The sequence below is a fragment of the Triturus cristatus genome, chromosome 4_1, assembly GCF_964204655.1.
Source record: "Triturus cristatus chromosome 4_1, aTriCri1.1, whole genome shotgun sequence".
NCBI lineage: Eukaryota > Metazoa > Chordata > Amphibia > Caudata > Salamandridae > Triturus > Triturus cristatus.
Genome location: NC_140585.1, coordinates 90262540 through 90406718, shown reverse-complemented (window position 1 = coordinate 90406718; position 144179 = coordinate 90262540). Strand labels below are relative to the sequence as shown.

General features: G+C 46.6%; 1 protein-coding gene across 1 annotated transcript; it reads right to left on the bottom strand.

Moving 5' to 3' along the window:
- Nucleotides 1-29956: 29956 nt before the first annotated feature.
- LOC146839629 (membrane-spanning 4-domains subfamily A member 4A-like) lies at nucleotides 29957-139665 on the bottom strand. The gene is made up of 7 exons (XM_085651717.1): nucleotides 139614-139665; nucleotides 73814-73963; nucleotides 71462-71581; nucleotides 69634-69690; nucleotides 59856-60002; nucleotides 50506-50634; nucleotides 29957-34204 (listed from the first exon to the last, which is right to left on the bottom strand). The coding sequence occupies exons 2-7, from the start codon at nucleotides 73898-73900 to the stop codon at nucleotides 34004-34006; spliced, it is 741 nt and encodes a 246-aa protein (XP_085507843.1). The 5' UTR covers nucleotides 73901-73963; nucleotides 139614-139665; the 3' UTR covers nucleotides 29957-34003.
- Nucleotides 139666-144179: the final 4514 nt, after the last annotated feature.

Below are 144179 nucleotides of genomic sequence, written 5' to 3'. Positions count from 1 at the left end.
CAGTAAAAATAAGGCAAAAGCATGAGAATGTACTCAGAAAAATGGAAGGAGAAAGCAGTAAACAATGGTGCAAAAGCAGGAGAATGGAGAAAGCAGTCAGAAAAACAGGGGGAGCAGAAGGAAAAAGCATTTTTTAAAAAGAGAAAAGCATGAGAAAGCACTCATGGGCAGTGTTGGCGTGTTTTAAAACTGCACAGAAAAAAGTAACTAGTGCTAATGTAAAGCGCTGCAATACTTTGAGTGGTGTTGGCTGTTGGCGGTACTATATGAAACTTCACTCAAAAGTAGCTGGGGCTTATGTAAAGTGCTCCAATAGCTTTGCGTGGTGTTGGTTGTTGGCAGCGCTATATAAAACTTCAGTAAAAAGTAAATGGTGCTTATGTAAAGCTCTCAAATACTTTTGGGCAGTGTTGGCATTTTTTATAACTCCACATAAAAAAAGTAACCGGTGCTAATGTAAAGTGCTGCAATACTTTGATTGGTGTTGGTTGTTGGCGGAGCTGTATAAAACTTCACAAAAAAGTAACTGGTGATTATGTAAAATGGTCCAATAGGCTTGCGTGGTGTTGGTTGTTGACGTCGCGATATAAAACTTCACTAAAAAGTAACTAGTGCTTATGTAAAGCAATCCAATAGCTTTGGGTGGTGTTGGTTGTTGGCGGTGCTATATAAAACGCCACTAAAAAGTAACTGGTGCTTATGTAAAGTGTTCCAATAGCTTTTGGTGGTGTTAGTTGTTGGCGGCGCTATATAAAACTTCAGTAAATGTAACTGGTGCTTATGTAAAGCGCTCAAATACCTTTGGGCAGTGTTGGCATTTTTTATAACTGCACACAAAAAAAGTAACCGGTGCTAATGTAAAGCGTTGCAATACTTTGGGTGGTGTTGGTTGTTGGTGGCACTGGATAAAACTTCACTAAAAAGTAACTGGTGCTTATGTAAAGTGGTCCAATAGCTTTGGGTGGTGTTGGTTGTTGGCGGCGCTATATAAAATTTCACTAAAAAGTAACTGGTGCTTATGTAAAGCGTTCCGATAACTTTGGATGCTGTTGGTTGTTGGCGTCGCTATATAAAACTTCAATAAAAAGTAACTGGTGCTTTTGTAAAGTGGTCCAATAGCTCTGGGCAGTGTTGGCGTTTTTTAAAATGGCACAAAAAAAGCAACTAGTGCTAATGTAAAGCGCTGCAATACTTTGGGTAGTGTTGGTTGTTGGCGGCGCTATATGAAACTTCACTAAAAAGTAACTGGTGCTTGTGAAAGCAGTCCAATAGCTGTGGGTGGTGTTGGTTGTTGGCGTCGCTATATAAAACTTCAATAAAAAGTAACTGGTCCTTATGTAAAGCATTCCAATAGCTTTGGGTGGTGTTGGTTGTTGGCGGCGCTATATAAAACTTCACTAAAAAGTAACTGGTGCTTATGTAAAGTGCTCCAATACCTCTGGGCAGTGTTGGCATTTTTTAAACTACACAAAAAAAGTAACTGGTGCTTGTGTAAAGCATTCCAATACCTTTGGGTGGTGTTGGTTGTTGGCGGCGCTATATAAAACTGCACTAAAATGTAACTGTTGAGGCTTGTGTAAATCGCTCCAATACCTTTGGGTGGTGTTGGAACTAGATAAAGCTGCGCAAAACAATGTGAAAAATAGAGCCGGTGTAGGATGGGATCTGTGAAACAGAGTTCAGCGGGGCGAGCAGCAACCAGCGGGAGGTGGAGAGGCAGCCAAGTAAATGCGGGCAGCCATGGGTTGATTAAGTGTTTTGCTTGTAATCACAAAATGTGGAACTGAGGACAGGGCAAAAGCAGGGGAAAGCAGTCAGAAAAACTGGGAGAGAGGAAGGACAGAGCAGAAAAAAATTAGACAAAAGCAGGAGAAAGTAGTGGGTTTATATTTTAGGCCACAATGGGGACATTGGGGGTTATACGATTTATTACCTAGTGCAGTGAGGGTATACCTGGTGATGTGGGATTATATCTGGTGAATGATGTGGATGCCATACAGCGCCAATGCCTAATTGCACTTGGCAAGTTCTGTGGGTTTATAGCTGGTGCTGGTGGTGGTGCTGTGGCAAGTGTTTTGAGTGCAATCTGGTGCTGCTGTGGGAACTGCTGTGTGTGCAGTCTGGTGGTGTGACAAGTGAAATCTGGTACTGTGATATATATATATTTCTCGTGACATTTTGCTTTTTAACACGCGATTGAGCAGAATGGAATTTTGTATCATGCCACGTTATGAAATATTAATACTGGTGCACTCTGGGGCCTGTAGTTGTGATATGGGCCATGTGACCACTAGGAGTTTAAATGCCACTCACCTGTGAACAAGGCGGCACACGCTGAAATGTGTAAGGAATTAATGGGTGGTTTTAAATGCTGCAGCACAGATGAATAAATGTCTTGTTTGAAAGCAAGTCGGAGTTGGGCTCTGTATGTTCTTCTGGCAAAACCCACTTTACAGGATTCTCTATTCCTGCTGAACAGAACCCCGCCCTGCATGGTCAGAGGCCCCCGGAAAATGGAGCCTTTCTGAAACATATATATATATATATATATGTATTCAATCAATAGTGCATTGTAGGTGAGTTATTTAACTTTCACAAACTTCATCTTACCTATACAATAATGCATTATTCAAGGATAACATGGTTCGCCTTGTGGGAGAAATTTAAAGGGAATTTTCAACTCCCTGCAGCTCATCTACAACTCATTTTATTCTATACAGCCAGCCTGGTGATGAGCTCAGCAGAATATTTAATGTTATCACCATTTCTTTTTAGAAATGGACATCTGAAAATATTTTTCAAAATGGAAATTGGATGATGTAGAATCTGATATTACGGAAGCAAGAAAAGAATCTAGACATGGTGAACAGGAGGAGGCAGAAGAACCAAGCACAAGCAGTTCTGCAGGTCCACTTTCAGCTCCAACAGAATCTAGCCATGATGTTGATGCTCCTGTAAATGATATTGGATTGTATTTTAATTCAGCAAAACAACTAACAGATGATGTAAAATACAGTCTTCTAATAAATATGTATACTCCACCAGAAACGTATGACTTCAAGAAGGATTCAGGTGGACCACGCTGTTTCCTTCATGTGTGGATTAATCAATATAGACCATGGCTTATCTACTCTCCACAACTGAAAGGTGCAAGTTGCAAGTTCTGCACAGTTTTTCCACAGCCAGTTCTTCGTGGGATACAAGGAGCATTCCTAACTACGCCTTTCACTAGATATAAAGACTTCCATGAGAGTGCACGCAAGCATGTCTTATCGTCTTGGCATAAAAATGTACAAGTGGATTCAAATCACTTTTTGGCAATCAGAAAGAAATTGGAAACAAGTATTTCTTGCCAAATAGACAACACTGTGAAAAGGCATGTTGAAGAAAATTGGAAAAAGTTATTTCCAATTGTGTCTGCTATCTTATTTTGTGGCACACATGACATTGCTTTACGTGGGAAAAAAAGTACGACCGGAAATGTGCAAAGACTGTACCAGTTTCACCTTGAAGCAAGAGATGTGATACTAAAGAACCATCTGGAAAATGCACCAGTTAATGCACGTTATACATCAGTTAGAGTTGAACATGAATTGATTACATTATGTGAAGAAACATTAGAAGAAGATCTTGTATTCTTAGTCAATAGGTCAAATCGATTTTCAATCATTGCTGATGAAAGTGCTGACATATCTGAAAAAGAACAGATGCCACTTGAAGTACATTTTGTAGACACAACAAGTAGCACAGTAGTTGTCATCAGAGAAGAATTCCTTGGATTTGCAACCTTAAAAGAAATGGATGCTATCTCAGTTCCAAATATGATTATGGATACATGTTCTAAATTTGGATTAAATTTAGAAAATCTCCATGGCCAAGGATATGAGGGATGCTCTACAATAGCAGGAAGGGAAGGAGGCATTCAAGCCATAATAAAGAGAAAATAGCCTAAAGCTGCATTTGCTCACTGTGCTGCACATAAACTTGATTTGGTTGTTAATGACCTGAATGCTGTTCCTGATATACGGAATTCTATCGGCACAGTGAAAGCCATCATCAAGTTTTTCCGTGAGACTCTAAAAAGAAGATCTCTTATTCCTAATCTGCCATTGCTGAGTGAAACACGACGGACAGCAAAATACAAGAGCATTTGAATGTTTAGCTCACACTTTGAAGAGATTTTTAAGCAAATAAGCTTACTGGGAACTACAGAATCAGGGAAAACACGTCAGGATGCATATCAATTGCAATGTTCCTCCAGCCCAGTGAGCTTTCTCTTTTGCTTGTCCATAATTTCAGATTACACACCAAGATTGGAATCTGTAAGCCAGGTTCTCCAAGCTGTTCCGCTTGATATCCTCAAGGTGTGTAATCAGGTGCAAGACTGTGTTCCGTGATCATTGACGAAAAGCAGAAGAGCAATTTAAGGACATTTTTACAAACGTTCAAACACTGGCAGAAAAACTGAACATTGAACTTTGTGTTTCCAGACAGTGTGGCCGGCAAGTATTTTGTTCTAATTTTGGTTCCTCCTCTGTGGAAGAATACTGTCGCCAGTCTATCTATGTGCCATACATGGACTCTATCATCGCATCATTAGAAAGCCGGTTTGGCAATGAAAACAAGAAAAATTTGAGTTTGTTCTCACTTTACCTAAAAATATGGCAAAAATGACACTCGAGCAATACAAATGCCATATAGCAAACATCAGAGAAATGTACGACATTGAAAACCTGGAAGCCGAAGCAGTTACATGGTTTCAGATCTGGTCAATGAAAGATTAGCAGTTCGACAATCGATTTCTGGATTTGCTAAACCACACAGAACTATTCCCATCAGTCCAGCAAGCAATCCTCATTGTTCTCACATTACCAGTGACCACCTGCACAGTGGAAAAGTCTTTCAGCACAATGAGAAGGGTGAAAACCTGGTTGAGGTCAACAATGGCAGATGATCGCTTATCAGGTTTGTGCATGATGAGCATACTTCGAGCAAAAATTGATGAAAACAAACAACAGCTGATTGGCAAAGTAATTGATAAATTTGCACAAGACTACAGATGTTTACAGTTCCTTTTTCAAGATCAGTGAACAAAAACTGTTTAAAACTACTACTCATTGAAAGATTTGACTGTTAAATTTCAGCAAGACTGTACATATTTGAAGTTCCTGCAACAGTTATCCAGGTTAAGTTTATATGTTTTATTTTCCAATTTGGAATATATATTATTTTATTTATTTCAATATATTTAAGTTAATACATTTCCAAAATAAATACATTTATCATATATTTTAATTCTCGTTCGTTTGTGCGCGTTAACAACAAATGCTGACTGACTCTACATGTTTTTTTTATAATGCAGTTATAGTGCCTTCACTACCTTGATCATGTGTGTATTAATGTGATGTATTCCATAGTGATGACATAAAAACAGATTAGAAATTGCTAATCAGACAATGTCAGCATGATCCTTCCATTAATCTTTTGCATCAGTTTTCTAAACCCTTTGCATGCCTGTGTTTTTTCACTTTTGGCTCAGAGCCGCTTGTGTCTGCAGCTCCGTTTTTTTCTTTGCCATCTGCTAGAAGGTGTGAATGATATCTACCAAAGGCCACAAAAGAAAGAGATGGCTGTGGCACAACAACCCTGTGGTGCATGAGATCATATGCGGCCTGTTTCCTGCCCCCCATGGCCCCTCCGATGCCCCAGTGTTTCTTGTGCCCCACCTGACACACATCATGTTGGAGGATGGTGATGACGTTAAAATGTTGCCCTTTGCCCCTGGTAACATTTCTGCGGACGCCCATGACACCCTCATCATTAGACTCCACCACAAAGGTATCCAGGGAAAGGGTCTCGACTGGATCACCTCCTTCCTCTCTGGACGAACCCAGAACATCCACCTTCAACATTTGCCTCTGCACCCAAAGACATCGTATGTGGTGTCCTCAAGGGCTCCTCCCTCAGCCCCACCCTCTTCAACAAATGCACTGAACTTCTGGCCAACATCACCCACACCCATGGACTCAACATTGTCTCCCACGCCAACAACATCAAGCTTGTCTTAACCTTCTCAGAAGGCCCAGGCAACGCAAGACAACTTTCAAACCACCATGACCAACATCTCTACCTGGATGAAATCTAACGGTCTAAACCCCATATCAGACAAGATAGAAGTCATCGTTTTCAGAAACAGGCCATCCTCTTGGAACGACACTTGATGGCCCTCTGCACTCGGCCCATCACCCTCCCCGTCAGATCCTGCACGCAACCTTGGCATCATCCTCGACACCCATCTCACTATGAAACAACAGATCAACCCCTCCTCTGTCTGCTAATACAACTTCCACATGCTCCGCAAGATCTTCCGATGGATCCTCACTGCTACCAGTCCAGCACATCAAGAGAAGCAGGAAGGCGCTAACCAAACTGCCTTGACCTGGGCCTGTTGATCAGACGCTGTGAATGAGCAGAGGAATCTCAGTGAAAATATAGGGCTTTGAACGGTGGGGAGCAAAAGCATAGCATATTGTTTGAAGATGAAAGCTGCAGGCATTAGAGAAATAAACACACTGGGGCATATTTACAAGAACTGCCGCATTAGCAGCGATGCGTCAAATTTGTTGATACCATTCCGATGCCATGGATGTGCTGTATTTACAATAAAGGGCTCCATGGCACAAGGATCTATGAACCATCTCTGTGCCCAAAAGTGGCGCATTGCTGTAGTTGGCCATCAGACTGACGCAACTACAGCAATGCGTCAAGAAACAAAGGTGATTCCCATAATAAATCAAGTTTGTCAGCTCCTACGGTTTGAAGAGGCAATAGGAATTTTGACGCATTCAAGACTTAGAGTGATGCAGTGAAAACTTGTAAATTTCACTGCATCAGTTCTAAGTGGCTTTTTGCGAGGGATTGCCTACCCTTCATACATTACACACATCGCAGGTATAATGTGACGCAGGCCCACACAAACAGATTCATTTGTCCCAATGCGTTAGTTTGTAATTATGGGGCAATGTGAAGTGCTGAGGGGTTTAAAAGCCCCTTGCGCCACTGGTACGTCCCTTTTTCCATAATAAATGTGACACACCAGCGTCGCAAGGGGCTTATAAATAGGCCTCTGACTATTCCGCCGCTACCTCAAAAACAATGACGCAGCGACGGCACAAGCCCCTTGTATATTATACCTCACAAGGCCATATTCACAAGAATGTGTGATAACTACCGCAAGAGTAGCGTAACGCAACTTTCAATATTGCAGCCTATCGCGGGAAAATAACCCTGTGTCAATGTGGAATTCACAAGGCGGTACCATGCGATAGTCTGCCGTCACTGCGGACAATGTCCGCAATACGACCTACCCGACGGAGATAAAAACACAAACCACAACACCAGAAAACCTGCGATGAGCCCTTCCGTGATGAGGAAAGCATGGATAAACAGCGCGAGGGCAGCAATACTCACGCGCAATGCGTGAACAAGCACAAGAACATCATACTGAAAATGCCACTGAACAAAATACAGCAACAGTGGAGTACCACGGATGCACCATGGCCAACTGCAGAGGACAACATGCACACCACAACATCCAAGCACCGTGGAAGGACAGAACAGACAGGCACACTGCATGAAAGAGACCAGTGGCAGGCAAATCTGACCCGCTGGAGCGACACACCCACCGTACAGCATACGCACATAAGCAGAAGTGCACCTCGACATTAACAACATCCCGATACAAAAAGCAACCCCTCCACAACTGAACACAGGACACACCTGGACCGCAAAATGTGCACAACCAGGCAAATAACATCTGTCACCCCAGGGATATATACCACATGACAATGCACAATTCCAAACGTTAACCTGCAAAATTGTTTAATCCACACATGCAGTGCAATTGGACAGGTACTACAGTCCCATGATTGCCACGGCCCGACACAATGTGACTTGCTCATGAGAAGTAGGTGTCAATGATGGAGTTTCTACGGGCCATTCCAGCAGCAGCTGCAGTGGAATGTGGCCCACCTGCCCCCTCGCCATCATCATCGTTCGGTACCTCTGGAACTGGGATCCATGGGGCCCTGGTGCGAACACAGATGTTGTGCAACACACAACATGCAACAATCATCTTGCACACGATGTCTGGGCTGTACAGGAGCTTGCCACCTGTGCCGTCCAGGCACCTGAAACGTGACTTCAACATGCCAAATGTGAGTTCCACGATGCCCCTAGTGCATATGTGGGCTGCATTGTACTGCCTCTAGGCGGGTGTGTTCGGGTCTCGGAGGGGTGTCATCATCCAAGGGCAGAGTGCATATCCTTGATCACCTGTGACAGTGCTGGGAGAAAAGAGTCAATACTTTGTTCGTCAGGATGTGATGGCAGGCCTACAAATTCAGTGACGCCTGTGCTGGCTGTGTGTGAGGTGAGTGTAAGCCAGCCCTCAGGGTGTAGCCCAGGATTACCATGGAGTGGTGTAGTCATGTCTTGTAGGTGGATGTGTAGTCTGACATGTGAATGTGGCTTGGACACGTGTGCATCCACACTGATGTGCTTTGTGCGTTGGTGGCTGTGGTGGTGTGTTGATTTGGTACTTACCAACCAGCAGTCCCGTTCCATATGTGCCATCCTGGAAGCGCTGGTTGATGATGGACTGTTGGAAGATGAAGGAATCGTGCACACTGCCTGGGTAGTTGGCGACGACATTGGTTAAGAGTCTCTGGTGGTCCACTATTGCCTGCACATTGATGGAATGCGTGTGCTTTCTGTTGCAGTAGTGCTGTGCAGTATCCGCAGGGGGCACAAGTGGGACATGTGTGCAGTCAATTGCACCCAACACAGCCGGGAATCTGGCTATGGCGTAGAAGCCTTGCTTTGTCTCCAGTTGTTCCTGCGCAGTGTTGGGGAAGTGAAGGTACTAAGGTATGAAGCTGAGGATGGCATCCAGGACAGGTGTGATGAACTTTGATAGGAATGGCTGTGAGACCATTGTTGGAATATCACAGAGGCCAACAGGTGCAGTACAGACAGCAGCTTTGTCTGTGGAGGGATGTTGGTTCTCCGCTGTGCTGGGACCGTCAGCCTGTGGGTGATGTGGGTCATGATGCAGAGGATGGTTGACCTTTTGAGCCTGTAGTGGGCAATGACTTCCGTGGACGTAAGGTCTGTGAGAGTGGTGCGTTTTCTGTAGATCTGCTGTCTCACTCTGCGCTGCCACTGTGGTGGTCCAGGGGGGGGGGGTCCGGGTCCTGGGGATGGTGGCGGTCCAGGGGGTGGTGGCGGTGGGTGATGTGGCCCTGTTGGGGCTCCGAGCTGCATGTAGAGTAGCTCCAGGGTGTCGTTTGGTCTTCGGGTATGGCTGTGTGCGGGGCTCCGTTGCCTACTGTAGGTAGGCGTCCGTCTTTTCACCTGCTGGAGGCAGGTGTTAAAAACCTGCGGACAACGCGGCTTATCGCCAGTTTTTGGTTCGCTTCGCAGTTCTGTCAGTTCATTGTACAAGTGGTGTTGTTTTTTTGTGTGTTTTTGCACGGGATTGCCTACTCTGCATCTCATTAGAGTTAGTTGGTGGTATCCGCCGTGGCGTTAGATTTTGGGTCAGTTATCGCGGGAATACTGGTGTTTTCTGCGGTTTGCACCTGCTTGTGAATGGGGCGTTAAATTTATCTCCACATTTGTTGCGTTGAGGCGGTGATAAATCGGAGATAAGTCCTTGTGAATATGGCCCACAGTCTTTTCGTACAGGAGAGGTGCTCAACGATTCGCATCACAAAACCTTTAACACAAATGTCACTGAACAGATATGGGTGCCGCTCGCAGGCTGTGACTCTTCTCATTCTAATCCTTCATCTGCAGGGGTTGCCACGGAGGAGCTGACCGGCTGTTGCTGAGGATTCGCCTTTTTAAAACGAACATTTTATCCCTGGGACTGCGAGGACCAGAGCGCTTTGCGCATTCTTCACTAGTTGCACCTGGTTCCTCTTCCTGACCCCTCCCGTCACAGCAACTTTACGCCTCGCGACCCCCGCTTTGCGGGTGCCGCTCGCAGGCTGTGACTCTTCTCATTCTAATCCTTCATCTGCAGGGGTTGCCACGGAGTAGCTGACCGGCTGTTGCTGAGGATTCGCCTTTTTAAAACAAACATTTTATCCCTGGGACTGCGAGGACCAGAGCGCTTTGCGCATTCTTCACTAGTTGCACCTGGTTCCTCTTCCCGACCCCTCCCTTTCTGTCTATTTTAGTCACGCTTGGTCTCGCGGTAGCGGGACCCGTGCTGGGCGAAGCCTGGGCAAAGGGCGGGCCCTCTTAGGCCCTCAGAGGCCGAGGGAGGCCGGGCTGGGCCCGGTTATTGAGCCGCCACACTGTCACGATTGTACCCGTTCCCTAGGAGATCTGTGCTGCCATGGCCCAGAGTTCTGATAAAGCTAGTGTGGGTAAACCGGGGGGCTTGTCAAACGGGCCCCTGGATAACTATTTTAAGAGGGTCCAGGTGGCTGACGATAGGGAAATTTTAATGGCCGAGCGTAGGACAGAGCATTGGCGCTCTGTTGAAAATCTTAAACAGAGGGCTCTCAAAGATTCTACCCCACAGGCCCCTACCAGTGATAAAGGTAGTTCTAGTGGTAATGATGAGTCATCTTTTCAGGAGACTGCCTCACTTTTGTTGCAGGATTGCTCCACCACAAATTGTACCTTGCCCGCGCAGAGTAATAGTGATACCCCTTCACCCAGTTCTATTAGTAAACCTGCTGACCCCAAATCACAGTTCTCCAGCCGCGGTAAAGCGACTAGGAAGAAGCAAAAGATTCTAGAAAGGGGCAAGGTTCATGGCCCTCCACCGAGGAAAATAAGACGCAAGGAGGGGGTGGGCATGATTAAATCTAAGCTTAGTCACTCTGCTTTTGGGAAGTACACAAAGTCAACAGATAGAACTGAATCGGGGCTGGGGGTTGTACCAGGAACTTTGCTTAAATCTGCTTCTTCTTCTCCTTTTGTAGGCCTTGAAATAGCTGCCAACTGTTCTGAGGCTCCCTCTACCTCAGCAGAACCGCCGCAGTTGACATCAACCCCCACCGTACCACAACCCAATCTAGGTGACTTGATTAGATCTCTCATTTTGCCCATTATTGAGAGCTTGAAGAGGGTGGAGCAAAGGTTGGCGGACATCGAATCCGCATTAAGTTGTAAGCTTGATACAGCTAAGGCTCAGGTGTATATGGCCGTCCCACCCACCCCTCTTGCTACACTACCCACCAATAATGTATCCAAAGATAACCCCCAATTCAGTAAAGCCATTCCACAGTCAACCAATCAGACAGCATCTATTCAGCACAGGCTAGTGCCTCCTACGAATGTTAATAATCTGGTTGGTAAATCGGTTAGTGATCCAATAAGGGGGATTCCAACTGCACCCTCAGGGAATCAGTGGGAAGAGCGGGGAAATACCAGTCTCAACAGGGTTTTAGTGAATCAGGGGCCTCAGGTAGAGCTACCCCCAGAAGCTGTGCCCTTGGTGGTTGTTCTGACGGGGGTGCCCCTATTGGCAGACAATAAGAGGGAAGGCTTTATCCAGTTGAAAAATAAAATCATGCACTGGCTAAGTATACATAGACCGATCAATAAGAATATTAACGGCGAGATACTCCATGTTAGGCGTCTCTCTTGGCTTGGAGGTAGACGCAAAGATATCGAGGGTGATATAGTTGTGATTAATTTTAGAGATCCGGGTGCAGTTGACCACATACTGAACTGGCCCTCGGGAAATGGTAATAACTGCATTAGCCCCTGTGCTTTGACTTATTTTTATCCCAGATCCCTGGTGTTCCCTCCAACTTATACCAGTGAACATATATCATCTAACATAAATACCCCCTTAGCACCTATCACTTGGCATCCATTACTTGTTCCCCAAGGATGGAACCTTGTCCCCCCCAGATCCAATAGAAATACCTATCAGAGATAGGATCACATGAGACCCTTTACCCCCCTAGAGACAGGGTACAGGTTTAATGTGTTTACCGGCATGGATGATTGCGATTGAAGCTTACAGTCCACACTGGGAATTCGGGGTGGTTTAGGTGCTGTAAGTCAAGTGGGTAGCGATCCTGAGGTTAATCGAGAGGCCACTGGTCCCGTTACTAGGAATAGGGTTCTACCGGCTCCCAATAATTTTGTTATCAGCAGGTCCCCAATAATCACTTTCCCTCTGTCCCTGGGTTGTAGAGGTGTTAGTTGTCAACCTTTAACTCCATTAGATCGACTTGAAACTACTATTGAGTCTATTCCATGTGCGCTGGGTGGTATTAAGGGGGTTATCCCTGCTAAGCTTAATAGAGGCAAGGAGGTCATACATTTGATTTCTTGGAATGTGGCCGGGTTGCTAAAAAAGATGGCTCTTCCTGAATGGAACAACTTTATCGAAAAGTTCGACGTATGTCTGTTCCAGGAAACGTGGAGCCTGTTCCCATTATATAAATCTGGCTATGCAACCTTTTGGCTGCCCGCTTACAGCTGTGGGAAGAGTAGACCTGCAGGTGGTCTACACGTTTGGGTAAAAATTGATCTGAATTGGGATGTCTCTACCCATGATTCAGCAAGTAGGGATATTCAACACCTTTCATTTGCTGGCCAAAAGAAGGACAGCAGGATAGACTTATTTAACATCTACTCCAGAGGGTCCCCGGGAGATAAAATCTCATGTACCCTTACGATTTTAGAACAGGCATTGGCTAATTGCCCCCCAACCTCCAAAATCCTCGTGGGTGGGGATTTTAATTGTACATTTGAACCCCTTAGCAGAGATGATCCCCTGGGTATAGAGGAGGAGGACTCTAGCTGGTCTATTCCTGCTTTGACACTAGCTCCGATTAAAAAATGGTCAGCTAAGGCAATACAGATCAATGCCCTCACTGTGGAATACAACCTAAGAGCTCTAAATGGCAGGTCACTCTCTGACCGGGAGGGAGCAATGACTTTTAATAGGCTTAGCGGCCCTTCCAGAATTGACTATATCTTATTGGATGTCACACTGTGGCATGATCTAATAGACATGGAGGTGGTCCCTACGCAGGACAGTGGTCACAACCCCCTATGTATGAAGAGAAGGTGGAGCAATCTAAAAGGAGGTTTGAAGAGTGCCCCCTTGAGGTCAACTAATGAGGTGGTCCCTTATAATGGTAACCGTAGGCTGAAATGGGATAAGGTCCACCTACAGACTGACAATCTGGCAAGGATTAAGGTGTACATAGAAGAGCTGACTGTAGAGCTGGCGGGACTTGAATCGGAAATAGGTAGTGCCCAGGAGCCGCTTTTTACCATGGTTTACAAAAATGCAATTGGGGAAGTTGGTAAATACTTTTCAATCCTGGGCAAAAGTGATAGATCGAATAACAAATCGCCCAAAACCAGTAATCCCTGGTACTCTGCAAAGTGCAAGGCAAAAAGGAAGGAGTTAACCATTGCCTTGCGCAAAAAGAATCAATCTCTAGTCAGAGTAGCCAGGAAGGAGTATGTGAAGGAAATGATACAAGCTAAAAGGGAGTGGGAGGAACAATACTGGCAGGATCTCAAATGTGCAGCCAATAGGAAGAATGCATTGCTTTTTTGGGATCTGATTAATAAGGCCAGGCAGCGTAGCAAGCCACAATTAGTTAATCATATAACTAGTCAACAATGGTATTCCCATTTTTCTGCTCTGTATGGCGGATTGGATGCGACGTGTCCTTCTCTTCCTGTCACAGTCAGTAAGGCCCCTCCCTCACTGATGTTTGAAGAGCCATTTTTGACTTCTGAGGTAGTGCTGGCCATTAGACATTTGACCCCGAAGAAAGCTGCTGGCCCTGACGGAATCCCGGGGGACCTCCTCCTGGAAGAGCCTGTAGCCTTGGCTAAACTTATTGCCCTAATAATGAACATGATCTCTAAGGGACACCCAGTCCCTGATTCGTGGAAGGGAGCAGAAGTGATAACCGTGTATAAAAAAGGTGCCAGAGATGACCCTGCCAATTACAGACCGATCAGTCTAATTGACGTGATCCAGAAAGTGGTTGGCAGGGTCATTACTTTGAGGGTAGGCGCCTGGATGGAAGAGGAGCACGTTCTTTCTCATTTCCAAGCCGGTTTTCGTCAAAAGGTGGGCACGATGGACCAGGTCTTCTGCTTTTTTGCGATCTATTGGAAGTCTGTGACTATCAACAACGGTAGTCTTTACTTGGCCTTCATAGATCTCAGGATGGCGTTCGACTTGGTCCCCCGTGCAAGGCTTTGGGATATTTTAGAGAAGATGGGCTTCCCCGGACCACTCTTGGACTTCATAGTGAAGCTCCACGAGGGGAATTATGCGAGGATCAGATGGGGCACCCAGGGACAACTGACTGAGAACGAAGGTGCCGGTGAGGAGGGGAGTTCGCCAGGGCTGTCTAACCTTGTTCTCTCTCTTTGTGAATTGTGTGGTGGACCATCTAAGAGCGGAACCGGCCGTTGCGCCCTCCCTGGCAGGGGAAAAAACCCCAACCCTACTCTTCGCGGATGACACGATTTTGATCTCCAAATCCCCAGCTGGCCTCCAAAAGCTTTTGCACCGTTTTAGTGAGTTTTGCTCCGACAGAGGTCTTACCATCAATACCTCTAAAACAAAGCTTATGGCCCTTTCACCCTCTAAGAGATTTAGGAATAATTTCTCGCTCAATGGCGAGTCATTGGAGATGGTAGACTCCTTTGATTATCTGGGGGTTAGGGTAAACAGTCGGATGAGCTGGAAAGACCATCTGGCCAAAATGTCACTGATTTTTAAAAGAGTGTCAGGGATAGTCATGAGAGAACATCGGGAATCAATCAGTAATCCTGTGGCACCAACCCTCGCAATTTACGAGGGCCAAGTACTACCATCCGCCCTATATGGATCCGAACTATGGGGGTTCGAGAACATAGCGGAGCTAATTTCATCAGAAAATAAGTTTTTGAGAGATTTGGTAGCTTTACCTGTTTCCACTCCGTTACTCCCATTACGTTTTGATTTGGGTAGGTGTCCCCTCAAAGACTTAGTGCGCCTCCGTCTATTACTTTTTTGGGTTCGACTGAGAAGGACGGAGGAGCTCAAAAATTATGCAGCCGCTCTAGATGAACTTATTTTGCTCAACACGGGTAATAAGATCAAATGGCTGAGTAATTTGAGGCAGTTCGTTGTGCAATTGGGCTTGAGTGATTCCTGGAAGAGCCAATCTCCGCCACCCAAGCTAGTCATTAAGAAGCTGTATTGGGATTGGGTTCAGAAGGAGGCCATATGTAGAGGTGCAGGGGGTTCACTCACAGAGAGGTTCTTGGAGTTCAAATGGTCTAGGAAATTCGAACCTCTCCTTGACTTTATAGAGAAACCCCTGGATAGATCACTCTACTTAAAAGTCAGATTTGGGATTCTTCCAGTGAATGATTTCACCTCCGGGTGGAACATCCAAAGTGGCACTTCCAAGGCTTGCCCGGGTTGTGCAGCCCCTATAGAGTCCGTGGCGCACCTTTTTTTTTGCCTGCCCCACCTATAGGGTAGCTAGGAGGATTTGGTTAAAACCTCTATGTAAGGGAATGGGCCTAAGATGTCACAAAATGGCCTTGCGGGTCCTTCGTACCGACACGTCCTCCTTAGTCATGGTGTGTGGGATAGCAAAATTTCTTGGTAGTGCTTGGCTGATACGCATGAGGAGAATCAAGTCGTCCCTTTTTTAATCTAATGGTTAGAGGGCTCCTGTTAGGAAGCACCTACGGTATTGATAGCCGCTCCATGCACATTTCATTAACACGGATACTGTGTTACAAGATGATGTATATATAATATGCCCGGCGGGTTTTTGATTTATTTCATCTGCAGTGTATAGTATATATTTTTTTTATGATGAAACTTTTTAATTTTTGGGAATCTTATTCATCACACATATGGTCTTTGTACATAGATGTTAATCCATGTGCCCGGTTGTGATCAGACTAAATTGCTGCTAAGTTTTTTTTTTTTTTTTTTAAACTCATCAGTGACTAGTTCGCTAGAAGAGACTCAACGGGCTATTCGTAAATGTTATTGTTATTGACTAACTTGTACTTTACCGTATGAAATGTATTTTTAAGATGTTCTCTTTTATGGCTGGTATACAGCCGAATAAAGAATATTTGATTGATTGATATGATTAAATCCTATCTCTTTCCCTCTGGATGTCATCTTACTACATAAGATTTCATTCCTCGGTCCCGCTTCTCCCTCTCTCTGTTACATTCTGTTCTATGTATCTTTTTGTTTTGCCGCTCAAAGCGCCGGGACGCCCCTTTGCTGGGGCAGCTGTGCGCTATAGAAGAACGAATAACATAACATGTATGCAGTTCTATGAACTCACGAAAAATGTAGGAATATGTGAACTTTGACTCCTATGAATAATTGGCAAATTGAATATGATTTTTATTTTGATTTTAAAGTATTTTATTAGTTTTTTATAAACAGATACATTAGCATTTCTGTCACGGGCTTAGCCAAACGTAGTATGTATGCAATGATTACAGGTACTTAAGATATATGTTTAGCTAATCCCCTCTACATTGACTTGCTGGGAAATTAGGCAAAGGATGATAGAAAGAAAGAAACAGGAAAGAAAAGGGTGAAAGGAGGATACGAGAGAGGTTCTGTGGCCCAGTCTACTTGGGGTTATGGTCATGTGACAAATCTGACACCCCATTTAATTGGTGTAAGTTAGTTTGTGATTTGTTCAGGAAAAATATCAATTGTAGTTTTCTCTACGAACCTCTGCATGTAGTTCCCAATCCTGAGCTCGAGATGGCAGTGTTGCTTAACGGTTTACACCAAAAGCACTTTCCTTTATTCCTTGGACGTGAACTGCATTTTGAACGGAAGAAATTCAAACGTCCAATCCTTAAATCATAGCGAGGCTACTTAAGAATACTAGTGAATTAATCGTAGGGAGAAGTGGAAGGAAAATAAAAGAAGAGAATATGAGAGGTAATTTGCAAAAAAAAAGATAGAAGAAAAGGAATGAGCAGAGAAAGGAAAGATAAGAGTTAGAGTAAGAGGAGAGGGAGTGATGGCTGACGAAAGAGCAGTGATGGGTACCTAGGAGTGTGTAACAGGAAGGGCCAGAAGGCAGATGGTGAGCAAGAAGGGAGCACACAAACTTTGGAAGAGTTTGAAAGAAAGGAATGGTGATGGGTGAGTAGGAAACCGGAAGAAAGAGTGGGCTAGAAGGGGCCAGAGGGTGGAGGAAGGGAGAGTGGAAATGGCACTACAGGGCAGCAGGGTCTTCACACCGAGGCCACGCAGAGCGCGAGCAAAACACAAAATAAACTGGATAAAAACAGCCCAGGTTAAGGATGGCTAGAAAGTGGAGTTTTCATCAGGAGGCCTTACAGTAGACAGTGGAGAAAAATCACAAATGAGCAGCTATGAGGTGAGAGTCTCTGGGCACTTGCACTGTGCATCTCCACATGGAGACCTGCCCCGTCCACCGCTGCGGAGAGATCTGCACCCTCCACCTCTGAGTGTGGACCCTCCATATCCACTGACGGACCTGAACCATCCAGCTCTGTGGAGAAACCAGCACCATCCTGCTCCACGGAGACACCCGTGCCGTCCACCGCTGTGAAGAGATCTGCACCCTCCACCTCAGAGTGTGGACCTTCTACATCCACGGACACACCTGAACCGTCCATCTCTGTGGAGAAACCTGCACCATCCACCGGGGTAGAGATCTGCACCCTCCACCTCTGAGTGTGGACCCTCTATATCCACTGACGGACCTGACCCATCCATCTCAGTGAAGAAACCTGCACCATCCTGCTCCACGGAGACACCTGCGCCGTACACGGGGGTAGAGATCTACACCATCCACCTGCGTGGAAAGATTTGCACCATCCATCTTCAGAGAGAGACCTGCATCATCCACCTCTGCGGAGAGATCTGCTGCCTCCACCTTTGAATGTGGACCTTCCAAATCCACAGACAGACTATCCATCGCTGTGAAGAAACCTGCACTATCCTGCTCCATGGAGACACCTGCGCCATCCCCCTGGGTAGAGATCTGCACCATCCACCTGTGTAGAAAGATGTGCACCATCCACCTTCAGAGAGAGACCTGAAGCGTCCACCTCTATGGGGAGATCCGCACTCTCCACCTCCGAGTTTCGACCTTTCACATCTACGTACAGACCTAAACCATCCATCTCTGTGGCGAAGCATACACCAGCCTGCTCCGCAGATACACCTACATCATTCACTGGGGTAGAGATCTGCACCATCCACCTGCATGGAAAGATGTGAAGCATCTACGTTCAGAGAGAGACCTGCCCCGTGCACCTCTGCGGAGAGATCTGCACCCTCCACCTCAGAGTGTGGACCTTCCACATCCACAGACAGACCTGAACCGTCCATCTCTGTGGAGAAACCTGCACCACCCCGCTTCACAGAGACACCTGCGCCATCCACCGGTATAAAGATCGACACCATCCACCTGCGTGGAAAGACTTGCATTATCCACCTCTGTGGAGAGATCTGCTGCCTCCACCTTTGAATGTGGACCTTCCAAATCCACAGACAGACTATCCATCTCTGTGAAGAAACCTGCACCATCCTGCTCTGTATAGATTCCTGCACCGTCTACCAGTATAGAGACCTGCACCATCCACCTGCGTGGAAAGATGTGCAACATCCACCTTCAGCGAGAGACCTGCCTCGTCCACCTCTGCGGAGAGATCTGCACCCTCCACCTCCGAGTGTGGACCCTCCATATCCACAGACAGACCTGAACCATCCATCTCAGTGAAGAAACCTGCACCATCCTGCTCCGTATAGATTCCTGCTCCGTCCACCAGCATAGAGACCTGCACCATCCACCTGCGTGGAATGATGTGCAACATCCACCTTCAGAGACAGACCTGCACCATCCACCTGCGTGGAAAGATGTGCACCTTACTGCTTCAGAGAGAGACCTGCCTCGAACACCTCTGCAGAGAGATCTTCACCCTCCACCTCCGAGTGTGGTCCTTCCACATCCACAGACACACCTGAACCATCCATCTCAGTGAAGAAACCTGCACCATCCTGCTTCTTATAGATTCCTGCATCGTCCACCAGCATAGAGACCTGCACCCTCCACCTGCGTGGAAAGATGTGCACCATACTGCTCAGAGAGAGACCTGCACCATCCTGCTCCATATAGATTCCTGCATCGTCCACCAGCATAGAGACCTGCACCATCCACCTGCGTGGAAAGATGTGCAACATCCACCTTCAGAGACAGACCTGCACCATCCACCTCTGCAGAGAGATCTGCATCCGCTACCTCCGAGTGAGGACCCTCCATATCCACTGACGGACCTGAACCATCCAACTCTGTGGAGAACCCTGCACCATCCTGCTCCACGGAGACATCTGCGCCGTCCACGGGGGTAGAGATCTACACCATCCACCTGCGTGGAAAGATGTGTACCATCCACCTTCAGAGAGAGACCTGCCTCAAACCCCTCTGCAGAGAGATCTGCACCCTCCACCTCCGAGTAGTGGCTTCCCACATCTATGGGCAGACCTTATCCATCCATCTCTGTGGAGAGACCTACACCAGCCTGCTCTGCAGAGACACCTACGTCATCCACTGGGGTAGAGATCTGCACCATACGGCTGCGTGGAATAATGAGCACCATCCACCTTCAGAGACTGCCCGTCCACCGCCGGTGAACCACAATGATCAACGATTTGCTCTGTGCACTCGTTTTCTGATGCCTCCTGCCTCTATCCTTGATGGCAGGTAAGAATAATTTGGGGAAACTTTCAAAGAGATGCTTTTTGGCTTTTCAATAGTAATGGGGGAGCTGTGTGTAGGAGGTTGACACCTCCAACTGAAAAGTAAAAGGTCGTTAGCATATACAATCTTACTTCAGATCCTTCTGGCGCACGGTGGTACTCTGACTACTAATGCACTCTCCAATCACTGTCCTTCTGCTGTCCTGCATTTGTGATTGCAATAGCTAGTGTACGCTATCATTTTTCTACTTCCATTGCTTGATCTTTGTTTTTCCAAGCCTAGAGTATTATACTGTTTTTGTACTTCCTCTGTCTTAGCTTTGCCTTTCCAATTCCAGCATACCATACTGTCTTTGTTCTTCCGTCAGACCAGTTAGTTTCTTAGCTAGAGTGATAAACCATCTTTGTTTCCTGAAAGCTAGTACACTGCCACTGTACCATCAATGTACTTCTTAGGGTGATCCTTTGTCTTTCTGAAGATAGTGCACTATGCCATTTTTGTATTTGCCAAATGTTTGTATTTCCCAAGCTAGTCTTCTATATAATCTTTGTAGTTCTTTCAGACCTAGGAGTTTCGGAAACTAAAGTACTATATCATCCCGTACCTGCCATACTTGTCAGCGCCTGCAAAACCCTAACCGCGGGGGGCACATTACCGCTACCACTGCTGCCGGGGGACGCTGGGACCACAGCCCCCAGACTGCTTTGCGGCGAGGCGCTGCCGCTGCCACAGACGCACCCTGCCAGCACCAGGAGGTGCTTAAATATAGGACAGGGCTCCCGCAGCGCAGGAAGCGTGCGGGCGTGCCCGGGCCAAGGGTGGTCCCGTCTGCACCCATCAGAGCCTGGATGAGGCTGGGCTGGGCATGGTCTCTTGGTTCTTGGATCCGGCCACCTAACTGACAGCAATACCGGTCGTACGACAAGAGGCAGCCTGAATATAGACTTCCTGTTCAAGTAAGTCTGTTTTACACTTGTAATTCACCTCTATCTGGAATGGCGGCAACATTGAAATTAATGGGGGGAAAAGCAGTCACTCCAAAACCTTTGTCAAATCCTACACTCGACTGCTTCCTCCTACGGGCCGCAAAGGCCATCGACAAGGAGATTCAGGTCGCAGAGCGTCGTTTGTCGGTGGAAGGGGGTTCGGCTGGCCTTATAATTGACCCTATTGTTGAGGCTACTGCACAAGATGTCCCAATAAGTGACTTCAGTTAGGTCAACCATGCACCTAATAGAAGTCCATCTGTTTTACTCCCCGCTCAGCGCCTTTGCCCTTCATCCACGGTAAATCCTGGGTGTGAAATCGCAGTCAAAAGGAAAAAAAAGGTAAAACACTCGGAGCCCCCACGGGTCATACGGACTAGATCCAGGAAAAAGACCCAGGACCTAGCCTCAGAAGCCACTGCTGACACATTGCAAAGGTCATCTCCTATAATTGGCTCTAACATCATGTGCCTTTCCTCCCTGAGGAACTATCCCCGCAAACCATTGTGACACTTATATCGTGCATAGAAAAACCCATTGCCAAACTTATTCATCTATCCTGGCTAGACTTGACAAACTGGTGTCAAATGTAGAATTAATTCATAAATTGGTAGCTGATATATAATTTGGGGCTGCGGTAAAAATGAAAATGTATGAAGGGGGGCTGTTTCTCATGGGGGCACAAATTCTGGTGTGGGGATTTCTGTGATAAATATTGATTCTCCAATTTGTACCTTAAACACTGGACGCAATAGGGATGCTGTTAGAGCAGTTCCACAAAAACAGATAGGGCGTTTGCGACCCAGTCACCCAGGGAGTGTAAGTCTGCCCCCTAGTAAAAACAGGCCTAGTCCCCCAGTGTAACTCCCACTTGATAGGTTGCAACCAACAAATATTCCCTGAAATGCTGCATCAAAATGGCTGACTGATCAAGATGATATGGTGACACTTCATCTTCCCCCTGAGTGTTGCCCATATGTGGCAATCCTAATTAATGTCCCCCCATTACAGGAAAACCAAAAAGAATCAATGAACCAGTTGAAAAATAAAGTTTGCCACTGGCTAACGCAGAAAACAAATTACTCAAATACCAATTATAGTGAAATTCTGTTCCTCTGACGGGTACGTTGGGTCGGACCGTTACGTAAGTCAATTGCTGGAGATTGTATCATCATAAATTGTAGATCCTCAATGTTAGCGGGACAGTTGCTTAGTTGGGGGAACAATCCATTAATCCAGAGGCCAAGACTAGGGATTGACATTGTACCGCTTGGATTTTTTTATAGGCATCTTGAATGTCGAAATATTTTGGTCACTAAGCCACCTATTAAGAAACCCTTTATGTGACAGGAGCTCCCCCTCCTGGAACTGAGAAATAGATTTCAACCTTTGACTGACCTGGATTCTCAAGACTGACTACCTATTGTAACCACCAATTCACAAATGGTATATGGGGAACTACCTGCTATGCAGTTCAAAGAACTTATTAAAATCCATACCAACAATGCAATTGTACATTGCGGCCCAATAACTATGCATTGCCTTCAGTCTCAACAATTAGATTATGAGGGAGCAAAAACCATTCTAGGATGTACCCAGGAACCCTCGTTAGAAATCCAGGACTTGAAAATCTTATCCTGGAACATTGCAGGCATAAAATCTAAGCTAATTGATCGTGAACGGTGCAAGCTAGTGGATGATTCCGCCTTCTTCATTAGATTAGGGATTGCTTCTTGAGGGTTTGTAGTATAAGGAATCAGGTTGTCTGCATATAGGGCTAATTTTACTTGGAAGTCGCCAGATATAAAAGGAGATATTGAGGGGTCCGCCCTGATCCAAATAGCGAAAGGCTCTATATAGAAATCAAACAAAAGCAGGGACAGCGGGCACCCCTGCCTTGTCCCTCTTGTAATACCAAATCAATCTGATAATTCCCCATTGACCAACACCTTTGCCCTGGGGCTCAGATATAAATTTTGCACCGCCTTAACCATGTTTCTCGGGAAACAAAAGCTGCTTTGTGTGGCCTACGGGGCACGGTTTTCAACTGGTTCTCCTCTTTCCTCAATGCGCGCCAACAATCTGTTTGGTTGCCTCCTTTTTCGGCTGATATTCCCCACTTGAATGTGGGAGTACCCCAGGGCTCTGTGTTGAGCCCGACTCTTTTTAATGTATATATGGCCCCATTGGCCTCTCTCGCTGAAAAATTTGGAGCCAAGATTATAACATATGCTGATGACTCTCAAATTCTGTTTACTTATGGGAAGGATGAACCTTTCAATGGACTCTTAATTAGTGAATGTCTGTCCAACATTTTTGGATGGTTTCATTTGAACCAGCTGTCCTGTAATTCGGCTAAGACCGAAATTATCTTCTTTGGACACACTCCAGGGGACGAGTGGAAAAATTGGTGGCCACAGGACCAGCCTTCTCCACCCAGCCCTGTGACTACAGTGAAAAATCTTGGAGTCTTATTGGACTCAGATCTTTCTATGAAGTCACAGGTGAAATCTGTGACGGGCACAGGTTTTAGGCTTCTAAAAATGATGAGGAACTTTCTTTCCCTCCTGCCTCTGTCCCATAGACAGACTGTAGTTCAGGCTCTTAATATTTCTAGATTGGACTACGCAAATGTTCTCTATCTGGGCATCCCGAAATTTCTCGTGAACCGTCTGCAATTGGTTCAGAATACTGCGGCCAGGGCTGTTGTGAGGGTCCGTCCTAGGACCCATTTGGCTAGCCTCTTCAAAACTCTACATTGGCTCAAAATAAAAAACAGAATCGATTTCAAGGCACTGGTCCTTGCTTTTAAAGCGCTTCACGATATTGGGGCCTCTTATCTTAAAGAGAGAATTACCCCCTTCTGCCCAGGGAGGACGTTAAGGTCTTCTACTCTTCATCTGCTTGCGGTGCCAAAATTCTTTCTAACCAGGAAGGGAGGTCGCTCCTTCCAGGTGATCGTTAGCAAGTTATGGCACTCCCTCCCTCTGGCCCTTAGAAGCGATTCTGAACTTCTTAGCTTTAGACAGCATCTTAAGACCTGGCAGTTCCCCCTATAGACTACAATTTGTCGCTATGATAGGACAGAAAGACGTGTGTGAGCTCCTGCTGTGTGGCAGGTACTTTCAGCGCCGGGACACTCTTTTTGAGTAGCCGAGCGCTCTATAAATCCCTTTTAACATAACATAACATAACATAACATTTAAGGTCTCCCACAGATCACTTGATAAAAGGCTTTGGCAGAATCTATTGCCACTATGGTTAATGGGACCCCTCGAGTTTCTGCCATATCTATAGCCTCCATTATCTGAAAGGCTAGTTCATTAAGCTGCCTCCCTGGTATAAAGCCCCTTTGGTCAGAGTGAACTACCCCTTTTATGACCTTAGCAACTCGTGATGCCACAATACCTGAGAAGATCTTATCATCTATATTTAAAAGAGATATAGGTCTATAAGAATCTATCTTCTGCGGGTCTTTATTTGCTTTTAAAATTAACGTGACCGCAGCCTCTGCCCATGAGCTAGGTGGATTTTCCCCATTTATATACATTTTATTAAACTAAGTTTTTAAGACTGGCATCATTCTATCTATGATACACAAATATATCTCCACTGGCAGACCACCCGGTCCGGCTGCCTTTCCCCTTACCGTTTCTTTGCACTGTACCCTCATTTCTTCTTCTGTGATGTCTGCTTCTAAGACTTTCTTCTGTTCCATTGTTAATTGGGGGAGTATTATCATTTTTAGCCAGAGCGCTCGTAAAGCATCATGCTTCTTCGCGACTATCTATATCTGCATGAAGCACTTCTCCAGACCCTCTTTTAATTAGATTTCTAATTGTATTTCTGGCCCTATCCGCTTTCGCTTTCCAAGCCAGTAAGGAACTGCACTTCTCCCCATATGCGAAATGCTGGAGCTTGCTTGCTCTCCATCTGTCTAGTAGCTTTTTATCTAGCTGTGTCTGGAACTCAGCCTGCTGACTCTCCAATTCCTTCGCTAACACTGCTAAATTACTTAGGCCTTCCAGCAATGCTTTCTGCAATTTCCCTACTTTTCCCTTAATCTCTCTGATCTTTCTCTCTTCATCTTGTTTTGTAGCCTCCCCCCCCCCCGTTATGGACCTAAGTATCCCCCTTAATTATGCTTTAAAAGCATCCCAGACTATCTGATCTTTAGCTGAGCCCATATTAAATTAAAAATACTCATCTATTTTTCCCCCAAAATCACTTCCTCATCTAATAGGATCGTCCTGTCTAATGTCACCTCCTCTGTCCCTCTTTTCACTGAAACCTTAGAGTCATGGCCACTGCCGAGTGATCCGATAAAATTGCAGGAATATGATTTACTGTCTCCACATCTATATATAGCTCCTGATCTATAAGGAAATTATCTATCCGTGAATGGTGTCTGTACTTTTTACTATAAAGAGTAAAATCTCTAGCTTACCCCATCTTGCTACGCCAGTCTACCCAAATTAAGAATAGATATCAGCTAAGGTCCCATCCTGAGGCCAAAGGCAGAGGTGGTAGAATTAGTGCCGTTAAACAGCAGGGGGTTCGGGAATGGATACCGGTTTCCGCCAAGAGAAAGGTGATAAAATCCGGGGGAAGCCAAAGCAGTGTGGTGCTAAGGCGACATGAGTATCGATAAAACCCCCCATCCCTTAGCTCTTACTTCAAAATAATGGAGCATGTTGCGGCACCCAAGGACGGAGGGAATAAGACTACTCAGTCAAATTCAGACTCTCTACAGCTGGAAAATCGATTCTCCCCATTAGCAAGTATACAAGGTGGGGATGCCCAGAGTGAAAGCCGGGGGGGGCAGAAAGAAATGCTAGTCCTCCCCCCACCTCTTCCACCTCCAGTTTAAGTCTACCTTTAGGTAGTGGCAGTACCTTAGAGGTAGTGAATACAGACAAAACGCAAGGAGTGGAGGGGGTGAAGAGTCAGGTCGACTACTGTTTCTGAGCCTGAGGCAGGACATCTTTACGAAATTCGATATCTCCAAGACTAACCAGAAAGGGATACAAGATAAGTGTGATATTCTAGAAGGAAAACTCGATGATGTAGCACAGCGAAATGGGGTGCTGGAGAATGAGGTGAAGGTCTTGTCAGAAACTGTGTTAGAGAACACCAAAGACTTAGAGAAATTAAGAGTACAGAATAGAGCCCTACAAGAGGACATGGAGAGGCTTGAGATACAGGCCAGAAAATAACTTGAGAACCCTCAAAGTACCGGAAGGATCAGAGGGAGGAGATATCAAGGCCTTTGTGTGTAAACTGTTGAGAGAAGGCATTATGAAGGACAGACCTTACATTGAGCTCGAGAAGGAGATACAGAGAGTTCACAGATACCCTCTAAAGCTAAACCCAGCTAGGAAGGCGCCAAGGAAAATTCTGATAAATTTCCTTACCTATGCGGTGAAGGAGCTAGTGCTGGGGCATGCTTTGAAAGAGGGATCTTTAATGTATGAAAATTTCAGTTACCAAATAAGATCAGATCTTGGAAAAAGAACAGTTCAGAGGCAATGGGAGCTGGGGGTCAGAATGAAAAAACTGAGGAGCAAGGCAATGGGAGCTGGGGGTCAGAATGAAAAAACTGAGGAGCAAGAGTGCTCAGGTTCAAATGAAGTTTCCGGCCATGTTAAAAATAATGTGGCGAAACAAAATGCACAATATCAGTAACCCGGAGGAAGTAGACACCTTTCTAGCACTGATGGAGGGATGAGTCTTTTACAATAAAGGGGATACCGTCAGTAGAGACAGAGATATTGTGTATATCTTGTATGAAGTAATAGGCTGATTTTCCTGATTTTGTTTAATGCTTCTCTTTGGGATGGGGGGTCACGAAGGGCGGATTAAACCGCCTATGGAGTAGAAAGGGGGTTTCCCGGGGGCTGGGGGAGCAATGGGTGTGGGGAGCAGAGGGAAAAAAAGAAAAAATGTAGTCCTCCTGATTAAGCTGGGCTCTAGATTGAAAGAGTTAAGGTGCTATAAGGAAAAAAACGTTAGATTAAATTATGGATAGGTTGAGTACAATTAAACTACTAAAATGAAATGCGAATGGGCTGAGAAATAGGAAAAAGATGTCCCGAACAACAGAATTTTTAAAGAACAGTGAGGCACACATTATATTTTTACGGGAGACCCACCAGGAAAAACAAGAATGTAGACAGAGCTATAGTAAAATAAGATGGGTCCAGGAGGTGCTCTGTTCTGGAATGTATGACGTCACAACATATACATTTACAATGCATGCCTTTACAACACAGTTTTTACATCGCAACATCCTTTACAACGCATTCTTTTACATTGCTTGCCATTACATTGCATTTTCAGAAACTACCTTTACAACGCATTCCATTACATCACATTATACCTTTACAAAGCATACCATTACAATGCATACCATTACATCGCATTTAAGGTAAGTGTTGGATAGTATAGGGGTAATAATTACTATTCTAACTCCAGTAAGTGTTGGATAGTGTAAGGTACTATGCGTTGTAATGGTATGCATTGTAATGACTTGCAATGTAATGCCTGCTTTGTAGTGACATGCGTTGTAATGACATGCGTTGTAGTGACATGCAATGGGTAAACAACCTTTACAACGCACTACCATTACAACGAAACTTTTACAACGAACGCGATGTAACCACGCGATGCCATTACAATGCAAGTCTTTACATCAACTGGCGCTAGATGGCATGCTACCATTACAAATAGTGTAGTTTACTATCCAAACACCTTCCATACTGTTAAGTGGACTGGAGTTGGAATAGTAAATTACGCTTTTCTAATGTTAGCACGCCATCTAGCGCAAGTCGATGTAAAGACTTGCGTTGTAATGGCATAGCGTAGTAACATCGCAGTCGTTGTAACGACCGCGATGTAACTGCACGCGTTGTAATGACTCGCGTTGTTACGTCATACATCCCATGCAATGTAATGGCTACATTGTAATGACATGCGATGTAAAGAATGTTGCAATGTAATGACTGCTATTTAAAGGTATTGCAATGTAATGATTGCGTTGTACAGATTGTTTCCCTCTGTTCTGAGCAGAGAGGAACTTCAAGGGGAGTGGCCCTTATTATAAAATCCAATGTAGGAATAAGAGTAGTTAAATATGAGAAGGATCAATCAGGGAGATGGTTGGTGGCCACCATATTGATTCAGGACAGACCCTTAGTGTGTGTTGTATACTATTGGCCTAATGAGGACAATCCGGAGGCACTTTTAAAGCTTGAATCTTGCTTATTAGAGACAACAGCACCGATTATTATGGGAGGGGATTTTCAGTTAATTCTAAACAAAGAGTTAGACCGTACCTCACGAGTAAAACACATTAGCCCCCCCAAAAACATTTGCGAGCTTCCCTGAGACCCTTGATCTCTTTCTCTTTTTTTGCCCCTCTTATGTTGACCTTCGGAAAATGTGGTTAATCCTAGCTTGTCACTTATTATCTTTCACACATCAGATACTACAAGGTGGCTAGTGTTTACAATCTCGAGATTTCTGCTCTTTCCTTGGTGGAAGAGGTTAAAATTGATTAATAATGCTTCTGTGAACCCAATATGAAAATGTATGCCACCTGGCTGTGGGACCTCTAGTTGGATACCGGGGAACAGAATTAAGGAATTTTACCAACATAGATTTTTTTGGTATATGGATACTGTCTCTTTTAAACAACTTTTGTAAATAGTGGACATTTGTAAAATGTTAATATTATTAGAGACATGTGATAGCCTGCTTTTTTAAATCCTTCTTTTATGATGTAATGAAATGGAACATTTTATTGTTTTTATGGTAATGAATTTCAATGATCATAATATTGATCGAATATATATATATATATATATATATATATATATCAATCATCTTTGTACTTCTTCCCTCAGACCTTTATTCTTTTGGTAGCTAGTGCACCACACTACATTTGCACACTTGTCAGATCCTTGTTCTTCCAAAAGCTAGTGTACTGTATTATCTTTGTACTTCTACAACCCCACCTTTGTGCTTCCGAAAGTAAGTATACTGAACTATCCGTCTAGCATTTTTGAGCTTCTTCTGGGAGTTTTTTGCCTTTCTGAAGCTAGTATACTGTCCCATCTTTGTACTTCTTCGGTTCAATCTTTGTCTTTCTTTGGCTATTGTGATATGCAATGTTTGTACTTCTGTAAGATCTTTGAGTTTTCAAAGCTAATGTACCATAAAATATTCATATTTCTTCTGTTACACTTTGGGTGTTCTGAAAACGAGTGCACCATTTCCTCCAACCCGACTAGCCTTCAGATGTTCTAGCAAAGCATATGATTCTGTACTACAGCACTACCATCCTTAATGTACAGGTACCTGCAAGAACCTGGGGCCTTTAGAATGTATGTCCTGAACACCCGCGCTTGCATCATAAGGTTAAAGGGAGAGACTGTTCCTGTAGTCACACACTGTTGTGAGACAAGAAATCATTGAATATATTGCTAGAATTTCTTAGCTGGGCATGAAATAAAAAGGAATCCTTCACTTACTTCTTCGAGGGACACCATCTGTGGAACTACCTACTAGCTTCCCTCAAACTCTGCATGATAGCACTGCTCGCACTAAATGGCGTTTATCAAGAAAGCGTGAGGCGGCAAGTGCTAGGGGCCGCGTAGCCAGCTTATTTCCTGCTCATGTGACACAATTTTAATTACATGGTATCCTGGTGTCATAGTGATTCAGCAAACCCAAGCTCACCCATTCGCATAGTCATGGTTGAAACTCTAAAACTATCACTGTTTGAGCATCATAAAACCCACCTTTTCTGAAGCGGGCTTTAGCCGAAAGGTTCATGCAGGTATTCCGGAAATGCTGTTGCAATAAGCGCTGGGAGGCCCAGTTGGGTAGCTATGCGATATAAAAACAACTGTTGGTAGCAATTGTTATTTGTTGCATTGGATTCCTATCACAATAGAACTCCACACCAGGATGGATTATTATCAAGGTACCATAAGGTAAGGTGTAGTGGCAACAGGAACCAGATTCTGAGGGGGCTACTGAACCCTGGTCATTGCTGTCTTTTAAGCAGCGGCCAGGGCCCATTTCCTTCCTTGCACTAGGGCCCATGACACACTGGCTATGCTACTGGGTACTGGTGATTGACAGTCACCCTGCACTGTCGAACAGATAAAAAAAACACAATATCATTAATAAATCTTTATTTGGATAAAATATACATAAAAACTCACACAGATTAAATTTACAAAGATCTTAATAAAACATTCATATTTAAAAATAGATGGCTAAAATACATACAAAATGGTCTCAGGACATAAACAGATTAAACAAAACACAAAACACCAGACACTGAGCTAGGAATCAACTTAATAGCCAACGAGTGTAAAACCTTTATCAGAAGCATCGGATAGGGGACACTTGATGAACATATATTAGCACTGTTAAGCATGTAAAATCCTTGGCTACTTCTTTTCATATCTTAAAACATCCAGTTATAGGTGCTGTTTCCTTCTTTGGATTGTAAAAGAAACATAGAGACTCTATAGCATAAATTCACATTATCGAGGTTATGGATAAAATCAAAAGCATCTTTATGGTAAATGATTTTTACTTTTAAAAACAGTGGCTGCAATATTTGTTTCATCAAATTCCTATAAAAATTACAAAAAAGTAAAAATGCATTGTGGACTGGTTGGACCTGCCATCGCATGGGCATTTGGGTATCTTTTGGGATCAAAAACCCATCTCACGAAAAGCAATCAAAAAGTAGTGTGCCTATTCGTAGTCTTGTTAGAATCTGTTGGATGTTTGTAACATGGGTGAGATAGTTCAGGGCAATTGGTTGTATGGGATCTGAGAGATACATTGACACAGTTGACTTAAAACACTCTCTATTTTCTTAACGCCATCCTTTTCCCAATCAGAATCGTTTTTAAATCTTTCTTACTAAATTGGAAGACTCTCATTTTATATAGCGTTAACTTGACCCGTATCGGTTATCAGAGCGCTTTACATAGCACCAGTTACATTACATACATTCATTTTTTGTTAGGCACGGGGAGATTAAGTGATTTGCCCAGAATCACAGGATGTTCAGCGTCATTGTCGAGACTTGAACCCAGTTCCCCAGATTCGAGGTTGACCGCCCTAGCCGTTAGGCCAACTCCTCTCCCCAAATGGATCCTCAATGTTCAATTTCCCATCCACCTCCTTCAGCAAGCTGTTTACATATGCCAGCCATGGTATTCTTGCTCTATGTTCCATGTTAAGACAGTTTATTATCATCTCTTTGGTGAATTTAGGGCTATCTTTCCACCATATATTATGCCATGGGGTGATGGGACTTGTCTGCAAGCCATCCTCTAAATAGGGGACCACTAACTCCTTGTGAGCTAAATAAGAGTAGGTTTAACAGGGCACTGCTAATAATCTGCATAGAAAAATATTTTACTGGGACTGCAACAATTTACAGTTTGTCAGGCTCCATAATTGACACTAGTAATACATTAACTTCTGTATATGCTCAGCAGCTCTCTAATGGGCTTGTTCACAATCAATTTTAGATGCAAACCTAAAAAGGACTTCTGAGGATCTAATAAATTTCTGCTTTACCGCTTCCACATGTGTCCCCCATTGGCTATAGCTAGAACAATTCACACCTAGAGATGTAAACTTTTCTGTTGCAATAAGTGCTTCTCCCATGATATGATGGGTTTTCTTCTTGGGTCTCCCTTTCCCACACTTCATGGTAAAAAATGTCTTTAAATTGATTTTCATGTCCTTGATATACGTGGTTAAACTGTCAATCAAGAGCTGAAGGCCATTCCATTACCGGTTCTAGAGATCAAAATGGTGTCACCTGTGTACAAGCGTACCGCTGTTCGACATTCACTGACTTTTGGGGCATCTGCATTGATCTTCTGCAAGAACTCATCTACGCCATTAATATATAAAGGAAAAAAGAGGGGCAAGGACGGGTGATTATAAAACGTGGTGTGACTTCTCCCCTTGATCCATAGCGTACCCTCAATCCTAGCTGTGCATATCGCTGTAACAAAAAGGTCACAATCTCAATGGGGGCGCCCATCTTAGCCAGTGACTGCTACAGCTTGGTGTGATTAACCAGATTAAATGCACTGCTCAGATCAGCAAAACATAGGTGGGTGTGACCCTCTTTCACCAGGGTGTATTTTCTGATGAGCAGATGATGATTGATACATTGTTCCATAGTACCCACATCCCTTTTAAAACCATATTGGACATCTGTTAGAATCTGACTATCTATCACCCAAGATTCCAACCTCTCTAGTAGGACTGTGCCTATTAATTTAGCTGAAGAGTCCAGGAGGGATTTTGGGTGATAACACCTTGCATCCCCCATGCCCCATTTTTAAAGATTGGAGCTATGATGCTACCTGTCCAAGAGAGGGGCAGATGTCCTCTGGCTGCCGTGTTGCACATCGGTGTCACTATAGGGCCCCATACGTTAGTGCATCATTTAAATGTGTTGATTGGGTCGCCATCTGGGCCGGGTGCCATAATAGCATCAAACGTTTCGAAGCCGGTAGTAACCTCTTCTAAACTAACGGATTTTAGATGTGATGGTCCTGCATAGCATATTTCACCAGGGGTAACATCCAGGCCATGATTTTCTAGGTTAAAAAGTCCTTCATAGTGGTTCAACCAGTCGGCATGTTGGACTAGCGCCTCTACCCGGGGAGTAGATGAAACTTTTGTTTAATAGGGCTGGTTGATTGTTTTCCAAAAAAGAGTAAAGTCCCTTGTTTCAGCTGCCTGTTGCCAATTTGTCCATGTTTCCCCCTTTAGATCTGCCCTTCTTTTCCTTAAAGCATGCTTATAGGCGAGTCTCAGGGCTGAAATCTTCTCTCTGGAGGTTCTGCAGGGCAGTTCTGGTTTGCACTCCAGCAATCCCGGTTAAACCACCTAATGGATTTATCGGGCCTCTTTCTGGTCGATCGCAGGTTACCCGCAATAGCTGTTAATATTTTACTGAAAGCATATATAATTTGATGAGGCAGAGAATTTTGGTCAGTGCAAGTGGAAAATTCAATGGAGTAGTCTTTAATCACTTTTTCTCGTAGGGCAATTCCATTGCCATTTATCCACCTGAGGCTAATACCCTATGTGCCATGGATTTCAATATGTTCTGCAAGTTGTGGTCCATTGATCCTTTGTGTTTCAATATTGAGTGGCATCAACAATAGGTGATGATCGCTAAAATGACTTTGGTCAATTTTACAGGAATCCATCCACCCCAGTCTGGCATCAGAGATCAGAATATGGTCAATGGTAGAATTAGAACGGCTCCCCTGCAAAGAGGATTTTAGTAAAGCTAGGTCCCCCCTTAGCTCATCCATGCACTATATAAAAACAAATGAATTGTAAAAACAACTGGATTGAATTGGATATATTTGTGTTGGTAACAACTCCTATTTGTCGCCCTGGATTCCCATGGCAATAGAACTCCACACCACGATGTTGGCCAGATCTTAAACACAATATGGCAGCTACTTGCCCTACCATCAGAATTCTGAAACAATTTTTGCCCACTTAGTAGCAGCATTCAGCAGACAGCTGGCCATGACAAGTCATAGCAGATCATTGAATTCCACAACCTAACCTGCTATGGAAGAGCATAACAGAACATGACCCAGCAGAACATATTTTAAACACTCTAAAATAGCCGGGGAATTCTTCATGTATGGATATCAGCACTGAATCATGATGATCTGTAAATGCATTTCATTAAGAGGACATCATAAAACCTGTAAAACTACTCCCACAGGGGTTAAGGTACATTCTAATACCCTTTGCTCACCACAGTTGTCAATAGACCATGCACAAGAACAACTGAGACAAAAACAAATTTTAATTTTCTGATTGAAAAAATGGTCCAGGTGACTCTAGAATCGAGTCAGATTGAAATTAATAGCTTATTGTCACCACTGTTGCCAGCGTTAACCACATAGCAGAGATTCTAACCGTAAAAGCTATCTCAAGTGCTTCAGAATTACACATTTTAAAATGTTTTCAAGAGTTTTAGGGAGTATGACCCAGTTCTGTTGAGGAATCAGTTGTCTACCTATTATCACACATTAGGAGGCCCATTTTGTATATCATTGTAACTCATTTGTCGGCCAATCGGGCCATTGCCCAGAGGGTAAGGGGTGGGCTCTAGGTGCCTTCTTGAATTGTCCGCCTGCCGCCTCCTCATGGCCACTTCCCCTCTGCAGGCGTGCTGTAGGAATACGGTGTTGGTGAGAGCATTGCCGCTCCTTGTCCATTGGGTTTGGCAGAGAAGCCGGGCGCCATTTGCATTCCATGTTCCCTTGGTTCTCCAAAAGACCCAGACGTGTCCTGCGCCACCTGCATTCCAGAAGCTTGCGCCGAGTAGGCATTCTCCACTATAAACTGGGGAGGAAAATGGCTGTGTTATTCAAGTGCTCTGACTTGATGTTCTATATTATCGACATACATTATCCTCAAATGCATGGTCAGAATTCCCCAACACCACCATTAGTCAATTGTAGCAATAATGTCATCACCAACATATGCTCTTCATATGGACAGAACCGCCCATTATTGCAGTCCCAGGATTCAAGGACACATGCTGAATCCACCACCAGCCACAGTAGGTCTAACCCAACTGTGGGTCTCATAATTAGTACATTATAATGCATGGACACCCTCCAATATATGTGTTCATTCATGGCGGCTATCTTCCTATATCAGCCAGTTAATTCTTTAAATGTATCTAGTAATGCGCTACTTAATTACTGATAATTGTTATCAGACTTCTCGCTTTTATGAGAGCCCTCCATTGCCCTGTAAAGCCAAATCTGTTTTTTTAAATGCCTTTCTCCGAGGACTTACACGGTCATTGACATCTCTGTTTCTCCCTATAGTATACCTAAGAACAACCCACGAAAATGTTAATTCCAAAGAGACAGGGAGCATGGGACATGTGAGCGGAAGGTGGCAAGGATAATGAGAACTAATAAAGGAATCAACAGGTGTCCCAGTGGCTGTTCTTCAGACCGCAGGAATTGGCTCTTCCTTAGCCTCTGCCCAGCAAGCTGCAAACCCAAGTGCACTCAACTCAATCCCTTGAGGAGTGTGAACCAGACTCCATCACTTGAGGAGGAGGAACCAGACTCAGTCAGTTGAGGAGGAGGAACCAGACTCCATCACTTGAGGAGGAGGAACCAGACTCCATCACTTGAGGAGGAGGAACCAGACTCAGTCAGTTGAGGAGGAGGAACCAGACTCCATCACTTGAGGAGAGTGAACCTGACTCAATCCCTTGAGGAGGGGGAACCTGACTCAATCCCTTGAGGAGGAGGAACCAGACTCAGTCAGTTGAGGAGGAGGAACCAGACTCAATCACTTGAGGAGAGTGAACCTGGCTCAATTACTTGAGGAGGGTGAACCTGACTCCATCACTTGAGGAGGGTGAACCTGACTCCATCACTTGAGGAGGGAGAACCAGACTCAGTCAGTGAAGAAGAGGAACCTGTGCCCAAAAGTGAGCCTGAGGATTACTCTCCGATGACGGTTTTACATTTTCATTCAAACGTGTTGATAAATGTACTGGTGCAGGCACAGAACTACTCCTGTGAAACTCTCTCCACAGCTGTCTTCATACAGTGAATTAAAGCAAAAAGCCTTTGAAAAGGGAGGATCTATTAAAACACTGCTGGCTGTTATTTGCAACTGTAATTGTATTTATATAGCGCTTTCTACCCCTGACGAGGCGTTGAAGCTCTTTTCAGTGGATAGCACGCTGCTCAGGACCCAGATGTGGGTTAGTGGTGGATTAGTAGGGGGAAATGTAAACTTGTCGCTGGGAGTGCTGGGAGTGGTAGACATGCAAGTCTGTTAGTTGGATGAATAGGATAGAGGATGTGTAGAGGAGGGAAGAGTTTAGAAATAATTATTTGGGAGTTCACAGTAGTAAAAGAGATTTAGGAAGAGTCAGCCAGCCTGTTGGTTGGTTAGAGGAGAAAAGAGTTTGGTAAGGATTATTTGGGGTTGATATACTAAAAGAGGTTTGGGAAGAGGAATAGGATGAGCCATATAATGGTGATCTGATGAGGGATCAGGAGATTAGATTTTAAGTGCTTAAAATTAAAATATTATTGTTTGAAGTGCTGGATAGGAAATATGTTGTGACTATGGACCTGTTTGGAGTCACAATGTGATGGCTAGTGCTTGAGCAACTGGAACCTAACCTGAATGTGGCAGAGGATTGGCTCTTTGCACCAAGCTATTACTTAGGGCTGCTTTAAATGTTGGCCCTAAGCTTGGGGGCAGACCACCTCTTCAAGAGATCTAAGCCTGCCGGGCCTGGATCTCTTTGCCTATCATGCATCTGGTGCCACTGCAGAAGCTCTGTAGGCAGAGCTGAATGTCGTACAAAGGCCATGTGTTTTTTGACCGCTTGGTATTAATTTTTGATTTTTCTGAAACAAGCCCCCCCCCCAAAAAAAACAAGATGTTAGGGTTACATTTTGCGGGCACCCAAATTGTATCATTTTATAGTGAGTTTTAGCTGTTTCAGGGGTGCATCCCTAAAGCCACAAGACACCAGGCATCTTCCAAAAACTGACCACAGAGTGACCCAGGAGAGGTTGAAGAACACATAAAGTGACCGTGGTCAGCTAATGCTGAACTCTTTAGTAGTTTACCAGTGGGATTACTGGACAACTCATCAGCAGCATAGGAAAGTGCTGCTGAGTATCTCCTGTCCACTCCACTCCATCTGCTACTCCTGCTGGAAGGGGACAGGCTGACCCTCCCTGTTCATTACATGATGTGAAACAGGAACAGGAACTAGAATCCACCTCAGCCAGGTATAAAACTCAAACAATCATACTGGGCGGATGAAAATCACCACAAACCGACTAATGCTAACTTTGTAAACATTCTAAAGTATCATTGTGATTGAAAGTTGTACCAGCCAGTGATATGTTAGCCATGCCGCCACCATTTTAAAATGGTTCATGTTGTCCTGGGCCTGCAAATTGCCTGTAGGCATAAGCCTACGTCACCATGTTAATTCCCAGACCTGATGCTTTCCAACCTTTGCTCAGTGACGTAGCATGGGTGCCACTGGCCCTAATGCAAGAAAGGAAAATCTTCCCCTTCTTTTCTCCTGCTCTTTTACTAAAAACAGTATTGGTCATAGGTCAAACTGATTCACTCGTGTAGTATAAATAGTGGTAATCTAGGAAGGCAATTGTCCCCTGGATATCGTGGAGTAGACCTTGATAAGTGTACCCCTCAGTAATCCTGTCTCCTCTCCGCAAACACATGTGTGGAAGGTTGCTTTACATGTCCGTCCATCTAAATTGGGCAGGTGGACATGTGGGCAATTCTTTGATGAACCTTACTCCGCGGGGCTGTCGGAGACGTTTGGCCACAGCGAAGACAGAGTAGTCTACACAGGGCCAAACTGAAGGTCCACCCTCATTTAAAATCAGAGGGCAGACCATCATGCTTGTGGCATGTATACTCCGTTGCGGTGGTGTATGTATACCACCACCATATAAATCCCCCGCCCCCCCCAAGTACCTAGGATCCTTTTAATGGGATCACACCAGCGGCTTCAATTATGGCCACGTTATGAGTGACCTGTTCATTCTTCTGGTATCTTTGGTCACCTGGAGTTACTAATACCGTGGCTACAGTGTTTTTGTGGATCTGGAGGTACAAGAAGGTTACCAGTAGGATCCTAAAAGTACCGTTAAAAATGAGGAATTACCAGGGCAATCAGTAATTCCTCATTTTTCCTGGATTTTCACCCAGGAATTAATGACAAGCAACTGAGGTGATTGGAACAGCGCTTGGAAAAGCTTCTGGGCCTGGTCTAGAGTTTGGCAGACAATGTCTGAAACATGATTTGTCTGCCAAACTCTCAGGCCTCTTGTCCCACTGTAAGAAGGGTGGGCAGCCAGCTTTCCATCTGTGGTACCTCCACTGGCTCCGTTAACAGAAAGCTTACTCCAAGGGACTGACAGAGTGCTGTTCGTCAGAGTAAAGGTATCACTCCATATGTCCTTTTGAGAGGGCAATGGTCTGAGGTCCTTTTTTAAAGTCCGTGACTGCCATGAAAAACCTGGCAGATATGAACAAAAATGTAACAATAATGACTGTTTGGTTTTAAATTCCCTTTATTATTGTGCATTTATACATATTATGTAGGTTAGCATTATGTGGCTAAATAGACGCCATTTGTATTCACATTATGCAACCCACTGAGTTATCCTTGCGGCATGTAAGCTTTGTTGGCTTGTGTGCCTCCATTTTGTATTTTACGGCTACTAGAAGTCTGTTTAGGCTGCATCCGCACAAGGCCCCATTTTCCTTTTCACTTGCTTCAGCAGAACTGTACAACTGTACACTGTTATTATTCTCTCTCTGCTGTCCAAGGTTGAAGTCTGATTTGCTAATGAATAGATGTTCTTTTCGTACGTTCCTTTCTGTATGTGTAGTTCTTCTCACACATTAGGAAATGTTGAGGCCCAGCGCATTGGCCTTGGAGTACTAATAACGCACCCATCTGGCAGGTGTTAGCTCATCTCTCTGTACCTCCTTTGTTCATGCCCGGCTCAGGCCGGTACTTTTCCACAAGAGGCGTGGCAGAAGTCCTCAGAAGGGTTTATCATGTATTAGCACACCTTGGGGGGTTAGTCCCGCTCGGCAACTATCTTAGGGTGAAGGCCTGACTTGGGGCTCCTCTGCAGAGCATATATTCAATAAAGTAAGTTTGCATTCTCTACTGTCTGACCGACTCTTCATTTGGGAAAGCATAGCAGGTGGTTGTGGAAACTACCTAGAGGGCCCTGTCCTTCAGTTGGGGCCCGAACAGGGACCCCATGAAGAGGGGGGCCTCCTCACCCGTAAGCAGGTCGCAGGGGCCGGGGTGGTGTCTGATCGGTTGGGCGGCCTGGGGCCCCACATCTACAAGACCGAGCTTGGTTCTCGCAGCTGCCCCACACTTCCGATCAGGCGGATCCTCGGCTAGTGGTCACCGGCTGGGGTCCTGAGAAGGCGAACTTTGGAGTTGACCATTTGGTCCGGAGAGTCGGCAGTGGGAAAACAACATGACTTAAACCTGAGTGCACCAGGTGAGTGATTTGATTCTTGGAAAACGGCGCCTTGCTTTGGATGACACGAGCCTGTGGGCTGTGCTTGGTACAGTCTGCGGACTGTTTTGTTTTGGACTTGGTGGGTCTGTGGACCCTTACAGGACACAGAGCGCTTGTGAGTAGTACCGGCCAATTGGTAATTGGCTTTCTAGTGAAAGGTCCGTGACTGCTTGAAGGTTATCTGCTAGACCAATTGGTAATTTGGATCTGGATTTGAAAAGGTCTAGGGCTGTGACCTGGTTTGAGTGCAGTTTGCGGACTGCCTTATTTGGATGACGCAAGTCAATGGGCTGTGTCTTTTGGTTTAGTCTTCGACTATTTTGGTTTGAATTTGGTGGGTTTGCGGACCCTTGGAAAAGACACAGACTGTTCTTGAACAGCCTGCCAGGCCAATTGGTAATTTGGCTCGCGTTCTAAAAGGTCTGGGGCTGTTTGCAGACAATCTGCCAGGCCAATTGTTAATTTGGCCCTTGTTTGAAAAGGTCTGGGGCTAAAGCCTGTCTTCTTGAACGTGGCGCAGTTTTCGGGCTGCAGTGTGCAGTTTTCAGACTGTTCTGTTTTGTTTTGGACCATTGTTCTCTTGTTTATTTTTCTTTCCTTGTTTCTTGGTGTCATATTTGTCCGTTGAGGACAGTGTATGTGTCTTATATTAAGATGTCTTGTTTCAGTAAGTTTGGGTGTTTCGGATGTCGATGTTGTTCCACCGATGCTCGATTGGAAGAGAGCCAGCCTGCACCTTCGGAGGGTTCCCCAAATTTTGACGTATACGTGAAGCACGGTATTGGCCCTATTATGTTTAGCACGTTGTGGCTTTAATGCAAGGGCCAATGCTGAACTACAAAGGCCACTTGCTGGCTTGTTTGATGAGCAAAAATAGAATTTTTTCCTTGACAAATTGTTTTCTAGAAAAAGTAGACAGTCGATGTTTGATTCTTTAAGAGTGTGGCAGAAAGAAGCGAAGCAGTGGCATATGAGAGCAGAGAAAGAGGTTAGAAAAATACAGACAATAACACAGAAAGCGGTGGCCTATGAGAGGGAAAAGGTAGAGAAAGGCATAGAATGTGCAAACAGCAAGTTTCGCTTACAGACTGATAAATGTTATGTTATGAGGGAAGAAGGTGAAGAGTTTGTTGAGGAGCTATTGGATTCTTGCTCCCGCCTCTTTATGCCCCTGAACGGATATACCCGATGTCCTGATGTCCCAGTCTCCAGCCCCTAGTGCTACCCTCCCGGATGCTTCTACATCCAGTTCTACTGCCTTCGCTCCTACCCCTCTTGCCTCCCTTTCCCACATGCCAGTAACTGGAGCGGGTGCTGCTAGCCCCCCTACCCTGTCCGTTGATTCTGCTTCGGCTACTACGGCTCTTTCCACACCTATAGCGCTGTCCCCTTACATGATGATTCTTATCTCTGCATCTAGTCTTTCCCCCCTGGGTGTGACACCTCAAACGCTGCCGAATGTTGATACGCCTGTGCACGGGAAGCCTAAAGGAAACTGGGCAGCAGCGCAAGATCGCATGGAGAGAGTGTTGGTGCGTTCTGCTGTGGGCGATGAGGAAAAGACGATGGTAGTGAATCAGGCAGCCCAGTGGGCTCAGAATGTGATTTATACTGTAGAGGATGTGTGGATTGTGATGAAAGACTATGAGCTATTTTTACAGCAGCTTGCTCTTAAGCACATGTCAGCCACATGAATAGGAGTATGGGAACAGTGTTTCCAGGGTGTTGCACCACAGATTATATATTACATACGGGACAGAGTCTATGCTATGGGCATGGCTCCAAATTAAGTTTTTGCCAATGTGACGACATTAGTGGGGTATCGAGGCAGACTGCTCCAAAAGGTTTCAACCGTAGGGGCACAGCACCCCATGAGGGCGATCTATCCCATCTACCATCCTGAAGTACCAGAATTGCGCGACTCGACAAATACAATAATTCATCCATGAGTTGATGCCCGGTTTCAGGAACAGTGGATCTATACTCCCTGGAAGAGGAGTGAGGTCCTGTCCCTAAAGAGCCAGCTGCCAGACCCTCGAAAAAACCCCACTGCATATTATAAGGAATTGATAGAGGCCGCCTCCTCCACCGTGATGACACTAGCTGATATAGAATTGTTTTTCGGCCTGCTGGTACCAGTTAATATATGGAGGCAGGTTCATTCGCAAGATCATGCACTGGAATTAGGAGGCACCTGGGATGAGATTAAGGAATGGGATAGAGAGCGTAAGTCTGGTGAAAAGCCGAAAGCGGAGCTGTTAGCTCTACCAGGTCATATTATAACTTCCATGCATTCCCTTATTCCCCCAAAGAAAGTGGATTGGGATAAGTTGACTGCATGTCTCCAGAAGAAAGATGAAAGTGTGTCTGATTTCTTTACCAGATTTGAGGGAGTGTTCTTGGATTTCAGTGGTCAGGACTTATCGCAGGAAGGTGGTGTTCGCTTGTTTGTTACCAGATTTGTTACTAATTTACTTCCTAAGATTACAGCTAGGCTGCAGGCTTCAGAGAGTACTTGGAGTACGTCCTCCCCATCAGTGATTTTGAGTGTGGCGAGTATTATGAGCATAGAGAGAATGAGGATAAAGAGAAGGTGGAGAAAAAGGCAAAAGATTTGAAGACGAGGGTGTTGCTGCAGCAAGTTGCAAGGGGCAGAGGAAGGGGTTCAGGATCAACTCAGCGGTTACCTCAGACTTACAGGGGTGGGGCCTTAAGTGCCCCCCTGGGAAGTAACCAATGTGCATATTGTAGAGAGGAGGGACACTGGCGGAATGAGTGTCCGGTGTTGTTGCAAAAAGGTGAGGCTCCAAAAGGTCGAGGATTTCGAGGACGTGGAAGAAGTGGAGGCCGAGAAGGGATGCAGTCAGGGGATGCCTTGCTCCATAGACAGAGTGGAAATTATTTCGATGACCCACAGAGCCGGCAGTATTATCATGAGGACTATGACATAGATGAGGTGACTAGGTTGTCCACAGCTAGGACAGCCGGGGATAGGGAGAGGGACCAGTTTCAGTGCCTAGAGATCAGCGCGGACCCTACGTCACCGCTGATTTGCAGGGCACCACAGAGAAATTTCTAGTTGAGACAGCTCTGTTTCCCGTTCACTGGTCCCGGGGCAGCTCTGTCTGGCCAAAATAATGTTTTGGTTGGTTTCTCTGGTGTGCCAGTTGTTAGCCCCATTTGCAAACCTCTTGAATTGACTATAGGTCCCATTACGGTTAATTCTCCTTTTTTATTAACATCCAAATGTGGGAAAAGTTTGCTGGGATTGGATAAGTTAAAAAGACTAAATGCCACGATTTTCTGTTCTCCTGATGGTGTGTATATGACAATTGGCCCGCAGGTGGCCCGTGCCAAACAGTGTTTTGCCAAGGATGCTCCACTTCCCTTAGAATTTAGAAAAGTACCCCGCACATTGTGGGCTAACGGAAATACGGAAGTGGGGTTACTCCAGATCCCGCCGTTGTCCATTCAGCTCAAGGATAATGCCAAATTGCCACATATCCCTCAGTACAAGATTTCGCAGGCAGGAGAAAAAGCTCTCAGGATTTGATTAAGTCTAGTTTGGTTGAAGAGACAGTGGCGAATTTGTGTAATAGCCCTATTCTTCCTATCCTTAAAAAGATGCCCTTAGACTCTCCTGATGCTCACCTAGATGTCTACTGTTTCGTTATTGACCTGCAGGAGGTCAATAAGATTGTAGTTCCCCAATACCCTGTGGTCCCGGACATTACTATGATTTTGACAATAATTCCCCCATCTGCAAAATTATTTTCTGTAATGGATTTGAAAAACGCCTTTTTCAGCATACCGATCCACACAGATAGCCGATATCTGTTCGGTTTTGCAATAGCTGGTCGGAGTTAAAGATTTTATCATGCTCCTCAAGGCTATACAGAGAGCCCTAGTATATACAGCCAAGCATTAAAAACACAATTGGATTCTCAGCAGCTCCCCACTGGTAATGTGCTGTTAAAATATGTTGACGACCTTTTTGTGGCCTTGGATACTGAAGATGGCTGTAAGGAAGCCACAGTTAAACTACTCTTACATTTTGTACACCATGGCCACAAGGTGTCCCTTTCTAAATTTCAATATTCCCGACAGGAGGTCACCTACTTAGGTCACCTACTGTCGAAGGAGGGACGCAGACTAGCCCCAGAGCGCATAGCCACCATCACTAATATGCCTGTTCCCGTGACCCAACGCGAGGTATGCACGTTTATTGGAATAACATCGTATTGTTGCAATTGGATCCCTAATTACTCCCTACTAATGAAACCCTTTCTTTACCTGACTACCAAAGATGTGCATAAACCCCTGCCTTGGACGCCTGCATGCCAGCAAGCTTTTGAGCAATTAAAGGTTGCGCTTTGCTCTTCACCTGTGCTTGGTACTCCTGATTACCAGAAGCCTTTTGTGCTCTATGTGCATGAGGCGGACGGTTGCGCACTTTCTGTTCTAACACAGGGTTTTCAGTGGTAAGTAGAGACCCTGCGCCTACTTCTCTGCCATGCTCGATAACGTTGCCAGAGCACTCGCGAGCTGTCTGAGTGCTGCCGCGGCTGTGGCAGTTTCTATCAGGCAATCGGCAGGGCTCGTCCTTGATACTGATCTCACAGTAAAGGTACCTCATGCTGTGGACAAGCTTCTGAACAAGACAAAGTCACAGCACCTTACTAGTGCACGTCTTAAGGGATATGAGTTGACTTTGTTTACTCCACGCATTACCATCAAACGATGTGTTACTCTGAACCCAGCCTTTGGAAGAAAAAGACAATGATGTCCATGATTGTTTATTTCAGACCGAAGAAGAGACGAAGGGAGGGGTAGACTTGACTGATGTTCCTTTATCTGAACCCCAAGGGAAACTAAATGTCGATGGCTCTTGTTTCAAATTGTCGGATGGCACTACTACTGCAGGCTATGCAATCACCATATTACATACTGTGGTTAAGACGTCTCGTATTCCATACCAGTCGGCCCAAGCAGCAGAGCTAGTCGCCCATCTAAGGGCCTGTGAATTGAGTAAGTGACTGACTGTCAATATCTACATCGACAGTCAGTATGCGTTCGGGTGGCCCATAATTTTGGACGCCTCTGGGCGGAGAGAGGGTTTCTGACATCACACGACCTGAGAATACAGCACGGTCCACTGATACTCAGACTGCTATCAGCCCTGGCCCTTCCTGATAAATTGGCTATAATAAAATGCAGTGCCCATAAGTCTATCACGGATGACGTTGGGAGAGGCAACACATTTGCAGATAGAACAGCCAAGGAGACAGCCAGATCAAAGATGAATGAAATGTTTGTGGCAGGTCCTGCTAGATGGGTCCCAGATAATGGGACGTTTGAGAATACAGTGGAGAGTGTGAAGGAAATACAGAGTGAGGCGACTGTAGACGAACTGGACATGTGGGAGGAGAGGACAGGACGCTTGGACGAGGATGGGTGTTGGAATGACTTGTCAGGAAAGCGGAGATGGTTGTTACCTAATGCTTTTGTTCTCCCTGTGGTCACTATGGCTCACAGTCCGGCGCACATCAGTGCGAAGGGCATATGCAAGTTACTGGACCCAGTTTGTCAAAATGACAACATTCCTAAGGTTGCTGCTCATTTGGTGAAACACTGTATTATTTGATTAAAGCACAACCCTGGGAGAGGCACCCCTACACCTGCTGGTAACTTTGCACTGCCTTCCTTCCTTTCCGAGGTTCTCCAGATGGATTTCATCGAAATGGAACGAGTCAATAATTTGACATATGTTTTGGGTAGTGATTTGCACGTTCAGTAAGTGGATAGAGGCCTATCCTGTCAAAGAAAATACAGCCATGGCTACGGCAAAAGTACTTTTAAAGGAATTCTTCTCACACTACGGATTGCCACACATGATCTGGAGTGACAATGGGAGCCATTTCAATGCCAAACTCATTGACTTAGTATGTAAGGGCATACAGATTACGAAGAAATTTCATGCAGCCAACCACCCCCAATTGACAGGCCTTGTCGAGAATTATAACGGCACTCTCAAACTGAAGCTTGCAAAAATAAATGAAAGTACAGGATTAAAATGGCCAGATGCACTACCACTAGCATTGTTGTGTACAAAAGTAACAGCGCATTCTAGGACAGGATTGTCACCCTATGAAGTTGTCTTCGGGCGCCCTGCTAATGTATGGGGTGTCCCTAGACCTAGGCGGTTTTCTGAGATAGAGTATCCTCTTTTGATTGACTATCTGTATCAGTTGTCTAAAGATCTTTGTTTTTTTTCATCAACAGATACATACCACTCTGCAACCAGTGCCAGAGGGGCCTGGGCATCGACCACAGCCCGGGGACTACGCCCTAGTTTGACAGTTTCAACTAAAAACGTGTCTGAGGTGGAAAGGCCCCGCCCAACTGCTGTTGGCCACAATCACGGCTGTGAAGGTGGAAGGCCGAAAGCACTGGGTGCATGCTTCCCATGTGAAGAAGGTTCCTCTACCACTACCATATGACGCCTGGGTCCAGGACGGAATAGCCGATCAGGAAAGTGAGCTGGTGCCACGCTTTGTTCCCTTCTCGGATGCACGACTGTGAGGTGCCCAAACGGACGAGGAGAGTGACAAAGTTCTGTTTGAGGCGATTCCCCCAGTGATAAGAGCTGCTCCGGATGCTTCAGCTCTTAGTCCATCAACACCTGAGTCCCCAGGCCAACCTGAATGTGAAATTCTTCCTCTGTTTGCTGATGAGGAAGTGCCTGGGCTCACCAGGTATAATCTGTGGCCCCGACGAAAGTACAGTGCACCAGCAGGGCAAGGTAGGAGTTAGGGAAGGACTTGAGTTTAGGGCATAGGTGCTGTGTCTCTAGTGCCTCTTTTAGACTAGAGTAAAGAACACGGGGGCACTTCCCTGAACACTGGACAGGATCGTTGAGGGTATTTGCCTAGGAGGGAGGTTGCCCTATCCTGAAAGAAGACGAACTTGCTTTTAGTAAGGGTTGCAGATTGCTTGTTAGTAGGGGCTGTGATTGTGTAGCTCCTCCGTGGGAGCGTTTGATGAACAATAGAAGCCTGCCTGTGAGCCTCTGACGGACACAGGGAAGAAGAATACCTCTCTGGTTGGTTGTATTAGTGATCTCAGTTTGGTTATGCAACAATGAGAGAGGAGGGCCGTTTAATGGCTTCCCCGATACAACAGAATGGGCCTGGATGGTCTAATTGGTCTACTGGAATTAGGGTGGTGGTGGTGTTCATTCTGGTGCTGATGATAACACTATTTGAAATAGTCTGGTATTTGGAGGACCAACACCCCATACATATTCTGATAGGCACTACACCAGTTCCAGTTGAGCATTCATTTATGACATTGGCCCCACATAAAGAAAGACATAGACAAACTTACACTCAGAATGCGTTTATTCAAATGCTTTGTCAGGTGCATAGCACAACTAATGTGACGGAGTGCTGGGTATATGGCCTACTCCCCTCAGTTATGCATAAAATGACTTATTGATTTCCATGCCCTTATCTTACTTAGGTAGCTGTAAAACTTTGTTTCAACTACTGTCTATGGTTAATATGCACTAATATGCAGATGCAATGAAAATGACGCAGGCTGATTTTTAAGCAATTCTAGATTATATAGTGGTGCATCAAGGATATACCCCTGGGGAAGATGGACAGGAGTGTACGCTACAACCCGATGCTAACATGACTATTTTTACAGACCAGGAAAATGTCACCTGGTTGAAAAATGAAGTATTAGACTTTAGATGTTTCCAAGAGCGTAATATCACTGAGGATAAAGCTATGCCCGTTCCTGTGATAAAAACAACGGCTGGTTTCTGTGTTCAAGGGTCAGGGAATGTTTCTGTGGGACGGAGTCATTGTAACTATACCTACCAATTGAATACGACTAGTAGCCCACTCTTACTGACACCTCCAAATGTGTACTTCATCTGTGGGGAACAAGCTTATACGTGGCTCCCTAGGGAATGGTCTGCCCAGTGCTACCTCTCCTTCCTTCTGCCTCCTGTTTACATTGCGCCATCCACATACCACAAAGATCATAGGTTACATCGAAGGGATGTCCTCATGCACCGAGCTAAAAGAGTGGTCAATGTGTAGACGCTATTGATCAAACGGATAATTCCCAACAGCAATTCACTGATATAATGAAGGGAATTGTCCCATTCTGGGGTCCCATGTTTAATAGGCAAAAACAAGGATCTCTGGGGTTCCCACCATTGGCCCAATGATATGGGACCTACTCCACTACCTGTAGCTGCAGTTCGCAATCTTGGTTTTCTCATCGATGAGAAACTTACAATGAGACAGCAGGCTGTAAAGGTGGCTTCTATCTGTTTCGCCACCCTGAGATGGCTTCAGAAGATCTTGTGGATGTTACCTCCATCCTCTCAAAGAACGGTAGTTCAGGCGTTGGTTATTTCCCGCCTGGACTATGGTAACGTCCTATATCTGGGAGCCGACCAAACAACCATAAAAAAACTTCAGGTTGTGCAGAACGCTGCCGCCCGACTGCTCTGCAATGTCCCTAGGAGAACATCAGCATCTACAGCACTCAGTGACCTCCACTGGCTCAAAATTCCGAATAGAATCAAATTTAAAGTCCTGTGTCACGTCTTCAAAATCAAACACGGCTCAGCCCCAAAATACCTTCAGAATCTTATCCAGGCCTATAAACCTAGTCGAACTCTTAGATCATCAACATATGGTGACTTCTCTGTCCCTAGATTTAGGCTGGCAAAAATGGGAGGGCGTTCTTTTGCTTATCTGGGTCCCAAGTTTTGGAATGCTCTTCCTGTGACCCTTAAGACAGAAACCAATCTTTTTCGTTTTCGTAAGGGACTCAAAACCTGGCTCTTTCAGCAGTGATTGTTAGCCTGGTAAATTCAGCGTGCCACTCTTTTTCCATTTTCAGTTTTTTCTTGAGTGCCGGGAAACCCACTGTGGGTAGCTGTGCGCGTTAGAAGTTTAAAAATAAATAAATAAATAGCCGCCACATACGCCATTTAGCCAGAGTAGTTGAGGGAGTCATTAAAAGTACTGCCGGTATACTCACTAATATCACAGTCGAGCGCCAAGCTACGAGACTCATTTCACTTCAAAATCAGATGGTTTTAGATGTCATACTAACTGATAGGGGTGGAGCATGTCGGGTCATCGGCAGTAGCTGCTGTGTGTACAGACCTGACAGTGCTCCGACTGTATATTCTGCCATACAAAAGTTACACAGATTGGCTGCAGAGATACACCAGGACAATGGTTCATGGTCTCTCACAGGGTGGCTCTGGGACCTATTGACTCCATGGGGTTGGAAGATATTTCTCGTACTGATAGCCATTGCAGGGGTTATCTTCACCTGTTGTTTATGCATCAATTGCCTTCCGGCTTGCTGCATGTATTGTGCAACCAAACTCACCTCCAACGTTGTGTTGCCCACACAGGAAAATAAATATTCCCCTATGATTGTGCAAGAAATTCAGTCAATCATGTTAATAGATGAGGGAATATTTGATTATTGAAGTACAACAATTCCTGTATGTTTCTTTTATATGCTTTGAATGCATTCTGCCATACGGATGATTATGCAATAGTTCCCCCCCTTTAGAATTGTAAAGACCCTTTAGAATTGTAAAGATAAAGCTTTTTTAGCCACATATGCTAAAAGGAGGGTCTGTTAGGTTTTAAATTCCCTTTCTTATTTTGCATTTATACATAATATGTAGGTTAGCAATATGTGGCTAAATATACACCATTTGCATTCGCATTATGCAACCTACTGAGTTATCCTTGCGGCATGTAAGCTTCGTTGGCTTGTGTGCCTCCATTTTGTATTTTACTGCTACTAGAATTCTGTTTAGGCCGCATCCACACAAGGCCCCATTTTGCTTTTCGCTTGCTTCAGCAGAACTGTAAAACTGTACACTGTTATTATTCTCTCTCTGCTGTCCAAGGTAGAAGTCTGATTTGCTAATGAATAGATGTTCTTTTCATATATTCCTTTCTGTATGTGTAGTTCTGCTCCCACGTTTGGAGACGTTGAAGCCCAGCACATTGGCCTTGGAGTACTGATAACGCACCCATCTGGCAGGTGTTAGCTCATCTGTCTGTACCTCCTTTGTTCATGCCTGGCTCAGGTCGGTACTTTTCCATAAGAGGCGTGGCAGAAGTCCCCAGAAGGGTTTATCATGTATTAGCACGCCTTGGGGAGTTAGTCCCGCTCGGCAACCATCTTAGGGTGAAAGCCTGACTTGGGGCTCCTCTGCAGAGCATATATTCATTAAAGTAAGTTTGCATTCTTTACTGTCTGACCGACTCTTCATTTGAGAAGGCATAGCAGGTGGTTGTGGAAATAACCTGCGAGTCCTAGATGGCCCCGTCCTTCAACCCCCCAACCAGGGAAAATAATTCCTGGCTGTGGGAATAGTTAGGTATTTGTTTTTGATAAACTAAACATTTAGTGGATGTCTGTCAAAACCATTTGTGGTCTTCTACCAAACCTTTGGTACTTTTAAAGCAACCACCATGACATATGTTCCTCAGAAAGTACAACTGGTCTCACATTGGTCTCTAAATATGACAGTCCTCTGTCTGTAGGGGCGGCGGATGTAATGTTCTCTGCCATGCTGATGGAGATAGGTAAAACCGCCCTAAATCAGACCCACTGTATTGTATATGTGAGTAAATAGCAGTGAACGAGCATGTCCTTGTTCTCTTCAACATTCAACCCATCCTTAATGATATCAAACAGGCTCCATTAACTCCAAAACATTTAATAATTACAACTGTCACACCAATACGTTGATAAGTCATCCACGCAACACGTATCTACCACTTCTTGCAACTGACATTTTGGGTCTCATCTACACAAAACAATTATGCAGAGCAATTTAGCTGCGCCTTGCTGCATCATTTTCAAAGCACAGGGATACATTGTATTAACAACAATACAACCCATCCCTGTGCTTTCCCCAGCGTTGGCGCACAATTGGCTGCCATGCGCCAGCGCAGGTACCCTTGCATCATTTTGCAAGGGTACCTGCACTGCGGAGATGATTGTTTTTGTGCACAAACAATCATTAATGGCATTTCCCTCTTTCAGAGTGCACAGAAAGGGGAAAAAACGAGAAGTAAAAGTATTTCTCCTTGTTGTGCCATTCCTATGCCTACCCTGGGGAGGCGCATGATTCTGAGGCATTCTCAGTTTTACAAAATGTTGTAAATCTGGGTTTGTGTCAAGTTCCATCGATGTTGCATGGGAACACCCACAGCAACACCCATGGAAATCCCCTTTCACACAGAGGAATGCATGTAAGGGGCCCATATTTACCAGGTCATAAAAAGTATCGCAGGTAGGCTTGTAAATAAGCTCCTTTGTGTTTACAGTGTTCTTTTGCATCATCCTTCATTAAGTTTTTCCTCGCCAACCAATGTATTGACAAGTATATGGGAACATCAGTACTTGTCCTTAGAGACCCAGATAAATTGCCCTAAACAGAACAGAACAGCACAAAGGATGGAGTGTTTACTACAGAAGTCACTATCACTATCTCACCTGTGCGGCTTCTGTGGAGGAGGACTTGCAGCACACAGCCTTACTTGCAAAGACGATGTTGGAAATCGAGATGCAGAATCCCAAGACGGAGAGCGAAAGAAGGTAGCCCAGGATTCCCTTGTATACAATCTGCAAGGGTGTTAAAAAAAGAACCATTAAGGTGCGGAGTGTGGTACCACATAAAAACTCTCAGCCCGATCCAGTCTGATCAATCCATACATATTGTTGACGCAAAGACCCACCAGTGTCCGCAGCCCACCACTGACACCCCTCTACTATGTTTCTTTTTCCTGTATGAATTCAAGAAATCTACACACCAATTTCTTGCTGTTGTCTCCACCGCCTCAGTTGGAGTTTTATTTTCTTTCCACCATCCTTTCTCCTAATACATTGCACCTTACATCATATCTTGAGATCCATCTGCTGTAGCCTCCTTGCGAAAGCTGTTTTTAGAAGCACAATTCTACTGAAGGTTTACAAACTACATTGCCTCTTCAGTGCCTATTTCCACTCTTTCCCCAATTTACAGTATAACTGATTAGAAAATTGATATCACTCTCAAAGCCCTCTTGGGTTGAGCATGAACCACTTTTGTAGCCCAACTCCAATCCTTCCAGAGCCCTCAATCAACTTGTATTTTCAGTAAAGTTATGACTTCAGTGATTGACAAGTCAGTGGTTCTGTAGTGAAGACAGGGTTTTGCCTGCACACATTTCTATGTTAGCATAAGCGTTTTAGATGTTAAAGCCATCTTGCCACTTTGCTGCTTTTGCACACGACACTACAGGTAGCTGTTATTATAAGTAAAACTGCTTGCTTGCTTTTTCTTCACATGAGAACGGTCTGTTTTTTACATCCCTAGACTTACACCGCGACCTTAGTCTGAACACTGTGTGCAGGTACCGTCAAGGTCAAATAACAATGTATGCTGTTGATTTCAGGTTGATCGGCCCACGCTCCAGACACAACAAGCACACAGCTGCAAATATCTGAAACTCGGGTGCCTTTAATATTGTATTGCATGCATGATGCTGGCACTCTTGGAGAAAACCTTTCCAGACACAGAGAGCAGTGCTGATCCTGTGATATGATTCACCTAAGCTGATCTTGGAGGTATGGGGTTCCCCATTCAAACCTAGAGACCTTCTATTATTATAAAACTAGCTTCTAGCCAGGGGAGGGTGGTACACAAGGTATTATAGGACCTGTTTCCACTATCATTATAATATGATTCCTCCCTTTGTTTTTTATGGAATTGTAACAATGCTCATGGTTTCATTTCTGATCCTTTGTCTGCTTATGTTAGCCAAAATACTGCATCTTAGAGCACGTAGTTAAAAATAAACATTTTAAACTTTTTCGTATCTCTGATTACTCACGTTGTGGACTGATATAAGAATAAAAACGAAAAGGTGTTCTTGATTCCACCATTCCTGAGAGTAACCTAAGTCGCTTGTTCTGGGTAATCATTGGTAGCTTCGCTGTAGTACGGAGAATGAATGAGATACTGATGCTAGTCGGATAGGGGTTCTGGGTATTAAGGTGAGTTTTTTGGTACACCACAATTCACCGAGCTCCTGGTTTCCTGTGCATAGTTCTGTGCGTGAGCAGAATCTCCGCAACAGTTCTATGTATCTGAATCCATTTCATTGGGGAGATTTCTCACTGTATGTCTATACTTGCACGTCCATATTTCTTGCCTGTTAGCAATCTACTAGATTATGATTCACGTTATGGCACAAATGTCTTTTCTCTGTTATCTCTATCTGGAAAATATTTTTACACAAACCATTCTTGCTGCAACACTAGTAAATAATGCAGTGTGTTGGTGTTTTTTGCACTCAGGGTCTTATTTATGAGAGGCTTGCACCACCGGAGTGTCACTTTTTTTGACTGTCGCCTCTCAGTCATATCTATGAGGCGACGCAAAGCCACTTTGTGGGGCTTTGCATGGCCTCATAGATATGGAGTATGACAAAGCAGTGCAAGTCGCTGCCTTACCTTACTCTGCATCAAGAAGTCATTCCAAGGGCATTGGGGTGGGTTTTGCCACGCAGCACCCATGGATTTTAATGCTACCCTAGATTTACGTAATCTCATAAACCTGGGCAGCACCAAAACTTTACACTTCGCAAGAGCAGGCAGAACGAGGAGAAATATTTAAATTTGTCCTCGTTTTTTCCCACTTTCTGCAGCACACAGAGAGGAAAACGCCTCTTGGGATTGTTTTGTGCAGGAAGGTGTGCCTTCTTGCACAAAAACAATCTCGAGAGGTGCCCCTTTCTGTACAAAAATTATCCTGTCTGCAACAGAGGCACCCTTGCACCATGGTGCAAGGGTGCCTACTTTGGTGCTAGGCAGCAAATTGTGCACCAGCGCCGGGTGAAAGAACAGGACTGCACCGTATTTCATAAATACGGTGCATACCTGCTCTTTCACATGGGTGTAGGGCAGTACAGCAGGAAGATTTGCGGCACTGCCCTACGACAATTCTTCATAAATGAGGCCTCGAATTCGTAGATTTCCTCAAGCCTACTTTTGCCCTGAAATTAAGAATAGAAATTAAGTGCTAAATGCCAAGGGGAATTCTAGTTACCTCTTTCTACATATTCTATCTCATGCACTACTATATACCAAGGGGAATTCTATCTACCTCTCTCTATGTAACCCATCTCATGCTCTGCTATATACCGAGGGCAATTCGATCTACCTCTATCTACATAACCTATCTCATGCTCTATCTCTAGATAACTACCCTGCCTATCCTTCTTTACATCTCTCTCTACTTCTGTATACCTCCCTCTAAGTTACTCTCAACTTCCTCTGTCTTCTGTGCCTCTCTCTCCTCCTCCTCTCCTTGTTTGCCTCATTTTTTACTACTTCTTATCTCTTTCTCTCTACCTTACAGTATCTTAGTTCCTTATACCTCACGTCACTTAATTCATACCCTTCTCTTTACCTAATTTTTCTAATTACCCTACTCTTTGACTACCTCTGTCATTTTTCTCTATTACCTTCTACCTCTCTCTTTGCTTGACTCTTTCTGTCTCACATCTCTCTCCTCACTTCACCTACACCTATTCTACATCACCCTTCTCTGCCTAGATCTCGCAACATCTCTATGCACCTATCCACACCTATCCCACTTTCTTTCCTTCACCCCGTCTAACTCACCTATCTTTCAATACACCTCTCTCTGCCCTACCTCTCTCTACAAATCTTTGCGGTCTAATCTACTTCTTTACTTCCTTGTCTCTAATTTATCAGTCCACTATGTCACCCCTTTCTCAGCTCCTAACTGCTTTTTTCCATCTCACTTCCTTGTATCTCTCCTGCACCTCTCACAACCACATCTTTTGTTACTGAACCTCTTTCGCCATTGCTCTATACCTCACTGCTACCTCTCTCTACCCCTCACCGCTACCTCTCTCACAGCCCTCTTTCTACCTCACCTCTCTTTCTTACTGTCTTCTACCCCCTCCCTAGATAAGTGAACACACAGAAATAGTAAAGGATGGAAAAGGTAGTGGAAGAGAATTAAGGAGAAAATGATCTAATTTCCCGCCATGGAATGGAGAAAAACTGAAGAGTCATTTGTTGATTATTCTAAACCTGGACAGAATTTGAATTGCGCCTGAGTAATTGGAGACATTTCGGTAATTTCACGTTACTCTTGTGATGCCGAATGATGGACAGTGCAGCACACATGCAATGTGTGAACATTTTGAAGAAATAAACAGATTTCTCCAACTTTGCACCTGTCTAAGAAAGGCATTTTTTACTCTCTGGAAGATAAAATGGAAGATAAAATAAGGGAGCAGAGGCAAATAATTCAGGAGACTGAGGCCAGATGGGCAGCTTTATGTGAGGCCAAAGAGAGGGCTGGTATGGGAGATCCTGATTGGGGGAGGAGGCGGGGGAAAGGTAGGGGTCATAGACAGTGGTCAGGTGCCTGAAGAAGAGATGGTAGGTGGCAAGTGGGTATGGGTCACTCCTGCGCAGCAGGTGGGAAAGAGAGCAGGGACAGCCAGCACGGCGGTGAGGCCCGGTGGTGCTGGGGACCCCGCAGGTTGGAGCATCCTTGTGGGGGGGTGCACCCGGCAGCTGAGGCAAGAAATGCGGGGTGACACCAGCGGGGCACACAACGGCTCTAGGACGCTGGTCAGAAGCAGCAGGGGGGTCCGCAGCGGCCTACCTGCCAACAAGGGAGCACGCAACGCCTGCGGCAACGAAGAAGTGCGTTGGAAAGAGTGGTGTAGTTGCGAGAGGTCAGAAGTGGGTGGTGCAGGAGTATATGAGAAAGACGGTTTTGACTGAGGCCGAGTGGTGTTGGATTACGAAGAGGAGAGTGAGGAGTGGAAAGAAGGTGAAGTGCGAGATGAGGACGATAGTGTTATGGGGGGCCCCTGGGGTCTCGGAGAGGGCAAACAAAAGAGATGGTGTTTTTCAGGAGTCCAATACAGTCACCGATAAGGCGAAGGCAATGATGCAGAGAAAGCCCAGCTGCCGGGTCAGGGACAAAGAGACCCAAGGAGGACCCTCAGGTACGGGGGATTGGTAGGCGGCTTGGGGGGATGGTGCTGCGGGTAAGAAGGGAAAATACTGCAGGTCGGTGGGTGTTGGTGATGGGAAGGTAAGAGAGTTGGGGTTAGCAGCAGACTCAGCAGCGGCAGCTGTAGAGGCCAAAGAAAGTGGAGGTGCGACACGCTTAGTAGGAGCAGGTGTCCAGACGGGCAAAATTGAAGGGGCTGATGCGAAAGAGAATAAGATGGGCAACAAACGCCACAAAAAACTGCCTTATATGGGGTTGGCAAAGCCACTAGGTTTGCACCTATATGATAGGACAAAAAACAGGATATGAAAACACGAATACGTGGACGTTTTTAAGTTGTTACATAGAGAGATACAGGCGAAAGAGGTTGAAGAAAGAAGAATGGGAACTGACAAGAAGACCGAGGGTGCCCATTAATATGGAAAACTGGACCTCGGCATTTCTGATATATGCTAGTATTTACTGCGAGAAAAACCTAGATAGGGCGATCGCATTGTTGAAATACATGTACATTATACGAAAGGCTCAGATGTATTTTGGGGATTTTAGCTCAGCTATGAAGAAGAATTTAGGGCCAGGGTTAGCATTAACCCATACAAGCCTTGGGGGGAGGTGGATCAGGAACTATGGATGCAGTGGATGTCGTTCACACAATCATCGGCATCCACGCATTCAGCCAGCAGCCTGCCGATGACATATCGGTCCTTTCCGGCGTGTCCGGCTCAACAGGGGGAGGGTGGGGCTAATCCCAGAGCAAGCGGAATGAGTGGACAGCCAAAACCAGCAGGCGCCACAACAGGGGCATGCTGGACGTTTAACAAAGGTTTCTGTTCCAGGCACCCATGTAAATTCAAACATGAATGCTCCAAATGCGGGGGCAGACACCCACTCACTCAATGCTTTACCTTGACCACACCAAGTGAACAGTAGAGGTCAACGAAGGGGAGGGGAAGGTCTGGACAGAAGGGCCCCTACTCCAATTAAGATTGAGGTCATGGGCCCGTAGCTCTCAATTTACCCCGACAGGGAGGCAGCCCTGCATTTACAATGGGGGTTTATGGAGGGTTTCTGGGTAGGTTACCAGGGGCCAAGGACACGTCGATTGGCGGACAACTTGAAATCGGCCAAGGAATTACCGAATGTGGTGGCAGCAAAATTGGGAAAAGGGAGGGAGGATGGCAGGCCCTTTCACGGACTGGCCACTTGAAGACCTGATTGTGTCACCCTTAGGGGTGGTCCCTAAAAAAGAACCAGGGGAGTTCAGAATGATTCATCACCTATTGTGGCCAGAGGGAGGATCAGTCAATGACTTCATTGCAGAGGAAGACTCTAGAGTATTGTATGTCTCAGTGGATGATGCTGTCCGCTTGGCGAGAATGTGAGGGCGGGGAGAAGAAATGGCGAAGCGTGATGTCGAGTCTGCATTCCGTCTACTGCCCATGCACCAAGTGGATTCTTCAATCCTGGGGATGCAGTTTGGAGGGGCCATCTATAAGGATAAAGTCTTGCCCATGGGGTGTGCGATCTCTTGCGTACCTTTTGAGATGTTCAGTACGTTACTGCAGTGGGTGTTTGTCAAGAGCAGTGGTCACAGAGAGGTGTCACATTACCTGGACGACTTCTTGTTTGTAGGGAAGGAAGGCTTCGAAGCCTGTGAGAATTCATTACAACAGTTTGAGGGTTTGGCACGAACATTTGGGGTGCCGTTGGCACCAGAGAAAACAGCTGGGCCCAGCTGCAGGTTGACTTTTCTGGCATAGAACTGGACTCTGTGCACTGGATGGCACAACTGCCCAGGGAGAAGGTGGACAACATTCAGGCCTTCTTGTTACAAGTGATGGGAGAAAGGAAGTTTGAGTTGAGGGCTATGCAGAAGTTACTAGGTTTCCTGAACTTTGCGTGCAGGGTGGTGAGAGCGGGGAGGACTTTCTGTAGGCGGCTCGGCATGGCCATGTCAGGCGCGGTACTACCACACCACAGGGTCAGGATCTCAATGGGAGTGTGGCAGATGTTTTTGGCTGAATTCAATGGTGTATATTTGGATTTCGTAGAAGAGAACAGTCTGGCAGGTGCAGATATATGTGTGAAGTGCTGACGCTTTCGTTTAGCACTTACTATGCATGTGTGAGGTGCTGACATGCTTTCGTTTTTCAATCATGCACTCTACAATTCCAATGGGCCTCCATTTTTTGATTTTTGCCTAAACTGCACTGTAATTTCTTTGTTGATGTTAGTGCTCTGAGCCTCTTCTGCACGCACATGTATTAAAATAGCAAATTAAAATTTCCCAATGGACTCGGGCTCTGACTGACTTATGTTTGCGTATCCAGGATTTCCTCCTCTAGCACAGTTTACAGCCTGCCCGAGGTATGTGTGCTGTGTGTGCATATGGCCGCACAAATAACTTGCAGCCTACATCAACTGGTTTGATGAAAGCAAGGGCTTCCAAATGCAAGCAATACAATTCAAGCCATTGGTCGATGGGATAACACCATTGCCTCGGGCTGTACTCTGCTCTAGGGTAAAGTCTGAGAAAAGAAATCTCAGGATTTCATCTTCCCTTTGATGCAATGTGCTCTTGTGAACAGGCCAGTGGGTTAGCATAGCAGTTCTCTGGTTATACTGAGTAAACAGCTATCACCGACATTAGCATATACTTTTATTGATGTCATAACTAGTTTCACAATTGCTTAATGAACTTTCTTGCTCTCTTATATGTGAATGCACCATTTGTCCATTTGTTTTTCCAAATTTTCCCGGGGGCGGGAGGGAACCCCCTCCCTATACCCTCTTTATGACAGTCAGGCTCACTCGCTATGCTTGTTTGCCACAGTGCACTCATCACACACCTTTACGCCTCACCAGTTTCAAATGTCACCAGCCACCACTGCTTTCTATTTCTCTCCTCCTCCTTCCCATGCCAGCTGCATTTGGGGGAATGGGAGAAACCTGATGAAGAGGAATAAGGTGAAAGGGAACTGTGCTTTCTCTTAGAGTGGTGCTTGCTCTTTCACAGAAAGCAGTAACACCAAGTGCCAAAAACAGCGCTAAAAATCTGAATCCCCATATAACGATACTTACCTGCTTTCTAAATAATGCAGAAAAAGGCATGCTAGCCCCGATGCCAAAAGTGAAGGGACGCACATGAGCAAACAGAATCATCCCCAATGCGAACGCTCACGCATGGACCTAAATCCACTGCGCACTCGGAAAATGAAGCCAGCGCTCCCTCTAACCCTTCGAAGGAGTAATCGATGGTGACATCCACTCTGGTCTCCAAGAAACGGGGGAAGAATCTGCCTTCCCTTCATGACTAGGAGGCCACAATCCTCTCAACGGGTAGGTGCTCCCATGGAAGATTGGGATGAAGACGAGGGACGTAGGGGTAATGGTTCAACATAACTTGAGCACATGTGGTTGTACCTAATCACTCAGGCCTATAAAGGTAGTGCTTGTGAACCCTCACTCAGACTCTCAAACACCACCATGGACGCAGATCTGGACGGTCATTTAATTGCACTTCCCCAGATTCAATGAGGATCCATAATCACATGATCAGCGAGGAGGGTGGAGGATGAGCACGTTACACAGCACCCCGGCAGAGTCTAAACTTGTGATTTATGAACAAACCCAGTGGCAGCTGCTTGCAAAATAAATTGGTGGGGCAGCACGGGGGATGAGAATAAATAAAAAAGACTTACCTACCGCTGACGCTGCTTGCCACCTCGTTGCTCCTCTGCCACACAGCCCAGGCTCCCCCACCTATTCCAGACGCTGAACTCATGGTATTATTAAGCATGAGAGAAGCACCTGGATTGACCGGAGCGGTCTGGTTTGACACTCCCTGAGGCACAGGGAGCCTGTACCTAATCTCCACCTGGCTGAGCAACAAAGCTGGGTTGCAAAAATATAAGTGCACATGTCGGTTTGGCCGCCTGAAGACTTCCAGCCAAACTGTCCGTGTCCACCACTCCTCCTTACTGCCATGGCCCCGCCCTAGACTGGCATCGGCGCAGTCAGTCAGTGAAAAATAAAATGATGATAAAATTGTTTTATTATCATTTTATTTTCTATCTGCTGGCTCTGAGAGATGGGGTAACACTCCTCCGCCAATACGGAGGAGCTGCCACTAGACAAACCACAGTTGTTTGGACCCACTTGGGTTTTCTCATGTGTGTCATCAGCTGTGTTACAGATAAACACAGCGTGCATGCACAAGGCAGTGTGCCCCTCACCTGTTAAGAGCATTGGCGTGCCTTTCATCTTGTGTCACCTGCCCCCACACATTGTAAAGGCTCAATACAACACCAGAGTATAAGAGGGGAGAACCAGATCCTAGACATAGGTAAAGGCCCTGGACTCCTTGGAGCAGGATCAGAGTCAGAGCGTCGTAGTCCAACAACCGTCTTTTGACACAACATGGCCACCATACCCCACATCCACTCTATCGTCAGAGATGCCCTGGAACTAAATATTGGAATTCAGACTATCATTCACCCTACAAATTACTTGCAGTGCTGCATTTATTTGCAATTGACTCTGGTCAGCCTACATGAGCCATGGTACATGGGTTAGCACAGTATACACTTTGAACCCTACTTATGTTTTTTTTTTAATCAAAAATCTCATTTTTGCAGTTTCAGGTCCTGGGATATGATAATGAGTTCTAGGCAAGGTGGATCTGAATGAAGATTTTAAACAGCGGATTTATGTATTCATTTATTAACAGTAGCAAGGCTGCCTTTCACACAAGAAAATATACCTAAAGAGTAACTAGGAACAAGAATACGGTACTTACAATAAAAGCATCTTTGTACATCGTGCAGTAGAAGCCGGGAGTGATACAACCAACCTGTGCAGTGCTGAACACATCCAATGTGAAAACAAGGATCCCACCAGCAGCTACCAGGGTGGTGAAGACACTCATCACCAAACTGCTTACCACCTGCAGATACAAAGAGATTCAGAATGAGAAGAGGTGCATTACCTCACTCCTGGAGGTAGGCGTGGAAAACTGAGGTGTAGCAATACCTCACGCCTGAAAATGGAGGTGGAAACTAAAGTGAAGACATGCCTCACTCCTGAAGGTAGAGGTGGAAACTGAAGTGAAGACATGCCTCTCTCCTGAAGACAGAGGTGGAAACTGAAGTGAAGACATGCCTCACTCCTGAAGGTAGAGGTGGAAACGGAAGTGAAGACATGCCTCACTCCTGAAGGCAGAGGTGGAAACTGAAGTGAAGACATGCCTCACTCCTGAAGGTAGAGGAGGAAACTGAAGTGAAGACATGCCTCTCTCCTGAAGGCAGAGGTGGAAACTGAAGTGAAGACATGCCTCACTCCTGAAGGTAGAGGAGGAAACTGAAGTGAAGACATGCCTCACTCCTGAAGGTAGAGGTGGAAACTGAAGTGAAGACATGCTTCACTCCAGAAGGCAGAGGTGGAAACTCAAGTGAAGACATGCCTCACTCCTGAAGGTGGAGGTAGAAACTGAAGTGATGACATGCATCACTCCAGAAGGTAGAGATGGAAACTGAAGTGAAGACATGCCTCGCTCCTGACTGTAGTGAGTGAATACTGAAGTAATGCACTGCTTCACTCCTGGAAGTAAATGTGCAGTCCTCATGCACTGCACTGCCTCAGTACTGAAATTAGAGATGGAAACTGAAGTGAAGACATGCCTCACTCCTGAAGGCGGAGGTGGAAACTGAAGTGAAGGCATGCCTCACTCCTTAAGGTAGAGGTGGAAACTGAAGTGAAGACATGCTTCACTCCAGAAGGCAGAGGTGGAAACTGAAGTGAAGACATGCCTCACTCCTGAAGGTAGAGGTGGAAACGGAAGTGAAGACATGCCTCACTCCTGAAGGTAGACGTGGAAACTGAAGTGAAGACATGCCTCACTCCTGAAGGTGGAGGTGGAAACTGAAGTGAAGACATGCATCACTCCAGAAGGTAGAGATGGAAACTGAAGTGAAGACATGCCTCACTCCTGAAGGTAGAGGTGGAAACTGAAGTGAAGACATGCCTCACTCCTGAAGGCAGAGGTGGAAACTGAAGTGAAGACATGCTTTACTCCGGAAGGTAGAGGTGGAAACTGAAGTGAAGACATGCCTCACTCCTGAAGGTGGAGGTGGAAGCTGAAGTGAAGACATGCTTCACTCCAGAAGGCAGAGGTGGAAACTGAAGTGAAGACATGCCTCACTCCTGAAGGCAGAGGTGGAAACTGAAGTGAAGACATGCCTCACTCTTGAAGGTGGAGGTGGAAACTGAAGTGAAGACATGCTTCACTCCAGAAGGCAGAGGTGGAAACTGAAGTGAAGACATGCCTCACTCCTGACTGTAGTGAGTGAATACTGAAGTAATACACTACTTCACTCCTGGAAGTAAATGTGCAGTCCTTATGCACTGCACTGCCTCATTACTGAAGTTAGAGGTGGAAACTGAAGTGAAGACATGCCTCACTCCTGAAGGCAGAGGTGGAAACTGAAGTGAAGATATGCCTCACTCCTGAAGGTAAAGGTGGAAACGGAAGTGAAGACATGCCTCACTCCTGAAGGGAGAGGTGGAAACTGAAGTGAAGACATGCCTCACTCCTGAAGGTGGAGGTGGAAACTGAAGTGAAGACATGCATCACTCCAGAAGGTAGAGGTGGAAACTGAAGTGAAGACATGCCTCACTCCTGAAGGTAGAGGTGGAAACTGAAGTGAAGACATGCCTCACTCCTGAAGGTAGAGGTGGAAACTGAAGTGAAGACATGCGTTATTTCAGAAGGCAGAGGTGGAAACTGAAGTGAAGACATGCCTCACTCCTGAAGGTAGAGGTGGAAACTGAAGTGAAGACATGCTTCACTCCAGAAGGCAGAGGTGGAAACTGAAGTGAAGACATGCCTCACTCCTGAAGGTAGAGGAGGAAACTGAAGTGAAGACATGCCTCACTCCTGAAGGTGGAGGTGGAAACTGAAGTGAAGACATGTTTCACTCCAGAAGTCAGAGGTGGCAACTGAAGTGAAGACATGCCTTGCTCCTGACTGTAGTGAGTGAATACTGAAGTAATGCACTGCTTCACTCCTGGAAGTAAATGTGCAGTCCTTATGCACTGCACTGCCTCATTACTGAAGTTAGAGGTGGAAACTGAAGTGTAGACATGCCTCACTCCTGAAGGCAGAGGTGGAAACTGAAGCGAAGACATGCCTCACTCCTGAAGGTGGAGGTGGAAACTGAAGTGAAGACATGCTTCATTCCTGAAGGGAGAGGTGGAAACTGAAGTGAAGACATGCCTCACTCCTGAAGGTGGAGGTGGAAACTGAAGTGAAGACATGCATCACTCCAGAAGGTAGAGGTGGAAACTGAAGTGAAGACATGCCTCACTCCTGAAGGTAGAGGTGGAAACTGAAGTGAAGACATGCCTCACTCCTGAAGGTAGAGGTGGAAACTGAAGTGAAGACATGCTTTATTTCAGAAGGCAGATGTGGAAACTGAAGTGAAGACATGCCTCACTCCTGAAGGTAGAGGTGGAAACTGAAAGTGAAGACATGCTTCACTCCAGAAGGCAGAGGTGGAAACTGAAGTGAAGACATGCCTCACTCCTGAAGGTAGAGGAGGAAACTGAAGTGAAGACATGCCTCACTCCTGAAGGGGGAGGTGGAAACTGAAGTGAAGACATGTTTCACTCCAGAAGTCAGAGGTGGCAACTGAAGTGAAGACATGCCTCGCTCCTGACTGTAGTGAGTGAATACTGAAGTAATGCACTGCTTCACTCCTGGAAGTAAATGTGCAGTCCTCATGCACTGCACTGCCTCATTACTGAAGTTAGAGATGAAGGACTGAAGTGAAGCACTACCTCACTCCTGCACTCCTTCACAGCAGCAACAGGAAGCAATGAGGTGTTTCCTGGGAGTAAAGGTAGAAAGTGAATGATTGAGTCGGTATCTCAGACGATGAATGGGAAGTTTGGTCAAGCTGTGTTGCTAAGGTCAAGGTGAATTAAGGCTGGTATGGGTGCAGTGTCTGTCATTTGGGAGGAAAGCGTAATGCTGGGATTAATGAAGTGTAAGTGTCTCTGAATGGTATTTAAGAGTGAGACTGGAAGTGATTCAGTGCCCCTCAATGGGAGGAAAGAGTAAGACTTGAGTGGTTCAGTGCCCTTCAATAGGATTTAAGAGTAAGAATGGCAGTGATCGAGTGTACATCAATAGGATTTAAGAGTAAGACTCAAAGTGATCCAGTGTTCCTCAACTGGATTTAAAAGTAGTACTGAAAGTGATTCAGTGTCGCTCAACGGGATTTAAGAGTAAGACTGGAAGTGATTCAGTGTCCCTCAATGGGAACAAGAGTAAAACTGGAAGTGATTCAGTGTCCCTCGACAGGATTTAAGAGTAAGACTGGAAGTGATTCAGTGTCCCTCAATGGGATTAAGAGTAAGACTGTAAGTGATTCAGTGTCCCTCGACAGGATTTAAGAGTAAGACTGGAAGTGATCCAGTGTCCCTCAATTCGAAATAAAAGTAGGACTGGAAGTAATTCAGTGTCGCTCAACGGGATTTAAGAGTAAGACGGGAAGCAATTCAGTGTCCCTCAACGGGATTAAGAGTAAGACTGGAAGTGAATCAGTCCCCCTCAATGGGAGGTAAGAGTAAGACTTGAGTGATTCAGTGCCCCTCAATATAATTCAAGTGTAAGATTGGAAGTGATCCATTGTCCCTCAACAGAATTTAAGAGTAAGCCTGGAAGTGATCCAGTGTCCCTCAATAGGATTTAAAAGTAGGACTGAAAGTGATTCAGGGTCGCTCAATGGGATTTAGGAGTAAGACTGGAAGTGATTCAGTGTCCCTCAACGGGATTAAGAGTAAGACTGGAAGTGATTCAGTGTCCCTCAACAGAATTTAAGAGTAAGACTGGAAGTGATCCAGTGTCCCTCAATTGGATTTAATAGCAATACTCAAAGTTATCCAGTGTCCTTCAACGGGATTTAAAAGTAGGACTGGAAGTGATTCAGTGCCCCTCAATGGGAGGTAAGAGTAAGACTTGAGTGATTCAGTGCCCCACAATAGGATTTAAGAGTAAGACTGGAAGTGATCCAGTGTCCCTCAACGGGATTTAAAATTAGGACTGGAAGTGATTCAGTGTCGCTCAATGGGAGGTAAGAGTAAGACTTGAGTGATTCAGTGCCCCTTAATAGGATTTAAGAGTAAGACTGGAAGTGATCCAGTGTCCCTCAATAGGAATTAAGAGTAAGTCTCAAAGTGATCCAGTGTCCCTCTACTGGATTTAAAAGTAGGACTGGAAGTGATTCAGTGTCGCTCAACGGGTTTTAAGAGTAAGACTGGAAGTGATTCAGTGTCCCTCAACGAGATTAAGCGTAAGACTGGAAGTGATTCAGTGCCCCTCAATGGGAGGAAAGAGTAAGACTTGAGTGATTCAGTGTCCCTCAATTGGATTTAAGAGTAAGACTCAAACTGATCCAGTGTCCCACATCGGGATTAAGAGTAAAACTGGAAGTTATTCAGTGTCCCTCAACGGGATTAAGAGTAAGACTGTAAGTGATTCAGTGTCCCTCAATGGGATTAAGAGTAAGACTGTAAGTGATTCAGTGTCCCTCAACAGGATATAGGAGTAAGACTGGAAGCAATTCAGTGTCCCTCCACGGGCTTTAATAGTATTGAAGAGTAAGACTCAGAAGTGAATCAGTTTTTCTCAGCTGGAAGTAAGAGTTAGAAAGGCAAGTGATGTAGTGTCTCTCAGCTGGAAGTTAGACAAAGACTCAGAAGTGATGTAGTGTCTCTCCACTGGAAGTCAAAAGAAGGCAAGTGATGCAGTGTCTCTCAGTTGGAAGTTAGACAAAGACTCAGAAGTGATGTAGTGTCTCTCCACTGGAAGTAAAAATAAGGAAGGCAAGTGATGCAGTGTCTCTCATCTGGAAGTAAGAGTAAGAAGGGGGATTGATTCAGTGTCTCTCTGGGAAGTGATGCAGTGTCTCTCAGCTGGAAGTTAGACAAAGACTCTGAAGTGATGCACTGTCACTCCGCTGGAAGAAAAATAAAGGCAAGTGATGCAGTGTCTCTCATCTGGAAGTAAGAGTAAGACTCAGAAGCGGTTCAGTGTCTGAGCAAGAGCTGCATCCCTTGGAGCTGGGGATTCAGGTTCGAGTCTCTGCGCCAGCTCAACATCCTGTGATTCTGGGCAAATCACTTAATCTACCCATGCCTATGGCAGCGCCTAGAGGCCGTCATGGGTGATTAGCCATGCTATACAAGTCTGAGTATTATCTCAAGGGAAGTAAAGAGTAGGGCCAGGAAGTTATGCAGTAGAATAGTGAGTAGTTTCTTAAAGACCTTTACTGGGTATGGAAGGAGGGAGATGGTTCTGCAGTTGGAAAATGTGGCTGGTTCTACTGATGGTTTCTTGAGCAGGGGCTTGACTATGGCATCTTTCCAGGTGTCTGGGAATTAGGCTGAGTTGAGTGGAGGCATTGAGGATGAATGCTAGTACTTGACTGATTATTTGGAGTCCTTTGGTGGAGGCGTGGTGTGGACAGTGGTCAGGTGGAACATAAAATGGTTGGTCTTCATGGGTGCAACAATTTCAACAGGGATGACGCCAGTCCACAAAGTCTGGGTTCGTCATCGGCCATGATGGGAAGTTGAGTTTTAATGGTAACAGGGTCTGGTTGAGGGTCAAAGCTACTGTATATGGAGTTGATTTTGTTAGTGAAGAAGTCAAAGAGCTTATTGCAAAGGTCTTGTAAAGAGATGATGCTGCTGGAAATGGCAGTAGGCGTGAAGAAATCTTCAATGATGGCAAAGATTTCCTTGCCACTATTAGTGCTGGTGTCAAATCGATCTGCAAGAGCTCTACGCTTGGTATTCTGAATCTGCAGCTGGCAGCATCTTTGGGCTGATTTTTCGGATGTCTTTATCTGCAGTGTCTTGACTTATTCTCCATTTGTGCTCCAGTTGCTTGCAGTGAAGGTTCGTCAGCCTGTCTATCAGCTGGCCATTTTTCGTGCTCTTGCCTTTGGGTTGTGCTTGAGGGTAGCCAATATGTTGGTGCAACTGGTGGTCCAGCTGGTGAGGTATTTGATGGCTTTCACCATGTTGCTGGTGTGTCCGGGTAGATGCACGTAGAGGGTGGTAGCACCACTCCACTTCGAATATGCTTTTCCACCTCTGGCAGATGGTTCCTGTGGTGGTAGGTCTGTGAAGGGTATACTGATGAGGGCATGTCCAGGTCATAGTTTCTGGCTTGTGGAGTGTAATGTTGTTAATTGTGGAGAACATCAGGTCCAATAGGAGTACGGTGGTGAGGGTGGGTTTGGTAACGTGCTAACGTTTGCAAGGTTTTCTAGAAGGGCTGTAGAGTTTGGGTCGGTGCGGGTCTCTAGGTGAAAGTTAAGGTCTCTAAGGAGGATGAGAGTGATGGCTTTGATGATGGGGGATGCAACAAAGTCCACAATGTCGCTGGCAAAACTGGTGCAGGGTCCAATTGGTCCGTAGTGCAGCTGTTGGTATTTTTTAATATGATGGCCACTCCACCTCCAGACTTGTGTTGACGGTCGTCCCCAACGATGGCGGTAGCAATGTCTGTGCTGAAGCGGGGCTTAAACATGTTTCTGCAAGGAAGAGCAGGTCAGGCACACGGCCGTGCAGTAGGTCCCATATCTCCTTGCCATTTTTGGTGAGCGAGCGGGTGTTTAGGAGCATACATGTGAGTGTGGCATTTTGTTTGGGTGGTGTTTGTTCTGTGTGAGCACGAGCGAATAGGGAGTTTGGTGCTGTTGGCGTGTGACCTGTGGGTGTAGGGAGTGGTAGAGTACATGAGAACTTGCTGGAGGCACAAGTGAAGGCTTCTTCCATGTTCTGGGGTGCAGTATGGCAGCAGTGCAGTGAGCAGCAGTTGGATTTAAGAGCGTGGAGAAGGGCAGCAGGGTATCAGTGGCTAGTGGGAGAACGAGAGTTCCTAGCACTGTGTGCTGTCCAGGCACAGACTGGTTCAGATGGGCTTGTCTTTGGCATGTCAGCAGCACGACTGCAGCGCTTCCGCACTGCAGCTGCCATTAAATAGGTCCTGGGAGGACCACAGTGTATGGTGGGTGGGACACAAGTGATGCCACTTCCTGTGTGGATGGATGATAGGAAATGAAGTCCTATTGCTTGGCTTCTTCTTTTAAAGAGAGTTTTAGCAGGAAATCAATGATTTCCCTTCCTGTGCGGATTGCTGATTGAATGCAGTCATGCAGTGTCTCCTGTTTGGAAATTAGTATAAGGCTAGGAAGCGATGCAGCATCTCTCACGGGTAGGTAAGAGTAAGACTGGATAGTGAAGCAGTGTCTCATGGGTAGGTAAGCATAAGAATGGATAGTGGTGTGCTGTATCTGAAGGACAGGTAAGAGTAAGCCTAAGAAGAGATGCAGTGTCTCTCAAGGATAACTATGAATAAGACTGAGAGGAGGATTTGAAATATAAGTCTTTCAGTGTTGCTCGGCTAGAGGTAGAAAAAAATGTGGAAGTGATGCAGACTATCAGCTTGGGGTGATGGGACTGGGTTGTGTTGTTGGCCCTCAACGGGAGGTGAGATTGACACTGGGAAGTGATACAGTGCCTGTCAACGTTAGGAAAGAGTAAGTCTGGGAAGTGATACAGTGCCTGTCAAGGTTAGGTAAGAGTAAGTCTGGGAAGTGATACAGTGCCTGTCAAGGTTAGGTAAGAGTAAGTCTGGGAAGTGATACAGTGCCTGTCAAGGTTAGGAAAGAGTAAGTCTTGGAAGTGATACAGTGCCTTTCAAGGTTAGGTAAGAGTAAGTCTGGGAAGTGATACAGTGCCTGTCAAGGTTAGGAAAGAGTAAGTCTGGGAAGTGATACAGTGCCTGTCAAGGTTAGGTAAGAGTAAGTCTGGGAAGTGATACAGTGCCTGTCAAGGTTGGGTAAGAGTAAGTCTGGGAAGTGATACAGTGCCTGTCAAGGTTAGGTAAGAGTAAGTCTGGGAAGTGATGCAGTGCCTGTCAAGGTTAGGTAAGAGTAAGTCTGGGAAGTGATACAGTGCCTGTCAAGGTTAGGTGACAGTAAGTCTGGGAAGAGATACAGTGCCTGTCAAGGTTAGGAAAGAGTAAGTCTGGGAAGTGATACAGTGCCTGTCAAGGTTAGGTAAGAGTAAGTCTGGGAAGTGATACAGTGCCTGTCAAGGTTGGGTAAGAGTAAGTCTGGGAAGTGATACAGTGCCTGTCAAGGTTAGGTAAGAGTAAGTCTGGGAAGTGATGCAGTGCCTGTCAAGGTTAGGTAAGAGTAAGTCTGGGAAGTGATACAGTGCCTGTCAAGGTTAGGTGACAGTAAGTCTGGGAAGAGATACAGTGCCTGTCAAGGTTAGGAAAGAGTAAGTCTGGGAAGTGATACAGTGCCTGTCAAGGTTAAGTAAGAGTAAGTCTGGGAAGTGATACAGTGCCTGTCAAGGTTAGGTAAGAGTAGGTCTGGGAAGTGATACAGTGCCCGTCAAGGTTAGGTAAGAGTAAGTCTGGGAAGTGATACAGTGCCTGTCAAGGTTAGGTAAGAGTAAGTCTGGGAAGTGATACAGTGCCTGTCAAGGTTAGGTAAGAGTAAGTCTGGGAAGTGATACAGTGCCTGTCAAGGTTAGGTAAGAGTAAGTCTGGGAAGTGATACAGTGCCTGTCAAGGTTAAGTAAGAGTAAGTCTGGGAAGTGATACAGTGCCTGTCATGGTTAGGTAAGAGTAAGTGTTGGAAGTGATACAGCGCCTGTCAAGGTTAGGTAAGAGTAAATCTGGGAAGTGATACAGCGCCTGTCAAGGTTAGGTAAGAGTAAGTCTGGGAAGTGATACAGTGCCTGTCAAGGTTAGGTAAGAGTAAGTCTGGGAAGTGATACAGTGCCTGTCAAGGTTAGGTAAGAGTAAGTCTGGGAAGTGATACAGTGCCTGTCAAGGTTAGGTAAGAGTAAGTCTGGGAAGTGATACAGTGCCTGTCAAGGTTAGGTAAGAGTAAGTCTGGGAAGTGATACAGTGCCTGTCAAGGTTAAGTAAGAGTAAGTCTGGGAAGTGATACAGCGCCTGTCAAGGTTAGGTAAGAGTAAATCTGGGAAGTGATACAGCGCCTGTCAAGGTTAGGTAAGAGTAAGTCTGGGAAGTGATACAATGCCTGTCAAGGTTAGGTAAGAGTAAGTCTGGGAAGTGATACAGCGCCTGTCAAGGTTAGGTAAGAGTAAGTCTGGGAAGTGATACAGTGCCTGTCAAGGTTAGGTAAGAGTAAGTCTGGGAAGTGATACAGTGCCTGTCAAGGTTAGGTAAGAGTAAGTCTGGGAAGTGATGCAGTGTCTCTCAACTGGTACGTAGAGTATGATTGGGAAGCTTTGCATTATCTCTCAAGAGTAGGTAAGAGGAAGACTTGGAAGTGAGGCACCATCTCCCACCTATAGGTGGATGTCAAACCTAAGTCTTTCAGTGTTGTCGACCGGGGGTAGAGAAAGACGTGGCAGTGATGCAGATTAACTGCTTGAGGTGGAGCCGGTAGAGGAGGTGAGACTGGCACTGCGGTGACGCAGTTTCCCAGCGGTAGGTAGAGTAGCATTCAAAGTAAGCTTACATTACCACGAGGCCCCTTGTGCTGTGCGGAGGCAGCCACGGATCCCGAGATGATAAACTGTTCAAGGGAGGAAAAAGAAAGATTTTCAGTGAGGTTCATTGAACTTTGATGAATATTGACTAATACATATAAACAACCTTAAAGCTGCCCACAACCCTGCATGACCCATAGAACAGTGCTCTTGATCCCTTCATCCTTCAAAGTTTCAAGTACATTATTTATTTCTCAACATCTTTCCCAGAGCCACCTGTATCATTTGTGCAGAAAGTTTGAAACAGGGGAGCAGCAAAGTTGCAATGGATTTCATCACAAACGCTGTTATTTTTTTCAACCTTGACAAGGGATGAGAACTTTGCAAAAGTTGAAAGTATTTTTCTTTCTTAGTTTGTGGGGAAAAATCAAGCAAAAGGTAGATTTTTGAAGGAAAATATCAGCAGAAGCCCATTTTAGCAATTATCTCCCCTTTGTGCAAGACAATTCTTTCACAAAAAAGCATTAAACAATTTACCTTCAGGCAATGTTTTGTGACATTGACAAATCTGGCAAACTTTGAACAGAACAAAGATCAATGAGTTGCAAAGCTCTGGAAGCCAAACCTAACGTCCACCCACCAAAACTTGAAACATTTCCCCAATATTCGACCTTAACTCCCTGCTCACATGTAGGCACTGAGGGCCCTCTGATCTGTATGGATGTGCTTCCCTCACCTTACACCGCACAGGGCGCATATTCAAGCCAGATGTGCTTTCCTCTCCTTACACCGCAAAGGACGCATATTCAAGCCAACTGTGCTTTCCTCACCTTACACCGCACAGGGCGCATATTCAAGCCAGATGTGCTTTCCTCTCCTTACACCGCACAGGACGCATATTCAAGCCAGATGTGCTTCCCTCACCTTACACCGCACAGGGCGCATATTCAAGCCAGATGTGCTTCCCTCACCTTACACTGCACAGGACGCATATTCAAGCCAGATGTGCTTTCCTCACCTTACACCGCACAGAGCGCATATTCAAGCCAGATGTGCTTCCCTCACCTTACACCGCACAGGGCGCATATTCAAGCCAGATGTGCTTCCCTCACCTTACACTGCACAGGACGCATATTCAAGCCAGATGTGCTTTCCTCACCTTACACCGCACAGGGCGCATATTCAAGCCAGGTGTGCTTTCCTCACCTTACACCGCACGGGGTGCATATTCAAGCCAGATGTGCTTTCCTCACCTTACACCGCACAGGGCGCATATTCAAGCCAGATGTGCTTTCCTCACCTTACACCGCACAGGGCGCATATTCAAGCCAGATGTGCTTCCCTCACCTTACACCGCACAGGGCGCATATTCAAGCCAGATGTGCTTTCCTCACCTTAAACCACACAGGGCGCATATTCAAGCCAGATGTGCTTTCCTCACCTTACACGCACAGGGCGCATATTCAAGCCAGATGTGCTTTCCTCACCTTACACCGCACAGGGTGCATATTCAAGCCAGATGTGCTTCCCTCACCTTACACGCACAGGGCGCATATTCAAGCCAGATGTGCTTTCCTCACCTTACACGCACAGGGCGCATATTCAAGCCAGATGTGCTTTCCTCACCTTACACCGCACAGGGTGCATATTCAAGCCAGATGTGCTTCCCTCACCTTACACCGCACAGGGCGCATATTCAAGCCAGATGTGCTTTCCTCACCTTACACCGCACAGGGCGCATATTCAAGCCCACATTCATGACACAATCCAGCTCAGTGTTGAATCTGAACCCTTTGAGTATACATGGATGTATTATGATGTTACCTAATTCAATATTATTTTAAAATATCAACTCACCAAGGTTCCTACCCAGGTGGGGGTCTTTGTATGTGCTGTGATGCTGACGTATTCGATGTATATAGCAAGCAGGAGAGATCCAAGGACCACAATTGTGACGCCGGACATCATCAGCACCATCTGAAGGTGAAGAAAGAGACCTTTACAGGGGGGTTTAGAAAGTACATGTCTGCCAGCGCATACATCATTGAAGGCTTCCCTATAGAAAGGGCAGGCTTCAGCGAACTCAGGTGTCGCTGACCTTTCCTGTAAGGACAACTACTTTTCTTCCAGATAAATCATCCCACGCTACAAATAATGTTTGCACTTTCACAACAGTGGCCTTGCCGGTTGACTTGGTGATAGTGGCCAACCAAGTAGAACCACCAGCAGGGACCCATCAGGCGACTGATCCGCAGTGATGTAAGGATGAGATTTGTCAAGAGATGCCCCACATGACTGATGAGATAACAGCCACAGCTGGAGCGTCCTCTGCAACAAGTCATGGCCACACTTACCGCTCTGCCAACCTCGGCAGATATTCAAATACCAGCTTTAAAGCACTGGCAAAGCCAACTGGGCCGGTGCTTGCTGGCAGACTTTCTGCCTGGGGTGTGCTTATTTTGTTTCATCATGGCTTTTGCAAGACCTTTTTGGGAGAACTGTTGTCCCTAACAAATATTTTTAAAATATTTCCTAAAAGTAAAATGGTTTTTTGGTCTCAAAAGGAGACATTGCCATATCCGCTGGCACTGAAGGGAACTACTTTGTATGCGGATGTGTTTGTTGTGAAAGAACACAACCCCCTACCTGGGGTATGGCCTTGGTAGGACCTTACGCTCAGTCTCTGCCACCTTCGCAGTTGTCCCGGGTTCAAGGGGCTGCCTGGGGAGGTAGAAGCTCTGAGCTGCGAGCCACAGAGACTCGGAATGCGCCGCTGCTGCGCACCAAGGAGTCGCCAAACTTATTAGCATTCAGGAAGCTTTGAAAACCTGGGGATTTAACACCTTGTAGCCTCCTTGGCTTTACTTCCTGCTCTTGTGCTCTGCCTTAAAGCTAGCGCCAAGACACCCCTGGGTAATCGAGCACTCTAGAAAACGAATTAACATAACCTAACAATGCTGCCACCTTCAGAGATATTAGCTAATTGCTGAAGCAGGCTGGCCGTGTGCCACCATAAGAATGGACACTTATACCATAGATGACCCTTGAAGGGGGGTCTGAGATACCTCTGGTGATCTGTGATATAGGGGAAGGATTCCAGAGAGGGACTCTGCCTGTCATAGAGGCACACACTCCCGTCCTGGCTTACAGAGCGGCGACTGCAACAGGACCAGTCTCCATGTGAGCGCTGGGAAGCCCGTCTCTGGGCAGCTATGCGCTCTACAAGAAACTGTAACATAACATAACTTTGCTAGACTGAGAGTAAAGATGTGGTCCTGCTGGACGGCCTGTAGGGTGACACATGGGTACCCTCCATAGGTCTGGCTCCAAGGGTCTGTATCTAAGCATTACAGCTGAGTTATAACTACAGACATGGTGAGCATACTAACATTGCAAGTCTCAGGACCCAGTGTAAATCGGATTTTAGTGCTATGACCCAGTCTAAAGCAGCACAGATTTATTAATAAACCTTAAGCTCTGCCGCAGAACCAGCAAACTCTGGGCTTCGGAAACAATCATCTGAATAGTCCTTTACTCTTATAGTTAGGAAACAACCCCGCAGTAGACGTGTCTCCGTATAAATCCGGAGTTTCTGTATGCAGTTTTCCATGGACAATTTTTACTACCTGATTCTGCATGTCACAGGTTGAAATGAGGAATAACATACATAAAAATATTTACCACCCGCAAAATACAAATAGTTTCTGCATTACCAGCCTTTCTTTACCAGAAAATCATCCAATACCTGGTAGCAACTGTGCTTGGAAAATGCAGGAAGTGCAGTTATTCTGTACAACCCAAAATCCTAAATCCAGTTCAAACATCAAATGAGGCTCCCAGACTCATTCTTTCATCCAACACTTAGACACGTCGACCTGCACCACACTCAGCCCTGGTGAAGACCTCAAGTCATTGTGAATCGATGCCGACACACATACACCTGCAGACACCTGGAGAAGACCTTCAGTCATTGTGAATCGTTGCTGACACACATACACCTGCAGACACCTGGAGAAGACCTTCAGTCATTGTGAATCGATGCTGACACACATACACCTGCAGACACCTGGAGAAGACCTTCAGTCATTGTGAATCGCTGCTGACACACATACACCTGAGTCGAATACCCAGGGTTCATGGCTCTTGGTCCAGAGGAGTGGCTTTTGTAAGAGCTCTCAGGACAGACACTTGGCTTGAGTCAGCACTCACCCCCAGAGCTAGCGGCTGCCCCTTGCGGAAGACCTTCAGGTATGCTGGTACATGGCTCGAAGATGGCGGCTGCTCTTGCTGGTTCATCTTGCTGAATCCTCCACTCCACTGCTTTGTGGGACTCTCAATGAAGAAGTCCTGCTTCAAAGGCTGCATGATACAAATGGAAAGAGTGGGTAAGGCTCTCTGACTTCGCTAACAATTAGATCATTATGATCCCTGATTCCACCACGAGAAAACGTGTGTATTATTACTGATCTTAGCAACATGCAAACCTTTGTCAAACAACAATGGGAATATTCACAAAGATAAATGTACGGGTGAACATCTCCATAGACATAGCGTTACACTTATGTCTAGCTGTAAATCTCTGTATAAATGGAGTGCAGTAACTCCAGGGTCCATATTAAGGAAGTGCCCCCAGGACAGAAAGTGCGTTTGAGCCCGCATTGCGCGCCCCCAGTGAACTTTCGAATTTTGTAGGGGCTGCAGACGCTTGTACATCCTCTTCTGTCATACCGATGGCGCTGACGCACATAAAGTGCCAGCACTATCATCAGAGGGATTGAGGGAATCCCTTTGCCCCTGTGCCCGCGCCATATGACAGATGCGGGCGCAGAGGCAAAGAAGCTGTCAGGTGGCTCACTGACAGTGCACCCCCTCAAAGGTGGCTCACTACAAGTACGCCCCTTGAAGGCAGCCCTCTGGAGGGGGTTAAGAGGGTCCCATGAACCTGCATGGACATCCCCTAGCATGCTGGTGCAGTCACCCACTGCACCCGCCTACAAGGGGTTGTCTAATCCCCCTTCAAAGCAGCCGCTCCGTTTTTCACATGAATGCGCTCTCCTCAGTGTAGCACGACGTCACAGCTGTCCTGGGGGCAGTACATTCATCCTAATACGGCACATTTTACTTGTTTGCGTCTGGCTCACCTTTTAAAAGGTGGACCTGGTGCAAACAAGGAAAATGCGCTGTATCTGTGATACGTCCCCAGGTGGACTTTTATGCCTATTAGTATGGATATGTAACCCCACTGTCTGACATGAGGTGATATTGCCACTCCCTTGGACAGATCATTCGGCCATCATTTTTAATCTTGCACGAATGCCCTACGAGCGACTTAAATCTAAGCCCAAAGAGATCATAGTTACCCGAGCCTGGAAAAATATTGATAGTCTTGAGATGGGGAAGTTTCTGAAAGTAACCACCCCAAATCTTTCAACTAATGTGGAGGAGGCCACGACGGCTTACTCGAGATGGATCGAGACCGCAGGTGGGAAATTTGCTCCAGCCAAACTGGTTACCCCAGCCCTCAGCACCTTGGTTCTCTGCGAACCTGCAAAAACTTAAAACAGACTGTAAGAGGCTGGAGAGGGTATAGAGAAAAGGGTACAACATTAGAAATAGAGAGGCTTATAAAGAAAGCCTCTCCATTTATAGAAAGTTACTCTTAGAATAAAAAAAATATATTTAAAATATAAAAGATAAAAGAGGCTAAATCCTCTTCTAAAGAGTTGTTCAGAACTATTACCAATCTTACAAACCCTGCCAAATCAAATACTCCTAGTAGCCCCGCTCTGTGTGACTTGCTAGCCTCCTTCTTTCATAACAAGGTGGAAGTTATCTTCTCCTCTTTTATCAACCAGCAAGGAGAGGTGGACGAAGCGGCAGCCAACCCTAGGAGCCAACCCCGGAGACCACTGCCTCTTCGTATATGCTAGAGGGCTTCAAACCTTTCGAAACCCAGGATGTAACTAAACTTTTGTTTGCATCTAAGTCTGGGTCCCCCTTGGACCTGTGTCCAGTGTCAGTGATCAAATGCTTCCAAGAGGTCATAGCGTCTACCCTCACGACATTGTTCAAAATCATTATTCAGTCAGGTCCATATCCCAATACTTGGAAATCAGCCTCTATTCTTCCGCTCATAAAGAAACCGAATTTGGATAAAAATTATCCTAACAGCTATAGACCTATTTCACGACTTCTGTTACCAGCCAAAATGATAGAGAAGGCAATCAATGTGCAACTTAGCACTGTTCTCCGGAACACCAACGCGCTTGACTCCACACAGTATGGCTTTTGTGCAGATCACAGCACGGAGCTAGCTCTTATTAAAGCTACAGAGGAGGTCAGATAAGCGGTGGACCAGGGAGGCATGGCAGTCCTGATTATGCTGGACTTGTCAGCGGCCTTCGATACAGTCCACCACAATGTTTTGATGGACCGTTTATCAAAGGTAGGGGTTCAGGACAGGGCCTGGAGCCTCTTGAACTCATTTCTGGCCCGCAGAACACAGACTGTGGATCTTGGTAGGGATAGATCTAAGCCCTTCTCCCTCCCGTGTGGGGTGCCTCAGGGGTCCTCCCTCAGCCCCACGCTTTTCAACGTATATGTTAGTCCACTGGCAGCATTGATAAGATCCTACGGGCTTCAAATCACTTCCTATGCGGATGACACACAAATTGTGTTGTCCGTACAGCGAGGCAAAGAAGAGGAAATTACTTCTAGATACCAGGACTGTCTGAAAGACATATCTGGTTGGATGGGCTCGAACTGCCTGAAACTTATTGCAGGCAAAACCAAGGTCATTATATTTGGGAACCAGATTTGGGGCCCGAGGAAATGGGTAGGTTTCCAGCTCCCACATCCAAAGCTAAGAACCTGGATGTAATTATGGACAACAAGCTGGCTTTTGGAGATCAGGTCAGCAGAGTTGTTTCATCTAGTTTTTTTCCTTCTTAGAATCTTGAGGAAAATAAAACTTTTCTTAACAGAGGACTGTTTTAGGACGGCTGTCTCAGCCCTCATTTTGTCATGGCTGGATTATTGCAACAGTCTGTACCTGTGTATTAGGAAAAAACATCTTCACAGACTCCAGCTAGTGCAAAACGTGGCAGATAGGTTGCTAACGGGCATACCAAGGTTTGTCTTAGTCAGACAGGGTCTTCCTCAATTACACTGGCTCCCAGTAGCTAAACGTGCACAATTTAAAGCACTGTGCACGGTTTTTAAATCTGTGATGGGCAATGGCCCTGAAGACCTGAGCAGACGTTTTAAATGGTATGTCCCTATAAGAGTGCTGCGCTCCTCGGATGGTAGACAAGTGAGTGTGCCACGAGTAAAAAAGGCCAACTGGGGCGGCAGCAGCTTTTCCTTTTTGGCAGCAAAAGCCTGTAATAACCTGCCAAGGCATATCAGGAATGCCACTGAGCTCCTCTCTTTCAGAAAGGGGCTGAAGACCTGGCTATTCTCTGAATAAACATTTTTCCTGTGGAACCAGTGGGACAGCATTCAGCGCCAGGACACCCTAGGGTATAAGTGCGCTTTAAAAGCTTCAATAACATAAAATAACAGGGGGGGGTCAGGTGTTTTTTATAATTCATTAACAATTTACATATTTTTTAGGTACGCACATTATATTTAAATTTCATAATGCGATTTGTATAGCTGTCTGGATTGTTTACAGTTTAATAACTTTTTCCCACTAATTACATTTTTTACTTTATTTGTTTTAATGAATACATTTGCACAATGTGATGCATAAGGGTGTATATAGTATATAAAGTTATATGACCTTTTTTCTTTTCTTTATTTTTCTTTCTTTAAGGTAATGGGCTTTGTGCTGGTAGGTTTATTTCCTGCCTCCATTGATTTCTATATGATTTCGTTGCAATACCCCCGAGTGGCCTTGTGTGGTGTGATTTAATCCAAGGTTTGGCTGTAGTAGATTTGAGCATGTTTGGGCTCCTGTACTGCAAGAATAGTTGCGAATTGCAACTGACTTACTCTTTTGTGGGCATGCTTTATTATTTGTTTGTCTCTCCCTGTGTTCCTCCTCAATTTTCCCTTGCCTCGTCCCACTTTCTAGCAGACATTCCACATTATACAGCCAATTCACTCTGCAATTCCCATACTTAAGTTACAGCTAAAATATAGGCCTGAACTTCATCATATATGGAGTTATATGCACTCTCGGTGGAGAACTCTGCATATAAGACATGGATTAACATAGGCATAGATGTATGGCTTGTACCTTTGTGAATTACATTTAAGAATACACAAAGTAGTGCTAATAGTGCTCTAGAGCACATACTTCTAAATGCCTTTGAGAGTAGCCCAAAGCTCGTAAATGCCTTTCTGAATTGACCCCACTGTGTTTTCATTCCCAGTTTGTTTTGAAATGTAAGTTTTTTTGGGCACATGGGAGAGATGTTTTTATGTCGAGCATCAGCGCGCATGCGCTGCTGCAAGACCTGTTGTATTCAACAAAACCCCTTTATTCCCGCCTGCTACTTACCATTGGTTCCCTCCTCTGTCGCTCTACTTCCCTGCCTCCTAAGTTAGTCACACAGCAAAATCAACACTTCCGGTCAAGGCTAAGGAGCATCGACCAAGCATGGTCTCTTTACGCTTCCTTTCATCATCTCTTGTCTTACAGAAAAAAAAATGTAAGCACTGCTTTCGGCCCGTTGCTGCTTCCGCCCTCCGACCACAGTTTGTTATAATTTCCCCGTCCGGCTTCTTTTCATTTGAATATTTTTTATTTACATCGTTGCCTTCCGCCCGATGCAGTTTGTTTTCATTGCGCCGCCCCTCCTTGCAGTCCCTTTAACCATTTTGGAACGGCATTAATGGTGTTGCTGAGCCCCAACTTGCACTTTATTTTCAAGGCTCCCAATGTGCACCACGAACATGGCGTAAAAAGAGATTAACGTGCTTTGCCTGGAGCCCATTTCAGGAAGAACATTAAGGGGCCGAATAAGATTAGGCTCTGAAGGCGGTCAGAGTCTTCTGAGCCGCCATCATAATAGGCTCCTCGGTTTACTTTCCGACCGCCAAATATGATACTGGCGGTCGGAAATTTAACAAGCCGGTCATCCCGGCTGGCTTCTGATGGGCTCCAGGAGCTCATCGGCCAGTTGGAAGCCGGCCAGTAATCTCAAGGGCAGGCCTTTTCTGCCCTTGAGATTATGATGCACGGTTTCCAGCATGGTCTCCAAGCCGGCCTGTCCGACATAGAAACAATGTTGGATAGCGTGTTTGGGGGCCCCCAGCAGGGACCCCTTGGGTGTGCGGACTCCGGTTGGGGGCTGAGGGGGCACCTGTGGTGCCCTCAGTTGCTCTCTGCACTCTGTGGCAGGCACATTGAGGTGCCTGCCACGGGGTGCAGGGATGAACTACATCTCTAATTTCCCCATGGGAGCATGCATTACGGCAGGTTTATGGCCGTAATGCATGCTCCCATAGGGAAATGTAGGAATGCGACCGAACAGTGTTCGATCGCATCATAATTAGGCCGTCGGGACAGCCGAAAGGATGTCGGTCGGTCCCAGGACCGAGTCGGTGTTGGGCAGAAGCAATTCCGCCCGACATCAAAATCGGCCCGTTAATGTAAGCCCAAACCCCCTTTATGGTACTGTGACTCACTTTCACTTGTTTTCTTTGTTGCCAGTGCCTTAAATTAACCTCGACGTGGGAAAATTGAGATCAGACAAGGTCACGCAGACCTTGGGATCATCCTTAAATAGGCCCTTTTAAGTACTAGGGCTGTTTTAGAGCTTTGTGCAAACAGCACGCGCGGTTTTCACTCACGCGCACTATTAGTATTTTGCTGCTGATAACTGTGAGGGAATCGCATTTTTTTAAATAAAATAGCACGCCGCACAAAAACAGCATCATTTCAGTTTGCACCAGATATTTCCCATGTTTGTGTCAATGTAAAAATTGGGCTCTAAACTAAGAAAACACCAGATGGAAATATGTTTAAGCCGCATGATTTTTTAAAACAGGCAAAAAAGAAGAATTTTCTGTTCGGCTGTCATCAGTAAGATATCGATGGGCATCGGCGTGGATGCTAAAACTGCTTGTTTTCTGTTCACACCCTGGGGTTCATCTCCCTCTGCATGATATGTCTCGAGAATGCCTAGAGCGGGTAGGTTAGACCCTGAGTGATGCCCACTCATGAGAACAAACAGGGGGTCACCCAGTCTTGGAACAAAGAATGGCCGTGATTTATTACACAATGAAACCTCGTGATCACAAACATTCATGACAATACACACAAGAGAACTAATATGGAGTTATTATACCCACCAGTTATCACATATTGAGGTCCTGCCAAATCCCACTCTCCTAATTGCTGGCATAAACATAATGGTGTCTACCCTGAATATCAAAGCCAGAATATCGAGGCCAAAATATGAAATCGAAAACATCAAAAGGTAAGTATAGATTTTCTATACCTAACTCCACCTATATGTAACGTGACAATGTATATATCTTCAAGGTATGTAGATGTTGAGTTCGGAAGAGCGAATCTATTCTTACTCCATATCCACTCACCTTTCAATAATGTATTCTCTGCTATTTTGTGCATGATATTCATACCCTCGATATTCAGTAGTAAAAATGACAAAGCCATGAAGGATGGACCTTTTCTGAGCAGTAGAGGTGAGTGCTGTGTGGACAAAAATATTGAGACCCAGGCTCATGCCACCACTCCCAGTCTCACCGTCTCACCCTTACGCCCTTCCACAAACCAGTATGGAAGTGCTTGAGTGTCAGTGGCTGAAGATGACCCTGCCCTGGGCACCAACCCCTAGCCCACAAGGTGGGGGGAAAGTGGAAAATGTGGAGGAACTTATTGGCAGCAGATTGATTTCACTGAGGAAAAGTCCATGAAGAAATGATGACTGACAGCAACAACTACAGAACGATACTGTGGCAAATTAACCAGCAGAATAATTGTCTCCTGGTGTCTTCCACTTATTGTTTGCGGGTCTATCATCAGTGGCACGCTGTGTTGTGATGCAATGTTCCTCTGGTAAATTTGTTTTTTTAACAAGATCAGTCACAAGAGGGTACTGAGTGTAACCAAAATCCACAATATAATTTTCTCTTGCTCCACTGAGGCTTGGTATGGTTGCCCTGTAGTTTAAGGATCTTCTTAGAGATCCTCTTTCACGTAGTCGAGCAATTGATAGGTGCTGGGCCAGAACTTATTTGACATCATTAGACTTTGAAACAGGGCAAGAGAGAGAAAGGCAGAAAAGGAAGGAAGGCGAAAGAAGAAAAGAATAGGACAACAGGAGTGCTTAATTTGTTAAAAGAAAAAGTGCAGGGGCTCTTAGTCTTTATTGTGAGCGATCTCATAAAGATCAGGTTTCTAAACACCAAAACACCAAGGTTTCCTAGCCTTGGTTCCATTAACCTACACTTCCTGTTCATTTATCTCATTCTTGCAGGTCCTTTTTTAGGTCTCACCTAGGCAGAGCTTACGCCATCTCTTCGAGACATGCTTATCTAGGCTATGGGCTTGAAAAAATGCCCATCTTTTTCATTGCTTCCTGTTGCAGTCCCATAGAAATGCTGGATGTTCATTGGTTAATACACTTAGTTGTCCCTCCTTTTGGAAATTTGTATCCTCCCTCGAAGACTGCCCATCTTACATGTGTTCTTGCTGTTCAGGTTAATTATTTTTTAGTTGGCCTGCCTCTTTGCTTGTTTAACTGATCTGTTTACTTGTGCAGTGAAACTCGCACCCCTCCCACAACAGTGCTTGCTTACTTCATATCCCTTAATCTCCCCGTGCCTCCCCCTCGCCCCTTTCACAACCCTGCCCGCAGGCCTCGACCACCCCTCATAGGCCACTGCTTTTTTGCTAATTTTTTTAAACTTTACAAATGCTTGTCTTTGTATAGTGCACTTAGCCATGGGCTCGGAGAAATTAAACAATAAGCCCATTATCACAGGAGGTTGAGCCTGACAGCAGACTCCAGCATGGATCCCCAGCTCTCCAGTCTGCAGCTCTCACCACAGCGCCATATCCTTTGTCATCTACTGTGGCAATACAAAAAGTGTTAGAAGCCAACCTGCTGCCTGCAATTGCATAGGGGCTCCTGGTATTCCCAGGGTCTCTGGTGAAAACTTTGGAAACCGCACATTGAAGGGCTTTTAAAAGGATCTTTCAAAGTCCCCGCCACACCCGGGATGCACTGGTAAGACTGGAGTTCGGATTAAACAAACAAACATACGAAAACTGGGCTTCCATTGTGCAATACTATCGCAGAATCTGTGCAGCGCCCCCAAATACCGTGAAGGAAGTTTTGAAGGATATCTTCATAGAGGAGAATCAATCAATCAATCAATCACTGCATTTGTAAAGTGCGCTACATACCCGAGAGGGTCTCAAGGCGCTGGGGAGGGGGGGTGCTACTGGTCGAAGAGCCAGGTCTAGAGGAGTCTTCTGAAGGCCAGCAGGTCCTGGGTCTGTCGTAGGATGGTGGGGAGAGTGTTCCAGGTCTTGGCGGCGAGGTAGGAGAAGGATCTGCCGGCGGCGGTGGTTTTTCGAATGCGAGGGACTGTGGCGAGGGCGAACAACCCCTGGTCAGAGCACTTGCGGATGGCTTGCAGTAAACTACACCTAGACATGACAAACTGGAGCACATTCATCTACCAACCCGGGGATCCTAAAAAAAGAGCTGAAGGGCTAAGTTAGACATCTCTCCTGGCAAGAAGACATCCGACTCTTTGAAACCTCTGAAAGCAACATCCAGGTATTCGTTAATTCCTACAGGGACAAATCATGTCAGCCTTACTTAAACAGTGCACTGAATAAACCAATTTTAAAGCAAATTTTAATAATCAGGCTAATGTTGCTTCCAATAAAAAACATAAACACACATTGGAAATACCTGGAGATAGTCACATCCTGCAGACTGTGTAAATTAAACGACGAATCCTTGGCTCATTTTCTCTGCATATGCCCAAGTTTGGCAAATGCACGCCACACTTTACTAAAACCTTTATTTTTAAAATAAGGCACCGGCACTTGGATAGAGGCGATATAACTTTTTTTTAACTTAAAAACTCCAATGGAACTGGCAAGGCTAGCCAAATTTGCACGCCAGCTTCAAAATCTTTTAATAGGAGGCCCGCGTGTATCGATGAACATTGAAGAACCTTATACGGCTTCAAGCTGGAACACAACGTTACAGTGGTGGCTCTTGAACTCTTTTTAGCCTTTCTTAGAAGCGAAATGTGGTAATTAATAATGTGATCATTTTAGTATGATAACGCTATGGTTTTGTAACAATTTCTATTAATTTAAACAAATTAATGTATTCATTCATTCTATTCATATACCTATGTGCTCCGAGATCACATTGTTGGCACTAAGTCACTTGAACGTCGCTTTACAGATGCACAGTTTCCAAAACGCGAAGTATTCCCATTTGAACTCATGGACAACATTTATAATGTTCAAGTCTCCCAGGGGCCAATATTTGCACTTGAACAGATGAGCTGCACTTGTAGTTTGCGAGGCATGGGTTTGGGTGTTGAGGACTCACAAACTTATCCTTATGACCCATATCACTAAGACTGTTTTATATGAAAAAATAACAGTACAGGTTTTTTTTGTTATAACCCCAATTTCATTTAATCAAGAACATAAAAATGTCTTTGGTACAAATACCGATTTGTGTCAATGAACACAATCATGTGCATAGGTGGAATGTGCAACTTGATTATCTTGTTTAATGCTTATGATGATGGCTGATGATCACTTCCGTTTGCCTGTATTCAATATGCACTGATCCTGTATTTGACTGGCATTTCGTTTGGTTTGTTTTGTTTTATAGAATAGTATCCCCTGATGGGATTTATGATTTATCTATTTATGGATGGTTTGACCAGATTGTGGAAATGGAATGAAGGTATCATGTAAGAATTAATTGATTGACAAGTTGAACATCAGTTTTGACTTTCATTGATACTCAAATGAACCTTTGCCAAATATAAATTGGAGCTACCACATTGCTTAATAAGTTGAATAAACATTGGTCTAATTCAAGCATCCATCCCTGTGGGATAACCAGTAGTGCACCAAGGAGACACAGTACCCGACACAAGACAGTGCTAATAGATTCTTCGGTCATACCGACCTACGCAATCGGTCTCGCATTGCTAACAGTTTGAGCTATTGACATTGCCAATGATAATGTTTGCTAGTTGTTTTAAATATCCCAGCCGTAGCATAAGCAATAAAATCAATTCCATGAATCAAGAAAATAATGCAGTACCACAGGCTGTTAATAGGTGTCCCTGTGGAGTTGTAAAGGGACCTCTATTACCCACATAAGGTTCTGCACCCTTACTTATGCTACAGCTGGGATATTTCATTAGGAATAAATCTAACAAACATTATTATTATTTGTAACGCCAAGAGCTCAAACTTTCAGTAATGCGAGACCTTTTGCATTGCAAATGCTTGTTTGATTTAGTCATGATATCTAAACAAGAAAATTTAGAACACAATAGACATCCCATCATAGAGCCAAGTTAAATTCAAGAAGGAAATGTCCCTAAGCAACGAATCAACCAGCTTCACATTGTGGTGACAGCAATGTTTATATTTGCATGCATTTAATTATCATCATAATTAAGCATTCTTGCGTTGTCTCATATTCCCCATGTTAGATATATTTTCCTTAGTCCATGCCAGCCACAAGCTAATATTATTTGCATGTCTTGTGGAAATCCCTTTCTGGAGACACTGCCCAATTAGTTCCAGGAGTTACACCCTTTGACAACAGGAAGTGACATCAAAGGAAGTGACAGCAAAGGCAAAGGCTTTACAGCTCTATCACACCCGTCTTGAAAATAGGAAAGGGTCTGAGACATGGAGTTGGGGTGCTGTTTTAATATTTTTTTATAATGTAATGTATTTTCGTATTTTCTTTTTTTGTTTTTAAACTGTAAGTGGAGACAATCTTTGACAAAAGAGAGTCCAAAAAGTATCATTTATTAAAGAGGTTCTGTTTGAAAATATCATTTGGTGGGTTGTTGTGAGTGCACATTGTTATTTAGGGGATAAAATGTCAGGCAGTCGTAACAGTACGAAATATCGAGGAGGGAATATCAAGTTACCGCAATATTATGGCCAAAATAACATTTCTTCCACCATGTGAAAGAAATGTGTAACATAATTCTCATAGTTCATGATCGTTCAGGAGTAGAGTGCACTTTACGCAACAAACATTTAGTGTTCTCCGAGACCCTACACACCATGAACCAAAGTTCTCTCTCCCAAGCGTCTTCTGAACTTTAAAATTCTACTGCCAGACTTTACTCATATTCAGTCACACATCACTCAGTACTCTGCTGGGACACATCTCCCAGTGCATCACTGACACACATCGCCTAATACTCCTGAAACCCATCCCAAGTCCTCATCTAAGGTAAATCACGCAATGCTCTCTTCAGCATATCAGCCAGAGCTCTCATGAGGCACATCACCCAATGTCATCATGAGACACATCACCCAGTGCTCATCTGAGGTACATCACTCATGAGAAACATCACCTGTTGCTGTGATTTGGCACACCAGAACATAACACTCTCGACCCTCTCAGGGATCGTGGTCACAGGACACACTCTTTCGCTCTCTCACTCGTACTTGTGCACAATAAGAAAATAAAGAGACAGGAAGGAAGTTTACAATGTTTATTAAACTATTGTGCTCTAAGATGCAATAATTGTGCCACAATCAGAAAACAAATACATGCCAATGATGTCATCAGCATGGTTAATAAACTGTATACAATAAACAGCCTTGCCATTTTATCTGACAGATCTGTCTAAACCCTCCGTGCTTCTGAAGCTAAGTGGTTATAAATGCTAGATCTCTGGGTCATTCCCGGTACCTTAGCACACATAGGTGGATGTTCTATATCTGAGCTGACACAGCACTCTTCTCTCAGGACCTTTGCTCTGTGAGTGTATTTTTTTAGAACCCCTGTACTCAGTTATATGACAAGATGTGTGTATTCAAAACAGCAGCTGCATTCTTTTATTATGTCTAGGTGCTACTATCTGGCCAGAGAGAATAACGCTGGGCAGTGCAGTTTACCTTGCCGAGGCTGTTCAGACTAAACCCAGGGAAAGGCTAAAAATCAAAAACCTATATTCGTTTTGTGTGAAAATACAATGTGGCACAAAAGCAAGCGTGATATTGAATAACGTTTGGAAAAAAAAACACCCTACAACGTGCACTGTTAGGCTAACATAGGGGAAACGACAATGGGCCATGCAAGAAACACACGGAAGCCCCTCACCTTACCCCTCCTGCTCCCCAGGGCTATGCATATCTGTGCTTTCTTGGCACGTCCCCTCTAGTTGGCCAGTGTTCAGAGGGGGCTTTTCCTCCTCTCACACCTGCTGATATTTATGGGGGGGAAGCCCAGTAAATATTGGAACCCGCAGATTTTTGTGGGTAAGCAACGAACGTTGCACATAGTACCCCCATAATGTGTGACGCACACCGAGGATGCACCGACCTGAATGTTTGGTTCTGCCCCCCCGTCCCCCCCTCTCCGTTCCTGCTTCCATGGCTCTTTTCCTTATCGGCGGGCTGGCCCCGCCCGAGGAGCATTTTAGTTTCATTATCTTCAGATCTTCTGGGTTAAATACCATCAGGAGATTCTAGTAAGAAACTTTTTAGCTATGCCCATTGACAGAAATGTATCTCTGTTCTCTCTTTACTTGTGGGCGCTCTCTTTTCAGATGTCGTGACCTAGTGTGAGTCCGACACTCACTGAAGTGCTGCGGAGTATCCGCGGCGCGTACATACATCCCTCTTCCCTCCTTCTCTACACCTCATTACACGGAGGAGCAAAGCTGCCTCGACTTTCCTTTTAGCTCCTGGTCACTGCAACACCTCTGTTGACTGTACAGAGCGCCTTGAGTAAAAGTCACATACGCTTTGAAGCGCTGTATTTTTTTTATTTTTTATGAAAGTGTTTTTTCTACTGCACTTTATTCAAAGAAGTTGTCGCTGGATATCTTCTTGAGGGAAGTGCATTTTTATTTAATTATTTTGAGCTTAAGGTGGACTAGCACCTCACACCTGCGATTGTGAAGGATTAAACACACACTTGTGGTGCTCCTAACTGCTGCCAGAGGCTCCTCGTCCTGTATCCGGCTTGGAATAGTATATTGTATCAGGACCCTACCGATTCTAAGGTTTATGTGTTTGACATTTCTCAGAAGTTTTAGGTCCTGGTGCTGATAGTGTTGTTGCCAACCAAACCTATTGTTTGCAAAACACAGAGTGGCTTTTGGGTCCGCTCCTTTCAAGCACATGCTTGCTTCCGTTAGCCTCTTTCAGGGATTGGTTTTGCTTTCTTTTGCAGTTTTATACACGGCGAACACGACACGAAAGTATTGGATCACTTTACACGAGCAACAGTTACGTTACACATACATCTTTGCTAGGCTCGTGGAGATTAAGTTATGTTATGTTATATGGATTTTTAAAGTGCAAACAAATACCCGTAGGTTTCTAGGTGCTGCAACATAGGGAGCATGTGCCAAGTCCAAGATTGATACTAAGATGGAGCATCTAGAGCAGATAAATGGTGAAGGTCTTAGTGAGTCGGGCTGCCTTTAATCTAGGAAAGATAGCAAAGAGTGCTATAAAGGAAAAAGCCATGACTTTTTCTAAACGAAAGGAGATTTGAGATGGATCTGATAGAGGAAGGGAGGGCATTCCATTCTTTGGCAGTGGAGTTTACAAAACTTCTTCCTCCCCGATATGATCATTTGAATCTATTCACAACTACTTATCGAGTACCCGTAGATCACAGGTTTCTTCCAGAGGTATAGCCTGTTTGAGGAACTCTGGGCCATCCCCATGGATGGCCTTATGGGCGAGGCAGAGAGCCTCAAATCTGATGTGTTGTCTAACAGGCAACCAGTGAAGACGTTTGATGGCCTGTGTGACTGACTCATATTTGGGGATTCCTATAAGTAGTCTTGTCGCTGCACTTTGCAGGACCTGGAGCTTATTTAAATGTTGCTGCTGCATGTTTAAATATAGCCCATTGTAGTAGTCAACTTTGGAAAGTATGAGAGCCATAGTTACAGTTTTAGGGGTGTTTTTGGGGATGAAAAGAAAACCTTTTTTAGCATCCTTAGAACATGAAATGTTGACGACATGACAGCATTAAGCTGCAGTCCAAAAGTCAGCGTGTTATCTCCTAATACTCCAAGATTTGGGGCTTTGATACAAGTTCAGGAGGAGAACCTAATTCTATTGGCCAGTAGACTGGTGTCCATAGAGAGGGTCGTTTCCAAACATAATACCCCTCAGTTTTCAGGCATTTAATTTCAAGCAGTTCATATTCATCCAGTCTCCAGCTGCAGACATGCAGTCGTGGACACTGGATGCTGCTTGGCGATTTGAAGCAGACAAGGCTACCACGATTTGTGTATTGTCCACGTATGAAGCAAGATCCAGCCCAAATGGTCTGATAAGTAAGGCCGAGGGCTTAAGGTAGATGTTAAAAAATGTAGGGCTGAGTACATCTGAGGGAGTGAAAAAGGTTTGGACACAAATGGATCTAGTACTACTGCTTGAGATCTCCTGGACAGGAAATATTTTAGCACTTTCAGTGCTGACTCCTCGATCCTGATAGCCCCGAGACGCTCAACCAACACCTTGTCCTCGACCGTATCAACGGCTGCCGACAGGTCAAAGAGTATTAGTGCAGCGTTTCCACCTCCATCAATTTTGGATCTGCTCTCCTCAGTTGTTTTAATTAAGGCAGGTTCAGTACTGGGATCACTTCTAAAGCCAAATCGGGTAATATCGAGCATCTCGTTAACTAAAGATTAATAGGCTTTTCTATTATTCTGGCTTGAAAAGGCAGATGGGAAATTGATTGATTCCTGATTCCAGCATGGAATTGAAAATGTCAATTAGGCACGTTGCTACAGTTTCAGCAGCTTGAAGCGTATTTGACGGAGGGCAAGGGTCCTTTGGCGACCCGGATTTGATGGATTTAATAAGGGAAATGACCTGTGGTAATGATAGTGTAGAAAAGTTTGAGAGATTAGGAAGATCTTTTGTCAGAGGTGACTTGAGTCGAGTTGTTACATTTTGGGATAAATGTTCATTAAATTTACTGTAAATCTGAGCCAGCTTATCCAAGAAGAAGTTAGACAGTTTTACAGAAGGCTTGGCTAATATTTGGGTTGATACTCCTAGGTGGTGAAGTTAAATTAGATTTCACCCTGAACAGTTCTTTGGATGAGTTTTCCATGGGTGTTATCTTTTGTGTGAAGAAGGATGCTTTTTCTTTGAGTAAAAGGATTTTGTAATTATTAAGGCAAGTTTTATATTTTTCTTTCTCTTTGGGGTCATACCTCTTCCTCCATAGTCTCTTCTGTTTTGTACATGTTGTTTTTGGAGCCTGAGGTTGTCCGTGAACCAAGGGGTAGAAGGATAAACTCTCCTAGCATTATGGGATTTCATAGGTGTAGTATCCTCTGCAGTTGATTGAGTCCATTTAGTGTAGTTAGAGGAAGAGTGTTGTAAATTATTGGTGGGTAGGGGTATAGTGTCTAATAGGATTTTGTTAACGATTTCACCTTCAATTTTATTCCAGGCATATGTGTTAGTCTTTTGAAAGCGGGATGGGCCAGGACTAAGTTTTTGCTTAACTTTTGTGTCAAATAATACTGCATGGTGATCCGACCAGGTTAGTGGGATAGAGTTTTTCATGATCACCGAAAAAATGTTTGGGAAGACTCCATCTATTGTGTGGCCAGCTATATACGTTGGATTTTCCACTAGTTGGGACAGTCCTAGCCCTTCGAGTGTTTCATGTAAATTAGGCGCGTCACTATCTTCGAGATTTTGCAGATGGAAGATAAAATCTCCCAATATGGTGAAGTCATTTTTGGTCAAACCTTCCTCTAGAAGGGTGCCAATGTGTTGAATGAAGGTGGTCCCAGGGCTGGAGGGTGATAGGATGCCCCAAAAGGATTGATTATTTGAGAGTTGGACCCTGAACTGAGAGGCTTCACATACTAATGTGGGTACCTTCCTAACCATAGTAGGCACATTGTCTCTGAGTAATAGGGCGAGGCCCCCTCCTTGTTTTAGAGGTCTATCCACATGATGAAATGTGAAGTTGGGGGGAGGTGGCGGCTATTAGGTCAGGACTCAACGACTGGTCGGCCCAGGTTTCAGTAATCCAGGCTATATCAATCTGATTTTCCATAAATTCTCTGAATTCAAGATGAATTTATCAGAGCGCATTTAACTGGTTGGGGGGAATTGTACTAATGTTCCTTATTGAAATGCTACATATGGAGTTTATCCAAGGAATTGATATCCCACAATCTGGGCAAAAAGATAATTCTCTTGGGTGTCTATTTGGAGTTTGAGACACAAACAACCATGGGACTCACCTTTGTTGTTCAGTCCCAAAAGCGTCTTTCTGAAATAGGTTAGCAGAGGTGGGGATGGGGTTAAAACAGGTGGGGGGCTGGTGCTGTGCGTGAACTGAGCGGGCAGCTTGCCTTTGGCATGCAGCATGCCCGCTGCGCGGACGTTCTATGAGCCGCATTAAATCCCCCTATTTGCCGAGGATCACAATCTGTTGAGTGTACGCTGAGACTCGAACCTGGTTCCCCAGTTCCAAAGTCGGCAGCTCTGCCCTTAGGCCACATCCTATTCATTACACCAGGTTTCAGCCTCTGTCACTCACTTCCTGGTCAGTGGCGCGTCTCTTACCTAGTGCTCCTTGCTCTTTTGGTGTATCCTTCCATCTCCGCTTTTGTGCTTGCATTAAACAGCATGTGGGACTACTTTACAGATAAAGCCCCCTCTGTCCGCTCCTGCTGGCTCCCGCCTGAGTGTCTCACTCCTATATGATAACACAGCATGCTTTAGCACATTAAACACAGACCTTTTGGTGTAGGAAATGCTTTTCTTTGCTTGCGTATGACTCATGCTATGTTTCCCCTGATAACTCGCTTGCGTATGTGATTTCCTATCATGCATTGAACAGTGACACTTTAAGTGCCCTTGTACCAACATAAGTCACCTTGCGTAATAGTCACCGTGTCCGCAATGCCTAGGTGTGAACGTGGCAGGTATTTCAATAATGGAAATCATAGGCTAGTTATAAGATACTTTCAGCAGATTGCATTAAGAAGACCATTATGTACAATTATCATTATCCAATTGAAATTGGTCCTTATTCCTTCGACTTTGGAAGGATGAGAGGCTGAGCCTACCTTTCCAAACCCAAACCTATGATAAACAAGTCACACAGATTTCAGCAAGGAGTGTTCAACTTGCTGAGCTATCTTATTACCTTCACATTTACATCCCTGTTAGCTGTTTAAACAATGACTACTACTTTTTTGAGATTTTGCCTTTAACACGGCTTTAACAGTTTGTTGACAATAAAGTGGCACCGTAGACACCTTGACAGTAATTATTCCTCTCATTTACAGTGTATTTTGGAATATTTTGGCAGTAGTTACACCCAGCATTTAATGTGACATTTCTTCAGGTTAGCATATTCGCTGTCCTTTTTCGTATCCTTGTTTGACTCTTTTAAAAAGTGAGAGCGCTTGGCTTTGCCAGTGCTTGTTTTCTGAGAGACAGATTAAAATCAGCCAACGCCAGATATCTGACTGACCCGTGTGGTCCACGCACCTCTCCTCACGTTCGTCTGGGGATGCGGAAGAGTTCCCACGGATTTACTCTGATGTTGTCTTGTTTGTCATGAATTAATATTAAAGCGATGACTGGTAAATGGTTTATGCACTGACTTATACTGAGCCTGATTCACAAAAGTAAACTTAGACCAAAAGTATAAACTAAGACTTTTGGTTTAAGTTTACTTTCGTGAGTCAGCCCCATCGTTGGGATCTAGTGAGCTACTTAAATCTCATTATTCTGCTTTTGGACACTCATTGTTTTAATATTTGAGAAGGTCAACATATGTACAAACTCCGACACTTTGTCCTGAGGGTGGTCCAGGCACTTTTCAGAAATCTGGGGAGTGGGGACTCAAACGTCGACGTAAAGATCATTACAAGTATTATAAGGAGGTGCAAATCTCTCGGCTCAAAGTGATCTTTGAACTATAAGGAGGACCGGATCACCATTTTGGGGATTTCAACTATTGATCTGAGTGTTAGTATGGGAAAGTGCGACTTGATTTAATTGTTTGACCCTGTTTTCCTTTGTGTGATCACATTGAGTGATTGCACCAGTCCTGGGATCCAGACTTGGGGCCCATTTGTGAACTTGTCACGCAGTGCTTTCCTGTGATCTTTTTGTCGCATTCCCAGGTTCACCAATTCGGGCAAATCTGGGAATGCATCAAAAACCTTCAGAGTTGTGTGGGAACACCCACGCAACGCTCATGCAACGCCTCCCTTGCGCAGAGTAAGGCAATGCAGAAATTTGAGCTGCGTTTCTTTAATCCAGATTTATGGAGTCACTTGGGCCATACAAAGTTGCCTTGCATAAATCTTATTTATGACTCGAGCTTACGTGGTGCAGGGGAGACGCAACTCCACTCATAAATAGGCTCCATGGAGCGCAATTGAACAGACAAAGAATGGGAGGGGACCCTAGCTGACCCCACCCTACCGTCCTGCAATGCCCGATTTAGGTTAATGCAATTTTATATATTACATAGAGCCTATTCCACTCCCCATAAAATTAACCACTATTGTCGCAGCGCAGAGGAGGTCAGAGCCCGCTGCTATGCCGCTGACCATGGCCCCCACAGGGGGCCACTAGAGCGGTCAGAGCCCTAGTGTCACCCCTCCCCGCCCCCTCTTCCTGGGGGCAGGGACTCCGGCCGGTGTCCCCCTCCTCTTTCCTGCCCGGAAGTGACGCGAGGGGCGTCCCTTCCGGGGCTCATTTGGGCGAAGGGGGAGGCTATATAGCCTTCCTCCACCATGCTGGCGACCTCTTGTTCGCCTTGCACGCCGCATGCAGGGGCCGCATGTCGTCCTGTCCCGTCTCGTCGTCATCCTCGTCCTCGGCCTGGTAGTGCCTCGTGTGCTCTTGCGCGACATCGCTCATGGTGAGTGCGGCTCCACCCCCCCGTCCCGTCCCTGGGCCCGTCCCAGGTGGTGCAGGGGCCATGGTACAGGCGCGCGTGGCGGGGATGCAGGCACTTTATTTGTGCTAGGCGAGTGCCCCTCGTAGGGCAGTGCGGGGCGGTGCTTGGCCGGTCAAGGTGTTCTCCGGAGCGGCCCATGGTGTTTGGCGGCAGTGTGGGGGTTAATCCGTTTTGCAGCGATGCCTCCCCCCTCCCGACGCGACGTGGTGGTAGCGCTCGGTATTTGTGGGCACTTAGGCCCTTGTGTCGCATGAGTCGCGACCTGGACACGCTGTCGGGCAGGTCACATTTCTTTGAGATTGTTAGCTTTACGTGCTGTTACTTTCACACAGGGACCACGTCGTGGAGATTGTTGTAGGTGTTGCGTTGAGGGTCAGTGAGTCAGGCTGTACGGTGGATGGTGTGGCGACAGCGCTGGGCCAGTGGACGCGCCACCCTCGACACCCACAGGGCGGCATGCTCCTCGGAGTGGTGCAATTACCGGACACCGCTGGCCCGCGTTTGGATTATCGTAGAATGATGTACAGGTGCTTGGAAGTCGGGAGAGACTGCTCCAGCCCCAAGACGGACTATAAATTGAGCGCTAGCAGTTGGATGTGCGCGGCTCTTTGTTGAGTGCGTTATGTTTCCGCTCCACTGACCCAGCCCTTAAACCTGCGTAAACAGAATGGACCGCGCGCTGCCACTAGGTTATACGGCTACACAGCGGGGCAACTTTGGCACGCTGCTGGCACCCGGTCCACGTGCTCCTCGCTGAGTAACGGGTTGGCGGCACGAAAGCTTGGCGCCCTTCCATGAGGATGTGTCTATAGCGCTGGGTAATTGAAATGAAGTATTCCATAAGTAAAGTTGTTAGGAAGCTACAATGTTAAACATTCGTGTGCTCATTAGAATCTCATTGCACTTCGAGTCCCGAGGTCTGTGCACTGCTTATTGAAACTCGATGTATACAACCCCTGCATATTGTGCGCACACCATGGGGAAGTATCTGCAAGATCCAAACATTTTCCAATGGTGGCGCAGTTTCTAGAACAGCCCTCATTTCCGGAAGGGGGGCACGCTGCCTGATCTGAGCCTTTTGCCTGCCCTCCATGGTTGCAATTTAAAAGGGCGAGCGACGCGGCACTGCGTGGCCTTGCCAGTAATTTAGCAGCACTTTAGTTGGGTTGGTGGTCTTAGCGCCTGACAACGGGCACCAGCGCCGTTTATGGTGGCTGCATTGGTGGCACTGGCGTGTAATGTGTTTCTGTAAATGAAGATGTGGCACAACTGGTATGCCTTATTTACGGCACTCAGTTGGCGGACTCGAAGCATGTTTGAGACGCCTTGTTTTCCCTCGGGTGCTGGGTCGGCGGGCTCATCTCTTTTCAGCCAGGACACATTCGGCTGCCACACATTGGGGTTTCTGAGTCACCAGGTCCCGAAAGTCGAGGCGGCAGTCGGAATGCGGTCGGGCTTGTCTTGAGAGCTGACGGCTGTTCCAGCCAGCAGGTTCCCCGCGGATAGTGGCGCGCTGTCGAGTGTGTACTGGGTTTCTTTACGCATGTCTTCTCCGGTTGTAGGACGAGTCTGTGCTGTTGGCCGGGGATTTCGCATTAGTGTCTTTGAGCTTTCGCTAGCAGGTCTTTCATGAGATGCCATTGTTTGAAGAAGTGCGCCCGCTGTCAGCAGCACATATTTCCTGACTCTGAAGATGCCTGCTCAGGTGGCACCCTCAGAGGGAGAGGTAGGAATCGCACCATTTTGGGCAATGGCTCCGGACACTGTCACCAACCACGGTGGGGAGGTGGAGGTGCCTGTGACCCACTGTTTGGTTATTGTTATAGTTATTGTTTTCTTGACATCCAAACACCCATTGCTTAAGGCCTCATGCTCCCAATTGCATTAGTCCTTGGGCAGGGCGGACCATAGTGGGGATAGTCCTAACGTAGAACGGTCATTGGGCTATGTTAGGAAACAGTTAAACACGGAACGCTGCCCACAGTCCAAAAGAGGTTTGCTATAAGTCCGCAACTCTGCCCCTTCAATGTGCGTATGTTGGCCTTTATCTGAGCACGGTGTTAAGATGGGATTGACACGTAAAGGAGCAATTTACAGCTGTTTTTGTCCTTTTGTGTGCATGTGTGGCTCATGGGGGGTGTCCATGAGCCCGGGGTGTGGCAAGTGGCGCAGTCTGTGGGGCTACTACTAGCCAGGCCTATCAGTAACGGTCACCATTGTCCAACTAGTCAGAGCTATGAATTGTATGGCCTATAGACTACCGTACACGGGTATGTTTGTGTAATTACTGATATCGATATGTCTTCTGCATCTGCATGGTTTGGTTTTGCTCGCAAGAAAGTGCCAGTCATAGGCCTTTAACTGTCACTCATAGTTGTACAGATATGGTGAAAAATCACACATAGCAAACTGAAACCTGGGTGGCTATGGAGGGTGGGTGGCTAGATCTTGGAGGGCAGCGCAACTGAGCTAGAATGGTGGTATATTATGTAATGCAAATAGAAGCATTGATTAAGCCAAAAGATGGGTGTAGCTTAGTGCCTCAATCGTATTGAATACAGGGATGCATTGACATAGCGGCAAAAACTAAGTGGCCACTACATAGCGCCCACTAAGGCTAAATCACAGCACAAAGTTTACCTGGTGGAATTTGACCAAGTGGTTGCTGGTGCGCCGCACGTGAGCGAATTGCACACTGGCGCTGGGGACAGTCTGCCACGAGTTGGTGCTGTCTGTCTGTTGTAGAGATGACCCAACAGGCATGGATCAATGCAATTGGCATTAAAATCACTGTTGCCAGCTGACCAAGCCATTCGTATAGTTTTGGAGGGCTTGGAATAGGCGTAAGTATCACGCCTGCACGAGTATCAGGGTTGGTTGTGGTGTTACTATGATGGACAGCACGGCAGGAGCAAGGTGTGGTGCGATAGGAAGTGGCCGCCTGGCATGAGTCCTGGCATGTAGTCGCACAATTGTCAGGTGTTCCGTAGAACTGCCTTGCGGTATGAAGCGCGCGCGTATGCCTATTTCTAGTTTTGCGCAATTGGGTTCTCTAGGTACATTTTGCCATGAATAGCTCTAGGTCTGAGATTGTGTGTTACTCTGCCTTCAGTTGGCATTGCGGTACGTCTGCCTTGGTGGTAACGGGACACGGTATTTGTCCTTTGACTTTGAGGAGCGATTCATTCAATGCTTGTCTTCATAGAATTATTCTCACTGATGTTATTTCAGTGTTTTGGAGGGTACCTCTGTCTCCAACCCACCAATAGTTCATTGTTAATCCGATGACTTGCTGTCCACCAGTCCTTGGTCAAGACCGCCACATGGCGCCCGAGTTAAATCATGGACCATGTAGGTTTCAATTGTTCAATATCAGTTCTGTCTGGGCAATCAACCTGATCGGGTCGCAATGTGGAAATTTAGTTTACAAATGAACATTATCTGCGCCATCTTGCCTCTCCCCAGCGCGACACACAGGAAAGCGCACGGCAGCCATTTTAGGCACTTTGGTCTCTCCCTGCTCATTGCCGATCACCAGCGCGTCCCTCTGGCGCTGCAAGCATCCCCCGCGCGCCGGCCACCCCCGCTCTCTCATACACAGGCCATAAACCCTCTCCTTCTGCGCGACCCTGCCATGGAATCACACCCCGTGCCTGACCAACACCTCCTTTCATCCCATACATGGTCATACATCCTTCCTGATAACCCCCATCCTCCGCGCCCGATTGTCCGAACCGATCCCAGGCCATCACCTAGCCCTACGGATGCAGTTTATTGCCCCTACTGTAAGGAAAACACCCCACATCAAAGGGATTACAGCAGATCAAGGCCCTCACCCCCTGAGACCCGACCGGTCACACACACCCCCGGGAATTGGCGGAATATCCTGCTGTGTGGTAGCCATCTCCTACGGTGGGTGGAGTGGGGACTCCCACTGAAGATATGTGTGGGAACGAGCTCGAAGTGGGGATTCCGAGGAAGTTCTTTCTTGTATCAAGACAATCTCAAGAATGTGCCATGTGTGATAAACCTGCAATAAAGTCATAAACCTGTGTATAAGAGGCCAGGCCTCAGAGATGCAGTTAGAGCACCTCGTGACAATACCTTGCTGTCTGATCTGATGTGTTCTGCTCCGACGGAATAAAAACTTTGTTTCCTGCCTTCCAGTCTCCGGCGCCTGCCTCTTTCATTGGTAAATTATCGAATGGTATAAGAGGCGATTACTGCCGGGCAATACTTGAAAGGTTATCGACTGAAACTGCCGCTACCGTTTAACAATTGGCGCCCAATGTTGGGCCCATCAGCGACACGTGGATCCAGTGGGAGAGGTCCCGACGACAGAGTGAACGACTGCAACGATCGGGAGAGCTCCTGCCCGATAGACCCTCGTCTGGCAGCCGATCATCCGAACTTCACTGGTTCCGAACAGACCTCTCTCGAGTGATCTACGGTCCTGACTGGGAACCATCAGGAGTGCTGCGGCAAATACGGAGAGTAGAGGACGATCGGGCGCTGGAGGCGGAAGACGAGAAACTGTCCACGCGGTCCGGGTAAGGTCGTGAAACACGACAAATTGCGAAATAATTGATTGATTGATTGAAATACTAGTATTGCTCATTGATTGTTCTCTCTGAGATATTCGCTGTCTACAAACGGGGAGGAGTAGAAATACTCTCTCTCTCTCCCTTTGCAAATAGTGAAGGGTAGGTAACGCAGACTTTTGTCCCCGTTGTAACCCGTCGTGCCTATCTTTATCACCCACTGATTGATTGTCCGAACATTAATTGTTTTGAAGAATTTGAGATATTCTCTGTTTGCAAATAACGTAGAATAGAAATATTCTGTCTAGTCTTTGCAAATAGTGAAGGGTAGGTAACGCAGACTTTTGTCCTCGTTGTAACCTGTCGTGCCTATTTTTATCTCCCCATTGATTGATTGATTGTCCGAACACTAGCTGTTCGATATTCGTTCTTTTGGAGGTATTCTCTGCTTACAAATAACGAGGAATAGAGATATTCTGTCTAGTCTTTGCAAGCAGTGAAAAGATAGGTAGTGCTGACTTTTGTCCCCGTTGAAACCCGTCATGCCTATCTTCTCCCCACTGATTGGTAGTTGGTTCTGCCCGGACCGCTTATTAGAGGTGAACCATCCGGCTCCTCTGGAAGGCACCCCTGATAAGGACATGTTCACTAAATACGAACTAATCGCCGTAGTTTGTAGCAAGCTATGGCATATAATATACAAAGGGGGACCCCGAGAGTCAGTGGCCACTGGTAGGATTCTTTTTGACCCTACAAAACTAAAGAAACGGTAGGAAATAGCCCTTTGTGGGATATATGGAACTAGGGGAAGGAGCCAAGCTCACGGTCAAGACGGCCACGAGGTAGCCCGGCCCCATCGCTCTCGCTGCCTAAGCATGTCTGCCCTACCACCCACCCCGCCCAGTAAACACGACCGAAAGCCTGTTGATACCCACCATCGACGTCACCGAACTTGACTAGGATCACGCACAATTGGACTATGCCATTTTCCGATTACACTGTAACTAGATTGCAAATATGTACAACACTCCAACAAAGTAGTATGATTAAACATTTTAATAACTTATAGGTATAACAACATTCCGACAAGATGAACAGGTTAAAACACGTTTTAAACAACTATTTACTAGGCCTGGGCAAAAATTTCGTTCCGTTCGCGGAAATTGCGATAATTTGACATTTTTGCGTTCCGCGGAGAGCGCGAAAATGTCAAAAATTCCGGTTTCCGCAGCTTGGCGATAATTTGTTTCTTGCTCGCGCTGTAAAATGATACATTCTCGCGCGCGCGCGATCGCCTTACCTGAATCCCTGCGTTCGCCGACAAGTTTTCTTGATCCGGTCGCGTTCTCCATGAGATGTTGTATTGTTTTTAGCCATTTGCGCTGTCTCGCGACAGTTCGCGCCCGCAGTGACGTCATGCGTCGCGCGATCACGTCTTTCTTCTCGCGATCATGCACCGCGAGAACAACTCAAAACAAGATGGCCGCGCCCGCAAGCAACCACATGGGTAAGTTGGCGACCCGCAACCATGCAGAAAATCTCGCGAACATGCCGGAAAAAAACTTCCGCATCTTCGCGATATTTCTGCTTGTTTGCGATAATTTTAAACATTCTCGCGATAATTTGCGAAGGTTAATTCCGCAAATTCCGCCCACCCCTACTATTTACATGACAGTCTGCTGCGACCTGCATCCCAAAGCATTTACGTCCACGTGACACCGTCCTCGCCTCTCCTTCCTCGAAGTTACAACATTGGCCTGTTTTGGGCGGTCCTTTTAGTCGGCCTTGGGCTATAAAAGCCATGCAAAAATCCATTTACATCAGTGGTGGACAACTGTGCGAATAGTCCGGAAGCCACACGCGGCGCCAAGACCCTGGCAACACCGAGGTGGGGCCTGCCACGTCGTGCGGATCTTCCCATTCTCTTCTTCCTTCAATAACGAAGGGTGCCCTGGTGGGGGGAAGCGACGCGGACGGGCCTCCCCCGCCTCCCCAGGTGGAGGCTCGCCAGCAGAGAGGGCACCCCTGCCTTTGCACTCGCTTGCCGGACGACCACCCAGGCGCAGGTTCCTCTCTGCACTCGCCGTCCAGCTGAGTTGGCGCCCCTGCACTCGACCGCCGGACAACCACCCAAGCACGGGTTCACCAAGATTGCCACTAGCGCCCGAAGCGAGGAGTGGGCCCCCGCAGCCGAGTGATCGGGGACCCACCCCGGGGGCGATACCATCTGAACTGCTGCTGTCGCTGCTACTGGACCCCCGGATGGCGGTTGATATTTCAGATTCAGGCCCGGCCCGCTGGAAAGACGGCTCTGGACTCGGAAGCTTGTCTGCTTGGGCGTGGGCCCCGCCCTTGGAAAAACGCCCCCTCAGCTTTGCAGATTCTGCGGGGGTCATTGGCCCTCGACTCCCGCGGACTTCCGGTAAGGACAAACCGCCGCCATTGTTCTTTGCCCCGGGCGGCAGCCACCTTGCCTCCGCTTGGTGCAGTGAAAAAGACTGAGGCAGGACGTCGGCAGAAGGACCCGCCTACTGTCCCGCCCTAAGAACGGATCACGGCATCACCGTGAGACCGTGGTGACGCCATGCTGACGCAAGCTTCTGTTTGAATTATCAGAAGACACCGCGGCCTATCCGCTCGGATCGGTTCCGGTGGAATCTCAACATGACCCGGTAGGAACCAAAACTGTACCTCCCCATCCCCGAATCACGATTCATGCTGTCTGTTCTTTTCCATTGATGCCAACGAAAGTTCTCGAACTGCCGAAAGGAATTCTGGTCCGACAGCTAATTCATGGAAAGACTTAGACTGTACACTGGCCCGACCTCGCCCCAAAATGGCGCCGATGTAGGAGAGGCCTACAACTCCTTGTGGCGTTCCAGTCACGTGGCATTTGTGTTAAAAGGAGATATATGTGATGTTTCCACACATGATGAGCAGAGGGACGGGAAGGGTACTGACCGAGCATACGTACAACCTTACTGATTGCTGACCTACCCATTTTTATTTAGCGTTTTTATTCTTTTATGCTAAGATAGTGTTGCTCATGATACTCGACGCCTCTCACGCTGTGGCCGGCCTGAACGGTTGTAGGCCCGTATTTGTATACGGACATTGTTTTTCAATAAAAGGGTTTTTTTTCAAGGAAATTACGGAATTAGCGTCATAACTGATCATATGGGTTGGTAAAGGTTTTGAATAAATGATTGTTACTCCCAAGCAATAGAAGGCAGATAATGCAGACCCTTTTAGCCTGACATTCTTGATTGACGGAATTTGTAACCGTCACGCCTGTCTTTCTTCCAAGAGTTGTCAGAAAATGGTCGACTGTAGCTTAAGGTATATGCCGAATGCAAGGTACGGTATCTTGCACCATAATATACGACCGATTAAGAAATAAATATACGATCAGGGAACCAAAATTTAGGATATGACTAAAATGGAGCATCTTGGTATAGTCGAAAGGAAGGATAATAGGTCTGTGGTATTACCCACTCCTGCAGCTAGCCTGGTACGTGGTAAGTAGAACTTTTTCGTGTCTACGCGCGCTAATGTACTTTGAATGCTGCACCCCCCCCCCCCCTTCTTCTCTTCTCTATAGGTCACATCGGAATTCCGACCGGAGAATGGAGTGGACATGGACCGCACCGTGTTCAATATAGGGAAAAACATAGACAAACGTTGTGGGATAGTGCGTAAAGTGCAGAGCACCATTGGGAACATGAAAAACTGTATGGTATGATTGTGCGTGTGTGCTACGATTATACGGTATGAGTGTGTCTGCATTTCATGCTTGGGTCGCTTGAAGAGAGCGTCATCGTATGATTGAAGTGGTCGTCCATCGATCAAAGGGAGGAGAGTAAAAGGTCCGACACCCCCCCCAAGATAAACTACAAAATACTGAAAATACGCAGCATGCATAGGAAAGAGGACAGGAAAGGAGAGGTCCCCATACTCAACGTAGCCCTGAGTCTCCGTCTTAAGTTTCTGCGCTTGATGCATGTACTGTCACACCCTATCCGGTATTCGTGTGTGCGTGATCACCAAATTTATGTCTTTCCCCCGCTTGTGTTTTCTTACATAGAACCGACACATGCTACTCCATGTTGTGTGTGCACCAAGTGGCCTATTATCGTACACATGTCTCTCTCTCTCTCTCGTTTTGTGTCGTACATATGCCAAATAGCCTACTTGATGCACACGTCTCCGTCTCTCTCTCTCTCTCTCTCTCTCTCTCTCTCTCTCACTCTCACTCACTCTCTCTCTCTCTCTCTCTCACTCTCTCTCCCTCCCTCACTAAAGGCTTCCTTGCCCTCTTTCTTTTTGAATAAATTAACGACACATACCTCCTCAGTCTGTGTATAATTGGCCTCAAACACGGTGGTGTTCGAACAAATTGACAGAAACAAAAACGACCGTACTTTACCACGTTACTACCTCTCCTTTCTGCAAACGTTGAACTTAATTGGCTGAGAAAGAAAGGACAGGTAAGACGACTGATGTCCCCCAATTTGGCCCTCATCACGGGGACTATATGTCAGTGGTTTTCGTTTTAGAGCTTTAACAACACCATCTCCACCGCCCAGAATTGCCTCCGCCCAATTACCCCAAACTAGAATGTCTAAGCACCCCGTTCTCCCAAAATAACCCCAGCCCTGTACTAGCCGTCTCAGAGTATTTCGGACAAAACAGCTGATGACCTTATTCTCTAAAGGTACATTGCCTAAGCTGATGGGGGTTACCTATTGTCTCCAGCAAGAAAAATGTTTAGCTTATGTCCCTCCCCGAAATAGATACATGTGAACCCATGACAGTAGCACCTCGTACTTTTTTCATAAACTTAGCAGTCCTCGGAGGAAAATGTGTATTAACAGAACTTGTGTTAAAATGAACGAGTCTCTACCGGAGAAGCCGGTTCGAATTTTTAATAAACCAGAAAGTCAACAGATGTCAGGCCTCCTGCAACGATTATAGGGCACAGGAATCGACACCTAGCAGGCCAGACGATGGACAGGGACACCCACAGAAACCTGCACCACAGCAATGATTAATAAATTAGTAACACGCACACTGACATCAGAGTTAATAGACATCAATCATACAGCAACCGATAAAAGCATTTCCCCAACTACTCGGTGGTTGGGAGAGAGGATGAAGTGTGTAAATGTCTTCCTTGCCAACTCTCTAAGATTTTGTTTCTTGTACTCATTTAAAGATAACGTGCGGCCACCGGAAGAGAGGGGTCGGACGTGACGCACTGCCTGGCTACGGACCATGGAACATCTATGGCAGCAACCAAGGGGGAAGCAGCGAAGCAAAAAGGGCGTGAGACGAGGCACCATTATCAGGATGATCAGCGATGGAACGAAGGGCTATCTCGAGGCCCCCTACTCGCTGACCAGCGTGCCTGAAGTCCCAACCCGTCGAGCCCGATTGATGGGCTCAGTGCTGGAAGATTCTGCCCCCCTTGGTCCGCTTTTTGATCCGACCCCACTCCACCCCCTCTTCCCCCGGCATCCCGAAGCACGCCACACCCCTTCTCTCTCTCTCTCTCTTTTATATGAATTTTGAGTTTGACTTAACTACCGAAGAACAAAAGGCGGGTACCCCGTCTCAAAGTACCTATGATGAACTGTGTTAGGGAACAGGACTGTGATCGGAGAACAACGAATGGTCACACCCTGCCACGTGAGAAATTGGATTTGAGCTGGACCTTAGCTCCACCGCCGGTGCTCAACAGTGCCAACAAAAGAAGAACAACAACAAGAGCTTACCAGTGATGGCTCTTTATAATAGGACACTGGAAAGAAGAACTCCCTCCCATGAATGTAACTCATGTTAAGTTGAATTCCTCTCCCAACCACCTTTTTATATTAACTATCTTCCTATCGAGTTTTCATGATGTTGCGTCAGTCACTTCCGACTGTACACTGAGAAGTTAAGAAAATCTAACTTTGTATAATGACATTCATACAACACCAGCCATGCACACGACTATACTGACTATTTTTGATCCACACGAAGTCTGGGCCTTAAGTAAATGTGCGAAATATCCCTTGTTTTGCCAGAAACATTTTTCTCTTTTTTTTGCTTTACAGTATCATGTTTGTGCTCAAACAAGCTCCCCTCCTCCTATCCCTGGGCCTGACATACGGCACAGCTGATGTAATTTTGTATGTACTACCTCCTCGCCTACTTTATCAACTGTATGTAACTATGTACAAATGTGTCAGATTACTCCTGCCTGCCCTAAAAACTCTGTACCTTTAAGGAATGCATGAAAAACATTAACGGTATTATAGCTAAAGGGTTAACGAAGGTGAATGTCGGCCAGGCAAGCTGGCGAGATATGTTAAAAGGGAGGACTGTGGAAATTTAGTTTACAAATGAACATTATCTGCGCCATCTTGCCTCTCCCCAGCGCGACACACAGGAAAGCGCACGGCAGCCATTTTAGGCACTTTGGTCTCTCCCTGCTCATTGCCGATCACCAGCGCGTCCCTCTGGCGCTGCAAGCATCCCCCGCGCGCCGGCCACCCCCGCTCTCTCATACACAGGCCATAAACCCTCTCCTTCTGCGCGACCCTGCCATGGAATCACACCCCGTGCCTGACCAACACCTCCTTTCATCCCATACATGGTCATACATCCTTCCTGATAACCCCCATCCTCCGCGCCCGATTGTCCGAACCTATCCCAGGCCATCACCTAGCCCTACGGATGCAGTTTATTGCCCCTACTGTAAGGAAAACACCCCACATCAAAGGGATTACAGCAGATCAAGGCCCTCACCCCCTGAGACCCGACCGGTCACACACACCCCCGGGAATTGGCGGAATATCCTGCTGTGTGATAGCCATCTCCTACTGTGGGTGGGGTGGGGACTCCCACTGAAGATATGTGTGGGAACGAGCTCGAAGTGGGGATTCCGAGGAAGTTCTTTCTTGTATCAAGACAATCTCAAGAATGTGCCATGTGTGATAAACCTGCAATAAAGTCATAAACCTGTGTATAAGAGGCCAGGCCTCAGAGATGCAGTTAGAGCACCTCGTGACGATACCTTGCTGTCTGATCTGATGTGTTCTGCTCCGACGGAATAAAAACTTTGTTTCCTGCCTTCCAGTCTCCGGCGCCTGCCTCTTTCATTGGTAAATTATCGAATGGTATAAGAGGCGATTACTGCCGGGCAATACTTGAAAGGTTATCGCCTGAAACTGCCGCTACCATTTAACAGCAAGTGATCACTCAGTTGGTCATTGTTTCCCAGAACCCCCGCCCCAGCATCCGTGCAGGTCAGTGGGAACAAGAGGGGCCTCCAGAGAGGTCCACCTTCTCTTTAGTTGTGTGGGTTCCAAAGAAGGCAGGGACTGTACATCTCCCATCAGGGGGCTTTAAACCATAGCGGGTTCTCCTTGGATGTGGCACGGCTGTGTCCGGCTGTCCGTTTGTTTGCAATATATCGAGGTGTGCATTTAAACGCAAGGTGCTCGCTCGCATTAATGGCGGCCGTCGCACACGTGATGTGCATGTGAGGGGAACCAACCACGGCTTGGCGGCAACCCACAAATGTATTTGGCTTGGTGGTTTGTCCAAGCAATGCAGCGTGAAGCAGGGCGGGGCCTGTGCTTGGCCCCGCGCAGGCCTGATGTTGCGGGACGGGGAGGGCCGCGCCACCCCTCCCCCTCCTGCCACGTTTATTTCTGTGGAATTGGCCGCGCCGCCGGGGCAGGTGTCACTGGACTTCCTGTGCTTTGCTGACCCGGTGGCCTTACGATTACTCTGCGACGCTCCGTCACTGGGGAACATGTATCCGGGGGTTTGCCTTGCAGACGGTTCATGCGCGGGCAAAATTAGCCTACAGCCTCGGCATCATAAGAGGGCCCCCATTCCCACACTTGGTTAGTGTAAGCGGAATCGACCGAATGCTAGATTAACCGGGAATCCAAGTATCACTGCATGCGAAGAGGGGTCTCGCGGTGAGGAGCAGTGGGCACTGCGTGACTACCCTCTGTCTAGGATGCGGCCTGGAATTTTAGAAGGCACAACATTGCACGGTGTAGGCTGTTCTCACAGCGCTCTGTGGGGTGTCAGGCAGAGAACATTAACCTGGTACTACCTACATGCCACGTTAATTAGTATAACGTCGGTTGCATGGCGACGCAGTGCCCGCTGCACAAGCCATGGGCGAGCTTGCTATTCATTGGAGGGAGACACTTAAGGCTTATTCAACACAGAAAGGTGACAGTCCCACCATGTCAGAATGGAAGCATTTTCGAAATGCTAAGCGGCAAAGCCAGAATTGTGGCTTCGGTCATCTTCTACAACTAACAAGCCTTGTTAAGCCATTGGTACTGGCGTGTTGTAGGTTAAGTGTGGTCTTGTAATATACATTTGGAGGCCATAAAAGAAGCAGCAAAATACCAGCCGGCAGCCCACTGAGCTTAGCACCAAACCAAGGGTTAGGCCTTTATGAGGAACATCTGCTGGCACCATATAGAAACAGGTCCAGATGTACACTGGGGGGGCATTCCTCTGCAAACAAAGGCAGGTTTTGGGTTGCTTCAGTTAAAACCTATCCACCCGCGCTTTAGCCAGGGCGACATGTGGGTGGTGTAGTTGTCATATAACAAGTGTGCGGTGGTTCAAAAAAGTTTGGTAAACACTACGTTAGAGCCTCATGGCGACAGGGCATTATTGACCATTCAGCATTCTCAACATTCAGGAAAGGGCCGGTATTTGAACTGAAGGTTCCCGCTGGTTCCCACAGACTTGTCTGCCCCCAGGGTTATCCTTCTATGGGTTAGAACCTGAGACTTGAAGGGGCATCTCCTGCTCCGGTGTCCCAAATATGTTGATAGTCTACGCTGGGGTGGAGGTACCATGAAGGTCCTGACTACTACTGGGTTTCCCCCAAGCAATGGGATCAATCTAGGTGGGACCACGAAGTCTACAGTTCTTGGGAAGCATCCAGCAGTAAGGGCAGTTAGCGATAAATAAGTATCAGCGAGTGGGTAACAGACACCAGCTCTTCAGCAACATCGTGCCCTGGGAGCACGCGCGCTGCGCAAACACAGAGCTGCAACTATAAGGGTGCCGAGTAGCAAAAACCAGTAAATAGGTTTAATAGGCGGGCCTTTGGCCTTAAAGTTGAGTGAAATCACTATCATTCAGAGGTATGCCCAGGTGAGAATGGGGCATTTCTTAATGTCCGGATGACCATTGCGGTTGGTAGCATCTCCCAGCGGAGCCACTGGTCGTGTACTGCAGCTGCAGGAAACTGGGAACCTGGGATACGGACACTTTTACCTCGCTTGGCGGGATGCGGTCAGCCAACATATTGTGCTGCCGTCCCAATAACTGGGGTATCAGCGGGTCAAACACAAGGGGACACTATGTCAATAGAACATTTGGCACGCCCAGTGTGTAACTAAAACTAAACTTCAACGGAGCAGGTAATTTGTCACCGCTGGGGATGCTCCGGGTAGGCGGTGGGTACCCCCCTGCCACCCTCCTACCTGGGAGCATGCTAAGAGGGGGTAAAGTAGGACTTAGTCAATCCTTAATGCTTGAACCATACCGCAGACAGTGCGCACTGCTTAAATCAGACAGATTCCCGAAACCGGGATGCCTAGGGGGTTTCACCACAGAGGGAACTGAACGGGCATAATTCCCATAAGGAATAAGGGATGCATGGCAAGGGCAAGAGGGCCCCTTGCCCATGGTCAAACGCTGTCAGCTATGAACACTCTTGTGCGTCAGGATTTAGCAAATAAAGGGACTGTTCAAAGGTTAAGTAAAACCCTTCTCGCCATAATAGACAAAGCAGGCAGGCGGGTGGGGGAGTGGTCACCTAGCAAGTGGGCTGCTGTTCCATAGATGGGCACGCAGGTGTTCAGGCACACTCGGTGCTAGGAGGACGGCAGCTAGGTGAGATCATCAAATAGATGGAGCTTTGTGAGCCTGGGTGCCGGCATCCACCTCACCCAGATTTGGCTCGGGCTGAGGCAAGTGAAGCAGTGTAACTTTCCCGCATGGGGGTGAATAGTTCTTGGCACAACTTCTCAGGCCTAACGGGTCCTTTGTTTCAGCAGACACTATCTGACCCAGGATAGCGTCTAGGGCTTTGGGATATAGATGGGGCCATCTATAACCAGCAGGGATGGTTCTCTTCCATCTAGATGCAGGAAGCTCTAGACCGGAGAGGTTGCAGGTAAGACTATAGCGGTTGTGGTGGGTGGCTCTGGCAGCGACGGTGGCCGCCTCCAGAGCAGTGGCGGAGTTACAGGGTGATCTGGAAGCAGGCCGGTACCAAGGGTACCTCTGCGCGGCACCATAGGGGGTGCCAGAGCCAAATCCGAGGAGCCTCATGGGAGGGTCCTGGAAGCAGTGTCGGTGCCCCGCTAGTCCTTCGGGCGGTTGTGGGCCTGAACAACCGGGGGTTTCCTATGCGACGCTCCGCCCCGGGAAGGGGCGTGAGTAGAAGTTACCAACGGTAACGTGATCCTGGAAGAGAATCACTTGGACGGCAGCAAAGGCGGGGTTCGCCCAAGTGCTGCCCGGCTCATCAGGCGGGCAGGCGGCCCAGTTGGTTGCCTGCCCTTGGATCGCCCATAAGGTAACCCACCTATTACATAACGGTGTATGTAATAAACCTGCAGCATTTTGTACCCAATCAAACAGTCTGTGTGTGTGTTATTATTGGGTAATGTATTTTGTTGGAGGGGGGACTGAGGGGTGCCAATGGCGATACTATGCCCCTGATGTGGAGCTCCTGCATATGCTCTGGTCCTGCCCGTCATTGACAGGATGTTGGCGGGGTGTTACCACATGTCTGGCACAATGCACGGGTCCTACTGCAGAATACACCTGGGAGGTATGTTTGCCGGCTCTCGTTCGTCACACTAAGAAAACTAGCGTGGTAGCATGATTGATGGACCTGGCCCTTATCGTGGCAAAGCGACTGATCACCCGTGAGTGGAAGGCAGCAAACCCCCCGGCCACTCCCGCATGGACCCTATCCATGGCGGCCTGGGCACAGGCGGAGAATGCAGCATTGCATAGGGAGGAAGCGAAGGGTCTCCGCGAAAACCCGATTCCTGATACCTGGACGCACTCTTGGAGGAGTAAAGCTCAGACCAACCCACTTAATACTTCCCGTGCCCCCCCTCCCACATTCAGCCGCCGGAGGCAAAGATCTTACCAGTGTAAACGGTTTCTGTATAAATCCGCGGCGGCGGCCTTCTTCGCTGCAGTCCCCGCGCTGCGATCTCTGCCACGTTAAGGGAGTGTAGGGTCCTCTTTTTGTTAAGAGCAGTTGTAAACAGGCTTGTTATATGGAACTCCTTTTAATTGAAAACAGATGATCAGTACTTGCACCCAAGCACATTCCTTCATGTATCCCCAACTGTTGTCAGTGAAATTCTGACTATCTTAGTTTTGCATAATCCTGGTCTATACAGTTCAAGATATTGTATACTGCTGTGCTATGCAACCACGCTATCCTTTGAGTGCAATCTGTCTTGCAACCTGCACAATGTCCCGGTAAAGTTTTAAAAGAAAAATGCCAATAAAAATCATATTAAATAAAATGAGAGGACTGGGTGATGTGCCCCAGCAGAGTCCTGAGTGATGTGCTTCTAGGGGAGCACTGGGTAATGCAACTCAGAGGAACTCTGGGTGATGTGCCTTTGGGGTGCACTGGGTGATATGTCTCTTGAGAGCACTTAGTAATGTAAATCAGGGGAGCACTGGATGATGCACCTTGGATGCGGACTCGGTGATGTTTCTCATGAGTGGTACACCTCAGAGAAGTATTGGGCAATTAGTTGCCTTACAGTTAGTTAATGATATCAATTTAATATCAATTCCATTCAACCTGTATGTCATTGCTTCAATGACAAACTGACATGCAACACAGGACATACATTTGAAATTCTCAAGGGGGAAATCATTGCCAAATAGAGATGTCTGGGTAAGATGTCTTTGGGAAGTTTTCATACGTGAATGCACTTTCAGGTCTTTAAGGTTTTTATTTTTTCTATGGGCAAACAGTGGTTTGGCTATAGAGTTTTCACGTTCTCTGGTACCATTGAGAAAGTGCCAATTACTATTGACGATATAAAAAATGTTTTGGTTCATCGTAGAATGGCGCGATACAAAAACCAGTCTCGAGTTGGAGCACTGAGTGATGTGCCTCTGGGAAGAACTGGGTAGTGTGTCTCTGGGGAGCACTAGGTGATGTGCCTTTGCGGAGCTCTGGGTGATGTGCCTCAGGGGAGCTCTGGGTGATGCAACTCAGAGGAGCATTGGGGGATGTGCTTCTGGGGAGCTCTGGGTTATGTGCCTCAAAAGAACACAGGGTGAAGCATCTTATGAGAGAACTGAGAGATATGCTTGTGGATAACTGGGTGGCGCACCTCCAGGGAGGACTGGGGCGAGGTGCCTTTGGGGGGCACTGGGTGGTGTGTTTCAGGTACTAATGGGTGATGTGCCCCTATGGAGCACTGGGTGATGTGGCTCAGGGGAGCACTGGGTGATGTGGCTCAGGGGAGCTGTGGGTGATGTGGTTCAGGGGAGCACTGGGTGATGCGCCTCAGACGAGCACTGGGTGATGTGCCTCAGGGGAGCACTGGGTGATGTGCCTCAGGGGAGCACTGGGTGATGTGCCTCAGGGGAGCACTGGGTGATGTGCCTCTGGGGAGCACTGGGTGATGTGCCTCTGGGGAGCACTGGGTGATGTGTCTCTGTGGAGCACTGGGTGATGTGCCTCAAGGGAGCACTGGGTGATGAGCCTCAGGGGAGCACTGGATGATGAGCCTCAGAAGAGCACAGGTTGATGTGTCCCATGATAGTAGAGGGTGATGTGCCAAAAAGGAGACCTGGTGATGCGTCTCAGAGAAGCAATGTGTTCTGTGTCTCCTTGGAGCACTGGGTAATGCCCATCAGAGGAGTAAAGAGGAGTGTATTTCATGAGAGTGGGTGATGTGCCTCATGATTGTAGAGGGTGATTTGCATTAGAGGAGCACTGGGTGATGCATCTCAGAGGAGCACTGGGTGATGCATCTCAGAGGAACACTGAATGATGTGCCTCGTGAAAGTATAGGGTGATGAACCTAAGTGGAGCACCCAGTGATGGTTCTCAGAGGAACAATGTGTGATGCGCCTCATGATAGCACAGGGTGATTAGTCTAAGAGGAGCACTGAGTGATGCACTTCAGGGGAGCACTGGGTTAGAATAAATCAATATTTATCAAACATAAAAAAAGTGAAAGGTTAAAAACATGTTGAAAACATGAATGCTAGTGGGCAGCTACGGGATGTGGGCAGTTACGGGTCAAGGGAAGTTAAACAAAGAGAAGGTAATGTGAAATTACTATTACATGAATGTTGGTGGATGTATTTATTACAGGATTGAGCCTTTGGCTCAGAACATTTTGAGAGTTTCACTATAATACAGGAGACACCAGCAAGACAACTACATCAACAAAATATGGGAAATGCTACCATACAAATATTGGGCTGAAATTGTTTTCTTGAAATAGAGAAAATGCAGAGAAAGATATGTTGAAAAGACCATTAAGATCTAAAACTATCAATAGTCTTAAAATAGATTCCATGTTTATAAAGTTTTTGTGAGTAATTAATGATTTTAACCTGGACTATGTGAAATTTAATTAACATGAAGAAAATATTTTTTTCAATAATACACCAATTATCAAAATGTATTTATGTGAAAAAACATGTAGAAATGCGGGTTAATTTGTATATATCAAGCTTTTTTGGGATATTGACTTGTTAATAGATTGATTTAACTTTATTTGTAGACATAACTTAGGACTCTCCTGAAGAAGGACTGTTAATCCCGAAACCTGTTGGAATACATCAAAGTCATGATTCATAATGAACAACCCATGAATCACAAAAACATAAGTGTTTTGGAAATTGGAATGTATGACCATGGCTAAATGGAATTAAGCTTCCTGAAGTTTGCATGTTATTCACTCAGGAAGATTCTCAACTTTCATGAATTAATGAAATACGATGATATACATTAGGGGCACTCCTAGATGTGTAATATGTGCGAACACAAAGATGTCAGAAACTTTCAAGATGTCCCATGTGAGGTGTGATCACCTCCTGCAGTCCTAGGTTCTTCTGAGCCTTCTTAGATTTGTAGAATTTGTATTACTATAAATGCAGGACTATAGGCACCAGAATGCAAAGAAATGTTATTGGGACTAGATTTACATTTGCCATTTTTGAGAAAACTGAAACATATTATTATCCTTCTTCTTCTGCACTGTCATTTTTTTTTTTACAGTGACTATAAGCTATTTCTGGGTAGAAGGCTTTTTATAGGCTGTTTGGTCTTTCTAAGCCCTCAGATTAAATAGAGAGACACATCAATTCAATAATCTTTATTCTCGGTCATTTAGACCATCAAAGATAAAAATACATAACATTATTTGAAATTTAAAATTTACAATGGTGTTAAAAAAGATTTTAAATTGCACACAAGCTTAAGAATTGCATGGTTCACACACTAAAATCCATAATAAAAAATAAACCATTATCTTAGAACTTTATACAATATCCCCATCTTTTAGAACACGAGATCGTGTGTGCCACATAGCCATTAAATACTTTGCTACAGCAAAGACAATCGGGGGTGACAAGTCGGTTTTGAGGATTCTAAACGCGGGGAGATATTTCCTAAAGCCCAAATTTTTAAGAATAGGCAGGAGCCAATACCTCCTCGCTCTTTGGTAGGCTTTACAGAAGAAGAGCACAGGTAGGTCACTCTCATAAGGATGTGTGCATGCTGGACACTGCTCTACTGCTGGTGGGTTGGACCAAGAGCTAGTGAAGGCCCTCAATGGCAAAGAGCCATATCTCCAATGAAGATATAGTTTTCTTGCCAGCACAGGACTCATGCCATCTAATACACTTTCCATTTGGTAGGAGTCTTTAAATTGTAAAAATGTGTAAGTCAATGATCCCACCCGTGTATTACCTATATCAATGATCAACTTCCGCTGGTAATAAAGTTGTGAGAGTGCCTTCCTGGAGATCCTCCTACTTGAGGTCGCAGGGTCAGTCCATAATTCCGGGAGACCCAAACTTTCACATGTGCTCCTTATATATTTTAGCCAGGGAATGTTACTGGTGTTTGGTAGAGCCAAGAACTCTCGAAGCTCATTTCTATAGTCACCAAGGTCCTGGCTGCTCCATATTCGTCGCCAAAAAGCTAAGGGCTTTAGACCTAACTCCTCAGCAATTGGCCTTAGACCTAGATCCAGTCTGAGGGGAAGCAATGGTGTGCTCAGGGGAAGGGCCACTAACTGTCTAAGAAATTTATTTTCTGTAATTGATAGAGTTTTTACAGAAACATGGCCCCAAAGTTCCGCTCCATATACAACTGAGCCCCGTGCTTGGGATTTATAAATCTGTATCATAGGGCCCAGTGGGCGGTAAATGGATTTGCCCACCATTCTCAAAACGCCCCCCGCCTTCTGGGATAGCTTCAAATTTGCCCTAGTCGTATGTGTCCCCCATGTCATTTTCTCATTCAGGGTTACCCCCAGATATTCGAATGTGGTAACCCTCTCCAGACGCGCCGTGCCTAACAAAGGATTGGGGCGTGTGGAGGGGGTAGGGTTCAAAATCATAAATTTTGTCTTGGAGGCGTTTATTTCAAGGCCCCTCTCAGTACAAAACTCTAGGAACCCGTCGAGTATCCGCTGGATTCCCATGGGGGATTTGGAAAGCAGCAGGGTGTCGTCTGCAAACATTATGGCAGGCACCCTGCTGCCATTCAATTTGGGGGCATCGATATCATCTAGCCTGGACAAGTGGTCGACGACCCCGTTGACAAAGAGGCAAAACAGGGTGGGTGCAAGCACGCATCCCTGCCTCACCCCCCTGTCAACGGGGAATCTTTCCGTTAGGCCTCCCATCCTGCCATACCTGACCTGCGCAAAATTGTCCTGATGTAATTTGATCAGAATAGCCAGGATGTCTGGCGGGACTCCCATATCACCCAGGACACTCCAAAGTTTGGATCTAGGCGCCAGGTCGAAGGCAGCCCGTAAATCCACGAATATCGTGTACAGGCAACCCCCCTCCACAAGTGCCGTCCTCCAGTAAATAAGACTAAGGCGAAAAATTTGGTCCGTAGTGGATACCCCCTTTCTGAACCCAGCCTGAAAAGAACTCATAGTGGCAGTTTCCTCTATCCAATTCTCCAAGCGGTCTAGGATAAGCCTTCCAAAGAGCTTTTGCGAAACATCTATCAGGCTGATGGGCCTGTAGTTGGATGGGAGCAGGGGCGGACCCTTCTTAAAAATCGGGACCACCTCTGCGCCCAGCCAAGTACGGGGTACCTGCATGCCCTTTAAAATCGCATTAAATAGGACCAGAAAGTAGGGGGCCCATATATCTGGCTCCTGTTTAAAAAGATCACCAGGGAGACCATCCAGTCCGGGTGCCTTTCCGGTTGACAAACCTGTTATGGCAACCCGAACTTCCTTTATTGTGAATGGATCCCCTGCCATGCAATTATGAACTAACGGGATGGCGCTACAGCCCCCACGTCCTGGGGCCTCTGTATACAAAGATTGGAAGTGCTCCTGCCAGGTCTTAGAGGAAATGTTTGGCTCTATTGCCGGAGCTAATTCCCCAGAACCTGAACATCAACAGACATGTCCAACTCACAAAGAGGCACACATCTAACTCACAAAGAGGCACACATCCACAGACAAGTCCAACTCACAGAGGCACACATCCACAGACATGTCCAACTCACAAAGAGGCACACATCCACAGACATGTCCAACTCACAAAGAGGCACACATCTAACTCACAAAGAGGCACACATCCACAGACAAGTCCAACTCACAGAGGCACACATCCACAGACATGTCCAACTCACAAAGAGGCACACATCCACAGACATGTCCAACTCACAAAGAGGCACACATCCACAGACAAGTCCAACTCACAGAGGCACACATCCACAGACATGTCCAACTCACAAACAGGCACACATCCACAGACATGTCTAACTCACAAAGAGGCACACATCCACAGACAAGTCCAACTCACAGAGGCACACATCCACAGACATGTCCAACTCACAAAGAGGCAAACATCAACAGGCATGTCCAACTCACAAAAACGCACACATCAACAGGTGTTGTGGCCGGAATCCTCAGGATCGTACGTTGCTCTAATGGGGTCCCTCTCTCGACACCACCACGGTCTGAATTAACATTACAGACTCCATGGAGTGGTCCAGCGGGGGAAGGAAAGGATGGGGACTGCAGGGAGGGAGACCTGTGAAGACAGAAGGAGACAGCGATCAGTAACTCCCTGCCTGGCTTCCTTCCCACCTGACCCGACTCCACCCCCCTCCCCACTCTACGGAGGAGACAGGTACCTGTAAAGAAAGAAAAGACTCTCAGCGTTGTTTTAGGGAACCCACGACCCTTGAAGGATGTACTCTCCAATATCTAAAGCAAAGAGAACGTAACATGAGCTAGTGCCCTGGTATTGAGTTGCTCCCGCCCCCACCTCTTGTTGTTCTCGTAAGACCTTACCCTGGAGATTAGGACTTTGAGGCAGACAGGGGAGCGGAAAAGCCTCTTGCTCACTCTCTGAACCCCTGCAGTATAATCGTAAGAAAAGGAAAACACAACATATAATCCTGTAGGTTTAGATCACTCCACAATCAAAATAATTGGTATTGGTGACTTGGAATACACATCAGCATTACTTCATGCCACACGTAATAGGTCCATCACAGGGCCCTCTGCCTTGTCAGAAACGGCAGCTTCAACCCTCTCACAACATCCGAGAGTTCACTCAGAGAATATCCGAACAAGTAAGCACCTCCAGGAACATGGGATAGAATTCTCCCATAAACGGTACTCAAAGCGTTAAGACAAATGTCACAATAATGCCTTCTTCCCCGCATGAACTTCGTTCCCCGAGTTCGCCAACGCGGGAAGAAAGCACCTAAAACCTAGAGTCAGATAAACAATTCCGAGAGCAGCCTTGCACTGTCCTTCGGTTGTTTCACTCGGGAAGGGACCAGATACGAATCCAACGGACCCGGCACAGATACGAATCCAACGGATCCGCCACAGAGAGACTCCTGTTCCGAGTCTCCGTCCTCAATGGCCACCAGAAATCAAGCTTAGCTAAACACAGCAGCGAACTTAGCTTGGTGCTCAAGGCACCCTTACCAGCCTTCGCGACGTCCAGCGCAGCTCTCGTAGAAGAGTAAGCGGCACTCTCTCTGTGCCCCGGAACCTCTTTGAGCTCGCCGCGCACGAGCGTCCTGACGTCATCGCCGTCAGGGGTCGACAAGGCTCATGGGATCAGTAGTTCTTCCCTGTACCACGCACTCGGGCGCGATTTGGCAGGGTTCCATGGGTTCCCGGCAAGTGGGCTTTGACAACAGGCATGTCCAACTCACAAAGAGGCACACATCAACAGACATGTCACAAAGAGGCACATGTCAACAGACATGTCCAACTCACAAAAAGGCACCCATCCGCACTTTGAGACGAGTAAGTGGCGTCATTTCATTTGTGACTTTTAGTTAGTCCTTGGATTTTGTTTAGAGGTATTTGGCATGCTGAAATTTTTGTAGCCTATACTCATTAGAGCAGAAACAAAACTGCAAATTTAAGAACGCAAATTGTTATGGTGAAAAGGACAGAACATGCTGATAATGTCATAAATGACATAGGCCACAGTTAGAAACATTGTCGGAGGGATAAAAAAGTTTTTTTTTTTTTAAATCATACGTTCCCTCTTTATGAAGTATGCACATTTTATCTCTTTTTTTGTAATACCATAAAATGTTTTCGCAGCTTTTTAGGTCTCGGCTAGCGAAGGCTGCGCTTGCGCAGTCTCGCTCGCGAGATTTAATGACTTGGATAAAAGGGGCTTGAACCCGCCCCTCTTCTCCCCTCTTCTCCATTGGCTGGCCTCTTGAATGCTGGCCAGCCATTGGAGAAGAGGTCCGTCACTCCGAACAGGCCCCGTCCTTTTCGGATTCGGGGGCGTTTCTTTGTCTACTTTTCTAATTTTCTCTGCCCGGCCCTTTTTTCGCAGGTGGGCGTGTTTGTTTTTTTTTTTTTTTCATCCGAAGGTTCGGCCATTTCGTGCGCGGCGGGACTGGGAATGGTGGAAAACCTGTAACTTCCGTACGCTCCACCTATGGAGGTCACTGAACTATAGCCCTAGGCCAGATTTCCTGTGGACCGCTTTGGTGTGCCCCTCCCTCACCCCTTTCGGTGTCATTGGCCTGCACCCACACTCGGTGCCCAGTATTTCCATTTGCGAGTGCCCCTGCATGCTTTTCTCCTATACAGTCCGACCACGAATCCGCCATTAATGGGCTTGGCCGCATTTTAACAATGCTCTTCAGATCCAGCAGTGTCTTTGAGTAAAAATAAGCGAGGCAAGCGGAACACGTGAAAAGTGATCGCCCCGCAGCTCTCGCATCTGTAGCAAAGGTGTGTTGTTTTCTTTCATAGCTGCCATGAAAGCCCTTTCGCCCAGACGTGGATGGGACCGAGGTGTGGCAGGTGGCTTTTTTACATCGGAGGACAGAAACCCGCCCCTTCCCTCCGCCCCCCAGCGGCCGCCTCTCGCCTCCGAGTCTGCGGAGGCCGCGGCTCCATGGCGGCGAACCGGACCCCGAGCCGCGCGCGGCAGTGCCTCTTCCGCAGGGCCTTCGAGCGCTTCCCCTTCGGCTGGTGCGAGCGGAGGGCGTGGAGCCGCAGCTACGGTAAGGCTCCGGCGCGCGCTGCCGAGAGGGCGGCCGGGGCAGGGAGCGGGGTGGAGACTCCATGACTTAAGTAAACTTTCGCAAGAACTATATATGTTTTATGAGTGTGTTTATTGCACGAACCACATCGGAGTCCAGATATGGATCGCTTTTCAGCCTTATGGTGACGACGTACTGCAAGCGCTAGACTTTTTTTTTATCTTGGTGCCTTCTGGGAGTTGTAGTTTCTGTTTACATCTATTGTACTCTAAAACGAAAGTATCTTTGCAGGAAGCAAATTCCCCTGTAAACATGGCTACCATATGGTGTAGATGCATTCATGTGGTGAGTCCATACGGAGTGTCAAAAGGTGCAGTAACACGGGTTTTCGCGATGAGAGCCGCTTTAGTTAAACCGTTTTAAAAAAAACAATTTTTTACTTTGGGGACGGGACTTGTTGTAACCAACTGTCCATAGGTTTATAGAGAAGAATCAACATTACAGGCAGTGCTATAAATGGACCAGTACTGCCCGGTACTGAATACCGGCATTTTTTTATTTGTGGAGTGTGTGTGGGTGAGGGGGGAGGGAGGAGTCTAGGCACGTATCAAGAGAAATGTATTACTTTTTAATTTGAGAGTACCTGCACTTCTCAGAAACAAGCAGGTACTCTCGTTACCTGCACTTCCATTTTTCATTTCAAGCACTGATTACAAGTACTAGAATGGGATCAAACCATGAGATTGTGACAGACAATTTGAGATCCCTACCTGACCACGTACATCCTATTACTTCTCTGAGCTTGGCAGGCTCTAAGACGGACAGTAGACACATTAAAGCAGACAGCTGTGACAATCCAACCGCACTTTCCAAATTGAACTATTGATATTAGACATGGTCTGCCCTCTTCCACAAGCCCACTGCCTGCAACTCTTATGTATGTCAATAGTCTGTTATCAGTAGGACGGGCATTGTAAAAATAGCCTGTTGAGGGGTTTGTCAGTTGATCCAGCAAAAAGTAAATATGTGTTACATTTTGAGGTTACTGTGTGGCTCTGTGTGTGGGAGTGGCTCTGTGTGTGTGGGGGTGGCTCTGTGTGTGGGGGGTGGCTATGTGTGTGTGGGTGGCTCTGTGTGTGGGTGGCTATGTGTGTGTGGGTGGCTCTGTGTGTGTGGCTCTGTGTGTGGGTTTTTTTTTTGTAGGTGGCTCTATGCGTGGTGGGTCTGTCTGTGTGTGGGTAACTGTGTGTGTGTGTGTAGGTGGCTCTGTGGGTGGCTCTATTTGTGTGTGGGTTGCTCTATGTGAGTGGCTCTGTGTGGGTGGCTCTGTGTGTGGGTGCAAATGCAATAGGTCTCGCATTTGAGAGAGATTAAGCTATTGACATTGTAAATAACAATGCCGTTTCTTTAAATATTTTAAAAACAAAAGCATTAACAAAAAGAATGTCATGAGCAATGCCAATAGCTCTAACTTTAACAATGCCGAGACCATTGCATTGTAAATGCTTGATATTCTGGTCACAGACATAGTTTAGCAATATTTAGACTTCATAATTCTTCAAAAAAACGTACGATTAAGTACAGAGAGCGGGGGCTGGTTTTGGGTCAGTCTCCTGCAGCCATTGGCTTTCATGTGTTTTTCATGGTTTGCCATGGATGGGCAGTACATCATTTTGTGAATGGATACATTGTCCAATTTGTGTTCCCATATGGTGTGGTGATTGGGCTTAAGTAGTTTGTTGTCTGTGTGGTTTATTTGATGCATTTTCTTTATTTACATTCTAATTGCTGTTTCTGGCGGGTTTTTTCAAGAAGCACGTGTTGTTTTATGACCGGTTATGGTATTTACACCATCATTCACAACCCGTTTATAGATTATTTTCTTCAGAGAATAAAGATACGTGCACATGTCCCTTTCTTAAAAGGTATCCTTTTCGTCAAAAATACCTACAACACAATATTTTGCTAAGTCTACATTTTAAGTTCACAAATTTTACAATTCAAACTTGATTTTCTGATTTCTTCTCTTGAATCTCTGCTTTAAACAAACAGCTATAGAGGTCTGTTCAACAAAGCTGCTCCCAGCTTCCAAGCTGGTGTAGCCCGGGATGTTGCTTTATTATAGGACTGTCTTTCTAGGAAAGCTGGGAGATCACACACAGACGTGCGCAACTATTGCCTGCCACTTCCCCTAACAAAAAGCCAGACCCATTGGCTTTGACAATGTTTTTTTTTTTTGTGTGTCGGAACAATAAAGTGTCTTCGGTAGCAACTTCAATTAGTGTTGTTTGTTCTTCCCCACTATAGTTTTCTTAGCCATTGTTTACTTTTCAAACCAGCATTAAGTGTCCTGTGCTGTAAATGTTAATGGTATGTGTGCAAGATAAGAGGCTCCCTGCACCTTGGACTCGAGGGCTTTCTACGAATACATCTCTCGTTTTCTACCTGTACTGCAGACCCAATGGAAACGCCTTGTTACATTTCTGCTGCGAAGAAACAGTTCTCAACCAGACATGAAGCAGTAACTCCACTGCTCGCATCACACAGCCCCTACCACCTCCGTCACGCTCTGACATGTAGAAATGCTCCTTTGTGGAGTTCACAAAGACAGATGTGGAAGAGTTCTCAATACCAATAGGACATGCCTGTAACAGAAACTGCCTGGAAGCACCCATGCAGTGAGTCATCAATCCATCCATACCTTCAGTCGCCCACCCATGTCTTCACTAATGCATGTATTCCACCGCCAATGTCGTCATCCTTGCATTAACTCACTCACCTTCCATAAAACCACAAACAACTCACCAGTCAATGAAGGGGCACTTTCAAACCTCAGACAGACCTTATATATATAGGCTTTCCTGTTTTCAGTTTCTATTTTTGGTAAATTCTGGTGGGGTTTTTTCCAGTGTTTTCCAGTGATTTCAATACCTCAAAAAAACAGTGCTTTTCAGTGGTTACTCATTTTCGTGCCATAAAAAACAACTGAGACAGTGTTTTACCGGTGTTTATGGAACGCTTTGCTGTTATTATTGCTTGCTTTCTTCGTCAGGCCCCAGCCATGGTAAGGACCACACTGTATGACATTTAAAGTGGATAAGAGGGCGATCATGATGTGTGCTGAAGAGAAGAATGCCAGAATATCACCATCTGACCAGACCAAGCAGTGTATATAGGTATATAGGTACAAACTACGCTATTTGGTACTTCATTTGGTGTCTTTCAAACTAATGGCTCACAGCGCATATATTGCATTTTCTGCGTTGTTTACGCGTGGGTACCATTGGCCATCTGTCCCTTTGGCTGGCTGTCTTGTGACGGCCACTCAGACATGCACAATTTGAAACTGCTAAGTCAGCAGTCTTAAGACAGCTGGGTTAGAGTGCAGGGTGCAGGGGAACACTGAGTGAGGCCACTCACCCCAGTCATGGCTCTGCAATCACAGCAGGAGACCAGGGCCAGGACTGGTGCCCTCATTGCAGTATCCAGTTCCTCAGAAGAGATCTGGAACTGAGGTCGTCGGTTCAGGTAAGTTTTATTTTTAATATTAATATTTGCACACGCACACCTGCCTGCCTGCCTCATCCGCTCCATAAATGCCAGCCAGCACTGCCTTCACCCGCGAGAGGATTCCAACTGCCACAGTCCCCAGAAATAAGTCAAGGTGCTCACCAGCACAAATTATCCACCGCCTAAAGAGCATACACAACAGAGTGTATTTATCAAAACTTTATGTTGGTCCACAATGAGTACACATTTTCTCTTCCTGATAAAATGGTTTTATTTATATCCAAAACAAGCACTATTTGGCTGCATCAAAACCTTCTTGAAAATAATTGGTTTACAGTTGCGAGTCTTGAATTACATCAAATCAATCATTTAGGGAGATACTATGCTGAGTAAGATGCAAACTGGTACTCCCTATTCAGAATCCCTTGGTGGTTGTTGCCTTAGGACCCCTGAAAGAAATATCCCGAAAGTGACATTTGTAAACAAAAATTATCATTTGGACCGATATAGTAAATATTCATGCATTTGAATGCTTCGGTTGTGTGTTCTGGTTTATAATTGCCTTTTTACGGAAAATAAATGCAGAATTGGGAAGCTGGTTGTTTCCGCTTATCTATTAGCAAAGTCACATTTTGTACAATGACTAGATCGCTAACTATTTACTTTCAAAGCCAACAGAGTACTGTGTGGATTTAAAATGAAGTCATGTAAGGTTACGATTTAAGACTAAATCTAAGACATTTAAGGTTGCTAAAAGACCAACACGATGCACTGCAGGCGCGCAACACCCATTGGACTCAAAGGGCTTCAGCCCCCCCCCCCCCCCACCCCCGTCGTGTGTGGCAGCCCGGGATGAGACACCTTCCCGGGCAAAAAAGCAGCCGCACCCGAGCACTTCACAGGTCTTTTAAAGACCATTTGCATGTTAATGAAGCCTCGCTGTTGTTTCACCCCTTCTAAGAGCCCCTGCAGCGCCACTCTGCCTATTGCTTAAAGTTCAGCCCACCCCGAAATTTTTGCTCAGCCCCCCCCCGAAATTTGGCTCTAGTTGCGCCTCTGATGCACTGTCTATGCAAATTCCTTCAAAGGGTAATTTATGCATGCAACTTTTATGTCGAAAGAGGCCGTTAAAAAGTTTAATTGTATTCATCTGAAAAATGTGCATGCTAATTATGATTGCAACTAGACTTCTTAATGAATGTCACCATGCCGACCTCTCTGGAGGGACCGCGAGTGTTACTGTGCTGAGGTATCAAGAGGAAGATACCCCTTAAGCTATAAAATTAATATGCAGAAGAAAACAAAAAAAACGAGGCCAGACTTTCATCAGTGACAGGGTCTTGCTAGATGCAAGCACTTCTGTATTATGGTTCCTCCTGGTGTTTCTTGATGATGACGTCGAGTTGCTCTTCTGTTTTTTTAAGTTGTGAACTGTAATGATTGACACTATGTTATACGTTAGTTCCACGGACGTGAACGAGGACTACACGTCCCAGAATGCATTAAGTTGCTGAACTACATCCAAGCGAGGAGAACAATGTCCCCGGTGCCGTGGGTACATCGGGTAACCTTACACTAAGGCGAGGCCCTGTCAGCCACGTGCTGTGAACACTGTGTGCGCTAGGACCGAGGAGATTGTAAGCGACCGGAAAAAATAAAGTGAGAAGCTGTTTCCATAGTTGCAAAAGTAGTGCTTAGGAATTAGAAATTCTGCAAAGAAAGCGAGGAAGAAGAAAGCACCTGCCATAGTATGTATACAGCAGAAACCCACAAGAAGCCGAAGGTGTGCTGCTTGCACTGAAGCCGCAGCTGGGGGTACTTACTTCTCCCTGCTGAATCCGCTGCCAGGAACGCAGCTCACAAGACACTAGTGTGGGCTCTGGAGGGACGTCCCGGCCCCGAGAAGTCACCCCCGTCCCGTTCATCGCCTGGCTCGTTTACTCCTACCTGGCCGTCGTTGGCTTCGGGATATACATACCTCTGCTGTCATTCAAAACCTTCACTGCTCAGATGCTGGATTGTACTGCTTTGGCTCCCTCAAGTGGCCAAAAGGTCAAATGGCCAAGTGGTGAATCACATTTGAAAAATTCAGCGATACTCGGTTTAAACCGGGTCAGCTGATTTGCAATCGGTAGGGTAATCTCGGGTAGAGTCGGTTAAAACCGAAATCCGGACAGCCTAATTATATATTATGTGAGGAATGTGAGAGTGCTTCTGGCAGCGTGCAACTGCTAGTGTGAGAGGACGTGAGAGTGGTGTCTGTGATGTGAGGCTGCGACTCCGTGAAGAGTGTGAGAGTGTTGGCAGTAGTGTCTGATGGCTACACTGTGAGGGGTGTGAGAGTGGCTTTGGTAGTGTGTGACTGCTAGTCTGAGAGGCATGTGAGAGTGCTGTCTGTAGCAGAGGCTGCGACTCCGTGAAGGGTGTGAGAGTGTTGGCAATAGTGTCAGACACCTGCCCTGTGAGGGGTGTGAGAGTGGCTTTGGTAGTGTGTGACTGCTAGTCTGAGAGGCATGTGAGAGTGCTGTCTGTAGCAGAGGCTGCGACTCCGTGACGGGTGTGAGAGTGTTGGCAGTAGTGTCAGACACCTGCCCTGTGAGGGGTGTGAGAGTGGCTTTGGTAGTGTGTGACTGCTAGTCTGAGAGGCATGTGAGAGTGCTTCGGGCAGCGTGTAGCGTGTAGTGTGAGAGGACGTGAGAGTGCTGTCTGTAGCAGAGGCTGCGACTCTGTGAAGAGTGTGAGAGTGTTGGCAGTAGTGTCAGACACCTGCCCTGTGAGGGGTGTGAGAGTGGCTTTGGTAGTGTGGGGCTGCTAGTCTGAGAGGCACGTGAGAGTGGTGTCTGTGATCTGAGGCTGCGACTCCGTGAATGGTGTGAGAGTGTAGGCAGTAGTGTCAGACACCTGCCCTGTGAGGGGTGTGAGAGTGGCTTTGGTAGTGTGGGGCTGCTAGTCTGAGAAGCACGTGAGAGTGCGGTCTGTAGCAGAGGCTGCGACTCTGTGAAGAGTGTGAGAGTGTTGGCAGTAGTGTCAGACACCTGCCCTGTGAGGGGTGTGAGAGTGGCGTTGGTAGTGTGGGGCTGCTAGTCTGAGAAGCACGTGAGAGTGCTGTCTGTAGCAGCGGCTGCGACTCCGTGAAGAGTGTGAGAGTGTTGGCAGTAGTGTCAGACACCTGCCCTGTGAGGGGTGTGAGAGTGGCGTTGGTAGTGTGTGACTGCTAGTCTGAGAGGCATGTGAGAGTGCTGTCTGTAGCAGAGGCTGCGACTCCGTGAAGGGTGTGAGGGTGTTAGCAGTAGTGTCAGACACCTGCCCTGTGAGGGGGGTGAGAGTGGCGTTGGTAGTGTGGGGCTGCTAGTCTGAGAAGCACGTGAGAGTGCTGTCTGTAGCAGAGGCTGCGACTCTGTGAAGAGTGTGAGAGTGTTGGCAGTAGTGTCAGACACCTGCCCTGTGAGGGGTGTGAGAGTGGCGTTGGTAGTGTGGGGCTGCTAGTCTGAGAGGCATGTGAGAGTGCTGTCTGTAGCAGAGGCTGCGACTCCGTGAAGAGTGTGAGAGTGTAGGCAGTAGTGTCAGACACCTGCCCTGTGAGGGGTGTGAGAGTGGCGTTGGTAGTGTGGGGCTGCTAGTCTGAGAAGCACGTGAGAGTGCTGTCTGTAGCAGAGGCTGCGACTCCGTGAAGGGTGTGAGAGTGTTGGCAGTAGTGTCAGACACCTGCCCTGTGAGGGGTGTGAGAGTGGCTTTGGTAGTGTGTGACTGCTAGTCTGAGAGGCATGTGAGAGTGCTGTCTGTAGCAGAGACTGAGACTCCGTGACGGGTGTGAGAGTGTTGGCAGTAGTGTCAGACACCTGCCCTGTGAGGGGTGTGAGAGTGGCTTTGGTAGTGTGGGGCTGCTAGTCTGAGAGGCACGTGAGAGTGGTGTCTGTAGCAGAGGCTGCGACTCCGTGAAGGGTGTGAGAGTGTAGGCAGTAGTGTCAGACACCTGCCCTGTGAGGGGTGTGAGAGTGGCGTTGGTAGTGTGTGACTGCTAGTCTGAGAGGCATGTGAGAGTGCTGTCTGTAGCAGAGGCTGCGACTCTGTGAAGAGTGTGAGAGTGTTGGCAGTAGTGTCAGACACCTGCCCTGTGAGGGGTGTGAGAGTGGCTTTGGTAGTGTGTGACTGCTAGTCTGAGAGGCATGTGAGAGTGCCGTCTGTAGCAGAGGCTGCGACTCCGTGAAGGGTGTGAGAGTGTTGGCAGTAGTGTCAGACACCTGCCCTGTGAGGGGTGTGAGAGGGGCTTTGGTAGCGTGTGACTGCTAGTCTGAGAGGCACGTGTGAGTGCTGTCTGTAGCAGAGGCTGCGACTCCGTGAAGAGTGTGAGAGTGTTGGCAGTAGTGTCAGACACCTGCCCTGTGAGGGGTGTGAGAGTGGCTCTACTGGTGGATTCTCAGACGGGTGTGGAAATGCTGTTAGCAGTGTGAGACTGCTACTTTGAGAGGGTTGTAAGAAGGCACCGATTGTACAATCAATAGTCTTTTAAGGGTGTAGGAATGTGCCCTCTTGTGTGCGCCTGTAGCCTGTGCGGGGAGTGAGAGTGGTGTATGTATGGGGGTGTTTCTCATCTATAAGTTCCCCTTGAGTGTTCATTGAGGCATTGACTGAAGCCTCCCTGAGTACTCAGTTACTGATGGGGGAGTGGTACTCTTGAACGAACACTGCCACACTCACTCCTCTGATGGTGGGAGTGACAGGTTGTTTTTTCTAATATTAAAAGGATCGTTAAGGGCCAATGTTGCATATCTGTTTACTTTTGAGAACCCCTGCTCTGGGGCTTCATTTGTAAAAAGATAAGCTCCGGGGCTCTCCTCAGGAGGCCACTGCAGCCTGCACCGCACATTGCACCTGTGATAGGAACAGCACAACTACTAACCATGACGCCCCAACAAGTGGGGCAGTTTGGACTATTTCAGGCCCCCAAAGCTATAAGAATGAGTTGGGCAGCAGGAATTAGTTATTTTTAATGTATATTGAATGAATAATTAACTGCTGTTGTAGTCACCTATAAATTAGCCAAACAGCATCACCGTGTGGCTGACTGTCACATGCGCAGGTGTTGACAATTAAGCACCGGTGCCGAACACAGGAAACCACCTGCTCAAATTAAGCACTGCCTTGCCCGGTGACTTTTAACAGGCACTGTCCACTCATAAACTACCACACATTAATCACTGATCCCCACATCATCTACACAAATGGTGTGTGTACTGGTGCCACCAAACATGGCTTACAGAATCTGAGCCCTCTCCTTGGTGCCAGCAGACACCAACCTCTGCTCCAGACTCCGGTTCTGGCATCATATGAGCAGCTCTGCCGCAGTTTCCAGGCGCTTTCCTCCTCGGCCGACACAGATTCCTTCTTCCAGCCAATGTCTTCTTTGCCTCCTACTAGTATTAGTTATAAATACATTTTAGGATATTAACACAATTTGACTGAATAGAGATAGAGAAATGCAAAGTTACTCTTCCTTTACACTTCCATCCTACTAGAGGCACTGAGCCTAAACGGGGCCACTTTTTCTTTGGCTGCTTTCTAGCTCCTAGCCCTGCACCTGAGCACTTCAGTGCGCCATCTAATTTAAAGGGAAAGGCTTTGTAACTGGACATGGGAACTCTCAGGGATTTCGGTCCAGTCTCTAGGACTGGGTCAACCTCCCAAGCGCCAGGATACTGCTATTACTGTAAAAAGTACAATGACTTACGGCACCGACTCTTGTGCTGCTAAAAGGAGGACCTGCTCTCGGGACTTCCAGGCTGGTCGAACCCGCAGGCTTCAGCAACAAGGTAAGTTGTGAACTGAATATAATAGTTTTTTCTTAGACCAGACCAGCGGTCAATTTGAAAAAAGTAAGTGTCAGGGCCCGTGTCAGGAGGCCAGTGCAGCCTGCACCACCATTGACCCAGTTAGCTCTGTCAATGACAGTATTAACACTACTACTAACCATCACACTCCTACAAGTGTCACAATTCAGACACTTTTAGGCCACCCAAAACTATAATAATGGCGTGAGTGGCAGGTATTGGTTTTTGTTTTAATGTACATTGACTTATTAAACACTGTTATTGTGCTCATCTCAAAATTAGATAGAGAGCGCCACCATGAGGTGGACTGTCGCTAGAGCCAGTGAGAACAATCTTGAGCTGGTGCTGAGTACCAGAAACCATCGGCTCAAATTAAGCACTGAACCAGACATAGCACGCATCATGCACGCGAGAAGCGAGTTACGTAACTCCGATACAATTTAACTAACTGCAAGAGGTATTGCAATTGCTTAACGCCTTTATGATAATATGTCGCACAATCCGTTAAAGGTCTTTCTTATACACCATACCGTCCCCTTAACCTCACCAGCCCCATCTTACCTCACTTCTTAGCATAGAGCCACTTATCATAAATTGTACAGGAGTTACTTAACTCAACAAAACAGTGCATGCTAGTACCAAGCATTAAATGCTAATTGTAGCCACCCAACCACATGCCTGACCCCGCATGAACCTTATAATTAAAGGAATGGGTATTTGCCCCTGATGAACATGTGCTTAACATACTTATTTCCCCTAAGCCTATCACTAAACTCGGTCCCACATGATCCCTAATCTCTCTTCCTCACGTATGATGGTGGATACAACTATTCTGCTTATCACAAATCTATGTTTGACTACTTCCACACTGTGTGTGTCTTTGCAGTCTTGAGAAAGCCCCAGGCTATTGAGCCATGTAGGGGGCGAAACACGTGTCAGCAGCTCCCTGAACATTATCACAGCACATGTATAATACAATGTTGGATTGAATTCACATTGGAATAAAGATCCTGTCACCAACTAAAATAAAAAGTAAATCTCATAGTAACATTGAAGGACTCTGAATATTCTTTGTCACTTTTGGGGAGAAACACTTAAACCTTCACTAGCTGTATTAAAAAATAGAGGAGACGTGTGTCCAAACCTCAGCAAGTGGACTACCCTCGACAACTCTGGGTATCACTCTACGGGGAGGGTGAGCTGGACCTGGACGTTCACCATTTCAACCACCCATAGGGCCTATCTCCACTCAAAGGGTGGGCCCCACATCAGCAGTGCACCCGCTCTGGTGAACCTAACGCGAGAAACCAAGGAGAGTCCAACATGGAAAATCAGGGGGTGGCAAAGGGTGGGACCCTCAAAGCACACAATTCACAAGCTTAGAACAGAGGACAGAGTAAGGGGAACAAGGCCTCCAAGGAAACATCCTGAAGGGCCCGTCTGATTGAAGCGCTTAGAAACCCCCTAAAGACATTGATTATGGCAAGGACACTGAATGGGCCCCAAGGCTGCAACCCCAAGTACCTGAGGTAGCCCATGAGTGGAGGGAGGACTTCACAGAGAGTGAGAGAGCCCAAATGCATGGCCATATATAGGTCCCACGTCAAACGGAGAGATTATGAGGTCACAAAGATATTGGGGTGCTACAAAGAGAGGTTGGTCTAAAACACCTCATTAGGATCCGCGTGAGACCTGGTGATGGCAACCAATGACAACAGAAGCAGAAAAGCTGCCTTGTGAGTGTGCGGCCAGCGCTCCCGCCATCACAGCTCTATGTGTCTGCAGTGCTGACAGTCTTTGCACCATGGAATGCCCCGATACTAGACTGTTAAGTTATGTTAAAGTGTATTTATAGAGCGCACTGCTACTCAGAAGAGTGTCCCGGCGCTAAGACAGAAAAGCACACAAGAGGAACCAAGAGGAGGGGAAAAGAAGAAAGAAAAATAGGAAAAGATGATTTAAGATGTTTTTTGGAACAGCCAGGTTTTCAGTTGTTTCCTGAAAGCAAGCAAGTTGGTAGCTTGCCTAAGCGGGAGAGGAAGCTTGTTCCAAAGTCCAGACACTAGACCCAGTAAAAAGCCCCAAAAAAGGGCGAACGAAAAAACATAAGCAGCAGAACACACACATTCTGAAATAAAGAAAGGAGTCACAGAAACCTTCCGAGGGTTCGAGAAGAAGAAAGAAAAGAAAAATGCAAAGGATGGTCAGAAAGCACTCGAGAGAAGAAGAACTGGGCAACTGCGGGTATGGGAGACAGGGGGGTGCTGCAGGGGCAGGCCTGGGCACGGTGGGGACTCCATCATGGCAGCCCAGGGACCGCCTCCACCCTGACGGCCATAATGGCAACTAGATCCGTGCATCCCGTACTCATGGAGCGAAAGGGGTCATGTGCCTTAAAATAGCAGTGAGGTCCAGTTATCAGAGAGGGGGCTGCTGGCGCCGGTCCGGAAGCTTCGGTTCGCCCCTCTAAAGAGATCAACACATGCTGTGTTCACTGCTGACTCGATCTCACTAACGGAAGGGCCTCGCATCCCTCACGCCTCCTGTTAATGATTCATAGAGCACAGTGCCCTGGGGCTCCAGTGAGGGATGCTGCTCTCATCAACTAAAACACTGGGTACCACAGGCTTTATCACCTACAGAAGGGCCTCGCATCCCTCACGCCTCCTGTTAATGATTCATAGAGCACAGTGCCCTGGGGCTCCGGTGAGGGATGCTGCTCTAATCAACTAAAACACTGGGTACCACAGGCTTTATCACCTACAGAAGGGCCTCGCATCCCTCACGCCTCCTGTTAATGATTCATAGAGCACAGGGCCCTAGGGCTCCGGTGAGGGATGCTGCTCTCATCAACTAAAACACTGGGTACCACAGGCTTTATCACCTACAGAAGGGCCTCGCATCCCTCACGTCTCCTGTTAATGATTCATAGAGCACAGGGCCCTGGGGCTCCGGTGAGGGATGCTGCTCTCATCAACTAAAACACTGGGTACCACAGGCTTTATCACCTACAGAAGGGCCTCGCATCCCTCACGTCTCCTGTTAATGATTCATAGAGCACAGTGCCCTGGGGCTCCGGTGAGGGATGCTGCTCTCATCAACTAAAACACTGGGTACCACAGGCTTTATCACCTACAGAAGGGCCTCGCATCCCTCACGCCTCCTGTTAATGATTCATAGAGCACAGTGCCCTGGGGCTCCGGTGAGGGATGCTGCTCTCATCAACTAAAACACTGGGTACCACAGGCTTTATCACTAACAGAAGGGCCTCGCATCCCTCACGCCTCCTGTTAATGATTCATAGAGCACAGTGCCCTGGGGCTCCGGTGAGGGATGCTGCTCTCATCAACTAAAACACTGGGTACCACAGGCTTTATCACCTACAGAAGGGCCTCGCATCCCTCACGCCTCCTGTTAATGATTCATAGAGCACAGTGCCCTGGGGCTCCGGTGAGGGATGCTGCTCTCATCAACTAAAACACTGGGTACCACAGGCTTTATCACCTACAGAAGGGCCTCGCATCCCTCACGCCTCCTGTTAATGATTCATAGAGCACAGGGCCCTGGGGCTCCGGTGAGGGATGCTGCTCTCATCAACTAAAACACTGGGTACCACAGGCTTTATCACCTACAGAAGGGCCTCGCATCCCTCATGCCTCCTGTTAATGATTCATAGAGCACAGTGCCCTGGGGCTCCGGTGAGGGATGCTGCTCTCATCAACTAAAACACTGGGTACCACAGGCTTTATCACTAACAGAAGGGCCTCGCATCCCTCACGCCTCCTGTTAATGATTCATAAAGCACAGTGCCCTGGGGCTCCGGTGAGGGATGCTGCTCTCATCAACTAAAACACTGGGTACCACAGGCTTTATCACTAACAGAAGGGCCTCGCATCCCTCACGTCTCCTGTTAATAATTCATAGAGCACAGTGCCCTGGGGCTCCGGTGAGGGATGCTGCTCTCATCAACTAAAACACTGGGTACCACAGGCTTTATCACCTACAGAAGGGCCTCGCATCCCTCACGCCTCCTGTTAATGATTCATAGAGCACAGTGCCCTGGGGCTACGGTGAGGGATGCTGCTCTCATCAACTAAAACACTGGGTACCACAGGCTTTATCACCTACAGAAGGGCCTCGCATCCCTCACGCCTCCTGTTAATGATTCATAGAGCACAGTGCCCTGGGGCTCCGGTGAGGGATGCTGCTCTCATCAACTAAAACACTGGGTACCACAGGCTTTATCACTAACAGAAGGGCCTCGCATCCCTCACGCCTCCTGTTAATGATTCATAGAGCACAGTGCCCTGGGGCTCCGGTGAGGGATGCTGCTCTCATCAACTAAAACACTGGGTACCACAGGCTTTATCACCTACAGAAGGGCCTCGCATCCCTCACGCCTCCTGTTAATGATTCATAAAGCACAGTGCCCTGGGGCTCCGGTGAGGGATGCTGCTCTCATCAACTAAAACACTGGGTACCACAGGCTTTATCACCTACAGAAGGGCCTCGCATCCCTCACGCCTCCTGTTAATGATTCATAGAGCACAGGGCCCTGGGGCTCCGGTGAGGGATGCTGCTCTCATCAACTAAAACACTGGGTACCACAGGCTTTATCACTAACAGAAGGGCCTCGCATCCCTCACGCCTCCTGTTAATGATTCATAGAGCACAGTGCCCTGGGGCTCCGGTGAGGGATGCTGCTCTCATCAACTAAAACACTGGGTACCACAGGCTTTATCACTAACAGAAGGGCCTCGCATCCCTCACGCCTCCTGTTAATGATTCATAGAGCACAGTGCCCTGGGGCTCCGGTGAGGTATGCTGCTCTCATCAACTAAAACACTGGGTACCACAGGCTTTATCACTAACAGAAGGGCCTCGCATCCCTCACGTCTCCTGTTAATAATTCATAGAGCACAGTGCCCTGGGGCTCCGGTGAGGGATGCTGCTCTCATCAACTAAAACACTGGGTACCACAGGCTTTATCACCTACAGAAGGGCCTCGCATCCCTCACGCCTCCTGTTAATGATTCATAGAGCACAGGGCCCTAGGGCTCCGGTGAGGGATGCTGCTCTCATCAACTAAAACACTGGGTACCACAGGCTTTATCACCTACAGAAGGGCCTCGCATCCCTCACGCCTCCTGTTAATGATTCATAGAGCACAGTGCCCTGGGGCTCCGGTGAGGGATGCTGCTCTCATCAACTAAAACACTGGGTACCACAGGCTTTATCACCTACAGAAGGGCCTCGCATCCCTCACGCCTCCTGTTAATGATTCATAGAGCACAGTGCCCTGGGGCTCCGGTGAGGGATGCTGCTCTCATCAACTAAAACACTGGGTACCACAGGCTTTATCACCTACAGAAGGGCCTCGCATCCCTCACGCCTCCTGTTAATGATTCATAGAGCACAGTGCCCTGGGGCTCCGGTGAGGGATGCTGCTCTCATCAACTAAAACACTGGGTACCACAGGCTTTATCACCTACAGAAGGGCCTCGCATCCCTCACGCCTCCTGTTAATGATTCATAGAGCACAGTGCCCTGGGGCTCCGGTGAGGGATGCTGCTCTCATCAACTAAAACACTGGGTACCACAGGCTTTATCACTAACAGAAGGGCCTCGCATCCCTCACGCCTCCTGTTAATGATTCATAAAGCACAGTGCCCTGGGGCTCCGCCGAGGGATGCTGCTCTCATCAACTAAAACACTGGGTACCCCGGGCTTTATCACCTACAGAAGGGCCTCGCATCCCTCACGCCTCCTGTTAATGATTCATAGAGCACAGTGCCCTGGGGCTCCGGTGAGGGATGCTGCTCTCATCAACTAAAACACTGGGTACCACAGGCTTTATCACCTACAGAAGGGCCTCGCATCCCTCACGCCTCCTGTTAATGATTCATAGAGCATAGGGCCCTGGGGCTCCGGTGAGGGATGCTGCTCTCATCAACTAAAACACTGGGTACCACAGGCTTTATCACCTACAGAAGGGCCTCGCATCCCTCACGCCTCCTGTTAATGATTCATAGAGCACAGGGCCCTGGGGCTCCGGTGAGGGATGCTGCTCTCATCAACTAAAACACTGGGTACCACAGGCTTTATCACCTACAGAAGGGCCTCGCATCCCTCACGCCTCCTGTTAATGATTCATAAAGCACAGTGCCCTGGGGCTCCGGTGAGGGATGCTGCTCTCATCAACTAAAACACTGGGTACCACAGGCTTTATCACCTACAGAAGGGCCTCGCATCCCTCACGCCTCCTGTTAATGATTCATAGAGCACAGTGCCCTGGGGCTCCGGTGAGGGATGCTGCTCTCATCAACTAAAACACTGGGTACCACAGGCTTTATCACCTACAGAAGGGCCTCGCATCCCTCACGCCTCCTGTTAATGATTCATAGAGCACAGGGCCCTAGGGCTCCGGTGAGGGATGCTGCTCTCATCAACTAAAATACTGGGTACCACAGGCTTTATCACTAATAGAAGGGCCTCGCATCCCTCACGCCTCCTGTTAATGATTCATAAAGCACAGTGCCCTGGGGCTCCGGTGAGGGATGCTGCTCTCATCAACTAAAACACTGGGTACCACAGGCTTTATCACTAACAGAAGGGCCTCGCATCCCTCACGCCTCCTGTTAATGATTCATAGAGCACAGTGCCCTGGGGCTCCGGTGAGGGATGCTGCTCTCATCAACTAAAACACTGGGTACCACAGGCTTTATCACTAACAGAAGGGCCTCGCACCCCTCTCGCCTCCTGTTAATGATTCATAAAGCACAGTGCCCTGGGGCTCCGGTGAGGGATGCTGCTCTCATCAACTAAAACACTGGGTACCACAGGCTTTATCACCTACAGAAGGGCCTCGCATCCCTCACGCCTCCTGTTAATGATTCATAGAGCACCGTGCCCTGGGGCTCCGGTGAGGGATGCTGCTCTCATCAACTAAAACACTGGGTACCACAGGCTTTATCACTAACAGAAGGGCCTCGCATCCCTCACGCCTCCTGTTAATGATTCATAAAGCACAGTGCCCTGGGGCTCCGCCGAGGGATGCTGCTCTCATCAACTAAAACACTGGGTACCACAGGCTTTATCACCTACAGAAGGGCCTCGCATCCCTCACGCCTCCTGTTAATGATTCATAGAGCACAGTGCCCTGGGGCTCCGGTGAGGGATGCTGCTCTCATCAACTAAAACACTGGGTACCACAGGCTTTATCACCTACAGAAGGGCCTCGCATCCCTCACGCCTCCTGTTAATGATTCATAGAGCATAGGGCCCTGGGGCTCCGGTGAGGGATGCTGCTCTCATCAACTAAAACACTGGGTACCACAGGCTTTATCACCTACAGAAGGGCCTCGCATCCCTCACGCCTCCTGTTAATGATTCATAGAGCACAGGGCCCTGGGGCTCCGGTGAGAGATGCTGCTCTCATCAACTAAAACACTGGGTACCACAGGCTTTATCACCTACAGAAGGGCCTCGCATCCCTCACGCCTCCTGTTAATGATTCATAAAGCACAGTGCCCTGGGGCTCCGGTGAGGGATGCTGCTCTCATCAACTAAAACACTGGGTACCACAGGCTTTATCACTAACAGAAGGGCCTCGCATCCCTCACGCCTCCTGTTAATGATTCATAGAGCACAGGGCCCTAGGGCTCCGGTGAGGGATGCTGCTCTCATCAACTAAAACACTGGGTACCACAGGCTTTATCACCTACAGAAGGGCCTCGCATCCCTCACGCCTCCTGTTAATGATTCATAGAGCACAGGGCCCTGGGGCTCCGGTGAGGGATGCTGCTCTCATCAACTAAAACACTGGGTACCACAGGCTTTATCACTAACAGAAGGGCCTCGCATCCCTCACGCCTCCTGTTAATGATTCATAGAGCACAGTGCCCTGGGGCTCCGGTGAGGGATGCTGCTCTCATCAACTAAAACACTGGGTACCACAGGCTTTATCACCTACAGAAGGGCCTCACATCCCTCACGTCTCCTGTTAATGATTCATAAAGCACAGTGCCCTGGGGCTCCGGTGAGGGATGCTGCTCTCATCAACTAAAACACTGGGTACCACAGGCTTTATCACCTACAGAAGGGCCTCGCATCCCTCACGCCTCCTGTTAATGATTCATAGAGCACAGTGCCCTGGGGCTCCGGTGAGGGATGCTGCTCTCATCAACTAAAACACTGGGTACCACAGGCTTTATCACTAACAGAAGGGCCTCGCATCCCTCACGCCTCCTGTTAATGATTCATAATGCACAGTGCCCTGGGGCTCCGGTGAGGGATGCTGCTCTCATCAACTAAAACACTGGGTACCACAGGCTTTATCACTAACAGAAGGGCCTCACATCCCTCACGTCTCCTGTTAATGATTCATAGAGCACAGTGCCCTGGGGCTACGGTGAGGGATGCTGCTCTCATCAACTAAAACACTGGGTACCACAGGCTTTATCACCTACAGAAGGGCCTCGCATCCCTCACGTCTCCTGTTAATAATTCATAGAGCACAGTGCCCTGGGGCTCCAGTGAGGGATGCTGCTCTCATCAACTAAAACACTGGGTACCACAGGCTTTATCACCTACAGAAGGGCCTCGCATCCCTCACGCCTCCTGTTAATGATTCATAGAGCACAGGGCCCTGGGGCTCCGGTGAGGGATGCTGCTCTCATCAACTAAAACACTGGGTACCACAGGCTTTATCACCTACAGAAGGGCCTCGCATCCCTCACGCCTCCTGTTAATGATTCATAGAGCACAGGGCCCTAGGGCTCCGGTGAGGGATGCTGCTCTCATCAACTAAAACACTGGGTACCACAGGCTTTATCACTAACAGAAGGGCCTCGCATCCCTCACACCTCCTGTTAATGATTCATAGAGCACAGTGCCCTGGGGCTCCGGTGAGGGATGCTGCTCTCATCAACTAAAACACTGGGTACCACAGGCTTTATCACCTACAGAAGGGCCTCGCATCCCTCACGCCTCCTGTTAATGATTCATAGAGCACAGGGCCCTGGGGCTCCGGTGAGGGATGCTGCTCTCATCAACTAAAACACTGGGTACCACAGGCTTTATCACCTACAGAAGGGCCTCGCATCCCTCACGCCTCCTGTTAATGATTCATAGAGCACAGTGCCCTGGGGCTCCGGTGAGGGATGCTGCTCTCATCAACTAAAACACTGGGTACCACAGGCTTTATCACTAACAGAAGGGCCTCGCATCCCTCACGCCTCCTGTTAATGATTCATAAAGCACAGTGCCCTGGGGCTCCGGTGAGGGATGCTGCTCTCATCAACTAAAACACTGGGTACCACAGGCTTTATCACCTACAGAAGGGCCTCGCATCCCTCACGCCTCCTGTTAATGATTCATAGAGCATAGGGCCCTGGGGCTCCGGTGAGGGATGCTGCTCTCATCAACTAAAACACTGGGTACCACAGGCTTTATCACCTACAGAAGGGCCTCGCATCCCTCACGCCTCCTGTTAATGATTCATAAAGCACAGTGCCCTGGGGCTCCGGTGAGGGATGCTGCTCTCATCAACTAAAACACTGGGTACCACAGGCTTTATCACCTACAGAAGGGCCTCGCATCCCTCACGCCTCCTGTTAATGATTCATAAAGCACAGTGCCCTGGGGCTCCGGTGAGGGATGCTGCTCTCATCAACTAAAACACTGGGTACCACAGGCTTTATCACCTACAGAAGGGCCTCGCATCCCTCACGCCTCCTGTTAATGATTCATAGAGCACAGTGCCCTGGGGCTCCGGTGAGGGATGCTGCTCTCATCAACTAAAACACTGGGTACCACAGGCTTTATCACTAACAGAAGGGCCTCGCATCCCTCACGCCTCCTGTTAATGATTCATAAAGCACAGTGCCCTGGGGCTCCGGTGAGGGATGCTGCTCTCATCAACTAAAACACTGGGTACCACAGGCTTTATCACCTACAGAAGGGCCTCGCATCCCTCACGCCTCCTGTTAATGATTCATAGAGCACAGTGCCCTGGGGCTCCGGTGAGGGATGCTGCTCTCATCAACTAAAACACTGGGTACCACAGGCTTTATCACCTACAGAAGGGCCTCGCATCCCTCACGCCTCCTGTTAATGATTCATAAAGCACAGTGCCCTGGGGCTCCGGTGAGGGATGCTGCTCTCATCAACTAAAACACTGGGTACCACAGGCTTTATCACCTACAGAAGGGCCTCGCATCCCTCACGCCTCCTGTTAATGATTCATAGAGCACAGTGCCCTGGGGCTCCGGTGAGGGATGCTGCTCTCATCAACTAAAACACTGGGTACCACAGGCTTTATCACTAACAGAAGGGCCTCGCATCCCTCACGCCTCCTGTTAATGATTCATAGAGCACAGTGCCCTGGGGCTCCGGTGAGGGATGCTGCTCTCATCAACTAAAACACTGGGTACCACAGGCTTTATCACTAACAGAAGGGCCTCGCATCCCTCACGCCTCCTGTTAATGATTCATAGAGCACAGTGCCCTGGGGCTCCGCCGAGGGATGCTGCTCTCATCAACTAAAACACTGGGTACCACAGGCTTTATCACTAACAGAAGGGCCTCGCATCCCTCACGCCTCCTGTTAATGATTCATAGAGCACAGTGCCCTGGGGCTCCGGTGAGGGATGCTGCTCTCATCAACTAAAACACTGGGTACCACAGGCTTTATCACCTACAGAAGGGCCTCACATCCCTCACGTCTCCTGTTAATGATTCATAGAGCACAGTGCCCTGGGGCTCCGGTGAGGGATGCTGCTCTCATCAACTAAAACACTGGGTACCACAGGCTTTATCACCTACAGAAGGGCCTCGCATCCCTCACGCCTCCTGTTAATGATTCATAGAGCATAGGGCCCTGGGGCTCCGGTGAGGGATGCTGCTCTCATCAACTAAAACACTGGGTACCACGGGCTTTATCACCTACAGAAGGGCCTCGCATCCCTCACGCCTCCTGTTAATGATTCATAGAGCACAGTGCCCTGGGGCTCCGGTGAGGGATGCTGCTCTCATCAACTAAAACACTGGGTACCACAGGCTTTATCACCTACAGAAGGGCCTCGCATCCCTCACGCCTCCTGTTAATGATTCATAAAGCACAGTGCCCTGGGGCTCCGCCGAGGGATGCTGCTCTCATCAACTAAAACACTGGGTACCACAGGCTTTAGGTGTGTGTAAAAGACTATCACCGAAGGAATATTCAGAGCCAAATATTGGCCATATATGATGTTTCATAATTAACATGTTTAATTTATCTCAGCAAGATGGAAGGCGATGCAAAGGGACAGAAGGCGCCAACAGGTGTGTGGTAAAGGGGCGTCCTGGGGCAGATCTGCAGAAACACCGTAGGTTTTGGTACAAAGGTTGAGCCATTAAAATGGCCGGGCTGGGCTTTGTGTCAAAAACGAATGCTGACTAGAATCAGACATTACCAGAGGGAAATGGGTTTTTGTTTCTCAAACTAAAGGGTGCATTACACATGCACTGCAGAGCACAGCAGACCTCTAGTGCGTCGGATCCTTCTGAGTCTGTCTAGGCACAGGATGTTTACTTCAGAGATATGCTTCCAGGACACATCTGTGTTAGACAAAGCATGCTCACGTATCCACTGTGGCTGGAGGCGGTCATGCATGGCAGCCTTAGAGTGCCAGGGTGTGGCCCTGCGCAGTGTTTCCCGCTTGTGCTACAGCAAATGTGTTTGGTGCGGTGTGCTGCTTGGATAATTATCAAATCTGTGTCCATCTTCTTAAAATGCAGAAGCACGTGTGTGTGCGTGCCTCTCATCCTTGAGGGAGATGCAGTTCCTGTTCTGGGGCTCGTGTGACCTGGAGCTCTGTGCACGCGTGGGCTCCGTGTGCTGGAGACGGAGTCTGCGTGGCGGTCGGTGGGACACTTCATTATCTACTGGGGAGAAGGCAGGGTACTCCTTCCTGGGACATGTGAGAGATCCTGGATGTAACAACAAGGGCAGGGGAGGCACTAAAGGGGCCGGACCAGCTGTCACTCAAGATGTAACAGGCTGTGGTCAACCATTTGTTTAGTGTTTTTTATTTCCTACGATCTTTTCTAGAGCACTGCATACCACCTTCAGGAGCTTCAGTGTACTGCGAATATGCAAATTACATATCACTCTCCATTGTCCAATCCAATCACTGCTACTTGTTTGGAGCGACATGATGGCAGCAGACCCCGCCCTTAATGCACATTGGCAAAATACTACTCACATAAGCCACACTGCATTCCCACAGCTGCACCCCCCACCAAACATAATAACACTTTACAAAGCCTAAACGCCTGATTTCTCAGCGCTTTCACCTCCACTACACACCAAGGCATAGTGCCATATACCACAATAAGAGCACATCCCTAGCCATCATGCACAGCGCTGAGACACTCCCCACACAAACTACATACCCACACACTTCCAACAAAGAGCAGTCCATGGAGCGCCGTGCCGCCTGTCTGCACAGCGAGATCCTGCTGCAGAGTATCAGATGCTTAGAGCCCTATTTAAATGCAACTACATGTAATGCAATGTATATAATATAATATGATATCATATAACATACTATAACAGTGTAATATAATATATTACATAGGGTAATATAATATAACAGTGTCATATAATATGATATATCATAGTGTAATATAATATATTATAACACTGTAATATAATATATGATATTACATAGTGTAATATAATAAAATATAGCATTGTAATATATTATAATATAACAGTGTTATATAATATAATATGATATTACATAGTGTAATTTAATATAACAGTGTAATATAATATAACAGTAATATAATATAATGATATTACATAGCGTAACATAACAGTGTTACATAATATAACAATGTCATATAATATAATATGATATTAGATAGTGTAATTTAATATAATATAAAAGTGTAATATAATAAAACAGTGTAATATAATATGTAACATAGTATAATATAATATAATATAATATAACAGTGTAATATAATATAATGATATTACATAGTTTATTATATTTGTAATATAGTATAGTATAATATAATATAATATCCTCGACATGACATGAGCCTTTAGGTATAAGCACAAGTTCCTTTGCATTAAGTGCTGCATTGTATAACTTCCCCATCAGAGGCACCCATCATTGTAACATTCATACAGAAGTAGGAGTTACTCACGCAGGCTGCTATGATCCGGCACACCGCTGCCTCTCCCTCCCCGGCTCTTTCACTGACTGACTCCAGAGTCCGGCATCCTTCTTTATATCCGGGGGCAGAGGTCAGAGTCCAGCTTCTGCTTTATACCCTGCCCATGGGTCAGCGGAGCTGGGGGTGTGTCTCAGGCTGGGCTCAGCCCCTCACACAGCAGCTGCTCCGGGAGGTTGTTATGTATAGAAGCCATAATGATGGAAACAGGAGGGAGGGGGCAAGGTCTACAGATACTGATCAGTTCGATGAAGGCAGTCCCGGCTCTCCCTCCATAGGAACAGCACACTGTGATCTTGCACATGCTGTAGGCCATGACTCACACCTCCTGGATGCTTGTGGCGTCTGCGTCAGGCTGAGGCACAAAATAGGCCCGAGTACTAAAATGAGGTGGCCTCAACCGCAATCTATGGCAGCATCAAGGTGGGCGCAACATGGAAACGCATTTTTTGAATATTTAATGGAAATATATAGCACAATATGAAAGCAACGGTGATGAAAAATAGATGACGTAAAGGCAAGTATGAGGGGGGGGGGGGTTATGAATTACCTTCCAAGGACGTTTGGGGACGTTGGGTACCAAACAGTGCATTGGCCAGCATTGAAAGGGGTGTACAGACAATTTGGCCAAAGTGCAGGGATCAGTGGCCTCCCAAAGATGTCGTAGGAAGTGTTTCACTTTTAATTTGATTCTCTGTTGAATAAAGAAGCGATTTTCACCCGCCGGGTTTCAGAGCCCTGCACAAAAGGACGGGTGAGGAGACGGGTGAGAAAACGAGCAATATACCACTTGCAGTCCAGAGGGGCCAGAGAACGAGGAATATACCACTTACAGTCCAGAGGGGCCAGAGAACGAGGAATATACCACTTACAGTCCAGAGGGGCCAGAGAACGAGGAATATACCACTTACAGTCCAGAGGGGCAGAGACTTACAGAGGAGAACAGTACAAAGAGCATGTAATGCATGTAAGGATAAGAGGACAGGAGACATGCAGTGTACAAGGACTCGAACATCAGGAGCGTGCATGTGAGGAGGGAAACAGCATGGAGGGTCCACACTCCATCAACAAGTACAGAATGATAAGTGCACATCTAGAGACAGTGTAGAGCAGCGAGGAGCCTACACCCCCGGGGGCCAAAAGAGGTCTCTGTGGAGGAACCAGCTGATGGCGGCAACACACAGATCCTTGGAGCCGGGAGGTTTGAAGGACCTCACGCTTCACGACCGAATAAAGACGTAAGGAAAAGAGTAAAGAACACACGGCAGCAGTTAGCTAGGAGCACACGGTAAAACAGCGAGGCGCTGCAAAGATGCACGAGTCAAGGATGCTCAAGCTGCCCTCTGAAGGCAAAGATCCTCGCAGGTGGAGGCTTTTCACAGCAGAGTGAGCAGGATGAAAAGAGAAAGACTCGGGCTCAGGACTGAGAACAGGAGGGCCCTGGTCCAAAGATTGGGGCAGTATCAGTGCACAGAGAGAATATAAAGTTGTATTGAATGACCTCATCCAAACTGGGGACCGGGATTATGAAAGGATTGCGTTGCCCTTGCGCCACGCAGGGTAACACTAGGATAATGCAATCCTTAAGTCGGATTTACTAAGACATGCAAGGCCACCTTGTGTGACCACACCTGGCTGGGTACATCTTGAGTAACGTAAGACAGCGGGAGCCACTGCCTTGTGTTACTCTGAGCTGAGGAGGCATTACATGGGTGGACCGTGGGTGTTCCCACGCATCCACCCATGCATTTTGGGGCACTCCTAGATTTACCAAGTCAAGTAAACCTGGGAATGCCTCAGAATAGTATGCCTTCCTGATAGAGGCACAACAAGGAGAAATATCTTTGTTTCTCCTTGTTGTTTCTTCTTTCTAAGTGTGCTGCATTCTGTGTACCACGCCGCCTCAGTTTAGGGCCAGTCGTATGCAAATCAGTCTTGAGTCTGCTACAGTGGGAACAATTGAGCCTTCAACTGGAACCCAAGCAACCCAGGACCGGTTTCGCCCTTATTAAGACTCATCAGCCAGATAGAGCTTAAGTACAGCGGCACAGTGAGCACGGGACCCATGTCTGGGCATACCCATCAGCCTTTGTTCAGCAAAAACACAATAATGGATGAAATGCTTGAATTAATCTCAGCCACTGGCAACAGTAAAGATTCAGTCAGTCAAGGTACTTCAGTCCCAATGCTCATCGGGACGCCCACTGCTGCAGCTTTTTATGTCAGATGCCCTGTGACGCTGTCTAGTTGAATGTGCATCAGCCGGATGCAGGCCAAATCTTGATGCCTCACCTGGTGGATTGAGTTACTGATTTTTTTTAGTCCTGTTTTTGCTGAGTCTTTACTGGTGGAACTTTTCCTCTAAGATTCAGATTGCTGTAACATATGAATTTTAGCACTCCTGATGATGACCCATAACAAGCGTAGGGTTGAAACGTTGTTGACATAAAGGGAAAATGTGTTTTACAATTTTTACCTATCCACGTTGGGAAGCAAACTTTACAACGCAGTCATTACATCGCACTACCTTTACATAGCAGTCATTACATCGCAACATCCTTTACATCGCATGTCATTACAGCGCAGCCATTACATCGCATGTCACTACAACGCATGTCATTACAACGCATGTCACTACAATGCAGGCATTACATCGCAAGCCATTACAATGCATACCATTACAAAGCATAGTACCCTTACACTATCCTACACTTACCCTACTGTTGCACTCACTGGAGTTAGAATAGTAATTTTTACCCCTATACTATCCAACACTTACCTTAAATGTGATGTAATGGTATGCATTGTAATGGTATGCATTGTAAAGGTATAATGCGATGTAATGGAATGCGTTGTAAAGGTAGTTTCTGAAAATGCGATGTAATGGCATGTGTTGTAAAAGAATGCGTTGTAAAGGATTTTGTGATGTAAAAACTGCGTTATAAAGGCATGCATTGTAAATGTATGCATTGTAACGTCATACATTCATTGACGTTTGTTGAACTCTGTAAAAAAACAAATTTCTTACTACATAGAACAGTTGCTGCTTATTAATGGACACATATAAAAATGTTTGTATTAATTACAATCTGATTGTGTGTTAATGCAAATTTATATTTTGAAAGCTCTTTTTATCCTAGGCCTAATTCAACTTTAAAATAATGGAATATATTCACAATGCTTTCTGTAACAAGTTGGGGCCTCATAGCAATAAAAAATGCACAGCACTATTCCCCATTGCACCAACCAGAATTCTGCCATATGGCTTTCTCATTATAACCACAGACATCTGCAGTGATGGCATTAACTAGGAGAAGTTCCAAAATGTAACATAAGGCACTTTGCACTGATTAGGTTCACTTGCATTTACTTTTCATTTCACATGTGTGCATTATTTAAGTGCGAAGACCAAAAACATTAAATATTTAGCTTTTTTAAGTTACTCCTTTGACCCGCCCCATTAGACTCAGGATCACAGTTCTCATATTTTTTTTTTTTTTTTTTAAATCACTTTGAACGCTGGGCAAGATGACATGCACGCAGTGGCAGCTGGTACGATACGGGGATGGCGGGGTGTACTCGAAAATAAAATTCACTAACCTGATTGCAGCATCCCTCCTCCGTCTCTCCCATGTCGTGTCTTCTACGTGCATCTCCCAGGAAGCACCCAGTCCCCCAAGAGCCAATCACAAGGCTGCAATACAGCATTGTGATTGGTAAGCACCCAGGATCCCTTGAGCCAATCACAATGCTGCAATGCAGCTTTGCAGCGCTGCAGACTTGTGATTGGTCTGAGCGTGTGGTTCTGCACTCAGACTGGGGCAGGGAGTCTGGGCATGTTCTCCTCCCAGGCTGTAAAGCAGCCTGTGTGGAGAACATGCAAAGTGCGCATGACAGTTTGGCCGAGCCAAGACAACCGGCCAAAGAGTCCTGCGCACTTTAGAGTGCAGCAACCACTCCTCCTCCCCGATGTCACAGGATCCAAGCCCCGCCCCACCCTGACCTGACGATAGTAAAAATAAAATGATAATAACTGCAATTATTATCATTTTCTTTTTTTGTTTTACACTGCCCCGTGAGCAGTGAGGTGACGCTCCTCCGTCTTTGTGGAGGAGCCACCACTGCATGCGTGGCATTTTGTGTCTTGTTTGTGTATTTTAGGAATAGATGGAAATAGCTTCCGATCGGAAAGACGCAGCGGAAAAAGGCAGGAGTGGTGTGTGCGTGTGGTAGTTTGACCCTGTCCCACGTGGCAGTAGCTTTCATGTACTGCATGCACCCTATGAAAGCCCCCCTGGCTTCTACATGTGAAATAAAATCCTATGCGTTGATAAAATCTCACCGGTTGCCATCCTAGCGCCCGAAAATCGCACTAGGGGACGCCAATTCTCACTCACCAACATAACACTGGAAAGCAACACGTGAGAAAAACTCACCTACGCGGCGGTTGCCAGAGTTTTGCCAGAATTCTGCTTTTTAAGTACAAAAGGGAGTGATCACAACTCCACAAACTGCACTGGCAGAGCAGAATTTATCACC

Excerpts from the sequence above, each read along its gene's own strand:
- LOC146839629 (XM_085651717.1), bottom strand. The coding sequence starts at position 73,900 with ATGAACCAGCAAGAGCAGCCGCCATCTTCGAGCCATGTACCAGCATAC. Across the intron at positions 69,691-71,461 it reads CCACCTGGGTAGGAACCTTG|TTTATCATCTCGGGATCCGT; the intron begins GTGAGTTGATAT and ends TCCCTTGAACAG. Across the intron at positions 34,205-50,505 it reads CCTCCACAGAAGCCGCACAG|TTTATAGTGGAGAATGCCTA; the intron begins GTGAGATAGTGA and ends TTTCCTCCCCAG.